The sequence below is a fragment of the Spinacia oleracea genome, chromosome 3 (assembly GCF_020520425.1).
Source record: "Spinacia oleracea cultivar Varoflay chromosome 3, BTI_SOV_V1, whole genome shotgun sequence".
NCBI classification, from domain to species: Eukaryota; Viridiplantae; Streptophyta; class Magnoliopsida; order Caryophyllales; family Amaranthaceae; genus Spinacia; species Spinacia oleracea.
The window spans coordinates 158,172,293-158,316,471 of record NC_079489.1 but is presented as its reverse complement, the minus strand read 5'-3'; the positions used below and the strand labels follow the sequence as shown (position 1 = coordinate 158,316,471).

At 35.0% G+C, this 144,179-nt stretch overlaps 8 protein-coding genes, 1 long non-coding RNA gene and 1 pseudogene across 15 annotated transcripts; 4 read left to right on the top strand and 6 right to left on the bottom strand.

The window, feature by feature from the left end:
• The first annotated feature begins 10,560 nt into the window (after positions 1-10,560).
• On the top strand, positions 10,561-13,357 carry LOC110775098 (scarecrow-like protein 15). Its single transcript, XM_021979704.2, has one exon. It carries the CDS (start codon positions 10,731-10,733, stop codon positions 12,591-12,593), a length of 1,863 nt encoding a protein of 620 aa, XP_021835396.2. The 5' UTR covers positions 10,561-10,730; the 3' UTR covers positions 12,594-13,357.
• A 459-nt stretch (positions 13,358-13,816) lies between these two features.
• On the bottom strand, positions 13,817-23,177 carry LOC110775112 (G-box-binding factor 1). 4 transcript variants are annotated; one of them, XM_021979718.2, is made up of 12 exons: positions 23,082-23,177; positions 19,314-19,437; positions 19,148-19,198; positions 18,096-18,182; positions 17,912-18,001; positions 17,646-17,809; positions 17,133-17,187; positions 16,874-16,922; positions 16,241-16,455; positions 15,356-15,433; positions 15,134-15,259; positions 13,817-14,246 (listed from the first exon to the last, which is right to left on the bottom strand). In XM_021979718.2, exons 2-12 carry the CDS (start codon positions 19,371-19,373, stop codon positions 14,166-14,168), a joined length of 1,056 nt encoding a protein of 351 aa, XP_021835410.1. In that variant the 5' UTR covers positions 19,374-19,437; positions 23,082-23,177; the 3' UTR covers positions 13,817-14,165. The 4 variants fall into 4 exon arrangements, with proteins under 4 accessions (XP_021835410.1, XP_021835413.1, XP_056697050.1 ...); XM_021979721.2 differs by having other exon boundaries at positions 19,314-19,439; positions 23,086-23,177; XM_056841072.1 differs by lacking the exon at positions 23,082-23,177 and adding an exon at positions 22,964-23,074.
• Positions 23,178-29,386: 6,209 nt separating this feature from the next.
• On the top strand, positions 29,387-34,934 carry LOC110775107 (probable NAD(P)H dehydrogenase (quinone) FQR1-like 2). Its single transcript, XM_021979715.2, has 2 exons — positions 29,387-30,207; positions 34,062-34,934. The coding sequence occupies exons 1-2, from the start codon at positions 29,654-29,656 to the stop codon at positions 34,282-34,284; spliced, it is 777 nt and encodes a 258-aa protein (XP_021835407.1). The 5' UTR covers positions 29,387-29,653; the 3' UTR covers positions 34,285-34,934.
• A 1,627-nt stretch (positions 34,935-36,561) lies between these two features.
• On the top strand, positions 36,562-49,804 carry LOC110775101 (aminopeptidase P1). Its single transcript, XM_021979707.2, has 16 exons — positions 36,562-36,817; positions 37,058-37,121; positions 38,466-38,605; positions 38,982-39,266; positions 39,562-39,684; positions 42,344-42,604; positions 44,083-44,169; positions 45,490-45,554; positions 45,865-45,931; positions 46,187-46,321; positions 46,434-46,514; positions 47,197-47,251; positions 47,529-47,633; positions 48,298-48,369; positions 48,641-48,765; positions 49,426-49,804. Exons 1-16 carry the CDS (start codon positions 36,725-36,727, stop codon positions 49,588-49,590), a joined length of 1,923 nt encoding a protein of 640 aa, XP_021835399.1. The 5' UTR covers positions 36,562-36,724; the 3' UTR covers positions 49,591-49,804.
• Positions 49,805-52,429: 2,625 nt separating this feature from the next.
• LOC110775105 (protein trichome birefringence-like 4) lies at positions 52,430-58,849 on the bottom strand. Of its 2 annotated transcripts, none has more exons than XM_021979712.2 (5): positions 58,288-58,842; positions 55,561-55,720; positions 54,728-54,909; positions 54,205-54,363; positions 52,430-52,910 (listed from the first exon to the last, which is right to left on the bottom strand). In XM_021979712.2, the coding sequence occupies exons 1-5, from the start codon at positions 58,701-58,703 to the stop codon at positions 52,583-52,585; spliced, it is 1,245 nt and encodes a 414-aa protein (XP_021835404.1). In that variant the 5' UTR covers positions 58,704-58,842; the 3' UTR covers positions 52,430-52,582. The 2 variants fall into 2 exon arrangements, with proteins under 2 accessions (XP_021835404.1, XP_021835405.1); XM_021979713.2 differs by lacking the exon at positions 52,430-52,910 and adding an exon at positions 52,930-53,330 and having other exon boundaries at positions 58,288-58,849.
• A 2,955-nt stretch (positions 58,850-61,804) lies between these two features.
• Positions 61,805-75,046, bottom strand: LOC110775104 (anthocyanidin 3-O-glucosyltransferase 5-like; annotated as a pseudogene).
• Positions 75,047-87,240: 12,194 nt separating this feature from the next.
• Positions 87,241-92,284, bottom strand: LOC110775111 (protein trichome birefringence-like 4). The gene is made up of 5 exons (XM_021979717.2): positions 91,887-92,284; positions 89,717-89,876; positions 89,224-89,405; positions 88,606-88,764; positions 87,241-87,908 (listed from the first exon to the last, which is right to left on the bottom strand). Exons 1-5 carry the CDS (start codon positions 92,282-92,284, stop codon positions 87,575-87,577), a joined length of 1,233 nt encoding a protein of 410 aa, XP_021835409.1. The 3' UTR covers positions 87,241-87,574.
• Positions 92,285-102,741: 10,457 nt separating this feature from the next.
• Positions 102,742-104,370, bottom strand: LOC110775110 (anthocyanidin 3-O-glucosyltransferase 5-like). Its single transcript, XM_021979716.2, has one exon. The coding sequence runs from the start codon at positions 104,265-104,267 to the stop codon at positions 102,816-102,818; it is 1,452 nt and encodes a 483-aa protein (XP_021835408.2). The 5' UTR covers positions 104,268-104,370; the 3' UTR covers positions 102,742-102,815.
• Positions 104,371-107,502: 3,132 nt separating this feature from the next.
• On the bottom strand, positions 107,503-110,892 carry LOC110775102 (BES1/BZR1 homolog protein 2). The gene is made up of 3 exons (XM_056841071.1): positions 110,450-110,892; positions 108,858-109,244; positions 107,503-108,471 (listed from the first exon to the last, which is right to left on the bottom strand). The coding sequence occupies exons 1-3, from the start codon at positions 110,669-110,671 to the stop codon at positions 108,070-108,072; spliced, it is 1,011 nt and encodes a 336-aa protein (XP_056697049.1). The 5' UTR covers positions 110,672-110,892; the 3' UTR covers positions 107,503-108,069.
• A 20,415-nt stretch (positions 110,893-131,307) lies between these two features.
• On the top strand, positions 131,308-134,722 carry LOC130470603 (uncharacterized). 3 transcript variants are annotated; one of them, XR_008931321.1, is made up of 3 exons: positions 131,308-131,951; positions 132,806-134,260; positions 134,397-134,722. It is a non-coding gene; the product is annotated as an uncharacterized lncRNA (long non-coding RNA). The 3 variants fall into 3 exon arrangements; XR_008931319.1 differs by having other exon boundaries at positions 131,308-134,260; XR_008931320.1 differs by having other exon boundaries at positions 131,308-134,286.
• The last annotated feature ends 9,457 nt before the right edge of the window (positions 134,723-144,179 follow it).

Below are 144,179 nucleotides of genomic sequence, written 5' to 3'. Positions count from 1 at the left end.
ATTCTTCTTATATTATTATTATATTTTCTATTACAAAAAAAGGCTAATTTTGCACTTTATTTGAAGTTGGAACGTTCTTTAATAACCGCATCTTAATTAATTCCATCCTCCTTGACAAAAAGATGAGTATTCAAAAGTTGATAACACAACTCATGCAAAGGGCTTTACTTGATTGTATTATTAACGAAATTTGTGTATTGTGTTATTTTTTAAAGAAGCGTTCACACAATACAATACAAGTCTTTTTAGGTAATCCGGACATATTTAGCGGTAGCGTTTTGACCTTATTTAAGTTTTTTTTCCAGACAGTTTAACACATAATTAAGTTCTTCTCGACAAAATAATAAGTTCGGATATGTTTATCTAAGTTCAAATAAATAAATTTTCAGTCAAATTCAGTTGATTCAGACAACTTCTTATAAGCGTTTGGCAAGATGACGGTTAGCGATAAAGGTAGGTCTGACTAACTTTTCTCAAATGTTAAACATATTACCAGTCAAAGCCTCAAAGGTAAATATAACATGTAACGTTTGGTAAAATTACAGTGAACTTTTAAATGCTATATGCCTATATATACTCTGTATTACGTAGCTTTATTATAGTTACGATTTCAACCGCTATTTTAACTACGGCCAATATGCAGGGGCAAAAGAGACGAGTAAACGGAGAATAAGTTTTTCTACGGTGATACGGAGTACAAATTACATGAGTTTGAATATGACCATTCCAAGTTGGATCCCTGTAAGAATGTTTCATCGTTTTATGAGTTTTGAGTTGAACCGAATAAAATAAGATTGTATATATATGAACATATTAAAGTTGGATCCTTGTAAGAATGTTTCATCGCTTTATGATTTTTGAATTAAACCGAATAAAACGAGATTGTATATGAACATAGTATGTTACCACTTAGCTTGACTCAACAAATTACACCCTAATTCTATAGATGTGGTGCGGCCCAGAACTGTATTTAAAGAATTGTTAAAAATGAGAATACAAACATTTTGTAAGCTATGTTAGGCTAAAGTTTGAAATCATGAAAAAAAAAAGAAAAAAAAAAAGAAAAAGAGGCATGGATGATTAGTTAATAATGGATAGTATTAGTGGATGATACACAATCTTCTGTTAGGCTCCAACGAACATATTCTCTTTTCCGTCTTTTTCCCGCCAAAAGCCGTTAACCGCGCCTGTGCCACTATCTTGCTACAAACCAATTATGGAGAACCATACATGTACTTAATTAGAGATGTTAATGGGACGGGTTGGATATTATAGACGTCGACGAGATGGGTAAGGTGTGGATATAGGTCATTTTGGTGACGTATCTAGGAATTTAAAAAAGGGTGTATAAAATTATAATACTCGGTATAATATATAGTTCTAATTTTGTTTTATAAACATGTAAAACTGTATTAAGATATCCTCTCGATTCATTGTTAAATATTTGCCCATATGATGTTAAAAAAATATTGTCAATATAAGAGTACATTTTAGAGCGTTGGTGCAACGTTTTGAACTCAGTTCATGAGAACCAAGCTAGACCTTTAATTATCTCGTCTTTATATACAACAAATTTATTTTAAAGAGGGTAGATATTTGTCTACCCAGCTTATGGATTCGCCTCTGGATCCTTTCATCCTTATCCCCATCTAAATGTTCAGCCTATCCCTACCCCATCCCCCATATTGGATACAAGATCCGACCATCTCCGCCCCAACTATTACAAAACTAAAATCATTCATCCACACTACCGAGTTGGGTATTCGTACTCACCTACATAACTAATTATACGGTCCCACTTTACCTGCCACATGATCTACCTCGCATTATCATTTGGTATGCAAAAAGTCTTGCACGCATTTTTAACATTTTTATTGTAATTATCTAGTTTTTTTTTTTTTGTAAGCAACTTTTCATTTTCTTGGAAGTGTTACTGAAGTGGATCATAACTTCCTAAAAAGTGTAACTTCTCATGAATTTGCAAACCAAATAATACCACAATGTTCCACTTTCTGGTAACTTAACTTCCCGTGGTTTTTTATGTCAACCAAAAACCACCTAAATAAGAACACCGACATCTATCTATACTTCTATACTAAAAGGCGTTCTTAAGAGCGTATAGTGTCATGTATATCTCTTCTTATTACGCCACATCACCATTTATCAGCATTATGACATGTCATTTACAACTAAAAAAACGTGTAGCAAGGATCGAACACCATACCTCATCTATTAAAAGCTACACTTCCTAGTTCCTACCATCTTAACCAACTACAAACTTATGTTGTGTCTTTCCATATAAACATACATATTCTTTTTTACAATAAATAATAAATTTAATAAAAGTGAGTGCAAAATAAAAGGAAATGATTTATAAATGTACAATGATTACTTTCCTAGCTTAGGCCTCAAATTACAAAAATTTCGGTGTAATAGAGTGTAATAATGAGTAAGAGGAAAAATATTGACGGAAATTAAGTAATTAATAAACTAATGATAAAGAAAAGGATTCAGCTTTATTTTGATTTTCTGATGTGGGGTTTCAGATTGGAAAAGTTGTTGGTCGGTCACTAATCTTGTGTCATTATCGCCAATTCGATGAAGACACCATTTATATGGGCACATATTTACAAAAATAAACCCGAATAAATGTCAAAACCCGGGCCAACGCCCGGACCACACACTAGTTGTGGGATTAAAAATAAGGGCGGACAAGTATTCAATAGGAGAAGAAAAATTCGAACCTAAAACTTATCTTACACATACCATCAATCTTAACCACTATGTCAAGACTTCATTGGTCGTATAACATGACATGTATGTCCTGATGTACATGCATAACATGACATGTATATATAATGATGTACTCATGTTCATGCATGTCATGCAAAAGCGTTCAAGTGGGTCCCAAGAAGTGTGTATAGACCAATCACAGTATTCTTCCATGTCATGCAGTGGGACCCACACCACCCTGTAACGTCATCCTTTTACTGCTCATTCCTACTTTTACTGCATACACCGTATCTTTTTACTACAGGTACGGGATACCTTTACCAATCCTGATGAATTTGTTAAATTAATTTTTTATAAAACCAATTTGTTAAATTAATTAATTATGCTGTTCGTAATTGTCACACTAAAAGTTTATATGAGTAATATTTATAACGATATCCAAACATATGAGTTATGTTAATTCATCAATTTGTCTAAGAAAATTAAAGGGATTCTCTAAATTTAGGATTAGTAAGTAACATAATTCGGGATTTTGACTTACTTCAGACAAAATAAGTTCAGATAAGTTCAGTTAAGTTCAGTTAAGTTCAGATAATATAAGTTCAGTTAAGTTCAGATAATATAAGTTCAGCAAAAATAAAACATTTTCACACACAAATAAGTTTATTTCAGATAAAATAAGTTCAGTTAAGTTCAGTTAAATTCAGATAGTTCAGATAAGTTCAGTTAAGTTCAGATAGTTCAGATAAGTTCAGTTAAGTTCATATAACTTTTCAGTCAAAATAAGTCCAATGGAACAGAGCCTAAGTCTAACAAGTGCAAACATGAGATTCTAGTTTATAGAGTATTATTAGCTAGTGATAAAAGAGAAAGAATGTTCTCACTTTCAAGCTGGAATAATGCAATATTTGACCAATTGATCATATTAACATGGAGTTACATACTAAATTGATGGTGATAGGTCAACTCCAAAATTTTGGTGTAATTAAACAAAATAAAATAAAATAATGGACCATTTCTAGAGAGTACCACGTATGATGTATCTAAATTTGATGGTAAATTTACAAACTATTTTTTGTTTGTTAAATTTATGTACTCGTACATGGTAAAATATATTCTGTATATTCAAATACGAAATACTAATTATTAAAATAGAATACATGACTAGATATTTTTTAAGATAGCATTACGTAGAAGTAAGAATATTTTTTTCCACTTTCACCATATACACCTATATATTCTCATTATTAAAGTGTTAATCTTGAGTTATCTCTAATGAAAGTAATTTGATGAAATTAATTCACAATCACTTCATCCATCTTTCAAACATGCACGTACACACGACGTATGTTTCAAAGCGGAAAAAAAATTCCGTACAAATAACATAAAAGAAAATGGTATCTATTAAATTCAGCTGGCCTGGAATACTATAATATGCTTTAAAAAAAAGAAGTAATTTCTACCTTTCAATTTTGATTATTTGAATGCAAAAATTAGTCTTTTTTTTAAAAGAGGACAATTTTTATCCGACTTTCAAGTGATGTAACAATATTATAATATACCGAAAAGACAATTCCCTTTAAACATAAATCGTATATCACTACAAGAATTTGTATCTTTAACGACAACCTAATTACGACGGGTCAAAAATCCCGTCGCAAAAGTCTTTTGCGACGGGGCTAACAACCAAACAATGACGGGAATAACCGTCGCAAATGTCTTTTACGACGGGTTTACGGTGGATTTACGACGGGATTTCTATTAACGACGGCCCCCTTTTATGACGGGTTCGCGACAGGAAATCCCGTCGTTAATCAACGATTATTGGCCTTTCGCGACGGGATTTCCCGTCGTTAATAGTACAATTTCTTGTAGTGTATGGTATTTGATCTTTTGATCGATGTTGCAACTAATGTCGATCACAAATCGTTATGGTACTACCAAGATAACGTTTAGTATTTTCTTGGTAATTATCAACACAAAAATTTAAAAAAAAGAAAATATAAAGAATGAATCAATATTTGCCAACCATGTCATTTGACTAATTTTGTCGTTGCACGATTGAAAAGACCTAGATTTTGTGTGTGATGTGAAATGACCTATGTCTGCCAATCCAAGAAATATTCCTTCTTCTTTTTAATCCCACTAGTTGTGATCAAACTCATCGTAGTAGGGATACTATAGGAGTGCATTAATTTTATTTTTAAATTTAATTACTATGTAAAATAGGTTATATATTCGGATCTTACTTCGGTGTAAGTATGTGTGGTGATCATTAAAGAAGGAAAGGGGCCGGGTTGGCACGAGGCACGGCATAGCCTTGCACGGAAAAAGCACGATCCGACAAGAGTATAAAGTCGTGGGGTGTGATCTATCGTGAGCCAAACTTGAGTCGCATTTTTGAGAAAGCATGAAAGGCACGATACAACGCAACCTGACACAACAAAGCATGCTGGATTGATGGAAATTTGCAGGAATGTATGGCTCGACCCGACCTGACCCAACCCGACCGGACACAAGGGCAAGTGGACTTAGGCCATGTATGGGTCGTCTTTTAGAAACTTTTGGCCCTATTGTGCCGAACCCATTTAAGCCCAACGTACGTGGGTTCTTGTCTGCTCGGCACGAAACACGGTTCGTCACAATCATCTTTAAAGACCATATGAGAGAGAAAAAACATTATAAATGAGAGTAGAGATTATGCAAGGAAGGAAACATAAATTAAATAGTGTAGTAACTTTCCACTGGTGAAAGTATAACGCTTAATTAAAAACGGCTGATTTAAACAAGTGTAACACTTACGGAGTATTTATTTATTTATTTTTATTTTATTTTAAAAAGATATTTTGCAATTTTGGCTCATTCATGCACACACAAATGTGATTTAGTAACCATGATCTAATGGCCATGGGCCGGACGACAAAGCAGCTCCAGATCACAAGGGTTTCAAGTTAGGCTGTTTAAGCATGTTTAAGCATGAGGGGCTAGATGCTACAAAAAGTCGTGCCTTTTCTTGATGGTTACTCCCTCCGTCCCGGAATACTCGACCCGGTTTGACCGGCACAGAGTTTAAGGAACTTGAATTGACTTATTTAATTTAATAGGTAGTAGTTGATATTGGGGTATTATTTTATTGTAGTTAGTGGGAAATGTGTAAAGGGGTGGGGTTAGGGGAGAGTAGGGGTTGAATTTTTAATTATTTTTTGTATGGAGTAGGGGGTAGGTGGGTTAATAGGGGTGGAGTGAGAAATAATATAATATTGTTAGAATATTTCCATTTTTAGAAACAGGTCAAGTATTAAGGGACGGCCCGATAAGGAAAACAGGTCAAGTATTCCGGGACGGAGGGAGTAGTACTTAGTACTCATAAAAAAAATTAAAAGAAAAAATAATAAAAAAATATATTCTACCACTCTATTAATAAAACGTGTGGTAGTTGATTTTTTGGGGTCTAAGTTTGCAGAAATTCATTGGTTGTAATAGGTTAGGAGTTGAAATCTTTTATATCATAATATGTGTAACAATTATGGAGTACGGAGAGAGTTTATGCATGTATCACTTCCTCTTAATTATTACTTATCTGACTTATTTTACATACTCTCTCCGTCCCTTAATACTCGCACCGGTTTGACCGGTGCGGAGTTTAAAACATTTGAATTGACTTATTAATTTAATAGGTGTTAGTTGATAGTGGAGTATTTTTTTTTAATATAGTTAGTGAGAAATGTGTAAGGGGTGGGGAATGGTGAGTGGGGGTGTTAATTTTTAAATGATTTTTTGTAGGGAGTAAGGTGTAGGTGGGGTAGTAGGTAAGTGTGAGAAATAATATAATATTGGTAAAGATTTCCATTTATAGAAGCGGTGCTAGTATTAAGGGACGATCCGAAAAGGAAAGCGGTGCGAGTATTAAGAGACGGAGGGAGTAGTAATTTACTAATTTTGATTATAAAATAACAATTGGTTGATCAAATGCAAATATCGACCAGTAGGAGGAAGTGAACATGTAGTTTAGCAAACATGTGTACTTTCTCCGTTCTTGATTATTTAGTTCCTTTTGGCATCTTGACACTATTTATACTTGAAGATAATCTTCTAATTTCTTTCCAATACGTATTTCAAAATATATTCAGGTGATCGAGATCTTGTTTTGTTCGTGTCAACGTGTAGTTCTATCAAAATCAAATTTTTATATTTCTTTAACGAACGTATTTGGAGATATTCACATTTAAATATTGAGTTGAAACGGACTAAAAAGTCAAAAGGGGACTAATATTTAAGAACGGAGGGATTGTTTTGGGTCTAAGTTTGTAGAAATTGATTCAGTGTAACTTTTTTACAGAGTTAAAATATTTTATTTCACAATTTATGCATAATTTGCAGAGTATGGAGAGAGTATGTATATGTAACACTTTCTTTTATTAGTTGATATTATCTCGTGCATAGTAATTTTGATTATAAAATAAAAAATGGTTGATCAGGTGGAAATATCAATAAGTGACACACAAATAAGACATGTTTTATGGAAGTAGAAAATTCGGACTCTAATTCGTTTACTATTCAATTAAAGAGAAAAAGAAGGATGCTCAAACGTTTTCAATTTGGAACACTGTAAGAAAGAGTATTGATTAAAGAAACCATGTTCTTTTCCTTTAATTCCTACTAAATTTCTACTAATGTTTTTCCCTTTAATTTCTACTAAATTCAAATTAGTTTCGACGTTTAAAATCATTTTGTGTTAATAAAACGGCCGGTCTCTGTTATATATAAGATCACACCTGAGAATTTCAGGGTCCGTTAAAAGTACATTTACTTTCAGTGTACTTTTGAAACGTAGTTCGAACAATTAATCTAGAATCTGGCCTCGACCCGACTCGCTTGCATCCCCGGCCGAATCATGATGAATTCAGAGCCATAGCAATGATTAAACAATTAATCCCCCAAACTGTAAACGATTCAAGGTCGAATATCAATTTTCAAAAATCTTTAAACTTGAACACTAATTATCTTTATCAGACTTAACTCAAACATACTAGAATTAACCCTACTCGACTCGACTAATTTACAATCATGAACCCGGTCATGATGAATTCAGAGCCACAAGCAATAATTAAACAATATACTAATTATCCTTATCAAGCTTAACTCGAACAGATAAGAACCCTAGCTACTCGACTCTACTCGACTTGACTTGTTTACAACCCTGAATCCAATTCAATCATGATCAATGAATTCATAGCCACAAGCAATAATTAAACAATACACTAGTTATCCTTATCAAGCTTAACTCGAATAGACTAAGACCCTATTCGACTCGACTCGTTTACAACCCTGAATCCAATCATGAATTCATGATGAATTGAATCCAATCATGATGAATTCAAAGCCACGAGCAATAATTAAACAATACACTAGTTATCCTTATGAAGCTTAACTCAAACAAATTAAAACTCTACTCGACTCGATTCGTTTACACCCCTGTATCTAATCATGGAATTCATAACCACAAGCAATAATTAAACAATACACCAACTATCGTTATCAAGCTTAACTCGAATAGACTAAAACCTACTCGACTCGTTTATACCCCTGAATCCAATCATGATGAATTCAGAGCCACAAACGATAATTAATAAACAATACACTAATTATCCATATCAAGCTTAACTCGAACAGACTAAGACCCTACTCGATTGGACTCGACTCGTTTACACCCTAAATCCAGTCATGATGAATTCAGAGCCACAAGCAATAATTAAACAATACACTAATTATCCTTATCAAGCTTAACTCGAACAAACTAAAACCCTACTAGACTCGATTCATTTACACCCCTGTATCTAATCATGGAATTCATAGCCACAAGCAATAATTAAACCATAAACTAATTATCCATATCAAACTTAACTCGGACAGATCAGAACCTTACTCGACTCGACTCGACTCGTTTATACCCTGAATCCAATTAATCATGATGAATTCAGAGCCACAAACAATAATTAAACACTACATTCCCCCATTTAATTGATTTTCATTAATTAAGTAAAAAATAACATAGAGAAAGACAAACCAATAAAAAGTGAATTAGTAGTCCATAAAGTTTGAGAGAGATAGAGCAGAGAAGCAAATAGGCTGCTACAGCTAAATTACGTACTCTGATAGTGGAGGAAGAATCATGGAAAGCAAAACCCAAATAGAAAGCGCAATACCACCAAAAAACACCCCCCAAAAAAAAGCTTGCCTTTGAAGCCTCAAAAAATTTTAGAGATAAAAAGATCAACCTTTTTTTTTTTTTTTTTTTTTTTGGGTTAGACCTCTGACAAATGTCGAGTATGTACATGTTATTTTCATGGTCCCTATTTTATTTTTTATTTCTCCAAATATCATGTATGGTATGTCAATAAAGTGGCGGAGCCATAATTTTAAAGTAGGGTGTTGTTTATTAGCAAAATTATAGGGTAAAGCGAAGGGAAATTGGTAGGAACAAGTTTCTAATATATTGTTTTTGTTTTTGTTTTGGGGGAATCGATGGACTATCCATGATCTTATGTAGAGTTGGTAATCATTGATCCAACCTGAGAACTCGACTCAAACTCGATCCGAATTTACTAATAAAAATCTACACCTGACATGAACTGAACTCGGATATATGACCTGGATTGTACCCGAATTATTTTATCATATTTTGTAGTAATATCAAGTTTTATATTATATTTCTGTTTTTTTTTTCCACATGAAATCGACAAGAAACTAAACTCGACTCATGGACTCGAATTGCCACCCCTCATCTTAAGTCCCATGATTTTATGTATTATTTTAATTACAAGTCAGATCGATCTTTCTGCTGGTTAATATTTTTTATATTTCATAAATCACTTTGAACATTTTAAAATTTTAAACTAAAACTGCATTATTATCAATCAACATAAAAAACGACAATATGGAGTAAGTAAGGATCGATGAGTTTATCCTTTGTACTCAACCTTAAGCTACTGGCTCTGCCATATCAACTTTTCGCTAACTTTTTTTACTTACTTTTTCATTAATTATCATGTCTTGAACACAAAAGACTATCTCTATTTTTAGTTGTACATTATCCACATGCTCAGTTAAACTCCTAAAAAAGATAATTATGTAGGATAAATTGTGATTATGTGACATGATTTGATTTAGTTGCAGAAAAAAATAGAGCAAACCCATCTCCAAACTTGTTGTGGTCTTTAACTCCTTTTGCTGCATTATCCCAAGAATTTGGATCCGGAATTAATCCCTTTTAAATTCCCCTCCAGACCAGGAATGAACTGATCAATCGTAATACTATATGTACATAAATTGTGACACAAATTCTTATTTACAAAGGTTGTACAATAAATATTTTACACCGGAGTAAAAGTTAACTCAAAATGCTTAAAAGTTAAGCTTATATATACTTAAAAGTTATCTATTTTTTAGTGATAAATTTTTTCATTTTAATAAAACTTATTTCTTCAAAATCAATAATAATGTATAAAATTAATCATTGAACTCTTTAAAATGTTTATCTATCAATTTTTTTTTGCTAATATAAAAGTTAATCAAAACTAAATTAAAGTTAAAAAAATGGATAAAAGTTATCTTGGTGTACAATAAATTTATTGTACACCTTGTACGCGCAAGACCTTTGGTAAATTGTGAGATAGAAGATTTTGATTCTATATAAACCCATCATTTTCCATCCCATGGCCCACCATCCATTTTCCATGCAACCCCACATCCAAAAAAGAAAAACACAGCACACACCATGCACGCAAAGATAGATGATAAAGTCCTCAATTATTAGTATTACCCCTTCAATTCTAAAAAGCCCACCCCCCACAACACAACCGTCCTCTACTTTCCATACTTAAGCTCCTTTTCTCCCAAGTTAACCCCCAAAAAAAGTTAACACACTTCTTCTTACAAAACTCAATAGCAAGCAACTTATTTAGGAGAGAGAGTGTGTAATTGGCTCATTTTTAGGAATGAAAGTTCCCCTCACCACCCCTCAAACTTGCAAGTCCACCACCGGAAACACCACCGCCACCACCACCATCACCACCTCCAACGCCACCAGCAACAACAACAACAACAACAATAACAATACCACGTTCGATTCACCTAACAGCATCACCACCACCAACAGCACCAACTTGTGTTACGAGCCTACGTCGGTTTTAGACCTCCAGCGTAGCCCTAGTAGTCCGACGGGCGCTACTACCAAGACCGATACGAAGAACAGTAATACAAATCCGACGACCGATCTGGACAATTTAGAGGGGTGGGATTCAATCCTGTCTGAATTAGGGCTTAATGACGATTCCAACTCCAATAATCCCAAACTTTTATTATCCCAAATCAGTTCATCATGTGATACCACACAACATCATCAGGTCCTCCCGGACTTCACATCCACCCACCATTTTAACCAGAATCAACCATCCTCACTAGATTTATCTTCCGATTACGCCAACTTCTGCGACTTCTCCTACAACAACAACAACAACAACAACAATAGTAATAATAACCAGAATTTTAACCCTAATTTCGGACATTTCGATCAACAACAACAACAACAACAACAACAACATCTTCACCCACAACTTCTTCAACCACACCAGACGGCGAACACGAACCCGAGTTTCGGGATCGATTTCCTAGACGATCTCATACGTGCGGCACAAGCGTTCGAATCCAACGACTCAGAACAAGTCTATGTGATATTAGCACGGCTCAATCAACGGTTAAGATCACCTCTAGGGAAACCTCTTCAAAGAGCTGCCTTCTACTTCAAGGAAGCTCTCCAACACCTCACCACCACCACCACCACCACCGACAATGATCACAGCAACACTCCATCAATGTTATCGCCACCGCCTCGACCGCCGAAGCTGACGTCGTATGAGGTGGTGCAAACCATACGAGCTCATAAAGCTTTCTCCGGAATTTCGCCGGTGTCGCTTTTCTCCACCTTTGCTGCTAATCAAGCTATACTTGAATCCGTCGTTGATGGATCGTCGCCGTTTATCCATATTATCGATTTCGATATCGGATTCGGCGGTCACTGGGCTTCGTTCATGCGAGAGCTCGTTGATAAAGCTTCTGATCATAATCATCAAGGTAAGGTTAGTAGTTCTTCAATGGTGTTAAGGATTACTGCGATTGTTCCTGAGGAATTTGGGATTGAGAGTAAGCTTGTGAAGGAGAATCTCAATCAATTTGCTCGCGATCTTAACTTAAATTTCCACATTGATTTTGTTTTGATCCCGACTTTTGAGATTTTGTCGTATAAATCGGTGAAGATTATGGAGGGGGAGAAGGTGGCGGTTCATCTATCTCCGGCGGTGTTTAATCGGTTTTCGAATAATTCCCGGAGCGGAATCTCGAAGTTTCTCGGCGATCTACGTGGAATTTCGCCGAGTTGTGTGGTGGTGGTGGATAAGGAGGTTGGGATTGACGCTGGAACGGCGTCGTTTGGGCCGACTTTTCTTGCCGGAATTGAGTTTTATACCGGGATGATGGAGTCTATTGAGGTGGCTTCCGCCGGCGGGTTTACTGGAGGCGGAGATAGTATGAGGAGGATAGAGACGTTTGTGCTGAGGCCGAGGATTTTCGCGGCGGTTGAAGCGGCGGCTAGGGTGTCGGCGGGGAGGCGGACGACGTGGAGGGAGGCGTTCGTGGCGGCGGGGATGAGGGCGGTGGGGTTTAGTCAGTTTGCTGATTTTCAAGCTGAGTGTTTGTTAAGGAGGGCTCAGGTTGGCGGGTTCCACGTGGCAAAGCGCCATGGGGAGATGATACTTTTCTGGCATGATAGGCCCCTCGTTGCCACGTCAGCTTGGCGGTGTTAGGCTCCTCGTTGCCACGTCAGCTTGGCGGTGCTAGGCCCCTCGTTGCCACGTCAGTTTGGCGGTGTTAGGCCGGCTACTGCCACGTCAGCTTGGCGGTGTTAGGCCGGTTACCGCCACGTAAGCCGTACCGTACCCCACTAATCATGGAGGGTAATGGTATTAATTAACATTTTAATTTAGCAATTTGCACTCTACTTGTATTAATATAAAATGGATTTGTACTTTTGCCAAAATGCTAAATGTCTAAATTTAGGGGGAAAGAGTACAAATTTTTAGTACTTAATTACTTATGTTTGGTAAATAATTAGAGTGAGGGGGTAATTAAATTAAGATAAGGAGGATGATTTTAAAAGGCGAAACCCTCTCCTACAGAACTTTCACTGCCCGACCACTCGGCAAAAGGGATGATTAATGGTTGTTAAAGTGTTAATTAGTTATCGTCTCTGTCTTTAGGAAGTAGTGTGTTTGATTGGAGAAAGGCTTTTAGAACTGGTTTAGGTTATAATTAGGCCTATCATTTACAGAGTAAATTCCATATTAGCTCAACGAAAACACTAAGCTTTTATGTTACTGATGAATCGTTAATGTGTCCTTACTCATATCAATGTTACGTGTTACATGTTCCAATTACAATAGACGATTTACAAGCAATAGGGTTCGTTATTACCATGTAATTCTATTTGATTTTATTTGTTAACCAAATCATGGAGAAAACCATTATGCCTTGTCATTAAAAGGTTAAATAAATGAATTATTCTTGTGTGGACTTGGTTTACAATAATATTAGTGTGGATCCCAAACCAATAAGTTCTCTAACATCCTCATTACGTACATAGAGACGTTATTAATAAATTAAACAACAAAATCCTTAGTAAAAAAATTTTCAGTTATAGTAACCCTATATTTTAAAAGAAAATTGTGACTTCAAATCACATACTTCGTAATTCAATCAAATAGCCAAATAGGACCAAGTTGTTGACTTTTTTTTTAGAGATGATCGATAATAAATTTAGTATGGACCAGATCTATTTAAGAACTAGTGTAACTAAATGACCTCAAATTCTCAAGGAGACTGAAGTTATGTTAAGAGCCTCAGAAAAGCAAGAGACCTTTCATGCTAATTACTATCATGCTAATTAACATTGTAATTTCCTCTTCAAAGATGCTTGTGAAATATCATACACATAATCAACAAGTTAAAATACAAACAATTAAACTTCCCATGTCAACAAATTATACTACAAATTCGATAAAATCACAGTATAAAACTCCAAATAATCTGATAAATACACACTTTGAACACTCAATTACAGAGAACTTAGCCGAAACGTACTTTTATCTTTATACAGTGGTTCTACTCAGACAAGTGAGGTCGTACATAATAATAACTGAAACGCACAAACTGAGAGAAATCACATTACAAGCGTCATCAATGGCGAAAATAGGAAGAAAAAAAAATAAAAAAAAATGGTATAAGCTGTGTTAAAAAACATATTATTCCCCTAATCTTGTTTTGGTCAGATACTTTAATTAAGCTGAGCTGAAGAAGTACTAATCTAATAAGCTCTCGTTTCAGCTATCGCCTTCGCCAGAAGCGTTATTTTCTTCAAGACTTTGTAAGCTATCTGGTCCGCATGTCTGGGTTAGCTCCTCCTGTTTCAATATCAAAGTATTTACCTTCAAAGATAAATTTACTCACTTCGACTTTATAAATAATAAGCCACACTTGATTTTTTTTTTTTTTACTTGGTACATTTCTACCTTCGAACTATGTTTAGGGTTGTAAAGGAAACGTCAAAATCTAACTACTTAATCAACTTTATAACGAAAAATGATTCTGAATCTGAATAGTTTTGGGACGGAGGTAACTAATACTCCCTCTGTTCCTGAATATTTGTGGCACACTTGTCAAGACACTAGTTAGACCGTAAATCCGTAATTATATGCAATTACATATTAGTAAAAACTAAAAAGAAATTGATGTTTGAAAAGTACACATTAAGACTAATCCAACAACATATTTGATTTTTATATACTGGTAAGAAGTTTTGGTCGAAGTTAATGTATAAAAAGTGCAAAAGTCAAATTGTAGCAAGTATTCAAGAACGGAAGGAGTAGAAGGGTTTGTTTGGTTGACATGGGAACTTAGTTCTGATTCAAGGAAATTACTTCCCTTACTAAATTCATGTGAACTTACTTAAGTTGTTTGGTTGACAACATGGGAATTAGAAATTCCCATGAATTTTGATTGACCAAGGGGGGCTAGGTAATTTACTTCTCATGTTTTGTAGGAACTTCAACTTCCTCCATTTTATATAAACAACTACCATATCTATAAATTCCCTTATTTTTTTTCCTTTTTTTATGTCAACCAAACAACTACAATATCAATAAATTCCATGAATTTCATTTCCCCCATTTTAAGTTGTCAACCAAATAACCCCTAAGAATAAATGTGGATGGACATTGATTTATGAGAATATCAGAATAACACGAAAAAGTATCCAAGAATTCTGGGAGGCAGATGAATTTTGACAAACCTTAATGGACTTGTTTTCAGAGGTCAGCTTCTCGCATTCGGCAGATAACCTCTTGAGCTCTTCTCTGAGGTTGCTATTTTCATTGTTCAGAGATTCAACCCTTTTTTGCAGTACTTCACACTCAGCCTAGGAAGACCAAAGAATTTCCGGCTTGTAAAGTTTAAAATCTTGCAGAAGTTAAATAAACGGCACCAAAGCAAATAGAACAGAGCATATATATACCTGTTTGCGCAACCTTGATCGCCTGGCTGACTCTCTATTAGATTGTTTGCGTTTCTGTTTTTTAAGTTCACGTTCATCCTGTCAAAGAAAAATAATCAATAAGATAATTTTTTATTTTTTTTACAGTAGGTGAATTAGTATTTGATCTGCAATATACATGAATTGGTATTTATAGTGCTTCCCTAAAGTCGTTCTACTTGCATCTCTATGGTGCAAGCTAAAGCAGTTCCACAAATTGTACCTTTTCTTCAGGGGTAAATAATCAATAGGTGAAACAACACCAATATCTATAAGACCGCAAGGGGTGACAATAAAATACGATTGACATGTACTTTCTTATACCACATAGGCACATACTACCTCCGTCTCATAAAGATCTTTACGGTTACTACTTGCACAAATATTTACAGTTTTAGACAAAAATAGAAAAGTTGGTTAAATATAATAAAATATGGATAAAGAGAAACATGTAAAAAGATAGGTGAGTGTAAGAAAAAAATGGATAAACCAAGAGAAAGTGAGTTAAACATTGTAAATATTGTGGATAAGAAGGATATAGTAAATTTACATGTCCAAAATAGAATAAAGCAAAGTATAAAGAACATTATAAAACAGACTAAAACGGAAAGTGTAAAGATTATTTTGAAATGGAGGTAGTATTTTCTAGATGCTGCAAGTCAAGTCCTTCATTTCTCTTCCTATGCCTTGTTTTCAAGGCAGGGTGTATAAAATTAAATATGTTTTGTATCATATTTACCAGAAGACAACAACTTTCTGGATTAGTTACTACCGAGAGCTGCTTCTTTTCACAAAGAATATAAATCACACTCAAATGAAACAGGACAGGAAAATAGAAATGCCAGTGAATTTGAACTAAAGTCATACTTGGATCCATTGGTGGTCAGGCATAAGCCCTTCGCGTCCAACCATTGCCGGAGCAACACCAGATGCTACTCCAGTACTTGGTCTCAACTTAGCTCCGCCAGCAGAGGAATTCCACAAATCCATGCCAATGTTAAGATTAGGAGCAACACCCAAAGGTTTCCCGGGCACGGAACCCTGAGCACTGGCATTCACCGAATGATGTTGTGCGTTAGCCCCTGCATAAGTTGCCCAAACTCAAACAAATGAGAAGTCGCATCAATGTGACTTCTGTTAGATGTAGTGCTTCAAATTAGTGTGCAAGTGATCCTTAACTTTAGATTTTTAGGAACATGAATATTATTTATTAGTGAGCAGTAATGGGTTAGTTGGTTATTCCACATTCTAACTTAGGGTTTAGGGTTATTCCACATTCTAGCTTAGGGTTTAGGGTTATTCCACATTCTAGTAATGTGAAGTATGTTTTATGAGTCTATAAAAGGTCATTTGATAACTTAATTAATTGGATTGAATGAAATAGTAGGAGTAGTATAATTTTTCTACATTCTTCCCCTCTTTCATCTATATTATAAATTCTACAACTTCAGTGGAAGAGGAAACAAGGGGAAAACACATAGTTTAAGATGAGGCACATACCATCTTCAAGCATCAGATCGAAACTTCCTTTTTTGGTTGCAGAGTGTTCCTGAACAGGAGAACAAACCAAGTTTAGCGTAAACACTAGAGCAACAAAACAACAAAGTCAAGAGTAAGTTACAGCTCAAACTACTTCAAAAGTTCATAATACTTTGGATCCTGAACAAGCTTTTTTTTTCCCCCCCTTTGGTTAATAAATTTCAATAGGGGATCCGTTAACGTATGAACTTTAAAGTGTAGCCAGGAAATTAAGACATGCCTGTTGATTGTTGTCATCACTAGCATCAGATGAGCCTTCACTTCCACTTTCAGCACTGTTATACAATAATAATTAGAACATTAACAACAAGAATAGAGGACTGAAGCTGCTTAAATACTTAGCTTTAGGCTCTATTCCTTTCCAGTGTTACCTAATTCCCTAATCACGCCACAACCGCAAATCGAAAAAAGCGAATTATAACATGAAAATGGTACAATTTTTTGTCTAGTTTAGCAAACATTTTAGGAATTGAAAACCCGTACCCAATCTCATACTAGCGAATCAGGTAACCAATGTTCCTTTCACATGCTTTTTACTGAGCTGATATTTAACTGATCAATTGTGACTACTTATTTTTAATGAAAAAAGCAGATATCTGCTGATTAAAAAATGTTAAACTGTTTCTTTTATTGTAACATTATCTTCTTTGATATGAAGAGAATAGGGCATCAATGTCAAAATATCATTTTAAATACCAATTGTAAAAAGAAGAAAACAGAAGAAGACATCAACCTCTGTGAGGCACCCTCATTTCCAGAGCCTGAAGTTGCTTTGGCAGTTTCAACTCCCTTTTCATTCCCCAAGCCTGAATTTCCTTTGGATTTTTTCACGGAATTCTGATCTTTTACATCTGAGTTTTTCCCTTTAGTTTCCACAACAGAAGCGGGATTTGGAGTCTACAAGGAAATATAATTTATTGACCATCAACCATAATTTGCCATAATAAATATCATGAATACAAAGTATAATTATTAGTATTGTATATACGTATAAATTACCATTGCCATATTAGGATGAGCATAAACGGCACCAGGAGGATATAAAGCTGGGTAAGGGACTGGAGTACCATAAGGTGGCATCATAGGGTGCTGTAGAAGGACAAGTGTCCATAACCCGTATTAATTATTGTACAAATTCAGTAACTAAAACAACCACAAAACCATGTGATTAATGACCCATTACCTGCCCCGCCCACATATAGGGATGAGGTGCTGGAGCTCCAACAGTTGAGGGGAAAAAAGGAGGTGCGGCACCAGTACCATAATATGCCTGCAATTATCACAAGTTAGAATGGGCCAAACACCTTTCTCTACTTTAATTCTCAAAATTTTAAAGGAGAATTGTAATGTTACTCGGACTCGGGAACCCATGTCGGACATGGGTACGTGTCCAAGTGTCCGACTCGACTATTTTGTGAAAAGAATCATGATTTTGGTCCAAAATGAAGTGTCCGGTGTACATACTCATGTATGAGTGTCGAGGTTCCGACACGGGTGCTTGAGGTAAAATGAAGAGTCCAAGAAACACAAAGGAGAACAACTAAAAGATAATGAAAAAACTATGGTGTCCTGTCCGTGACTTCCTCCGTTTTTTTTGTACTTGTACCATTTGGGTTGGGCACAAATATTAAGAAAAATTGTAAATATCAAACTTTCCCATATGATAACAAACAAAAGAGAGGGAAGATGTTAGGTAACAATGGTAGATGTGAAATGTGAGTAAGGGTAAAGTAGGTATTTAGTGTGTGAACACACCAAAAAGCACGTGAAGACATACCATAAAAAGAAATGGTGCAAGAAATATGCAACTTCCACAAAAGAAAAATGGTGCAAGTAATAAAAAAACAAAGGAAGTTCCAAATATGACAGTTTGACTATTTCATGGGAATTAAAGTATCATCCTGTGGGATTGTAACTTTGAAGTCAGGTAATCAGCTAGTCTGACACTGAGATACGGAGTACCTCATTGAGAATAATACAAATTATATTTCAGACAACAAAATTGCTCCATAAAACACAAGAAGAGACAGCAGAGATTCACTGACAAGTGACAGCATCAAATCAATATTTTACGAATAGAAATAGCACATGTCACCTAATCACTACTATAAACATTCTAAATGATGGAACATCTAAGTTCCCATGTTTAATGTAATCCTATCAAAAGACCATGACCCCAAAAAAAAATTCTTACAAGTACAAATGTGAGAAGAGGCAACTGCTATAATCACAAACCTGCATGGAACCTTGCCAATCAGGATATGGTTGCATTCCCGCCTGAGTCTCCTATAAGGGGAAAAAAAAGAGTTGAGTGTAGCTTTAAGCTATATAAACTGGAGAAGAAGGGAAAAAAAAAAAGAGGCAGGAGAAGAGAAAAGAGAATCGGGGAGGCTTAAAACACCTGTGCTGAACTTGTTGCTTTTGAAGGCTTGGGAGGTGTCTGCTCCTCGGCTGCCCCCATTACATAGGCCAATCACTACCAGATCCGGTAAGGTCTCAGCAAATATTGTGAGATATCAAAAATCCTATCCAATATGATGTGAAGGATCAAAACCTATCCCATGAGATGCATCATGAAAGCATTGAATTTAAGTAGTTAAGTGCTAATCAAATGCAAAAACAGTCAACCTTACCATTGAACCAAATGCAAAGTCATGGTTACAAATTGTGTGTAATTGTTCGGAATACTATATTGTGTAGTTAATTTCGTAAACTAGCAAGTTCCCAAATTACAAGGGAAAAAATAATATGCTGAGGGGGAGATATCAAATTCCTACCAAGGTAGCTGGAAATCCCAACCAATAAGAATCCTAATGACCCTAAAGGATAAAGGCCCAGAAGAAATTAACTTACTTTTCGAGATCCTGTTACAAGTTTTATACATATACGTTCTGATCGCCAATTCATACTAGATCTCATTGCATTAAATTTGAATTGAAACGATTGCCCAAAATGAATTGGACTTTCCTTACTCTGTCTTGTTTCCGATGCAACTCTAGTCAACAGGTACTAGTACGATATCTGATGTCGGATGTGTTTAACTTTTACTTTTCTTTATAATCTAACTACTTGTATTTTTCATTTTTAGTTCGATTAAAATAATTAAAACTACCCCTATGTCGTCAATCTCATCATCTTTTTTCATATACATCACATACATAAGCATAAGGGCGTCACAAGACAAAAGAACAACCTAGTAATGTACTAAAACTAGGAAAACTTCAACTATTGTATCTCACATGTACTGACACATACTAAGCTATTTTTCAGCCACATCACTGCTACAATTCACAAGTGATAATAGTTTTTGAAACTACAAAATACAACCAATCAGTCAGTTTTAGAGTGCACTTTTCAACCTACAAAATGTCAGCTAGTCCTAAACGAGCAATTAAAATGTGAGCCCAAGGAAGAAATTAAGTAACAGCCAAGCAGAAGGGATCTAGCCAAGGGTCAAAGAAGTACGTCAGCTGTCAATCCAAGAAAAGGAATCAATAGAGAGGGAAACCCCACATCACTAGAGGATTGTGGGAAGGGAGAGATGATAGAATATAATTTCCATGGAAATCGAGCAAATGGAAATCACCCCGGGGTGAAAATGGCAGGAAAATGAACATCTTGTGGTCCAAGAAGCCTAGGTAAAGAAAGTGCAAGTGAGTGGAAAAGACATAACCTATGACCCACAAAAACACAAGATCATTCTTCAAAGCCTTCTTGTTTAAATTTCGACCTAAAGGGTTAGCACTATTTCCTTCTTTCCTTTGTCAATTCTTTTTTTAGATCATTCTTCAATAACTTTCAAGGATTAGAATCTTTATTTTCTACAAAACGGTGAACTTCCTTTAGAACTATATTCAGATAAGTGAATGTAATTTCCATTGAATAGCACCCCGATGAATGTGACTTTCTTTTCTCCATATTCGTTGATGCATGTATAATTGCATACGATTCTTTTAAGCAAATTTCTTTGAGCCACCTACTTCACTGAGACACTTGTGAATTCAAGGATTTGTCGCCCTACGCCAAGATTTCACTAATAGGATAATAAGATTACCACCTTAGAAAGGAGTGCCTAAATTGCACTGAGGATAGCTATAGCAGCTAGCTAAGCCAAGCTGAAAACCTATATTGGAGAAGAACACTAAATATGAAATAATTTTCTGCCCAACCGCAACAGTTAACAATAGAAACAACTAACCAAGATATGGTAAGTACGAGGGCATGAAAGTTAGGAAGTCAACAACAAGACTTTCAATCAGGCAGTTCAGGAGGCCTAGGTGAAAATTTCACAGCCAAGCTAGCCTAAATATGCTTAGATATAAACCGTCTAGGATAATAATTGTTGCTGGTAGCCAGTCCACAGATGCACAGGCCCACAGAGAAACTGGTAGACAACCGTCTCCGTCAATAGACTACATATGAGACTGTACAACTAGAAGAGACACATGTAGAATCATAGGGAGGAGGGTATCTAGCATAGAAGCTGATGTCTAATCTTAAAAGAATCTTGCCCAAGAACTTAAGGAGGAGATTTCTGGTCCGAATGAATTTTGCCAAGACTTGTCTTATCAGAGTTGATCAAAATAGGACACAGAGGATAAAACCCAGACTGCAATAAGATCCTTATAGATGTAGGGAACACTTGCAGGGTTTTATATCTACCCTAACTAAGATCCTTACCAGAGAAGTGTTGGTACAACAAGAAGAAATAAGAGCGGGACTTAATGATGCTGCCATGTCACCAATATGCTCATTGAGTTAAGCAATTGGATGATCAAGAATCACGGACCTTCGATGGATTAGGATTATCGAAGAGATCACATTGAAACACCAATGGATGAACTAAAACCACCCTTTGTTTACCCTTCTGGGGAATCTCTTGTTAGGCCCGTCAGGTGGGATAAGTGGGATAACTGGAACTAGAGCTATCCCTTGTAATTTGTGAGCATGGGCTAAGTGATAGTGTTTCAAAGGGACCTCATCGATGGGACCCAATTTTAACTGTGGGAGTGTCACCATTTCAACTACATAATACCATGATTATTACCGCAAGAAAGGGGCTTTAACACTATAGATATATCATATTGCCAATATCGATGCTACTCTTGGACAGACAAGGTCAAATTCCCAAGTATGTTTGAGTTTGAAGTGCATCCTCATACGGGATTCACACAAATAATAAATCAAATGTGCACAGAACAAAGGATTGGTTTTTATGCCCCACCTCAAGCTGAAAATCGCATATCAATCTCGTAGGCACTAAAAGCACATTCAACGTGGATTTTCCAGTCCATTGTATGGGAATGTGAGTGTGCAACAACCTAATGAGCATTAACCCCTCAATCTTAAAAGGCACAATTGAACCGCATCGAACAATCTCCAGTCATTATGAGGTTCATCAAGTGCCATAAAGAACAACTAAATGCTACTTGTATAGTGTCAAACATTAGGACATTAAAAAAGGTAAATTCTCCAATAACCTAAATTCTCCAATAGATTTAATGCTTGTGTTAGTAGGGAAGGGAAACGGCATAAAGGGACCTAAAGAACATTTTCCTTATGAAAGTTTTAGTCCTAAGAAGCGAAGATAGAACAGGTTAGAGATCTGAAACAACCTACCATAGATTTTGCTAACTAAACTAACTTCCACTATAGCTAATCAACCTTTACAAATCATGAATAATAATAAATTAATTAAACAAAATTCACCTCAAAATTGCTCACAAAATTAACCCCAAAAAGAAAATTGCCCCTCTTCCCTTCCTTACTAATTACAATTCCCCCTTTCATCCAAACACAAAACCCCCCATCAAGCAGGGAAAAGTAAAGTTCAAACTAAATTGATAAAAAATCATGATAAAAGAAACTTAGATCTAATTACTTAATTAGAAACTAAACTTATTTAGAAGTCCCAATAATGGTAGAAATCAACAAATTAAACTGTTTTACTCAATAAAGCTGTAAAATTTCCAAATAATACACCCAAAATTGCGAGCTTGTTAATTCCAAGAAATATAATATCCAATCTTCTGAAAAATTGAATTAAATTACCAAGAAATAATTAGCTAATTTCATAACATAGCATAGCATAATAAATAAATTAAAAATTAAAAAGGAAATTGAAGCAGGGAAATCAGAGTAGAGAGAGAAAGAGTAGCAGTAGCCGTACCTGAGAGAGAGAGAGAAAGTAGGCGGAGGGAATTAAGAAAGAAGGTGGTGAGTGAGGTGGATGTCCAACTCGGATACAACAAAAACTCGGTTTTTATTTATTTGTTTGTCTTTTTTAAATTTGGAAATTTAAATTTTTTAAAATAAATAAAAATATAATAGTAGGGGTTTTATGAGGTTGACACGTGGAAGAGGAGTCAGATTACAGGTGTCGATGTGTAAGTGGATAGATGTTGAAAGGTAAGTACTAATGTGTTGTGTGGATGACTCATGTTTGAGGAATTGTTTTTCTCAGAGGAAATCAAAATTCGGGTAGGGTCGGGTCGGGTATGGCCTAGTTTTAACACAAAAACTCATGTCTGAACTCATAGATTTGGTGTGGGTTTGGGTCGAAAGGGGTTTTTTGCGCTGGTATAAAAATTCGTATTTGAGTTTGTCCAAACCCATACTTTTTAAGGTTGAACTTCTCGGACTATAGATGATCAGGTCTGATATATCCCATGCTATTTTTGAAAATATACATTGAACACTTAAATGACGCAATTGTTTACTCTCAAGTAAACATTATCCCAATAACTCTTTAATTATTTCTCTCTTTATTGAGATTCACATGACAATTGTATTTATACTGGTTAACTCCCCCAATCATCTTCTACTTCTTATGGAATATGTGCAAGTTGAATGAAAAAAGTAAGCCTAAATAAGGGACTCTCGAGCAAAAACAAACCCACAAAATCAACATGCCAATTAATGTTAGAATCCTTTTAATGAGGTACTTTAGACAAGGCAAACATAAAGATGATAGATGAAAACAATATTTACCTATAACCAGGCCCCGAACGAGTGAAATAAGTATGTCAGTAGTAATTATAGAAATATCACAATGTGTAACAAGACAGGTATGTTCAAAAGAAAAACACCAACAAAAATCTTTTAGTCGTTTTACAAAAACACCAATAAGTATGTCAGTCAATTAGATCACTGTTTATATCGACTTTGAACCAATATCATTTGTTGATCTGCTAACGTACTGTTAATTTTTAATAATTGGTGTACAGGACTGAGCACAATGGTATGTTTTCTTTTATCCAAGTGTTTCTCATTCTCCAACTTCATGGAACTTAAGTTTATGATCTATATATTTGCAGAAGGGCATGGAAAGAATATACGTCCTCCATTTTTTTATAATTGCACAATCTTGGTTTTAACACTATTCACATATTCTTATACAGTTATTTTTTGTGATTTATATGTAAGGAAAAATATAATCAAGTGGGATCTTGTTAGATTCGTCTCGAAATATACTTTAAAATTATCAAATTTTTATAATTTTTTAAAATGTATAATGAGATATATTAGTGGTTAAAATAGTGCATTGACAAGCGTGAAATCCAAGATGGTGCAATTCAAAAAAAATGGAGGAAGTATGTAACAATAATGAAGAGGAGGTGACACAAGCCGATGATCATCCAACATGATCTATGGACTTACTGATATCAAAAAAGGGTGGTCAACTGGGAATGAAAAATTCACAATACAATGTATTAATTTGTTTGGTACATAATTATAGCGAGTACCGCTTAATATGTTGTAAATAATTTTGCCAATAATAAGTTGGTAAATGTTATTTGGTCGGTTTGAAAATCCAAAATTTCGTTAATTCTATTTTGGAAAATGTAAGACTTTGGATTTTTTTTTAATGAGCAACAAAAATAGCAAAAAGAAAAATCAACAACTTGTTGGCAGGAGATAATGGCCTGATTCACTTGACCAAGCGGGTGTTTATTGATTGTCTACCGAGTTTAATACTTGTCCAAGCGGGTGTTTATTGATTGTCGACCGAGTTTTAATTTACGTAGTTTTGTCGTGGGTCAACCCGAATTCATTTGGTGACCTAATTTAACTTTCGAAAACTCAATATTTTATGGGAAAAATAATAATTTCATTTCCTTCTAATTTTTTATTTTATGGCAAGAATCTTAAATAATGCCAAATATCTATGAAAAAGTTCCTAAAACACTTGACCTACTTTATGACTTTTAAAAATCAATACAATAGTAAAAATAATCGTAAGTGGTATATCGCGAGACTGCCTGTTGAACGTCCGATGGCACCTTATTATACGTCCATATCACTATAACCTATTTATAAAAATTTAACTAAAATTAATACCCAGGTGATGTGTCACTTTTTTGCAAGAATATTTATGACACATTTTTACTACTAAAGTAAGATAAATACGTAGTATTGATAATCAATTAATAATTACTCCATAATTTCACATGTAATAGTGGAGTAGGAGAAAAAAACCGTGGATGAGTCGATGAGATTTCTTATAAATCATTAACATATTTTGTATTAAAAAAAATCCTACTCCGTACTATTTTACTAAAAGAAGCTCTGATAAAAATTTTAATCAAATAGATGTGAATATATATTTTCTATTTTGTTCATATGGCTAACATATTATAAGAAATATAAACATGTTTAGAAAAAATATAGTTTTATGGAAAATTTCTTTTTCTCGTTATTATCGAATTAAACTTTATGGGGTGGGTATTTTTAAGATTTAACAAAAATTAATTTGAAATAGTTTATTTTCAAAAAAAAAAAAATCAATCTGCCATCTGAAAAAATTACAACAATTGTAATAGATTTGAAATTATATTTAGACCAAATATATACTCTAAACATTATAAGTAGTACCATTTTAAACTTAAACTATGAGTCATTACATAGATTGAAAGTTTTATCGACGGATTTTAGGTGATTTTTGGTAATTTTGACCAATATTTGAAAGTCATCATATTTGGTAATTTTGACCAATATTTTTACAACGTACTAAAAATTGATATGGATCATAAGATTCATAAACCACATTCAAAATTTTATATCATGATTTTTTTTTACCTAAACTCAAAAAAGAAATGACAAATTTTAATATAGTAATATAATATTTTTATATTATGTTGTAATTTAGAATATATAATCTACCACATATATTTTATATAAGTTCTAACCTAAACTTAAAACTATATATTTTAAATATAACAATGATCGAAGTTATATAAATTTTAATCTACAACATGAGTCATAACCTAGACTCGTATTATTTTTTTATTACAATAGAGGCTCTACAAGCTGCATCTACGTATTTCTCTTTAATTTTCCCCGAAAAAAGTGAAAATGTTGAAAATAAAAAAGTCTATATTATACGTACATAGTATAACGTACATATTGCTTAGTTGGTCAATTTGAAGTAATTGTGTTTTACATAAATTTAATATCTTTCTACATCGTTATTTTAAATTTTTACTCTGTATCTCATATTTTCTCAATCACATATAAAAAAATACAAATAAATTATATAATTGTTATAAATATTTCCTAATTATAAATTATTATTTACGAGTAATTAATAGTATTTCGTAAACAAATTTAATAACATACATGCATTGCATGAGTCCTAAACTAGTTCTAATTTACGTGCGTGATATGTATGATATATTGGTACTATAATGTAACCTTGTTATTACTTACCCACACTCATTTTATAATTGTAAATTTGTAATGTTGATACACTAATACTCCGTAAAAAAACGGATTGATCCAATCTTTCAATACAACTAATAAATTATTTATTATCCGTACAAATATTTTAGTGATCTTCTATCGTCCGAAAACGACAACCTTAAGTAAACCCTAAAAATATGCACACCTCCTCTCCGCTTCTTTAAATACCATTGTTTTCCCTTTTCTCACTCCTAGTTACAATGCCTCAGTCTTTTCTCAGCCATCTATTTTATTTTCTCTAAGAGCTGTTATATATATTTGTGCAGACCAAGTTTTCCCAAATTATAAGCTCATTGTTGGTAAAGCGTTGTATTTTCATTATTTACTATTGAAAAATGTTGTTAGCCTTTTCCTATTGTCAATTAAGCGAAGTTTTTTATTTTCTGCAAAAGTTATTAAGATAAATTAATTGTCGGCAATTTTTTTTTATTTGAACACGTTTTCCAGATAAGCTAATTATTCATCGTCTTTTCATTATTACTTAGCTCTTGTCCTACTATATCGTTATGTTTTTCGTCTTTTGATCTTTCCCTTCCCTTCATCACCCGGAAGAATGATTTAGGTTTACCCTGTCAAAGGGGTATAAGCTATCCAAATTTCTAAATGATATGTGCCTAAAATAACTAATTTGTTTAATGCTAGTTCTTTGTGCCAAATACACAAAAATGGCCAAATACAATATCATGCAAATATATAAACTTATTGTAGACAAATCAATTAATTTTTAATCATATTGGTTTACGGGTTAATATGTAATCTATGTGTGATTACGGGTTAATCTGTAATCTGTGTTGGTTTACGGGTTAATTTGTAATCAGTAATTTGTATTAGTTTAGGGGTTAATCTGTAATCTTTGTTGATTTATGGGTTAATATGTAATCTGTATCGGTTTACGGTTTTATGCATAGGGTTAATCGGTGTTTTTAGAACATTTATGTTTTTTTAAATTAATTGAACATTTATGTTTGAGCCGAGTTTTAATTTGAGTCGGGTTAATTTGTGTTGGTTTACGGGTTATTAGGGCCCTTCATCTTACCTGTGTTTAGGAAAAAGTGAACATTTATGTAATGAAAATGTTGAATAATAGTGTTCTCATATTTAAATGGTATCAGAATGTAAGTTAGTGGCTCAGTTTTTTATATCGTTGGCTTGATAACTTAATGGTACCAAATATAATTGACAACGATATTAAAAATACAAAATTTTAGGAAAGACGGTCTAACGGTTAGACCACTTTTATGCACTGGAACTAATTAATTATACACTTTAACTAATTAGTTAGCCACTGAAACTAATTAGTTAATTCTGAAATATAATTCAATTAGTTAAGCAATGAAACCAATTAATTATCCAACGAACCAATTAGTTAAACACTAAACCAATTAGTTAAACAATGAAAATGATTAATTAAGCAATGAGATCAATTAGTTAAGATTTTATGAGTTTTAGTTATTAATAAGTTTGTTACAAATTAATAACTATTCGACTCATAAATTTAACTATTTGTCTTCATACCTTAACTATTTTGTTATTCAATTAGTTATGACTTTATTACTTTTAGTTATGTTTTACACCACTTTAGTTAGTATAAAAAAAGTGGTTTAACCGTTAGGCAGTCTTACAAAAAAGTTTCTGTATCAAAAATTGAGCCAATAATATCAAATATATTGTTGGTTGTACATATCAAATAATTCGTACGAAGTATATATATGTCAATGTTATTTGATTTTTGGTCCCTAATTACTTTCTCTCTTCACCTAACCATCTTGCATTGCACAACATAATGTGTTTTATTTTATTGGGTGGAGGGGAAATATTTTGAACCAATTAGTTATTGTACATAGGCTATATAACCCATCAGTTTTAACCACTACATTAAGCCATTATTAATTCTTTTATTGGTAGTGTCTGCAGTGGTTTTGCTTCGCGCTTGTGGTTCTTTTTCGTGTTAGATCATGTTGTGTTCTGGGATTGGTCTGACCTTATTCGATCATACATATTGTTTAAAGCTCTTATTTTATTTACAAGTATAAAAAAAATAGACATACTCCCTCCATCATTGACGCACCTAAGTTTTCACTTAATTTATACGATAAGTTATTGGATGGGTGGTAAGTGGGTGATAAAATCGGGTGATGGACAAAAAATGTCACCATTTGTTTAATTTGAGTTTTCTTCTGTTTATTATGTCGGATAATCGTGTTATTAGATCATTCATTGGATATCCATCTATACTTACCATTTGACTTTTTCAGTTTAAAATACGAGTTAAATAAATAAATAGAAATCAGACTTACCATCTATAATACAAAAAAAATTATGAAAAGTTTGTTTATGAAGCCAAGAAAATGAGTTTAAGATAGAGCTAATCTCTTTTGTGCCTTTTCCCATAAACCCTTGACAATTTAGCTCAGATTGACCCATGGTCATATCGTGGGTTTTAAAAAAATCTCAACGCCGTCACTCTATTGTCACATGCACACGACACACAACAAACCTCTCGTCACAAGGCTCACAACTAGACCCGATCAAAAGACGGGTCAGACCAAGATAAAAAAGTTCTGCCCAAAACCCTCTATTTTGTGCCAAACATAACAAATATTTCAACCTAGACTAACTTTATAACTAAAATTTCAATTTTAGGTTGCCCAAAACACAACAAAAAAATTCCAAAAATATGCCGGGCTCAAAAATCCGATCTAAAAATTCTGTACAAATCCGCTATTTTTCCGTCCAGATCGAACCGGTCTCATGAAGATCAGGTCTACTCACAGCTCAAAGGGTGACAAGTCACAAGCAAAAAAAATCACAATTCAGAGTTGGTCGTCTCTTCTTCATCGTCATCATCGTTGTCGTCAATTTCTGCAAATTCCATTTCATCAAAAAGTCAAACCCCACAATTTTCTTCAAACTCACTCACCTTCAAACTACCCCTTTCTTCTTCCTCATCACCCACCATTTCCGCTCATTTCCCTTCTTCCCCCCCATAAGCTCTAATCAATGGGAAAAGGCGGCGGTTGCGTACCCAGCAAGAAGAAACTCCCCGCCGCCGGAACCACCCCTAGAAACCTCCAACCGGTGGCGCCACCAATCGACGGTGAAAAATCCCCCTCTTCAGAACCAATCCCCACCCCGCAAAACAACGCAGTTATCGACCCAACACCGACTCGGAATCTGAAGCTATACATAGTATTCTACTCGATGTACGGACACGTGGAGGGGTTAGCGAGGAGGATGAAGAAGGGGGTCGATTCGGTAGAGGGTATTGAGGGGGTTTTGTATAGGGTGCCGGAGAATTTGTCGCCGGAGGTTTTGGCTCATATGAAGGCGCCGTCGAAGGATGATTCTATCCCTGAGATTGTTGAGGCGGCGGAACTTGCGGCGGCGGACGGATTCTTGTTTGGGTTTCCGACTAGGTATGGGTGTATGGCGGCACAGATGAAGGCGTTTTTTGATTCGACGGGGCAATTGTGGAAGGAGCAGAGTTTGGCCGGAAAACCTGCCGGATTTTTTGTTAGTACTGGTACTCAAGGCGGCGGCCAGGAGACTACTGCGTAAGTTTTCCGGAATTCAATGCTGATAGCTTGAATTTGGTTCATTTAAGTTTATCATTTTTGATTTTTCAGCAATTGAGATCAGAATTTGCTTCTTGTTTTAATAATTGAGTAATGTGTTTGAGTTTAGTGTCTTGATTTGCCTCCTTTGAAGTGGAAGTTATTAGTTAGGTTATGCAATTGAAGTGTGAATGATGAAATGTGCATGATATTTTTGATATTTTTGATATTTGGACAATGGGGGTTAGAATTTTGGCAACTTGTTTGAAGAGAGTTGTCTGTTTGAGTTTTAAGGACTTGGTTTGATTGCTAGCTTTGATGGCGGAATGTCGTGCTTTAGGATTAGTGTTTGAATTGTGATAACCGTATTTATTGAAGGTGTTATAGGAATGAGCTTGGTATGTGAATAAAACAATTTTGTTCGGTATTTTAGAGGTCTCTCAATTGGTTAATAAACTGATGTAAAGCCTCATTAGGTCAGTTGCCTTTGATAAAAATTGTTTTGCTTGTTAATATGTTTAATTCTCTAGAGGAAATTACTTCGAGATTCATGTCAAGAACATAGCTCATCCACTCCGGAACCCGAAAATACTAGGTAAACACTTATGTTAGTCAGAATTTTGTGCCTTTTGTTGAACCAGAGATTATGCAATAAGATAGACAATGTGGTGGCTTTATACATATCATTTTTTCGGTTTTTCCCCGCAAGAAGCATTTAAAGAAATGTTTCTCTCTACTGAATATAGTTGTTTACTAGTTAAATGTTAGATTTAGTTTCATAACATTAGAGACTTGGAAATTGGCTGGTGAAGCTGGGGAGGTGGTGTCCTAGTTCTCCTAGTATCGCTTCCTAACGCGAGGGGCGGATCCTAAAATATACTTGCTTCGTATTAGTTTTTAGAGGATGCTTAAAAGGAGCTATGCTTATGGTCACTCTGTTAACTTTCATATGAGAGTCAAAAGTTGCAGTTCTCTTCTTTCTTACAGCTTTCCCCAGTCACCATTTACTGCTTAAATGCCACGAATCTCAAGTTCAACTATGCTAAGAATCCTTATCACTACTCTTTACATCACCCTGTTAACTTTCATATGAGAGTCACAAGTTGCAGATCTCTTCTTTCATGCAGCTTTCCCCGGTCACCATTTACTGCTTAAATGCCAAGAATCTCAAGTTCAACTATACTAGGAATCCTTATCACTACTTTTTACATCATTCTGTTAACTTTCATATGAGAGTCAAAAGTCGCAGTTCTCTTCTTTCTTGCAGCTTTCCCCGGTCACCATTTACTGCTTAAATGCCACGAATCTCAAGTTCAACTATACTAAGAATCCTTATCAGTTATCACTACTCTTTACATCACTCTGTTAACTTTCATATGAGAGTCAAAAGTCGCAGTTCTCTTCTTTCTTTCAGCTTTCCACGGTCACCATTTAATGCTTAAATGCCAAAAATCTGAGGAAACAAGTGCAACTATACTAGGAATCCTTATTACTACTCTTTACATCACATCTTTTTTTGTACAACTAAAACGGAATTTGTTCTTGAGAATGACAAAATTTCACCCAAACTGCTGGAAGGCTGGTACCAAGGCCCAACATCACTATAGTCCTATAAACAACAAATACAAGCCTGAATTGTGGTTATCAGTTATCACCTTCACAACCCCAGTTTTAGCTATGATCAATTTACACCATTTATTTCCAGTAGTATTGTTGGTTGCAAGAAGTAAAGAACTCCCTTAACTCTTTAAGCTGGTTGAAGATAGAGCATAATGATTTAAGGACGATCTTTGAGTATTTTGTCCTCTGCAGGCCAGTCTGGAAACTGAATGGGTTCTCAACATGGACATCACATGGGCACATGGCCAAAGTGTTGCTTCATTTGAATAAGAGAGCCTTATTTAGTTGTGAATTAATTTCCAATTTCACCACCCTAGATATTGAGGATGCTGTCAGTTTCCAGCTGTACCTGACTGTTGAGTTAATGAGTTTACTTTTTTTAGGCAGAACTTTAAATTTTACCGTACATGGAACTTCCTAATTATGAGGCAATTCCTCCTTCATGTGTTTTTTAAGAATCCAAAGGATGAATGGAAGGCTAGCTCAGATTTGATGAAAGTTTGAGATTTGTACATTTTTGCTTGAGCAATTAAATTTTGAGTTGTCCTTTCCTGGTGTGAATCTGCTTGGTTGTCCAATTTATTACTGAAGCAAACCAAGAAGGTTCACTCATGCCGATAAATATCTTGTTGAAGGACTAGGGCGAGGGAGGGTGAGGAATCTATCAGTAAATCTTCTGGGGTCACATGTGATTGGGAATAGCGATGAGGGGTAAAATAAAGGAAGGATTAGTAAACGATAATAGCAGCAGATTGCCTTATGGAAGGTCATAGGATAGGTTGATATTGAGATTTTAAGGGCACATGTGAATTTTGAGGTAAATTGGGTTTATTCTTTAGGGTTTTTGGTAAGGGTAAGGAGAAGATATTGTTATGGCACTATGCTTTCATGGCAATTATGTGGTGTATGTGGTTGGACCGTTGGAGAGATACTTGCGAGGGTCTTTTCACGTGGTTAATTACCTTCCGAGTTGTTGTGGAAAGTCACCTTTTTGACATCTTTATAGGCTAAGGCCAATGGGGTTTTCAAAACTTACTCCGTTGGGGAGATACTTTGAAATTGGGGCAATCTGTAACTTTGCTTTCTTGTTTAGAGGACAGCTTGACCTCTTTGTTTACTCTCCCTTTTTACTACTGATAATATAATATAATCTCTTTTCTTATAAAAAATATTTAGAGAAAAATGTTGGTAATAGAAAATAAAAAACACAACGGCATTATACTTCCTCTGTTCTCTAATAGTTGCAACCTTGGTATGGGCATGGGGAAATAGTAGGTTTTGGACCTTTTGGTCCCCACTTGGGTAGTAGATTAGGCAAAACTCGCAAAAGTAAAGGAGGAATAAAGACAAAGTTCTAATTTTAATAGTGAAAAACTACCCAAAATAGTAGCATTGCAACTAAAAAGGAAATTGACGTTTTAGGGAAGTGTTGCAACTATTAGAGAACGGAGGAATTATAAAATTTCCCTAAAAGCTTTTATTATGTGGACCTCTAGTTTCTTCCTTACCAGGACTTGTTGTTTGGTCCAATGTGCTCTAGTTTAGTTTGATGTTTGTGTTTCCTGTGCTGAGGAAACATATGGATGGTTCCTGTCAGAAAACAGAAAGAATTTCTTATTGTGTTTACTGACTTCAGGACTTACCGAGGCTAACTACTTACTACTCCCTCCGGTCCCATTTTTATAGTCCTGTTTCTATTTTGAGCATCCCAAAATTATAATCCTGTTTATATTTTTGGCCATTAAGTTTCCTACTTTCCCATGTAGTGCCCCTCCGTCCCAAAATTGTAATCCTATTTTCTATTTCGGGCGTCCCAAATTTATAGTCATGTTTCCTTATTTGGACATTATTTTTCCCACTTTTCATACACTATTACACTTTCCCATAGACTATATTCCATTTTTTACACTTTTCCTTACACCATATTCCACTTTCTCACTTTCTCATACACTATATTCCTCTTTTCTTAAAACCCGTGTTTTTAGTCAAACGTGACTATAATATTGGGATGGAGGGAGTAATTAAAAATGCATTGAAAACCCAACAAAACTTCCCCAATATACTATATTCTCTTTCGATGTACTATATTCCACTTTCTCATACACATCATTCATCAATGTACTATATTCCAATTTCCCATGTACCATATTCCACTTTTCTTAAAACCCGTGTTTTTAGTCAAACGGGACTATAATTTCAGTGTTCTTTATCCTATTTCTGCAACTTTTTTGCAGTTGGACAGCAATTACTCAATTAGTTCATCATGGAATGCTCTTCGTCCCTGTTGGGTATACCTTTGGTGCTGGAATGTTCAAGATGGACACAATACGAGGCGGCTCTCCGTACGGCGCTGGTGTTTTTGCAGGGGATGGAACTCGAGAACCTACTGACACCGAGCTAGCACTTGCGGAACACCAGGGCAAGTATATGGCTGCAGTTGTCAAGAGGCTTGCCTAGCCTTGATCTTCACCAAATTGTGTTACCTCTTCTGTTGAAGTGTATATGTTCCATTTATTAATATTTGATATCTTGGTTTTCATATATAGTCAGCCTTTTGGCACTTGCATAGAGTTATAGGGCTTTTTTCTGTTCATTATTTTTTTTGGTTTCCTGTTGGTGTTCTTTTTTCATTGTGTTGGATGTATTCTTGGAGTTAAGTTGGTGTACATATTATTTATAATTCAGTGATTGATCGTTTGTTTCAAGGTCATGATAAAAATATGTCAAAGTTTGTAAACAGATATCTTCTTGGCGAAGCATAGATATCGACATATCTTGTCTCTGATTTGAAGCTCTCCGGACTGCCCTTGAGCCAAACTAGACCTGATCAAATTGCGGGCCGGGCCAGGTCATACCTTGAAAATTCTGTCCATTAAGCCGGGCCGGGCTTTTCTTGCCCAAAATCCGCAATTCCGGGCCGAATTTTCTTGCCGAAAACCCGCTGCAGTTGTCAAGAGGCTTGCCTAGCCTTGATCTTCACCATTTAGGTCCCTGTCACTGTTTGATAGAATCCCAATTGTGTTACCTCTTCTGTTGAAGTGTATATGTCACATTTATTATTTGATATGTTGGTTTTCATATATAGCAAGCTTTCTGGGACTTGCATAGAGTTATAGGGCTTTTTTTTTTCTGTTCATTTTTTTGGTTTCCTGTTGGTGTTCTTTTTTCATTGTGTTGGATGTATTCATGGAGTTTAAGTTGGTGTACATATTATTTCTAAATTCAGTGATTGATTTGTTTGTTTCAATGGCATGATAAGAATAAGAATATGTCAAAAGTTTGCAAAGGGATATCAACCATGTCATGTAATTTGTTTTTTTGACATATGCTAAAACAAACAAAACTAAGGACATCAAGAAAAAGAAATAGATGTTGAAGTTGCTTTGTGAGCAAGATTATGCGCCATTTGAACCATGTCATGTAAACTAAATCTAATGTAACTATAGTTTGTGAAAGAAGAAAATAGTAGACATGCTCTTCTAAAAGAAGCCTCGGCTTTTATTTTTCTCCTAAATAATTATGATACTAATAAGACTTCAAGTGGAAATGAATATAATCCGTCCCAATTTAATCAAAATCGATCCTGATAATCATCTTCAAGCCACAAGGTGAATTCTCCAGGAAGCAAATTTGGTGAAGAACAACGTACTCTTGCAAGGAAAGCCTTTGCCAAATGTATTTTTCTTTAGCACAAATAGTAAGCACACTAGGTGAGTTTTCCACGAAGCAAGTTTGGTCAAGAACGTGCGCTTGCAAGGAAAGTCTTTGCCAAATGTATTTTTCTTTATCACAAATAGTAGCACATTAGGTACCAATATGTTTTTGTTTATACAAATAAAAATGATAAATGTATTGATACCTAATGCGGAGTGCTTCGTATATTGTATTAATATCTTAATTTATTTGGATTGAACTTATCAAACCTTACTTGAGCTGAGCTTATTTGAATTGATTAGACATGAATAACTTCAGATCACTTTATAATGTCCGGTAAGGTAACAATTTCCAACAGCTCGAGTCAGATTGCAGCAACTTGTTGGAACTTCTCAAATGTTGGTGAAGGACCTTCTTGATTTAGCTACTTTGTTTGAAGCATGTACTTTTAATTGCGCGATGAGACTTTGTAATAAGGCGGCTCATGCCATCGTCAAGGCCCCCCTTCTCTTTGAGGAGGTCTTAGTGTGGGTGGGTGGGTGCCCGACATTGTTTCTATTGTCCTTGGGATAAAACTTTGATTGAATGAACACCTTCAATTCCTTGTCACAAAAAAAGGTAATAAGTTCCAATCAAGTCAATCATGTCTTATAAGGACATTAACAATAGTGCAAACCTCATCAAGGTTTATTCCTATGCCACATCATCATTTTACAAACCCCATCTTCAACAAACCTTGTGCTAACAATATGTAAACCTATTTATTGATTTACTTATTGGCCCACGCATCTATCATTCAACTCACATCAAAATATTTTCTTTTTACTTTATGTGATGCAAAGAAGTTTGTTTTAGTAACCCGTTTTGAAAAATCTTAGCTTAGCCTATAAACCTCAAAAACATGAAACGAACCTCGTGAAAAAAGCTCTTATTGATATTACTTATTACCCTAAGTTAGACTCTTTCCGATTTACACGATCATGCATTTCATACCAATCAAGTTTAACGGATTACAATAAATTCAGTTCAAATAAGTTCGAGTTTCATCCGACAATAACAATCCTCTCAAATTCCTGCTGACGTCAAAAAATAGCTTTCAAAGTCACAATCAAAATCATACAAATCATCAATAATAATCATATAGTAGTAAGAGTCCCACACTCCCAGAAAACCCCCCCATCACTTACAAGTAGAAGTAGCGGTGTTCAATCACAGAAATTTACAGTTCAGAAAAGAAAAAAACATGGCGGACAAACTCGAAGCTTTGAGATCTTTAATGGCTTCTCACTCTCCTCCACTTCATGCCTTTGTCGTCCCTTCCGAGGATTATCATCAGGTCCTTTTTCTCGATTTCAACTTCAATTTTTTCTAATTTCTATTAATAATTCTGTAAATAACACTTGAATTTTTTCGAGTTTGTATTTTTTGGTGTTAATCTGAATTGTTGTGTTGTTTTAGCAGAGTGAGTATGTATATGATCATCTTCAATTTTCTAATTTCATCTGTTTTTAGTTTGGTTTTGTAAAAATCAGTTGATTTGTAAGTGTTAATCTGAATTGTTGTGTTGTTTTTGCAGAGTGAGTATGTATCTGATCGTGATAAAAGGCGACGATTTATTTCTGGATTTACTGGAAGTGCTGGTATGCGCAATTGCATCTTAAAGCTTGAAACTTTAATTGACTTTATCATCATTGGTGCTGTTTTTTGGATTTTCACACCCTAGTTTGTTGTTTGCATAGTGTAGTTGTTGTTATTATCGGTGGTCTAAGACTCCGTTTGTTTCTACGGAAAATGATTTTACATGGAAAACTATGTTCTAAGTGAAAACATCATCATCATTATCATTACGGCCATTGCTTGAAAGAGGCTCCCTCAACGAGCGAGTCAGACGTACAAAACCTTAACCCTGCTATTGCAGAGAGGCTGTTTTCAGTTGACCCAAAAGCGATAGCGAGTCGACCATCTTCTTCTTCGTGGAAAGAAAGCGAAGAGGTTTTAAAAGCCATTTTGATTTAGTTCATTATATCCCAAAGCCAAAAGAACAAATGAATCTTTTACTCCATCAGATATGGATAATCTTCATGTGAAAACATAATTGTAAAATAGTTTTCCTTTGTTTGTTTGTTTCTTTAGAAGAAAAGAGGAGGAAAATGTAGCATTCCTTTTTTTTTTTTGCAAAAGGAAATTGTTTTTGACCTTTGGGGAAGTTGTTTTACACCTTCAGGAAAATTGTTTTCCATCCCTTAACAAAACAAACAAAGGAAAATGGGAAACTTAATTTTCCGGGAGAATGGTTTCCGTTGAAACAAACGGAGCCGTAGTACGTGATTTCTTAGCTAGGTTGTATTTTTGGAATAATAAAGACATAGAGTAGTGAAGTTTTTGTTATCACAACACCAGTTGGATATAGGGTGCTCCTTGGTTACTACTCCGTATGATTTAGAACTCTAATTTTGTGGCGAAGTTTTAATTTCTGGACGTAGGATGATCCTTGATTACTCTGATTCAGAACTCGAAATCTGTGGCGAACTCTTAGTTTAAATGCATTTGTGGTGTTTGTAATAGCTTTCATTGCTGCGATTTTTCTGTTTCTCTGTGAAAGAGATTGATCTGTTTTGGTAGTTTTATTGTTTCTTGGGATTTTAAAATAGAGATGATTGTTGATGAAATGAGTTTTACCTGTAATTTAGAATTTTGCATAGTTTCATGGCTTTTCTTGAGAATCTTCTCCTTAAATTATGTTTGTACGTCATTTGCTAAGATCACAAGTCTGTCCGTCTTGTCTAGTCGTGATGAGTGTGTGTATTTCTTACTTCCTTAAAGACTGATAGGCACTGGATCAATTAAGAGTACACGTTTTCATTCTTCAATCTGAACAATATTAAAAGTTATAGTTGGACCTGTCTGACTGACTTGTAAGGGATCAATGTTCTCATTTGAAGTTTATTTTTGTGGAACTTCTCAGCAGTCTCTGTTCTTTCTAGGTTTGGCCCTCATAACAACGAATGAGGCATTGCTTTGGACCGATGGAAGGTACTTCTTGCAGGCGGAGAAAGAGCTGAGCGATCAGTGGAGGCTAATGCGTATGGGAGAAGATCCTGCTGTAGAGATCTGGATGGCGGATGTGAGTGTGCCCTTTCTTTGTAGCCTTTTTCTTTTCCGTTCATGGTTTGAACTATAGAAAGATATAGGGAAAAATTCCTAGATTTTTTTTAGTCATTTTATAATCTAAAATACGAGTTGTACTATACTACTATGTGAATGCTTTAAAAAAAAAAGGAAGCAAGAAAGGTATATATATTACTATCAACTGAATTATTACAACCTAAGCTCTCCTCTAAATCAGATAAACCAAGGATTATCTTTAAAAGAGGTAGCAAAAACAGAAAGGCAACAACCACTGTACAATGGCATAATCGCCTGTTTTTTATACAAAATATTAAACCATTATAATATGTGAATGCTGAAGTGAGTTGCCTTTATTATCTGTTGTCTGCCAGAATCTGCCAGAAGATGCAGCTATCGGCATTGACCCCTGGTGTGTATCAATAGACACTGCACATAGATGGGAGCGTGCCCTTGAGAAGAAGCAACAGAAGTTGGTTTCGACCTCAAACAATCTTGTTGACCAAATCTGGAAAGATAGGCCAGAAGCTATGGTCAATCCTGTCAATGTGCAACCACTGGAGTTTGCCGGACGCACAGTTTCCGAGAAGCTACAAGATTTAAGGAGAAAACTTATGCAGGAGAAAGCACATAGTATTATTGTCTCTGCACTTGACGAGGTAATATTTTTGTCTATTTTGTGTATGGTATCTGTGGTCTCCCTTTTATTTACCCTGAATTTATCTTATTTATACATGTTAATATATTTCCTTATTTCCCTGATTTCTTGTTAGGATATACTACTCTGTATTTTGCTTCACTGGGTCTGTGTGTGTACATAGATAGTTCTATCATTCTATGAGAAGCAACATCTCTGATAGAGTCCCTAATGGAGGAGGGACTTCATGCAATAGATTGCCATTGGAAAACACATCTGTGTCTCATGCTGTTTTTTATGGGCGAACTTGTTTTCAGGTTGCTTGGTTACTCAATGTTCGTGGAAATGATGTTTCTTATTGTCCAGTTGCTCATGCTTTTGCTGTAATAACATCAGAATCAGCATTCTTTTATGTGGATCAAAGAAAAGTGTCTCCTGAGGTTAGTATCTACTCTCGGGTAGTTTGTGGCCGAGATTATTGACAGAAATATATAACATTGTTGTTTCTAGCTAGTTCAAAGTATCATTTGCACCAGATACATGTGGTAAGGTCAACTGCACACTTATGTACTTGTATAAAGAAGGATAGGTACTGTGGAATAGTCTTCTCAAGGAGTAAATTACATAGTCGTTGGCTCTTGGTCAAACATTATCTTGTTGGCAGGCATGTGAGCAACTTAATTCTAGATTAAGTTGAAATATAGAAACAAACTATTTTATATTCATGTGTTGAACAGGTTGTTCACTTAGTAAATTGTGACTTATATTAAGGTGAACTGTAAGTAACAAAATAGACGATCTTTTTCAAAAGGATATCGTGTTAAAGTTAATGTAGTGGGAATATTGAAAGATGATTGGGTGAATATGCATATATTTAGAAAAGAGAACATAAAATTGGACAAACGAAAATATGAATAAGGACGACATAGAGCATACTACTCTCTCCGTCTCTTAATAAGTTCAACACTTGTAAAAGCACAAAGTTTTAGGCAATTTTATTAAGTTGTATAATTTAATGTGCAAATGGGTAAAGTTGTGATTACATATGTTGATGAAAGGTGATTACAACAACAACAACAACAAAGCCTTAGTCCCAAAATGATTTGGGGTCGGCTAACATGAATCGTCGTAGGAGATCGTCATTGTCACCAATCAAACAAAAAAGGAGCAAGAAGTAATAAGAAAAACAAGGAAGAGAAAGTGGAATTAATGAAAGTAAGATAAGAGAAAAATGTATATATATTATAGAAGATATATTGTAAGAGATAATAAAAAATAAGTAAAGTTTAAAATAAATGAATAAGTAAAATAAGTATATTTCAAAATAGCATGTAAATTAAAAAATTAAAAGAATTTTAAAAATCAAATTAAAATAAAAATAAGAATAAAAAATAAAATAAAAATAGAAAGAAACAAAAACATGAAAACTGTATAAATCAACTGAAGTCATCAATGCATATTCTCTCCCTCCACTCTGTCCTATCCAACGCCATATTTTCCTCAATCCCAAGAAAGCTCATATCGTGCTCAATCACCTTCCTCCAAGTTTTCTTAGGTCTTCCCCTACCCCTTGCAATTCTATCACTTTGCCACCCTTCTATCCTCCTAACCGGGGCATCACTTGGTCTTCTGCTCACATGTCCAAACCATCTTAAACGACTTTCCATCATCTTAAACTCAATCGGTGCAACCCCTACTTTCTTCCTAATAATCTCATTCCTCAAACGATCCTTTCTTGTATGCCCACACATCCAACGTAACATGCGCATCTCCGCCATATAGTGAAGAGAGAAATTTAAAAAATAGGTAGTTGGGTAAGAGAGAGGAGGGGAAATAATAAAAGAATTGGAAGTGTAGTAAGTGGGAGGGGAGAGAAGAATAAAATATAGAAGGAAGTTATCATTTATGGAAGTGATACACTTATTCAGAAACGGCCAAATAAGACAAGCAATGCACTTATTTAGAAATGGAGGGAGTATTAAATTACCGTGGAAAGTCACAACTCTCTTGTTTAATTAATCATAGATTACGCCTAAATTAGGTTTATTTCGTGAATTATTATGAGTATTTGATTCATTATCACATTTCCTTCTTCCAAAAGTGTAAGGTTGGTTCCCTGTATTTCATTTTGATGTTCCAATTTGGAATATGGAAAGAAACTAAGGATTTGGTAGAGTATGATAAAAATAAGGGTGAGTTAATGGGGGTAATTAAGACCCATTTGGTAGGGTATTTTGGGTTATTAGTTATAAATTGTGGATGGGAAGTGTTAGTCGGGGTGAGACCCATTAGGTGGGATATTTGGGAGTAATGGAGGCCTTAAAACTTGAAAGAACTGATTCTAAATCAGAACAATATTTTGAAATGATTTATTTGTAATAGGCTACAAGGAAAGTAGGAAAATAAAAAAGAAACAGAGGGAGTATCGAATTTGTTGAATTCACCATTTGGATGGATCTCAATTTAGATTTTTCTTACAAATAAATGAACTCTAATGACCGTGCTTTGATTGTTGATTCAATATTCTACGGGATGCCAATTCGTCAAAGTCTCCCTTAACCAAGAGAGGATTGCACCACTACCCTTCGATCTCTCTCACCTTTCAAATTTGCAATATCCTTTCCGTTGCCGAGCACCATCACCGCTCTTCCTTTTCCAAATTACCCGTTCCACACTGCTCATTGCCACCCTTCCATTGCCAGAACTACCCTTTCTTCATCTAGGTTACTAGCACCATTATGCAAACCCTGTCTCACTTCTACTGTTTCCACTGTTTGTGTTTTTCACTTCATCCCCCACATCCAATACCCACAACCAAAATACTGACAATCTGGCATTGTCCAGGATTCACGCATGTAACACTCAGAGACCTACTTCCCCACCTGTCTCACTTCTACTTAGGAAAGGGGAGAAAATTACATCGTAGGATATTCTGGCAATAGTGAAGTTGTTCCGAGGAACCTATAGTCTATATCAATTTGCAAATCGTATCAGTTTGCCTACCAAAGACCTTGGTTTCATTCAATTTTCTACCTCGTTTCTCTTAATTTTTGTGTCCATTCTTTATCCCATACGAATTACTTAAGAGTTATTTTTCAGGTGTTTGCTTACCTGACAGAGAACAAGATTGAAGTTCGAGACTATGATGCAGTTAGTGCCGATGTGGAACTCCTTGCAACCAACCAGCTTGCTTCTTCCTTGTCTTTTAATGCTGCTGAAGATAAAATTGGCCAGATGGGAAAAGAATGTAAATTCATATGGATGGACCCTCGTTCATGCTGCTATGCGTTGTATTCCAAACTCAAGACTGATCAGGTCTTGTTGCAGCAGTCTCCTTTGGCCCTCGCAAAAGCTTTGAAGGTAACAGTTTTATCTGGTATGTAGGACACTGCAAATTAATAAGCTTGCAGCAATGACCAAGCTCAATTGTGATGCCTATGTTTGATGGATGGTTCAGTATCATCTTTTCTTGAAAGAAGGGCACAATAGCTGGGACCCAAGTTCGTTGGGTGCCTTACATAAATATCTATTTCAGTAGTTGACAGTGTATCAAACGACCAAATAACACATCTAGCAAACTAGTAATGTCATGCCCTCAATGGTCGTGCCTCCGTGTTTTGGTTGAATTCCTATTTGGGGGTCACTTCCTGTTTTATTGATGGTAGAGCGTAGAATCTTCTTAATAGCTCTTGAAGGATAATTGGAATTTCGTTTTTCTCTCATTTCACAAGAGGTATTTTGCTGTGATGCGGTGATAAATGGTCAAATGATGGATTCTCAATTTCCCATTACACTTTAAGATTAACCGTGAAATCTCATGAAGTCAGTGCGACAGATCAGAAAAAGTAGGAGTTGAGAGAGGGCTGACCTAGGGTTAGCGAGACAGGTGTCTTTCACTTTAGGTCCTCGAGTCCCTTCTTAGCTAATATCAGGAGGCTGGGGTAAGTTGGATAATTTTTCTATACTAACTTGCTTTGGCCATAGCCTTCATGTCTAATTTCAAATTTGGCAAATTAGATATCTTAGAAAATTAATTAAGCTTACTTTCAAATGGCTCTATTCTACTTCTAGTAATCAGAATAAAGTCGTGGTGGAAAGAACGCAAGGGTGTCAATTTTCATGAGTTTTAATATTGGTTTTTACCTCTTCTATATGTTTTTAGATTGACTGCGGTATATGACACTTGAAAGTTTATTCAACGTAGCATCCAAGATGTAAGAATAAAGCCAAATCAAGGAAGAAATACTAATAATGAACCTAGATTAATGGAGGATGTCCAAAATTAATTGTCAAAATCCGTTTTTTTGACTTTACCTTTTGTTTATCATCATTAGGTGTTACTCCGTACGTGGTACCAAACCACCAGCAGTTAAGATTTGACACAACGTGTTATCTGCATGTCAAAGCTAAGCTGGGTTGTAAACCTTAAAATCAACTAGTCAAACAAGCTGAGGGTATTTAATTTCATAGTCTATCTCATACTTCTATATTGTTTATATGAAACGACTGTGAACAGCTGATTTATTTGTAAAAGAGTTATTTGTAATGCAAATCCTTGAAGCTATGCTATCATTATGGGATTAGGTAGCTTCTCCATTTTCCCATTTCCTTTAAGAACCACTTGGTGAGAAGCAAAAAAGCCAAGCGGCTTGTTCTCTATGAGCTAACCAGAATATCCTTGGAGAAAGTGCAGTTGTTTTTGAAAAAACTGATTTTTATCACCTACTATGATAGTATTGTACTTCTACAATAGAGCTTTCAAACATAGTCTTTTAGGTATGTATTTCCTATTATAGAAGTTAAATTTCTGCCAAGTACTAACGGATAGAGAATTTCAGAATCCTGCTGAAATGGAAGGCTTGAAGAAGGCGCATATGCGGGATGGTGCAGCTGTAGTGCAGTTCCTTGTTTGGCTTGATAAGCAGGTAAATTTGCTTTCAACTTGTTAGGCCTTTACTAAGATTTTCTTTGAACGATGCATTGTTTAAGATTCAAAAGTACGTCATTTATGAACTAATGAAATAGAGAACCATTTTGTGCGGGTTATTGGCTCTCTGTGGCAATTAGGTGACAGCTATTAGATAGTTTATTAAGAGTCCAAAATGCTTAACATTCCTCCGAGTCTCGGACCTATGCTTTTATCATTTTCTCCAAAAGTTTCATGGTATGACTCATAAGCTTATTCCTCGATGGTTAGAGCAATTTTGAGCATCTCTTTTGTTCTTATAAATTAGTACCAAGGTGCTCTTCCTTCCATTTCGTGGTATTCTGTTTTCCCTCCAAATGTTGTTGAATAAGTTCACAACTCAATACCATCCTTCTTAGGCATCTGCAAACCTCAGTAGGAATACCATCTTCTTTATTTCTATCCTCAAAAAAGACGAAGATGTCTCTTGTAACGTCCACTTTACTCCCATTATATAAGTCATCAAAGTATTCCCTCCATCCTAGCCTTGATATCTTCATCCTGGACGAGAATCCTATGGTTTTTGTCCTTCACAATTTTCACCTTAGAGAGATCCTTATTCAACACTTTTCTTCTAGGTATCTTGTAAATATCTTTTTTCCCATATCCGAGTCTAGTTTGTCATAAACCTCCTTATATTCTTGTCTTTGCTAGCTGAAAATCTCTGTTTCACTTCAAAAAATTACAATGTTATTATTCTGGTCATTCATACATTTTCCCAATGTTAAACAACAATTTTTTCTCCTTAATTGCTGCTTTTACTTCCTCGTTCCAGTGTTTCACCATGATGTGTCCTTCTTGTGTTCCCCTTAATTTCCGTAGAACCTCCTTGGCTACTCTATACAGTTCTCCATCTTGATCAAGTAGAGTCGGGGTCCACCTCTGAGGCCCAATAACCACTCAATCATAAAAACCATTACGTCGTTGTTGATGCTGACTTCTTGTTGTTTCTTCATGTGATAGTTTGTGGATACAGTGACTTTATTTGCGGCATTAGAAGCTGGGGCTTTTAGAGTATGTTCAGTTGTTGAAATACAAAGGAACTGGGCTAACATGTAAATACTTTTTTGTATATCCCCTATAGGACATAAGGACAAAAAGAGGGGTTTTAGTTAGCAAATAAGGGATGCGTTTAGCTGATTAACTCTTACCATCTTTCGCGAGGAATAAGTTGTTAGATGTAGCTTGAAACACTTACAAAAGCTACTTCGTACTTTTTTCCAAGAACTTTTTGCATCCTAAGTTCCTAACTCTAAAGTGAAATGTTCGAATTTCGCAGATGCAGGAGCTTTATGGGGCTTCTGGCTATTCCTTCGAGGCTGAGACAAAAAAGAAAGAACCTTTGTAAGTAGTCTTTTCCTTTATCAATGCTAGTTCAGTGTTACTCTTCTACAGTGTGAATTTAGTAACGATTGGTATTAGCACGAGAATTTGATGTAATTATTCCTCTCTTTATTTTGGGATGATTATGGCTGTTTAAATCCACATAATGTGAACTAATTGATGTATGCTTTCTATGTCCGTGTCTCATGCATATTTCCATCATGTTTTACATGCATATTCCTGTTTTTAATTTTTAATTGCTGACTAAAGAAGGTTTTGATCAGTACGTCTTACATATTTCAATCATTCCCACTCCTGGGAATACTTGCAGGGAAGCACAGAAAATGACGGAAGTCACGGTGAGTGACAAGCTTGAAGGTTTTCGTGCATCAAAGGAGGTAATTATCTTTCATACGAGATTTTAGATTTATTTGTTTATTCTTTTCCATTTTCTAATCCATTATAAATCAAGCTACTGTGTAATCAACCTTTTATTAGAATTGATTGACCTTCAACTTCATAATAAACAAGTGGTTGAGGATAGTATAGAGTGATATTTGATATAGTCTGTTACATGACTTACATCGAAACTAGAATGTGCTGATTTGAGTCTTTCAGGAATCAGGACGTCTTCTAATTCATTTTCTTTTCAGCATTTTAGGGGGCTGAGTTTTCCAACTATCTCATCTGTTGGTCCAAACGCGGCAATTATTCATTATGGACCTGATCCACAAACTTGTGCTGAGATGAATCCAGATCAAATTTACCTGTTTGATTCAGGAGCACAGGTAGACCAAACAATTTAATTTAAGCAGCATGAATTATTTCTTTTTCGCTGTTATTTCAAAACCGTTGTTAATGTTTATTTTGTTTTTGATCTTGTTGGTTGGCCTTTAAAAGTATCAAGATGGAACAACTGATATAACTCGGACAGTACATTTCGGACAACCTTCTGCTCATGAAAAGACATGCTACACAGGGGTACGTATCTTTACTGCAGAATGTTGTACATATTGTTTCTCAATCCATCTTCTTCATACCTATGGATGGACATTGCTATTAGCATATAACAAAGAATGCTTGCTTCATTCTACCCTTATGGGAAACTTTTGCGATTTGTTGAGGTATTTTCTAAATGTGGATTAGATGACCTAAATGATGAAGTGAACTCTTATTAGATGATGTTGCTTCCTTTTTTTGTAAAAGCAGCTGTTGCATACACTTCTCAAATTTTGAAATGATCTGAAGAAAGTGTTGTTGTTTTCCCCTCTGTTTGGTAACAAAGTATTTTCTGCTTATTTATGAGGACCAGTGTCTTGTGTTGTTTCCATTGAATATTTACAACCCACAAATGCTGGTTCGCTATTTGAATCTCTTTGTTGCACGGTCTATCCCTTTTACATTTTCCCACAGTTATTTCCACTCGCCAGCTTTGGCTGAAGAACAGTTATGAATTCTCCCTTCACTCTTAGAGGCATGTTGCAAGCACTCACACCTATTGTGCATAGGATTCAAACTTTATCTTCTCTGGATCATATTGTTTTAAATAACTTATACTAAAAGTCGAGAGACATATTTTATTTTTTTCTCAGGATCATAATTGTTATAAATAACTTTTAGTTCATCTTGGTTTGAGTTCTGACATGTTCTGTTAACTTTTCAGGTTCTTAAAGGTCACATTGCATTAGGAAATGCTCGGTTTCCAAACGGAACTAATGGTACTGACTACTGAGCTTTTGTCTCTGCCCGTGTTTTGAATATTGATTAACCCAGTTGTGGAAGTCTAGATTTATGTTATTGGTGTGATATTGTGCTGGGTAAAAGATGGTCTATGTCTCTATGACAGTGAGAACTGTAAAAACAGGATTCATCTCATGATGCTCTTACAGTTAAAAGCACACTATGATCTTGTTCAGTTTGATGTTAATTATTCTACCCTGTAATATTAGGTTTATGGTGCATGTAACTTATATTGCTCGATGATTGATGTATCAGGTCATGCTCTTGATATTCTTGCACGAGTTCCTCTGTGGAAATATGGGCTTGATTATCGACATGGTACAGGTCACGGCATAGGATCTTACCTTAACGTGCATGAAGGTGAGTAATGAGTACTAATATTGTTTCTAATGGCTTCTATATCACACAAGTAACGACTCACAGACTCACAGTTCCCTTTTGCAGGACAATATGTGTTGGTTAATAAGTTGACAAAACTAAGGCTCTGTTCTGTTCACCTTATTTCCATTTATTTAAGTCCAGTTAAGTTCAGATAAGATAAGTTCATGAAAAATAAGGGTCGATCAAGTACAATTTATAGCTAAAATAAGTATTGATAAGTTCAGAAAAAATAAGTGAAAATCAGATGAATAAAACGCACCCTAAGTGTATTTTATTTGGATCACATTCAACTGTACTACTAAAATAAGAAAGAGAACTGAAATTACGGCACAACTCACTGACCCTACATATTAATCCTACTATTCTAGTAATCTCAACTGTGGAGCTATCGATCTTGAGAACATTCTTTTTCTTTGGTCTGGAACACGATTCAATGAAATCAAAGGGGACAACCTTCCACTAGAATCCTCATTTAGCTCTGTAAACCCATTTCTCGTTGTCAAAGAAATAAGTAATACTGTATTAAGATTTTCCATTTCCTTTTGTCATTTTTTTAATACATCTAGCTAGTATTAAGCTCCAATTTGTATTTTTATCTTTTTTTTTTTTGAGGTGAATCATCTACATTTTTCTGTTTGAGCAGGTCCTCATTTAATTAGCTTCAGACCTCAGGCTCAGAATGTGCCTCTGCAAGCTGCAATGACTGTAACAGATGGTTAGTACAGTACTCAGTATATATGCAACATCAATATGCATGAATTTCTACCAAAGTTTTTACTTTTTCTTTGTTGATTCTTGCTGAAGACAGGCGATTAGTTACGCCAAATAATGATTTTGTTTTGTGACACTAATCGGTTATCACTTCCGTTTTCTCATCCTCATCTTGCTACTATTCCCTTCTTTATTTGGTGTTCTTTTCTCAAACCGGAACTTTTTGGGTATTTCTCCATGTTATTTGATTAAATTGCATTGAATCGGTTTTGCAGAGCCTGGTTACTATGAGGACGGGAATTTCGGTATTAGATTGGAGAATGTGCTTATAGTAAATGAGGCAAATATCAAATTCAACTTTGGCGACAGAGGATACCTAGAATTTGAGCATATTACATGGGTAAATTTATAACCTCTTTAGTTTCAGATACGTTTTTATCTTCTTTGTTTTGAGACTTGAAACCTAATTTCTTAACGGGCTGGATTATGCTCCCAAATACTTGCATTAGGTTGTGATCAGGAAAAAAACTATCTAGGCTCCGTTCTATTGAACTTATTTTGTCTGAACTAAAAAACTTATCTGAACTTAACTGAACTTATCTGAACTTATCTGAAATAAGTAAGTATACATAGTACATAGTATTTCGTATTATCTTTAATTGATTGAAAGATACAGCCGACACACAGTATATCACCCAAATTGTGAAATGTTAACATGAATGATCGAAGCTTTTGACCCTTTCATTCAACTAACCCCTGCTTAATTTTTTTAAAAAGATAGAAAGTAAAACTAGAAATGTTCTATAACTTGCTTAGTTTTCCGTGAATACTATAGTATGTTTGATAAAACTAGGATTTCAGTTATTTAACTAAAGTTGGGGTGTAATCTTAATCTTCCTGTACAACTATTTTTGTATTCGCGCGTTACACAAATGTCGTAAAAGGATAAATGACCACTTCAATTAAGATTTTATTACCGTCTTTCGGCAATTTTTGCATCTGTTTTCACCAATACAATATGCTTATTTTTGGTGATCAAAATTGTTGAATTTTGTTTCAGGCTCCATATCAACATAAGTTGATAGATTTGAAACTTCTAACTCCAGAAGAAATAAATTGGGTGAACATTTATCATTCAAAGTGTCGAGAAATTTTGTCACCTTACATGAATGAGACTGAGATGGCATGGCTAAGGAAAGCTACTGAATCAATTGATATGGCTTAACTTAGTTTCATATCTACATTCCTTATTTAATTCAACTCAATTTTCAATTTTACAAGATCTTGTAATTTTAATTTTTTTCTTTATTGTATTTTTTCTTTTGAGATTGTTAATCAAATATGTTGTCACATGTGTTTACTTCCTTTTAGTTTGTAGTTGGCCATAAATTTGTGTACTGAGTATATTTTTGACAAATATTTACATATTTTTTTACCCACTTTCTCTTATTTTATCCACATTATTTTGGAGGGTTTAGAAATTGGTTGTGTACAACATACACCAAATATATTACTTCCTCTTCACTGGTTTTTTTTTTTTTTTTTTTTTTATAATTCCAATCTTCCTTATATGACCATAGAAAACATTTGCCAAAATTTAGGAGTTTTCGAGATCGGGGGTCTTGGAACCTCTAAATTTGGTTAAATTTGGACATTTTTGGAATCCGGAAAGTTTAGGGTTCTGGACGTTTCCATATACCCCGTGGGTCCTCGGGGGCTTATTGGGTGCTTAAAACCATCTAATTCACCTCTTAAATGATATTTTTGTCGGTTTTTTTTAAAACGTATGTTGTCGAATCAAGGTGCATATCGGGTGCACATGATTGGTGCATATATTTCAAAATCAGGTTTTATATGCAAATAATATCCTTGAAATGATCAAATATTATGAGTATTATTGACATTTTACGTGGACACTAAAACTCAAGACCTAGGTTTATACAATAAAAAGACACAAACTACTGCTTATAGTTTTCCAAAAAATATGATGACTATAAAGTTATATTAGGAGACACTCCTCGCATTTCTGAGTTGTATATGTGTTTTAAAATGTACCAAAACAAAAGGCCAAAGAAAAACAAGCAAAAAATGGTACAAAAAACTACTCCATACGTTCCAAAATTATGTTATAATTTCTATTTTTCACGTTTGACAATGCATATTTTGTATCATTTATCTCTAATTGTACATAGACAAAAATTACAAAAATTTGATATTATACTCATTGAGACGAATCAAACCAAAAACCCCCCACATGGATATGTTTTATATTATGTCTTAGAAAAAATTTAAAAGATTCTCCACAATTGTGAACAGTGTTAAAATTCTAAACTGGAACATCATTATGGAACATACTTCATCCTACAACCGTTTCAGAAAGTTCTTTATAATTACTATTTGCACGGACTCCAATGCAATATTTAACTTCTTATATATCTAATTTCGTACATGAAAAAATTATAAAAAGTTGATATTCTGAAAATATATACCGAGACCAATCTAACAAGATCTTACATGTAACGTTTTGATGTATATGTTAGGTTATGATACATATGACAATTCATAAATCATGCGGAAAAACCCATTAAGCCAGGAATACATATTATTTACACATAATCATATAGCATAATTTAGATGCATACTCTTTGTTGCGTGCCTTCCCTAGCTGCGCCCGAACCGAACAAGAACAAGTATTTAGGACTCCAAGTGTCGTCCCTCCGTAGATAGTCCACAGCACGTCCGGATCCGCCTTAAGATTGACCAACTAGAATCGCCCTTAAGGTACTATTATTTTCGGCTAAATGGGCAAGAGTTATGGCTGATTTTTCTGCTTAAAAATCCTAGTTTTGAATACTTGAAAACTTATGTATAAATAATGACCCCTAGGCCCTTATTTATAGAGGTATGGAAAAGGAATTGTAATCCTACTAGGATGTGGATTTGTTAATTAGAACTTTATTAGGACTCTAAATAACAAAGCAATTCTAATAAGATTAGGATTTTAATCTTCGCACGAATCCCAATAGAATTAGGATTTCCGGCATACGCATCGCACAAGCCGTGCACCCGCGCAGGCCTTGCGGCCCACGACAAGCGCACAGCCCATGTGCGGTGCTGCGTGCGCGCGCGCGCCCTTGGCTGGGCCTGGCCTTGCGCTGGGCCTGGTCGAGGCGTGCGTTGCGTGCGGCTCGCTGGGCGATGGCCTGGCTTCGTGCTGGGCCTTCGTCTAGCGGGCCTCGTCCGATGCTAATTCGTACGATACGCTTCCGATTAAATTCCCGATTCCGGAATTCATTTCCGATACGAACAACATTTAATATTTCCGATTCCGGAATTAATTTCCGTTTCGAACAAATATTTAATATTTCCGTTTCCGGAATTATTTTCCGATTCCGATAATATTTCCGTTTCTGACAATATTTCCGTTTCCGGCAATATTTCCGATTCCGGCAATATTTCCATTTCCGATAATATTTTCCGATACGTACCATGTTTCCGTTTCCGGCAACATCTACGACTTGGATAATATTTATATTTCCGATACGATCCATATTTCCGTTTCCGGCAATATCATCGTTTCCGGAGTATTCATTTCTTGCCTGTGACGATCTCAGCTCCCACTGAAACCAAGATCCGTCGATTCCGAATATCCATAGATGGAGTATTTAATGCCATTAAATACTTGATCCGTTTACGTACTATTTGTGTGACCCTACGGGTTCAGTCAAGAGTAAGCTGTGGATTAATATCATTAATTCCACATGAACTGAAGCGGCCTCTAGCTAGGCATTCAGCTCACTTGATCTCACTGAATTATTAACTTGTTAATTAATACTGAACCGCATTTATTAGACTTAACATAGAATGCATACTTGGACCAAGGGCATTATTTCCTTCAGTATATAATAGTGATAATTTACGGTCAAAATATTCATACTTTGGACACATATTTCAAAGCGTAAAGAACTTTCAGAAGCGTAGGAAGTAGTAATTAAGGGCTCGTTCGGTATCACTGTCAGTTTTCAGTTTTTGGTTTTTTGGTTCTGTAAGTCATATGAATTAGATTGAATCAGAAACCAAAAAATAGTAATATCTATAGTAATTATGTTGATTTTGAAATCTGACAACAAAATCTGGAAACTACTTTGTATGGTTTTCGATTTTTGGTTTTTAGTTTTTTGAAAAACAGAAAACAAAAATATGATACCGAACGGGACCTAACTTGTCATGTTGGCCCCTTTTGAGGAGAATAACAAAGAGGCATACAAAAATTGGTTCCAAGAATCTGGAATTCCAGGAAGACACCAATGACTACAATCTTGTATCCCTCCTCGCCTCAACTTGCCACCGCGGTACCAAGATGGATGACCATCTTTTCTATAAGCAGTCGATTTGGTAATGTTCAAATAAATTACTGGTGTTTTCATCTCTGAAATTACTGTTTCAAGAGTTTGCATTAACCATGAATATGGCTTTAACAACTTCTCATCTGTTATTGGTGTGATTTCGTTATTACAAGTCCCTTTTGTATCCCAATCTCCTCCCCTGTATACAAAAAAAACAAATCACAAATTCTTATTTACAAGTGTTGTAACGATGTTTATTGTATACTGAAGTAAAAGTTAACTCAAAATGCTTAAGGCTCTGTTCGGCAAAATTAGCGGCCAGAGGTGAATAGTAGCGGGTAACGGTTAGCTGTCAAAATAACAACTAACTGATATGTGTGTTCGGTAAAAGTAGCGGTTGATATTCTAAAATAAAATAAAAGGTAGAATATTATTTAAAACTTTATTATAAGGTTGTCAAAAGTTACCCGTTACCTTAAAAGCTACTAATTTTAACGTTTGACAAAAGTTACCCAAACGCTACCTCTACCGCTACCATGAATATGGATTTAACAACTTCTCATATGTTATTGGTTCGATTTCGTTATGACAAGTCCCTTTTGTGTCCCAATCTCCTCCCCTATATACATCAAATTTATCATACATGCAGAAATAAATCACAAATTCTTATTTACAAGTGGTGTAACGAGATTTATTGTATACTGGAGTAAAGTTAACTCAAAATTCTTAAAATTAAGTTACCCTAAAATGCTCTGATACCAAGATAAATATTGTTTAAAGCTCTGATACCAAGATAAATATTGTTTAAAGTTTAATTTCCTGTCCTTCTCATTGATAAGCGTCAAATATATATATTATATAGTTTCCTAATCTCACTAGAAAACATATAAGGAAGTAAACTATAACGTGAACTCTAATACTAAGTAATGTAGTATACTCTAATACTAAGTAATGTAGTATGATAGAATTATAACTTCCTAATTCTATCTCAACACTTTAACAAATTCTCATCTGTTATTGGTGTGATTTCGTTATGACAAGTCCCTTCTGTATCCCAATCTCATCCCCTATATATACATCAAATTTTATCAGAAAAAAACAAATCACAAAATTTTATTTATAAGTGGTGTAACGATATTTATTGTATACTGAAGTAAAAATTAATCAGAATGCTTAAAAGTTACCCTTATATATGTAAAAGTTATTTACTACGTATTTTTTTGTGATAATTTTTTTCATTTTAATAAAATTATTTCTTTAAAATTACTAATAATGTATAAAATTATTCATTTAGCCCTTTAAAATGTTTATCAATCAATTTTTTCATATTATTGAAACATATTAAATGTTATAAAAAAAACTAGGTAAAAGTTATAAAAAATGGGTAAAAATTATCATGGTTGTGCATACAAGACCTTTTGAAAACAAATTAATACTCGTAGGACATTCGAAATTCTAAGAATTTTATTGAAGTTAAAGCATTTCTTAATTACCTGAAATGAGTATTAGCATAACCTCTATAAAAGACTTGGGTTTTGGTAGTGTTAACATTTGTGTCAACCCATTTTGCCCAAGTTTTTAATGCTTTGGTGTATGCTACTCCCACGGTCATGTTGCTGTGTACAACATCACCCTCCTGGTAAAAATTCTTCCTGCGCGCAAAAAAAGAAAAAAACTAATTTACATATTCTCCCTGCAACAAAATAATAATAATAATAATAATAATAATAATAATAATAATAATAATAATAATAATGTGAATATAATTAAATTGAATTGAATTGAATTGAGTTGAAATCAAATTAACTGAAATAAAGTTAAATTATCTGAATTAAAATTAAGTTGATTAATGTTCATAAATAATAGTTAAATTCAACTAAACAGAAATTAAATTAATTGAACTGAATTTTCCTGAAAATAAGGCATTATAATTCCAAAAGAACAAGGTCTTATCTGTCTCAAAGTACAACTCTAAAATGCTTTATTATGGGATGGAGGGAGTAATTTCATTCATACCCGTTTTCAGACTTGTTAGGATTCCACCAATGACCCGTATTGAAGATGAGAAAATCGGCGTCGCGGTACTTTGAGATTGTAGCTTCCATAGTGTCAAGCCTCAATGTTCCTTTCTTATTTGGAAGTCTATGTTCTTGGACTAGGAAGGGTGCTATGATTAGTGATATGCTACAATTATAATCCTAACACCATGACAAAAATTAACACCAATCAAGATTTAGGAAAAGTCAAATCGCGACAGAAATTAACACCATCAAGATTCAGGAAAAAACAAATCACGACAAAAATGAACACCAATCAAGATTAAGGAACCGTCAAATCACGATATTCTCCCTCTAATTTACGATATAAGTCACGTTAATCCTTTTACATTTTAAGATCCAATTTACTAGTACTATTACATATCGACCACGTAAATTCATACGAAGTACTGTATTATATACGACATTCCTTATGTAATAGTACTAGTAAATTTTTCTTTGATTTTAAGTGATGATAAAGGTCGCAAGTTGCGATAACATTTAGTTGTAGCAATCTTATGTGTTGGAGTTTAATTGGTACATATAGAAGACACGTAGACTATGCGTCATCAGAATATTTTTACTATCAATGCAATATTTTTACTATGAAAATACTCCGTATGTAAATAAGGTAGTCGATATGAAGAAGAAAACAAATTAGAATATTAAGATTTTTCTACTTTTTTTGTAACATGTAGAATAGGTTATATAAATTAAATATTTTAGTTTCCGATTTAAATCATGACACATAAGCATGTCATGTCATCATTTTCGTATCCAAAATAATGCAAGAATTACGTATAAAAGATTTACCTTGAAATAATAGTTATAAAATGAGCCATCTCTATAGCTTTGCCCTTCAAATTCCATCAAATGACATATCAAAGATTGGCACATATTCCTGCTTAGTGAATCTCCCACAAATACTAATCTCTTCCCTCTTAACATCTCCATCATCTTCTTTGCATCAAACCTAGTTAAATAATTAGCAAAAATTCAATTATCTGCTAATTTAATTAATTTAAAATAAGAACAATAAAAAATAATAATAAATAATCTACTTTCTCTGTTGTCATAAACATTTACCAAAAGATTACTTAATTTTAGTTACTTACTTTCAAAGATAAGTTCAACGAAGGTTATTTTACATTTATTGATATAAAATCATCAGATTTATTCGGAATCTTTTTTTTTTTCTTCCATTTTCTGTTTTCTGAAAAATTAAAAATAGAAAAACCATAATCGTTATCAGTTTTTCTATTGCCAGATTTCAAAATCAACGTGATTGCTATATGTATGACATTTTATGTTCTTGATTCGATATACTACCTCCGTTCCTAAATAAGTGTCACTTTTCCATTTTTTGCGTTCCCTTATAAGTGTCACATTTCTATTTTTGAACATGTACTTTTCCCACTTTTTCATACACTTTTCACACTTTTCCATATACTTTTCCCACTTTTCTATAAATCATAATTACTTTTACTTACACATTCTACACTTCTCCACTTTTCAATCCCCACATACACTTTTATTTGTACTTTGTTCAATTAAACAATTATCTACTTTATCCTTTCCAAAAAAAAAACATTCTCAATCATTAACTCTTACACACTTTACAATTTTCTTAAGCACCGTGCCGAGGCCCAAAAGTGACACTTATTTAGGAACGGAGGGAGTAAATCATGTTACTTTCAAAATCATTAAACCGAAACCTGACAATCCTAACTAGACCTGTCAAACGGGTCGGTCGGGTTGTAAAAATTTACTTTCGGGTTCGGGTTGAATCGGGTCGGTCAATTTCGGGTTCGGGTTTACAAATGCTTGTTCAAGACCCAGAACTTTCGGGTTCGGGTCGACCCAACGGGTTGAGAGATTTTAAAACGCGCATTATATTTTCATTAATTTAGGTGAAAAATATACAAAATATTGGCACAAGTTAACAAATTTTCCTACGAAAGTTTATATTTTGTCAAATTCAATCATAAAATGGCGTATAATTCAAATTAAAATCATATTACACAGAACAATAGTAAAAACAACGTGTCTTTTATGCTTAAATTTTCTCATAATCTCATTTATTACTATAAATACAATGATTTTCAATCGGTCGGGTCTAAAACGGGTTCGGTCGGGTTTTGAACCATTCCTTTTCGGGTTGTTCGGGTTCGGATAAAATCGGGTTACGGGTCACAAAATCTTGTTCAGGACCCAGTAATTTCGGGTCGGGTTCGGGTCGGTTTTCGGGTCGGGTCGATTTTTGACAGCTCTAATCCTAACCCATTAATATTGTTATTATTTCATGTATTATGTGTTTTTAAAAACTAAAAAAATTATGGAAACCACAAAAATTAGAGCTCGTTCGATATCACAGCCAATTTTCAGTTTTTGATTTTTTTGGGTTTTATAAGTCATATGTTTTATATTAAATCATGAACTAATTAAAAATTAAGAGCAACTCTAATGGTTGGCTAATTCATTTTATAGCTTAGAATGCCACCTCAGCTTTTTTAAGCTATACAATTTTTAGCTATTTGTTGTTCCATTGGTTGGCTATTGCTCACTTACTCCCTCCTGTGTTTTTTAGGAGTCACATGTTGACTGACACAAGTATTAAAAAAACATAGTTGAATTTGATATAATAATGAGTAGTTGACAATAAAAATAAAACAAAAAACAAGTGTGGTGTAAAAATTACCAAAAATGAAAATGTTTTATGATTTAAGTGGACTCATAAGAAATTAAAAAAATAAATAAACAATTGGTGAGTAGGTGTAAGAGTTACCAAAAATGGAATTGTGACTCCTAAAAAATACGTCCGAAAATAGAATTGTGACTGCTAAATGAGTATTATTTTATTTTATTTTACGTTTTCAAGCAAAATATGTGCATGCCTATTTTTCAAGCTAATTAGCTCTACAAAGATATTTTACTAAACAAAGCTAATTTAGGAAATGTGCAACAATGATCTAGCTATTAGCTTAACATTTTTAATATTTGCAAGCTAGTCAATTTTCTCAACCATTGGAGTTGCTCTAATCATACTTACAATAATCATGTTAATTTTGAAAACTGAAAACTACTTTCATATTGTGGGTTTTAACTAAACTGGAAACAAAAATCGATACTGAACAAACTCTTATTAGTTTCCAGTTTTTTATTATCAGTTTTCAAGATCAATATGATTACTATATGACTATTTTCAGTTCATGACTATTTTCAGTTCACGACTCAATTTAAATAATTTGACTTTTCAAATTAAATCATAAATCCAAAAATTAAAAACAAGCAATGATTTCATTTATGGAAAGAAAAAGGAAGAAATTACAAAAATCAATACCGAACAAACGTACTCTTATTAGTTTCCAGTTTTTTATTATCAGTTTTCAAGATTAATATGATTACTATATGTATGACTATTTTCAGTTCACGACTCAATTTAAATAATTTGACTTTTCAAATTAAATCATAAATCCAAAAATTAAAAACCAACAATGATTTCATTTATGGAAAGAAAAAAGGAAGAAATTAAGAGTATACCTTGGAATGTCACACCCATAAGGTTGCCATCTATACTTCAAATAACCAAGATCATGGCGGCCATTGTTGAAGCAACTGAATTGGTGGTCGACGTACGGGCACGACGACGGGCCGTAAACCGGGTACGATTCGTCGTAAACCCATCTTCCATCAAAGATGTCACAATTAGTTGTATGAATTTTCTTATTTGAAGGTGTATAATCAACATTACTACTACTATTATTAGCAAAAGAGTTTGTAGTGTTTGAGAATGGGGAGAAAAATTGGAAACTCAATGTTGATAATAATGTGTTAGTTGTTGATGGGTAATTAATTAAGATTAGAAGAGATGAAATTAAGAGAAAACATGTTGAGATTAATGTGGTTGTTTTTGATGGGAGATGTTTAGAGATTGAAATGTTTTGTAATCTTAACATTGTTTTGTGAACTAATTAAATGAAAAATATGTATATATTAAGTGAAAAATAGCCAATCAAAATATTTTATATTGGTTCTCTAAGCACGTATTATTGTAATATAAAAATACATATGTGATGGAAAATGGTGGGATGATGGTGGACTTTTGGACATGGCGGCTAATTGGGAGAAAAAAAATTGAAAAAATCGAATTTGCATATCATTGATGCTAATGGCAAACAAGTAATAACATCCTATCTTGTAGGGCGATTAAGGTGTTTAGGGCCCGGGGTACGCTCTTAGGGACGGCTGATCTCTTGCGATTTAAGGTCTCGTTTGTGAACGAGTAATTTCTTAGAAAACTACCACGTGCGTGACGTTAGAGCTGTGAAATATACAGAGTAGTAAACATCAAAAGGAAAATTTGAAGGGAAAAAAAACCAAATTGATGGATAAAATGAGGGATGACATATGACATCTAATCCACTACGGGTTCGCTTTTTAAGTACATAGGTATATATGGTCCATATGGGTTACGTTCTTCGAAATGAAATCCGCTTCTGTAATGCAGCATGGGATCCAGGTGCGTTTTTCATTCGTAAGGTTTCTTGATCGACGGTTCTTCCAGCACACTCCCTGGCTTCGTCTGCCCGGTGTAGGCGGGTTTTTCTTCGGCATCGTTTTTAAGGTTTTTCTAGTTTTGTTTGGTTTTTAGTCCTCTTATCAAAAAAAATAATACTACGTAGTAATACTGATAATACTTCATCCGTTCCTTAAACATAACACTATGTTGACTTTACGCTTCCGAACACACAACTTTGACTCTTAATCTCTCGAATTATGCATAATTAAAAATCATAAAAAAATAATATTTAGAAATTTGGAAAGTATATATATTGAAACGAATCTAACAAGATCCTAAATGATTACATATTTTCTTACGTATATATTACAAAAGATGGTCAAAGACATAACGTTAATAGTGTAAAAGTCTAATATGGTGTAATATTTGTGGAATAGATGAAGTAACACTCTTGTGAAACTATATAAAAACTACTCATACTAATCATGTACATGTGATCAAATAGATTATATAATACGGTGTCAGATATCAACGTGAACACGTAATATCATGATCATGCATTGACCTAATAAATTGATTGTCATAACGTATACTGTTGTGAAAACGTGAATAAAACTATCACAATAATTGATAACAACCCGATTAGAGATGGTAATATAATTCAGCACAAATCCGATTCGATTAAACGAAAAAAAAAAAAAAAAAAAAAAACTAATTTCGAATCCGAAGAAACTGAAAATCCGATTGTACGAGGTGAAGTTTGTGTAAAGTCCGACAAATTCAACTCGAATCCGATTACCTCATCAATAAGGGTGATGATAAAAGCTATAAAACTCGTAAGTTGCGATAACATTTAGTTGTCGCATTCCTATGTATCGGATTCTAAAAGGTACACATAGGCGCCACGTAGGCAATGCGTCATCAAAATATTTTTATTATCAATGCAATATTTTTACTATGAAAATATGCTTCACCTACCTAGTAAGGCTAGCATATTACTCCGTAGTTACTATTCTGTTGACATATTTTGACTTTTGTCCCTTTCACTTACTCGATCAAACTATTTTTTGTCATATTTTATACTTAATAAGAAATTATTCATGTACATGTAAGATGTTGTTACGTTAGATTCATCTGATTGTATTTTAAAAAAGTTACTATTTGATAATTAAAAGTAATAATAAAAAACTTCAAGGCCCTTGAATATAAGAGATTATTTAATGTTTTTCATGAAACTAATTTAGTAATGATTTGTCCCCTCAAAAAATAAATAAATAATGATTTCGATTTTCCAGGTTTAGCCACAAGCATAGTGGGACGATTATTTCTTAAACATTCATTTCACCGATTTAGAAAGCACATCCTCAAAGAGTCAAAGATAACTCAGCAAAAGAATTTGTATTTATAATGACAACATAATAATAAGGTCAAAAATTCCGTCGTAAAATGCTTTTACGACGGGGTTATAACCAAACAAATACGGGAACAACCGTCGCAAATATCTTTTATGACAGGTTAACGACGAAATTTCCATTAATGACGGCCTCCTTTTATGACGAGTTCGCGACAAAAAAATCTCGTCATTAATCAACGATTATTGGTCTTTAGCGACAGAAATTGTACCATTAACGATGTGAAATCCCGTCGTCGAAGGCCAATAATCATTGATTATCCGTCATAAAAGGGGGGTCGTTGTTGATGGAAAATTTCGTCGTTAACCCGTAACCTACGGTTCATTTTAACAAATCCTAAAAATTAAGTTTGATTCAAACTATTTATTTATTTTAGACAATTTCAAACTATAAATTAATGTAACGTAAACTATGCAACATGCAGAACCAGCTAGCTAGTTGCCTACTTGCCTAATTAAGTTGCGTTGGCTCTTTGTTCTTTGGGAAATTCCCATTAGTACACTTGTACTATTGACTTCTGCCAACGATACACTCAATAAAAATTGACTTGCCAATAATACACCTATAATGTTATTACGATAAACTTTTCCATTAGATATTTTCACTATAGTTAACCATTGGTTAAAAAATAAAATGAAGAAAACATAACACTTTAATTTGAAACAGAACCCTAAAACATCTTCCTCCTCTTTGTTCCTTTCTTCTTCCTTTATCATCTAAAAACCTAAATAAAACTGAACACAGTCTACACTTAAATCTGAAAGCTACTGAAAAGGCGGCAAAAGTCGCTGAATTTGTAGTAGCAATAGCAAGAGCAGCAGACAACACACCTAAAACGTTAGGTCCATATATAAAGGGGAAGACACAACAAGAGAATCACAACAAGTGAACTCTCAAATTAGTACTCAACCGACACAATCCCAACCAAAAATCTAATTTTATGGTTAATTGAGACTTTATTTTTGTAAAACATAACACACATTTTTGCTGGATTTTTTTGCTAAATGTTGTCAAGTACGTACTCCTAAACAGCTTGTGTACTAACAAGGAAAATGTGAGATTTACTTATTTTTATTTTTTTAAGTTTTAACCCAGTTAACCACATTTAAATATTTAATGGAATAAGTCATGGTAATAAGGAAGTCGATACCTTAAGTGTACCATTGGTAATTATAATTAAAAATAAGTGTATCATTAGCAGAAGCCAATAGTACAAGTGTACTAATGGGAATTTCCCTTGTTCTTTTAACCTCTTCTCACAATTATTAGCCACCTATTCAAATGACTTCCAAGTTGACCCTTCTATAGTGTAAGCCTTTATGGCATTTTCTTGCACTTCTTTGACTCTAACTCTCATCTTAACCCCATCATCATCTTCAATAATCTTGGTTATCATCTCCATTATTTCCTCTCTACCCACAACCCCTTTCGTTGGCAACACCTTCGGTCGTATCGCCACCCCGAGGTCCTCCTCGACCAACGTCGCGTTCATGTTCTGCTGTGCGTACAGAGGCCATGCTATCATAGGCACGCCGTTGACCAGACTCTCAAAGGTCGAGTTCCAACCACACTGTGACAGAAACCCTCCAACTGACGGGTGGTCTAATATCTCGGTTTGTGGGGATCGACCACATGGTGATCACCTTACCCGAGTTGCGGGTCCGGGTCATGAACCCGGGAGGCAAGTATTGGGTTATGGTTTGATCTTGACCGTGAAGGAAATAATGCCCTTGGTCCAAGTATGCATTCTATGTTAAGTCTAATAAATGCGGTTCAGTATTAATTAACAAGTTAATAATTCAGTGAGATCAAGTGAGCTGAATGCCTAGCTAGAGGCCGCTTCAGTTCAAGTGGAATTAATGATATTAATCCACAGCTTACTCTTGACTGAACCCGTAGGGTCACACAAATAGTACGTAAACGGATCAAGTATTTAATGGCTTTAAATACTCCATCTATGAATATTCGGAACCGACGGATCTTGGTTTCAGTGGGAGCTAAGATCGTCACAGGCAAGAAATGAATACTCCGGAAACGATGATATTGCCGGAAACGGAAATATGGATCGTATCGGAAATACAAATATTATCCAAGTCGTAGATGTTGCCGGAAACGGAAACATGGTACGTATCGGAAAATATTATCGGAAATGGAAATATTGCCAGAATCGGAAATATTGCCGGAAACGGAAATATTGTCAGAATCGGAAATATTACCGGAATCGGAAAATAATTCCGGAAACGGAAATATTAAATATTTGTTCGAAACGGAAATTAATTCCGGAATCGGAAATATTAAATATTGTTCGTATCGGAAATGAATTCCGGAATCGGAAAATTTAATCGGAAGCGCATCGTACGAATAAGCATCGGACGAGGCCTGCCGGACGAGGCCCAGCACGAAGCCAGGCCATCGCCCAGCAAGCCAAGCGCGCCGCACAAACAGCCACGCCAGGCCCAGCGCAAGGCCAGGCCCAGCAGGCTGCGCAGCGCGCACAGCGCGCACAGCACGCGCAGCGCGCAGCGCGCGCGGGCGCTGCGTGCGCGGGCGCTGCGTGGGCTGCTGCTCGCGCGCACGCATGGGGCCCATCGTGGCAGCCGTGCGTGTGTGTGCAAGTGTTTGTGTTCGTGCACGTTTCCTAAAACATGCAGAGTTCGGTTAATGATTAAATTCCTAATTCTATTTGATAAATTAATTAAATTAGAGTTCTTGTAGGATTCTAGGTTTAATTAATTTGTATCTGAATAGGATTTCGATTCCCTTTCCATACCCCTATAAATATGAGGCTAGGGCTCACAATTTATAACAAGTTTCAAAGTATTCAAAAGTGAGTTTTTGAGAGAAAATTAAAACACACATCTTGCTCATAAAGTGCCGAAATTTTCTAGTACCTTAAGGGCGATTCTAGTTGGTCAATCTTAAGGCGGATCCGGACGTGCTGTGGACTATCTACGGAGGGACGACACTTGGAGTCCTAAAGACTTGTTCTTGTTCGGTTCGGGCGCAGCTAGGGAGGGCACGCAACAAAGAGTATGCATCTAAATTATGCTATATGATTATGTGTAAATAATATGTTGTCCTGGGTTAATGGTTGTTTCCGCATGATCTATGTAATGTCATATGTATCATAACCTAACAGTGGTATCACGAGCCCCTTATTATTTTCATAATCTAAATTGCATGAACATGGTTAAATATTACAAATTTGCAAGAATTAAAAGGGGTGATTAATTTTCGTAATTGTTAATTAATTGCAAATTGCGTTTATTTAATTATACGTACGCAGTTTTTCGGCAGTTTCTTCGTTACTCATCCGAATTGAGTGATTTTTGTGTCAATTCCGCATGTAAAAGGCATTCTAAAATTTTGACAAAAATAATTTTTTTCTGCCGAACCCAGAATTCTCAAATTCGAAGCCTAACTATGACTTTTCGAAGGTTTTAGTTTTTCGAATGCAAAATTTCGTAAATTTAAGATGTTAAATTAAATATTTGCGATTCTTGTTGATAAATCTTGAATTTTTGATTGACCTACTGCATATGTTTAACAAGTTTGAATGCCTAGTCTTGTTAATTATGCAATCTAATTTGTAATTATGATTAATTTGTTGAAAATTAGAATAATTTAGAATTAATTTGATTTTCATAATTAATTGTAATTTAATTAGAAACCTATGATTAAAAACCACCATAAAAATTGTAAATTTATGATAAATTTTAAATTTTTATGACCTAGACTTGAATCCATAACAATCGGAAATCAATTGGATAATAAATTTTCGATTTTTCGCCCTAAAATTATGAAATTAATATTATTTATTAATTTGTCATTAATTTTAAATATAAATTTTAAATTTTTATGCGATTCGTTAATAAAACTTGCACGCACGAAGCAATGGACGCTTCGTGTTACCCTTAAGGGGTGTTGTATAATGCGGGCATGCGACGACGAGCAAGGGAGCTCGTCGCCCGTGCGGCACGAATGCAATGAGCAAGGGCGTAGTGCACGAGCACAAGGCAGCAGCCCTGCCTTGTGTCGTGTGCCACGAGCAATGGACGAATGGGCATGGGCGAAGGGCGAGCCAAGGCAGTCGCGTGTGGGCAGCAAGCGAGCTGCGCCACAACGCGCGCTGCCTCGCACAAGAGCGCGCAGCCTCGCGCGCAGCGAGCGCAAGCTCGCGTGCCACGAGCGCTGCGCCCAGCATTGCTCGCGCGCACAGCGAACGATGTCGCCCGCCCAGCGAGCGATGTCGCGCGCCCAGCGAGCGATGGCTCGCGCGCCCAGCGAGCGATGTCGCGCGCCCAGCGAGTGATGGCTCGCGCGCCCAGCGAGCGATGTCGCGCGCCCAGCGAGCGATGTCGCGCGCCCAGCGAGCGATGTCGCGCGCCCAGCGAGCGATGTCGCGCGCGCACTGCGAGCGATAGCTCGCGTGCGATGAACGCTGGCGCGCGCAGCGAGCACCAATGCGTGCGGAGGCTTGCGATGGGGATGCAGCAGCTATGCGACGAGCGCATGGGCTGCGCGCACATGGCCAGCAATGGCTGTGTGCGTGCGGCCCATGGGCGTGCAACGCGTAGGGTGTTTGCGTTACGATTAAAGATCGTTTTGAATGTTTAATTTGAAAATTTCAGTTCACGTAATTTTAATTAATTTTAAAATTAATAATTTAAATTATTTTCTTGGATTTTAATTTTGAATATTGTAATTATAATAAATTTTATTTATTCTAATTATTTTACTAAAATTAAAATCATGAATTAATTTAAATACGACTGAATTAAATTAAACTTTTGGATTCAATTATAAATTGATATGAGCTTTAAATTTTAATTAAATTTGTATGTTTCCGGTTGGACTAGAAATACATTTTTATGTTTAAAATTAGTAAAGCATATAAATTTATTGGTTTAAGTGGGAGCGTTTTTTAGTCATAAACTCTTGATTAGGTCTACAAATCCTTAAGGTTAAAACAACTTGATTAGAATTAATAAGGACTGAATAATTGGTAGATTATTGGTGCCCTTGATTAATTGCTGCAAATGTTTACGTGATGCATAATGTGTTTTACTAACCAGCTATGTGGGCCATTCATGATAATGAATGGGTGAATGGTATATATTGTATATGTACTGTTTTGCAGGTTATGAAGTGACTAGTATGGCCCAAATAGGATAGAAAATATGGTCTGCGTACCATTAATTTGAATGTAATTGGTCTAAAGTACCAAAGTTGTTTTTCAATTCAAATATGGTCTGCGAACCATCAAATAGTTGTAATTAGTTATAGCTTATCCTATTTGAAGAAAATGGTGCCTCCCACGGAGATTTTCAAGACGGACTTTGAAGTCAAAGCTTCAAGATGAAGTCGGGCCATACTAGATCACAAATATCTTATGCATGTTTTAAGTTATTTATTGCTTTTAAATATGTCTTAAAATGCATGAGATCAAAAGCTTGATTATGTTGCATGATTAAGGATTTTAGTTCACTTAAAATCTAACCAACATAGTAAGAGCCTTAAGTTCCAAACTTAAAAATTGAGTTAAAAGGTGCCATGCCAAAATATACACTTGCTTGGATATCCTTTACATCAATCTAGTAATAGTTTTCGCTCAGCGAGGTGTTACTTATTGGTCCTAAAGGGGCAAGGTACACAAATAATTGTGAGTACATGTTAGTTTTGGTGAAACTCAACGATATAAGTAAGGAGTCCTTTTATGTCGTGGCAAATTCGATAGGTTTACCTAATAAGTTCTTAGACGTACCTATCAACCAAGAATAGTTTCTAGACTATTAGCAAAAGGCTTTTGCTTACCTAAGATGTTCTAGGATTAAGTCGACAAACTGTGCTTAGTTCTTCAATGATTTTAGGATCTTGGAATCATTTTATTCACACCTGTCGGAACACATAATTTGAATAAAATGCTTAATAAACATTGAATTATGCATGTATGCTAGAATTTAAGTTTATTAAGAGAAACTGTGAATGGTTATTTATTTGTTTATTCTTTTCAATTGTAGTTTTTAATATGGCAAACAACAATTCATTCAACATTCGATCAATTCTCGAAAGGGAGAAGTTGAACGGGAAAAACTTCCTTGACTGGCAAAGGAACTTGCAAATAGTTCTTATGCAGGAAGAAAAGGAGTATGTCCTAGATGAGGCGATGCCCGAAGCTGCAGGCGACGGGGTCACTCAGGCAGCCCTCAATCGTTGGATTGATGCCAACAAGGATGTGAAATGTCTAATGCTCGCCACCATGAGTGCGGATCTGCAGAAAACGTTCATCAACTCAGATGCTTTCACAATCATCAGTGAGTTGAAGAACATGTTCCAAGATCTGGCTCGAGTCGAAAGATTCGAGACTCATAGGCAAATTCTTGAGACCAAGCTTAAGAAAGGCGAGCCCGTAAGTCCACATGTTCTCAAAATGATTGGACTCATTGAGAATATGAGTCGGCTGGATCAGCAATTTTCTCAGGAAATGGCTATAGACACCATCCTCCATTCTCTTCATAGCGGGTATGATCAGTTCAAACTGAACTACAGTATGAATAGTCTGGACAAAACGCTCACTGAGCTTCACGGTATGCTGAAGACCGCTGAAAAGACGCTCAAAAGTGATAAGCAGGATGTGCTTATGGTGCGTGGGGGCAAGTTCAAGAAATCTGGAAAGAAGAGGAATGCTAAGAAAGGTGGCAACAAGGCCAGCCCAACTAAGCAAACTGGCGCCAAATCTGCAAAGAGGAAGGTCAGTCAACCCACTTCTGAATCCGAATGCTTCTACTGCAAGAAGAAGGGGCATTGGAAGAGAGATTGCTTGAAGCTAAAGGAAGATCAGAAGAACGGAACAGTCGTTCCATCTTCAGGTATTTTCGTTATAGACTGTATACTTGCTAATTCAACTTCTTGGGTATTAGATACAGGTTGTGGCTCACACTTATGTTCCAATCCACAGGGACTAAGAAGAAGTAGAAAGTTAAGCAAGGGTGAAGTCGACCTACGAGTGGGAAATGGAGCACGGATTGCTGCATTAGCCGTAGGAACTTACTATTTGTCGTTGCCCTCCGGGCTAGTTTTGGAACTGGAAGAATGTTTCCATGTTCCAAGTCTTACTAAAAACATCATTTCAGTTTTTTGCTTAGATGCTAAGGGATTTTCCTTTTTAATAAAAGACAATAGTTGTTCGTTTTATTTTAAAGAGATGTTTTATGGATCTTCTAGATTAGTCAATGGACTTTATTTATTAGATCACGACAAACAAGTATATAACATAAATACCAAAAAGGCCAAAAAGGATGATTCAGATCTCACCTATCTGTGGCATTGTCGATTAGGCCATATAAACTTGAAACGCTTAGAAAGACTTCAAAAGGAAGGAATTCTAGAGCCATTTGACTTAGAGGATTATGGTAAATGCGAATCATGTTTACTTGGCAAAATGACAAAGCAACCTTTCTCTAAAGTTGGAGAAAGAGCAAATGAACTATTGGGTTTAATCCATACAGATGTATGTGGACCAATGAGTACAAATGCTAGAGGTGGTTTCAGCTACTTTATCACTTTCACTGATGACTTCAGTAGGTATGGTTATGTCTACCTAATGAAGCATAAGTCTGAATTCTTTGACAAATTCAAGGAATTTCAGAGTGAAGTAGAGAATCAATTAGGCAAGAAGATTAAGGCACTGCGGTCTGATAGAGGCGGTGAATATCTGAGCTATGAATTTGATGACCATCTGAAAGAATGTGGAATTCTATCAGAATTGACTCCTCCTGGAACACCACAATGGAACGGTGTGTCGGAACGGAGGAACAGAACCTTGCTAGACATGGTCAGGTCAATGATGGGTCAGGCCGAACTTCCATTAGAATTTTGGGGACATGCACTAAATACAGCTGCACTCACTATAAATAGAGCTCCGTCTAAAGCTGTCGAAAAGACTCCATATGAATTATGGTTTGGAAAGCCTCCAAATGTGTCTTTTCTTAAGATTTGGGGATGTGAAGTATACGTCAAACGATTAATTTCAGAGAAACTTCATCCAAAATCTGACAAATGTATCCTTGTGGGCTATCCAAAGGAAACAAAGGGGTATTACTTCTACAATACATCTGAGAACAGGGTGTTTGTTGCTCGAGATGGTGTCTTTTTGGAGAAGGATCACATTTCCAAAATGACAGTGGGAGAAAAGTAGACCTCGAAGAAATTCGAGTCGAACAACAAACTCTAGAGAATGCTCAAGATGACATTCAGGATGAAACTCAGAGATCTTTAGAAGAATCTGGTGAGAATCATGGTCAATCTAGAAATGTTACCCCGCGTAGATCGCAAAGATATAGATCTCAACCGGAAAGGTACTTAGGTATTTTGACGAACGAGAGCTATGACGTTCTATTACTTGAAAGTGATGAACCTGCGACTTACAAACAAGCTATGACGAGCCCTAGCTCTAAGCAATGGCAAGAAGCCATGCAATCTGAATTAGACTCCATGTCTGAAAACCAAGTATGGGATTTGGTCGATTTGCCAGATGGCTACCAAGCCATTGGAAGCAAATGGGTTTTCAAACTGAAAAAGGACAAGGATGGGAAGCTTGAAGTTTTCAAAGCTAGATTGGTCGCAAAAGGTTACAGGCAAGTCCACGGTGTGGATTACGATGAAACCTTTTCACCAGTTGCAATGCTAAAGTCTATTCGAATAATGTTAGCAATCGCTGCATATTACGATTACGAAATATGGCAGATGGATGTCAAAACTGCTTTCTTAAACGGCGTTTTAACAGAAACTGTGTTTATGACACAGCCTGAAGGTTTTGAGGATCCAAAGAATGCTAAAAAGGTATGCAAGCTAAAGAAGTCAATCTACGGATTGAAGCAGGCATCCAGGAGCTGGAATATACGTTTTGATGAAGCAGTCAGTGACTTTGGTTTCATCAAGAACGCGGACGAATCTTGTGTATACAAGAAGGTCAGTGGGAGCAAAATTGCTTTCCTAGTATTATATGTCGACGACATATTGCTTATCGGAAATGACATTCCTATGTTGAACTCTGTCAAGATTTGGCTTGGGAAATGTTTTTCGATGAAGGATCTAGGAGAAGCACAGTACATATTGGGCATCAAGATTTACAGAGATAGATCTAAAAAGATGATTGGACTTAGTCAAAGCACTTATATCAATAAGGTGCTTGATAGGTTCAAGATGGCGGACTCCAAGCGAGGCTACCTACCCATGTCTCATGGAATGACTCTAAGCAAGACTCAGTGCCCAAAAACACTTGATGAGCGTAGACGAATGAATGGGATTCCATATGCATCATTGATTGGTTCAATAATGTATGCTATGATATGTACACGCCCGGATGTTGCGTACGCACTCAGTGCTACGAGCAGATACCAGTCAGACCCAGGAGAGGCGCATTGGACTGCTGCCAAGAATACTCTGAAGTACCTGAAAAGGCACAAAGATGACTTCCTGGTCTATGGTGGAGATGATGAATTAATTGTTAAAGGCTATACGGACGCAAGTTTCCAAACCGACAAAGATGATTTTAGATCACAGTCTGGGTTTGTCTTCTGCCTCAACGGAGGAGCAGTAAGCTGGAAAAGTGCTAAGCAAAGCACCATTGCGGATTCTACAACTGAAGCGGAGTACATTGCTGCACATGAAGCAGCAAAGGAAGCTATATGGCTAAGGAATTTCATAGGAGAACTTGGTGTAGTCCCCTCCATTAAAGGACCAATAGCCCTGTATTGTGATAATAACGGAGCTATTGCACAGGCAAAAGAGCCTAGACACCACCAGAGAGTCAAGCATGTACTTTGTAGATTTCACCTTCTACGAGAGTTCGTTGAAAGAAAAGAAATCGAGATAAGCAAAATTGGAACTGATGACAACATATCAGATCCATTAACTAAACCTCTGCCGCAGGCGAAGCACAACTCGCACACTGCAGCTATGGGAATCAAGCATATTGGAGAATGGCTTTGATGTCTCTGTTTAATGTTTTAAAGTTTTAGAGTTTAAATCTTTGTAAAACATTATTGGTTAATCATTCACAATAAATGAAATGAATTCATTTTTCATTTAATTTATGGTTTATTAAATGATGAGTCCCTTCAATTTGACGATATATTCGAGATAGACTGTCAGGACCAGTCCTGTGACTAAGAAATGTCTATCAAGTGAACTTGAATGTCAAAGGTTGAAAATGGTCCCTAATCGAAGTTTTCTATAAAATTGGACGCATAGAAAACGTTAGACGATTAGAATGCAAGATGACTAGTAGTTCTGTTTCTTGAACTATGTGGACATGGCAATGTCATAATCATTTGCATAGATACTTACTTTGGGAAGACTAGTATCGGACAAGACCTATGAAACTTTACTGTAAGAGATGAAAATCTGTCATGAGTAAATTTCATTAAATTATTAGACACGAAATCCTCAATACCTGAGTGATTTGAGATTACTTGTTTGAGAACTGGTTGCTTTGACGTTGACCAACCGTCGCACCGTAAAAGGAGGCTATAAAGGCAACGCTCAGGTAATCACCTATCAAACGAAGTCTAATCTCAAGATCGCAAGATTGGGATTGTCCTCCCATAAATCGGGATGAGATGCTTAAAAGTTGTACAAGGCCACTCGGAGAGCTAGAAACTGTGAAATGCATGGCCGTGCTCGGATGAATCATAGGCTATGATTATCTGTTTATTTGATCAGTTGAACTCTGAAACCGAGGAACACCTCTGGACGTAATAAGGATGACAACTCTTACCTTATGTTCAAGAGCAAGCATCGAGCGACAAAGGAATTAGGAAATGCACACTTGTCCCTAAGGACAAGTGGGAGACTGAAGGAAATAATGCCCTTGGTCCAAGTATGCATTCTATGTTAAGTCTAATAAATGCGGTTCAGTATTAATTAACAAGTTAATAATTCAGTGAGATCAAGTGAGCTGAATGCCTAGCTAGAGGCCGCTTCAGTTCAAGTGGAATTAATGATATTAATCCACAGCTTACTCTTGACTGAACCCGTAGGGTCACACAAATAGTACGTAAACGGATCAAGTATTTAATGGCATTAAATACTCCATCTATGAATATTCGGAACCGACGGATCTTGGTTTCAGTGGGAGCTAAGATCGTCACAGGCAAGAAATGAATACTCCGGAAACGATGATATTGCCGGAAACGGAAATATGGATCGTATCGGAAATACAAATATTATCCAAGTCGTAGATGTTGCCGGAAACGGAAACATGGTACGTATCGGAAAATATTATCGGAAATGGAAATATTGCCAGAATCGAAAATATTGCCGGAAACGGAAATATTGTCAGAATCGGAAATATTACCGGAATCGGAAAATAATTCCGGAAACGGAAATATTAAATATTTGTTCGAAACGGAAATTAATTCCGGAATCGGAAATATTAAATATTGTTCGTATCGGAAATGAATTCCGGAATCGGAAAATTTAATCGGAAGCGCATCGTACGAATAAGCATCGGACGAGGCCTGCCGGACGAGGCCCAGCACGAAGCCAGGCCATCGCCCAGCAAGCCAAGCGCGCCGCACAAACAGCCACGCCAGGCCCAGCGCAAGGCCAGGCCCAGCAGGCTGCGCAGCGCGCACAGCGCGCACAGCACGCGCAGCGCGCAGCGCGCGCGGGCGCTGCGTGGGCTGCTGCTCGCGCGCACGCATGGGGCCCATCGTGGCAGCCGTGCGTGTGTGTGCAAGTGTTTGTGTTCGTGCACGTTTCCTAAAACATGCAGAGTTCGGTTAATGATTAAATTCCTAATTCTATTTGATAAATTAATTAAATTAGAGTTCTTGTAGGATTCTAGGTTTAATTAATTTGTATCTGAATAGGATTTCGATTCCCTTTCCATACCCCTATAAATATGAGGCTAGGGCTCACAATTTATAACAAGTTTCAAAGTATTCAAAAGTGAGTTTTTGAGAGAAAATTAAAACACACATCTTGCTCATAAAGTGCCGAAATTTTCTAGTACCTTAAGGGCGATTCTAGTTGGTCAATCTTAAGGCGGATCCGGACGTGCTGTGGACTATCTACGGAGGGACGACACTTGGAGTCCTAAAGACTTGTTCTTGTTCGGTTCGGGCGCAGCTAGGGAGGGCACGCAACAAAGAGTATGCATCTAAATTATGCTATATGATTATGTGTAAATAATATGTTGTCCTGGGTTAATGGTTGTTTCCGCATGATCTATGTAATGTCATATGTATCATAACCTAACAGACCGTCCATTGTATGGACGAAGGCCCCAGCTACATCATGTTCAATTGGTGGACGTAACACCCAAATAAATCTTTGTTGACTCATCTCTAAACCCCAAGCTAACTCCATGGTTTGTTGACTTGACAAGGTGCCCCCACTTCCAAAGGAGACATAGATGACCGAGTCTTTAGGTTGCTCATCTAGCCACTCTAATAACTCACCCCCCAAACACTCCGGTCTAACCGGCTGGACTAACGGTTCGACCGGATAGACCGACTTATTAAATATCTGCCTTAATATTTTATTATTTTTCAAGGAAAACAGTGTTTTAGGCTCCAACTGTTCCCAAGTATTGACTAGCACCCCGTCAGTTGTCCCTATATCAAGAGCAATACTGACGTAGACATCGTAGGCCCTATTTCCCCTTCAGTGTTTTAGCTTGTTACAATGGCGCTGAAGATTACGATTTTAGCATGACAATCGAGTTTGACCTACCCTAATTAATTGCAGGTCCACCTTTTAAATGTAATAGTAGATTGCTTATTCATGAATAAAAAGATAAAGGTCAATAATAGAAAAATAACCAAATCACCGGAAGAAACCAAAGGGAAAGTCTTTTGTAAATGGCATAATGATTTCACACACTATACTTCTAAATGTCTTTATTTTAGAAATCATATGCAGGATGCCATATACAAGGAAGAAGTCATGTTTTCCAACAATGAAGGAAACCAAGCCAACACAGTCGAGCTCGAACAAGAACATTATGCTTTTGTACATGATTCTATTGATAATAATGTGTGTGTTATGGTTGACCTTGAATTCCCCGTGTACATAGAAAATCAATGATATTGCAGCGGCTAATGAAATGTTCTGATAGGTTGGTGGATGAAAAGATTTTCATCATGGCTAAACTTGCGGATGATGAAGGGTTCAAAGAAATGTGTAGATGACACATGACTCCGGCTCACACTACCCACAGAAGTCATGCATTTAGGGGGTTTGTAGCCAACACTACAAGAAATTTTACTATTAACGACGGGAAATCCCGTCGCGAAAGGCCAATAATCGTTGATTAACGACGGGATTTCCTGTCGCGAACCCGTCATAAAAGAGGGCCGTCGTTAATAGAAATCCCGTCGTAAATTCGTCGTAAACCCGTCGTAAAAGACATTTGCGACGGTTATTCCCGTCATTGTTTGGTTGTTAGCCCCGTCGCAAAAGGCTTTTGCGACGGGATTTTCGACCCGTCGTAATTAGGTTGTCGTTAAAGATACAAATTCTTGTAGTGCAAACAGTTGGAAAGTAACAAGATCAAGCTCTCTCTTGAAGAGAGTCAGTCTTTGAAGATTGAGGAGTTCCTAGTTCAACGCCAAAAGACAATAGACAGAGGCAAAGAACTGGAGTTGAAAGAGAGCCAAAACTTTTAAAGAGGTGTTAGTTTTCTTACCTCTGCAAGTAGCCGCAATGGAGGAACTAAAGAGGTTGAACCAAAGTCATAGCCCCATCTAATTAACGGTGCTTAATAAAACTAGCACTAATAAAATTTTAAAGAGGTTGAACAAAATCTTCAGGAATACTAAAATCAGTAACTTACACACTAACACTTGACTTTAATTAATAAATCCTCATTGGCTCAACATGATTAAGTTAGCATAAGAGCTATGCCATAAGGCATAATTTAAACCTTGCCTAACTTCTTTAATATGTTTGTAATTAAGAGTACAAGATATGATTAACTTTACTTGACATTCACGTAATGAAGAGTACGCAACAAGATTACTAACATGCTTGTAATTAAGAGCACAAACATATTGTAAGACTTGACATTATTGTAGTTAAAAATACAACATGTATTCACTTGATAGCATGCATGTAATTAAAAGTTAGGGATGTCAGTGGGGCGGGTTTCCTGGGAGACCCGCCCCGCATCCGCCCCAAGTAGGCGGGAATGGAGGTAGGTTTGGCGGGTGATGGGGCGGGGATGGGTATAAAAATCGTACCCTCCATAGGTGATGGGGCGGGTGTGGATTTTGTGTTGAACCCGACCCATTCCCGTGCGCCCCACCCCATCCCCGCCTGCCCCGCCCCATCCCCACTCTCCCCGCTTCATACCTGTCATGGGTACGTGATGGGGTAAGTGTGGATTTATTTGCATGTCTAGGTGATAATATTATTTTAGGTGAGATTTTTAAGTTTTTTGTTTGGATTTTTTTGTTATGACGGTATTTTTTTCGATTATATATGTTACTTTAGTCATAAGGTATGTTTTTTCTTCTAAAGTTAACTTTCATTACTCTGTATGTATGACAAATGTTTACTAAATAAGAAAATTTTGGCGGGTATTGTCGTGGGTATAAAAAGGGGATGGATATCCAGTTGAGTGGTGGGGATGGATTTTAGTTTATACCCGTTGGGGCGGGGATGGGGATGAATTTTGTACCCGCCATGGGTGATGGGGTAGGGATGGGAATGAAAATTTTAGGTGGGGATGGGGATGGAGGTACCTACATCCGCATCCGCCCCGCCCTATTAAAAGTACATACGTAAAATAATTCGACTAATCATGCTTGATATTTAATTCTAAATCTTAAACCTTTACTTCCTTCACTAAATCTTAAACCTTTACTTCCTTCACTAAATCTTACACATCAAAGTATGCAAGATATTAAACTTTAAGTGCAATTTAGTAAAAAGCAATAACATAAGGGGAAACAAGGTAAAAAAAACGCGAACATCCTTTGTTCGCGTACTATGCACTTTGATATCTAACATTTTCACCGGTCTTTCTTCTTATGGTATACGGTTGCAACATGCACGTGCAACTTATCCAGGACATACTCTCTTAATTGCGAGGTATGAATATGTTAGGTTATGATACATATGATATTACATAAATCATGCGGAAACAACCATTAACCCAGGATTACATATTATTTACACATAATCATATAGCATAATTTAGATGCATACTCTTTGTTGCGTGCCCTCCCTAGCTGCGCCCGAACCGAACCAGAACAAGTCTTTAGGACTCCAAGTGTCGTCCCTCCGTAGATAGTCCACAGCACGTCCGGATCCGCCTTAAGATTGACCAACTAGAATCGCCCTTAAGGTACTAGAATTTTCGGCACTTTTGAGCAAGATGTGTGGCTGAATTTTTCTCTCAAAAACTCACTTTGAATACTTTGAAAACTCGTTCTAAATTGTGAACCCAGGCCACATATTTATAGGGGTATGGAAAGGGAATTGGAATCCTATTCAGATACAAATTAATTAAACCTAGAATCCTACAAGAACTCTAATTTAATTAATTTATCAAATAGAATTAGGAATTTAATCATTAACCGAACTCTGCACGTTTTAGGAAACGTGCACGAACACAAACACTTACACACGCACACACGGCAGCCACGATGGGCTGCCCATGCGTGCGCACGAGCAGCAGCCCACGCAGCTAGGCCTGCGCGAGCTGCAAGCCCACGCAGCTCCCGCGCGCGCTGCGCGCGCTGTGCGCGCTTCCACGGCCTGCTGGGCCTGGCCTTGCGCTGGGCCTGGCGTGGCTGTTTGTGCGGCGCGCTTGGCTTGCTGGGCGATGGCCTGGCTTCGTGCTGGGCCTCGTCCGGCAGGCCTCGTCCGATGCTTATTCGTACGATACGCTTCCGATTAAATTTCCGATTCCGGAATTCATTTCCGATACGAACAATATTTAACATTTCCGATTCCGGAATTAATTTCCGTTTCGAACAAATATTTAATATTTCCGTTTCCGGAATTATTTTCCGATTCCGGTAATATTTCCGATTCTGACAATATTTCCGTTTCCGGCAATATTTCCGATTCTGGTAATATTTCCATTTCCGATAATATTTTCCGATACGTACCATGTTTCCGTTTCCGGCAACATCTACGACTTGGATAATATTTATATTTCCGATACGATCCATATTTCCGTTTCCGGCAATATCATCGTTTCCGGAGTATTCATTTCTTGCCTGTGACGATCTCAGCTCCCACTGAAACCAAGATCCGTCGATTCCGAATATCCATAGATAGAGTATTTAATGCCATTAAATACTTGATCCGTTTACGTACTATTTGTGTGACCCTACGGGTTCAGTCAAGAGTAAGCTGTGGATTAATATCATTAATTCCACTTGAACTGAAGCGGCCTCTAGCTAGGCATTCAGCTCACTTGATCTCACTGAATTATTAACTTGTTAATTAATACTGAACCGCATTTATTAGACTTAACATAGAATGCATACTTGGACCAAGGGCATTATTTCCTTCAGTCTCCCACTTGTCCTTAGGGACAAGTGTGCATTTCCTAATTCCTTTGTCGCTCGATGCTTGCTCTTGAACATAAGGTAAGAGTTGTCATCCTTATTATGTCCAGAGGTGTTCCTCGGTTTCAGAGTTCAACTGATCAAATAAACAGATAATCATAGCCTATGATTCATCCGAGCACGGCCATGCATTTCACAGTTTCTAGCTCTCCGAGTGGCCTTGTACAACTTTTAAGCATCTCATCCCGATTTATGGGAGGACAATCCCAATCTTGCGATCTTGAGATTAGACTTCGTTTGATAGGTGATTACCTGAGCGTTGCCTTTATAGCCTCCTTTTACGGTGCGACGGTTGGTCAACGTCAAAGCAACCAGTTCTCAAACAAGTAATCTCAAATCACTCAGGTATTGAGGATTTAGTGTCTAATAATTTAATGAAATTTACTTATGACAGACTTTCATCTCTTACAGTAAAGTTTCATAGGTCTTGTCCGATACTAGTCTTCCCAAAGTAAGTATCTATGCAAATGATTATGACATTGCCATGTCCACATAGTTCAAGAAACAGAACTACTAGTCATCTTGCATTCTAATCGTCTAACGTTTTCTATGCGTCCAATTTTATAGAAAACTTCGATTAGGGACCATTTTCAACATTTGACATTCAAGTTCACTTGATAGACATTTCTTAGTCACAGGACTGGTCCTGACAGTCTATCTTGAATATATCGTCAAATTGAAGGGACTCATCATTTAATAAACCACAAATTAAATGGAAAAATGAATTCTTTTCATTTATTGTGAATGATTAACCAATAATGTTTTACAAAGATTTAAACTGTAAAACTTTAAAACATTAAACAGAGACATCAAAGCCATTCTCCAATATGCTTGATTCCCATAGCTGCAGTGTGCGAGTTGTGCTTCGCTTGCTGCAGAGGTTTAGTTAATGGATCTGATATGTTGTCATCAGTTCCAATTTTGCTTATCTCGACTTCTTTTCTTTCAACGAACTCTCGTAGAAGGTGAAATCTACGAAGTACATGCTTGACTCTCTGGTGGTGTCTAGGCTCTTTTGCCTGTGCAATAGCTCCGTTATTATCACAATACAGGGCTATTGGTCCTTTAATGGAGGGGACTACACCAAGTTCACCTATGAACTTCCTTAGCCATATAGCTTCCTTTGCTGTTTCATGTGCAGCAATGTACTCCGCTTCAGTTGTAGAATCCGCAATGGTGCTTTGCTTAGCACTTTTCCAGCTTACTGCTCCTCCGTTGAGGCAGAAGACAAACCCAGACTGTGATCTGAAATCATCTTTGTCGGTTTGGAAACTTGCGTCCGTATAGCCTTTAACAATTAATTCATCATCTCCACCATAGACCAGGAAGTCATCTTTGTGCCTTTTCAGGTACTTCAGAATGTTCTTGGCAGCAGTCCAATGTGCCTCTCCTGGGTCTGACTGGTATCTGCTCGTAGCACTGAGTGCGTACGCAACATCCGGGCGTGTACATATCATAGCATACATTATTGAACCAATCAATGATGCATATGGAATCCCATTCATTCGTCTACGCTCATCAAGTGTTTTTGGGCACTGAGTCTTGCTTAGAGTCATTCCATGAGACATGGGTAGGTAGCCTCGCTTGGAGTCCGCCATCTTGAACCTATCAAGCACCTTATTGATATAAGTGCTTTGACTAAGTCCAATCATCCTTTTAGATCTATCTCTGTAAATCTTGATGCCCAATATGTACTGTGCTTCTCCTAGATCCTTCATCGAAAAACATTTCCCAAGCCAAATCTTGACAGAGTTCAACATAGGAATGTCATTTCCAATAAGTAATATGTCGTCGACATATAATACTAGGAAAGCAATTTTTCTCCCACTGACCTTCTTGTATACACAAGATTCGTCTGCGTTCTTGATGAAACCAAAGTCACTGACTGCTTCATCAAAACGTATATTCCAGCTCCTGGATGCCTGCTTCAATTCGTAGATTGACTTCTTTAGCTTGCATACCTTTTTAGCATTCTTTGGATCCTCAAAACCTTCAGGTTGTGTCATAAACACAGTTTCTGTTAAAACGCCGTTTAAGAAAGCAGTTTTGACATCCATCTGCCATATTTCGTAATCGTAATATGCAGCGATTGCTAACATTATTCGAATAGACTTTAGCATTGCAACTGGTGAAAAGGTTTCATCGTAATCCACACCGTGGACTTGCCTGTAACCTTTTGCAACCAATCTAGCTTTGAAAACTTCAAGTTTCCCATCCTTGTCCTTTTTCAGTTTGAAAACCCATTTGCTTCCAATGGCTTGGTAGCCATCTGGCAAATCGACCAAATCCCATACTTGGTTTTCAGACATGGAGTCTAATTCAGATTGCATGGCTTCTTGCCATTGCTTGGAGCTAGGGCTCGTCATAGCTTGTTTGTAAGTCGCAGGTTCATCACTTTCAAGTAATAGAACGTCATAGCTCTCGTTCGTCAAAATACCTAAGTACCTTTCCGGTTGAGATCTATATCTTTGCGATCTACGCGGGGTAACATTTCTAGATTGACCATGATTCTCACCAGATTCTTCTAAAGATCTCTGAGTTTCATCCTGAATGTCATCTTGAGCATTCTCTAGAGTTTGTTGTTCGACTCGAATTTCTTCGAGGTCTACTTTTCTCCCACTTGTCATTTTGGAAATGTGATCCTTCTCCAAAAAGACACCATCTCGAGCAACAAACACTTTGTTCTCAGATGTATTGTAGAAGTAATCCCCCATTGTTTCCTTTGGATAGCCCACAAGGATACATTTGTCAGATTTTGGATGAAGTTTGTCTGAAATTAATCGTTTGACGTATACTTCACATCCCCAAATCTTAAGAAAAGACACATTTGGAGGCTTTCCAAACCATAATTCGTATGGAGTCTTTTCGACAGCTTTAGACGGAGCTCTATTTATAGTGAGTGCAGCTGTATTTAGTGCATGTCCCCAAAATTCTAATGGAAGTTCGGCCTGACCCATCATTGACCTGACCATGTCTAGCAAGGTTCTGTTCCTCCGTTCCGACACACCGTTCCATTGTGGTGTTCCAGGAGGAGTCAATTCTGATAGAATTCCACATTCTTTCAGATGGTCATCAAATTCATAGCTCAGATATTCACCGCCTCTATCAGACCGCAGTGCCTTAATCTTCTTGCCTAATTGATTCTCTACTTCACTCTGAAATTCCTTGAATTTGTCAAAGGATTCAGACTTATGCTTCATTAGGTAGACATAACCATACCTACTGAAGTCATCAGTGAAAGTGATAAAGTAGCTGAAACCACCTCTAGCATTTGTACTCATTGGTCCACATACATCTGTATGGATTAAACCCAGTAGTTCATTTGCTCTTTCTCCAACTTTAGAGAAAGGTTGCTTTGTCATTTTGCCAAGTAAACATGATTCGCATTTACCATAATCCTCTAAGTCAAATGGTTCTAGAATTCCTTCCTTTTGAAGTCTTTCTAAGCGTTTCAAGTTTATATGGCCTAATCGACAATGCCACGGATAGGTGAGATCTGAATCATTCTTTTTGGCCTTTTTGGTATTTATGTTATATACTTGTTTGTCGTGATCTAATAAATAAAGTCCATTGACTAATCTAGCAGATCCATAAAACATCTCTTTAAAATAAAACGAACAACTATTGTCTTTTATTAAAAAGGAAAATCCCTTAGCATCTAAGCAAGAAACTGAAATGATGTTTTTAGTAAGACTTGGAACATGGAAACATTCTTCCAGTTCCAAAACTAGCCCGGAGGGCAACGACAAATAGTAAGTTCCTACAGCTAATGCAGCAATCCGTGCTCCATTTCCCACTCGTAGGTCGACTTCACCCTTGCTTAACTTTCTACTTCTTCTTAGTCCCTGTGGATTGGAACATAAGTGTGAGCCACAACCTGTATCTAATACCCAAGAAGTTGAATTAGCAAGTATACAGTCTATAACGAAAATACCTGAAGATGGAACGACTGTTCCGTTCTTCTTATCTTCCTTTAGCTTCAAGCAATCTCTTTTCCAATGCCCCTTCTTCTTGCAGTAGAAGCATTCGGATTCAGAAGTGGGTTGACTGACCTTCCTCTTTGCAGATTTGGCGCCAGTTTGCTTAGTTGGGCTGGCCTTGTTGCCACCTTTCTTAGCATTCCTCTTCTTTCCAGATTTCTTGAACTTGCCCCCACGCACCATAAGCACATCCTGCTTATCACTTTTGAGCGTCTTTTCAGCGGTCTTCAGCATACCGTGAAGCTTAGTGAGCGTTTTGTCCAGACTATTCATACTGTAGTTCAGTTTGAACTGATCATACCCGCTATGAAGAGAATGGAGGATGGTGTCTATAGCCATTTCCTGAGAAAATTGCTGATCCAGCCGACTCATATTCTCAATGAGTCCAATCATTTTGAGAATGTGTGGACTTACGGGCTCGCCTTTCTTAAGTTTGGTCTCAAGAATTTGCCTATGAGTCTCGAATCTTTCGACTCGAGCCAGATCTTGGAACATGTTCTTCAACTCACTGATGATTGTGAAAGCATCTGAGTTGATGAACGTTTTCTGCAGATCCGCACTCATGGTGGCGAGCATTAGACATTTCACATCCTTGTTGGCATCAATCCAACGATTGAGGGCTGCCTGAGTGACCCCGTCGCCTGAAGCTTCGGGCATCGCCTCATCTAGGACATACTCCTTTTCTTCCTGCATAAGAACTATTTGCAAGTTCCTTTGCCAGTCAAGGAAGTTTTTCCCGTTCAACTTCTCCTTTTCGAGAATTGATCGAATGTTGAATGAATTGTTGTTTGCCATATTAAAAACTACAATTGAAAAGAATAAACAAATAAATAACCATTCACAGTTTCTCTTAATAAACTTAAATTCTAGCATACATGCATAATTCAATGTTTATTAAGCATTTTATTCAAATTATGTGTTCCGGCAGGTGTGAATAAAATGATTCCAAGATCCTAAAATCATTGAAGAACTAAGCACAGTTTGTCGACTTAATCCTAGAACATCTTAGGTAAGCAAAAGCCTTTTGCTAATAGTCTAGAAACTATTCTTGGTTGATAGGTACGTCTAAGAACTTATTAGGTAAACCTATCGAATTTGCCACGACATAAAAGGACTCCTTACTTATATCGTTGAGTTTCACCAAAACTAACATGTACTCACAATTATTTGTGTACCTTGCCCCTTTAGGACCAATAAGTAACACCTCGCTGAGCGAAAACTATTACTAGATTGATGTAAAGGATATCCAAGCAAGTGTATATTTTGGCATGGCACCTTTTAACTCAATTTTTAAGTTTGGAACTTAAAGCTCTTACTATGTTGGTTAGATTTTAAGTGAACTAAAATCCTTAATCATGCAACATAATCAAACTTTTGATCTCATGCATTTTAAGACATATTTAAAAGCAATAAATAACTTAAAACATGCATAAGATATTTGTGATCTAGTATGGCCCGACTTCATCTTGAAGCTTTAACTTCAAAGTCCGTCTTGAAAATCTCCGTGGGAGGCACCATTTTCTTCAAATAGGATAAGCTATAACTAATTACAACTATTTGATGGTACGCAGACCATATTTGAATTGAAAAATAACTTTGGTACTTCAGACCAATTACATTCAAATTAATGGTACGCAGACCATATTTTCTATCCTATTTGGGCCATACTAGTCACTTCATAACCTGCAAAACAGTACATATACAATATATACCATTCACCCATTCATTATCATGAATGGCCCACATAGCTGGTTAGTAAAACACATTATGCATCACGTAAACATTTGCAGCAATTAATCAAGGGCACCAATAATCTACCAATTATTCAGTCCTTATTAATTCTAATCAAGTTGTTTTAACCTTAAGGATTTGCAGACCTAATCAAGAGTTTATGACAAAAAAACGCTCCCACTTAAACCAATAAATTCATATGCTTTACTAATTTTAAACATAAAAATGTATTTCTAGTCTAACCGGAAACATACAAATTTAATTAAAATTTAAAGCTCATATAAATTTAAATTGAATCCAAAAAGTTTAATTTAATTTCAGTCGTTATTTAAATTAATTCATGATTTTAATTTTAGTAAAATAATTAGAATAAATAACATTTATTATAATTACAATATTCAAAATTAAAATCCAAGAAAATAATTTAAATTATTAATTTTAAAATTAATTAAAATTACGTGAACTGAAATTTTCAAATTAAACATTCAAAACGATCTAATCGTAACGCAAACACCCTACGCATTGCACGCCCATGGGCCGCCCGCACACAGCCATCGCTGGCCATGTGCGCGCAGCCCATGCGCTCGTCGCATAGCTGCTGCATTTCCATCGCAAGCCATCGCACGCTGCGCGCGCGCCAGCGCTCGTCGCACGCGAGCCATCGCTCGCAGTGCGCGCGAGCCATCGCTCGCTGGGCGCGCGACATCGCTCGCTGGGCGCGCGACATCGCTCGCTGTGCGTGCGAGCCATCGCTCGCTGGGCGCGCGACATCGCTCGCTGTGCGCGCGACATCGCTCGCTGGGCGCGCGACATCGCTCGCTGGGCGCGCGACATCGCTCGCTGTGCGTGCGAGCCATCGCTCGCTGGGCGCGCGACATCGCTCGCTGTGCGCGCGAGCAACGCTGGGCGCAGCGCTCGTGGCACGCGAACTTGCGCTCGCTGCGCGCGAGGCTGCGCGCTCTTGCGCGAGGCAGTGCGCGTTGTGGCGCAGCTCGCTTGCTGCCCACACGCGACTGCCTTGGCTCGCCCTTCGCCCATGCCCATTCGTCCATTGCTCGTGGCCCACGACACAAGGCAGGGCTGCTGCCTTGTGCACGTGCACCATGCCTTGCTCATTGCATTCGTGCCGCACGGGCGACGAGCTCCCTTGCTCGTCGTCGCATGCCCGCACTATACAACACCCCTTAAGGGTAACACGAAGCGTCCATTGCTTTGTGCGTGCAAGTTATATGAACGAATCGCATAAAAAATTTAAAATTTATAAAATTAATGACAAATTAATAAATATTATTAATTTCATAATTTTAGGGCGAAAAATCGAAAATTTATTATTCAATTGATTTCCGATTTACATGGATTCAAGTCTAGGTCATAAAAATTTAAAATTTATCAAAAATTTACAATTTTTATGGTGGTTTTTAATCATAGGTTTCTAATTAAATTATAATTAATTATGAAAATCAAATTAATTCTAAATTATTCTAATTTTCAACAAATTAATCATAATTACAAATTAGATTGCATAATTAACAAGGCTAGGCATTCAAACTTGTTAAACATATACAGTAGGTCAATCAAAAATTCAAGATTTATCAACAAGAATCGCAAATATTTAATTTAACATCTTAAATTTACGAAATTTTGCATTCGAAAAACTAAAACCTTCGAAAAGTCATAGTTAGGCTTCGAATTTGAGAATTCTGGGTTCGGCAGAAAAATACTAATTTTGTCAAAATTTTAGAATGCCTTTTACATGCGAAATTGACACAAAAATCACTCGATTTGGATGAGTAACGAAGAAACTGCCGAAAAACTGCGTACGTATAATTAAATAAACGCAATTTGCAATTAATTAACAATTACGAAAATTAATCACCCCTTTTAATTCTTGCAAATTTGTAATATTTAACCATGTTCATGCAATTTAGATTATGAAAATAATAAGGGGCTCGTGATACCACTGTTAGGTTATGATACATATGATATTACATAAATCATGCGGAAACAACCATTAACCCAGGATTACATATTATTTACACATAATCATATAGCATAATTTAGATGCATACTCTTTGTTGCGTGCCCTCCCTAGCTGCGCCCGAACCGAACCAGAACAAGTCTTTAGGACTCCAAGTGTCGTCCCTCCGTAGATAGTCCACAGCACGTCCGGATCCGCCTTAAGATTGACCAACTAGAATCGCCCTTAAGGTACTAGAATTTTCGGCACTTTTGAGCAAGATGTGTGGCTGAATTTTTCTCTCAAAAACTCACTTTGAATACTTTGAAAACTCGTTCTAAATTGTGAACCCAGGCCACATATTTATAGGGGTATGGAAAGGGAATTGGAATCCTATTCAGATACAAATTAATTAAACCTAGAATCCTACAAGAACTCTAATTTAATTAATTTATCAAATAGAATTAGGAATTTAATCATTAACCGAACTCTGCACGTTTTAGGAAACATGCACGAACACAAACACTTACACACGCACACACGGCAGCCACGATGGGCCGCCCATGCGTGCGCACGAGCAGCAGCCCACGCAGCGAGGCCTGCGCGAGCTGCAAGCCCACGCAGCTCCCGCGCGCGCTGTGCGCGCTGCCACGGCCTGCTGGGCCTGGCCTTGCGCTGGGCCTGGCGTGGCTGTTTGTGCGGCGCGCTTGGCTTGCTGGGCGATGGCCTGGCTTCGTGCTGGGCCTCGTCCGGCAGGCCTCGTCCGATGCTTATTCGTACGATACGCTTCCGATTAAATTTCCGATTCCGGAATTCATTTCCGATACGAACAATATTTAACATTTCCGATTCCGGAATTAATTTCCGTTTCGACCAAATATTTAATATTTCCGTTTCCGGAATTATTTTCCGATTCCGGTAATATTTCCGATTCTGACAATATTTCTGTTTCCGGCAATATTTCCGATTCTGGTAATATTTCCATTTCCGATAATATTTTCCGATACGTACCATGTTTCCGTTTCCGGCAACATCTACGACTTGGATAATATTTATATTTCCGATACGATCCATATTTCCGTTTCCGGCAATATCATCGTTTCCGGAGTATTCATTTCTTGCCTGTGACGATCTCAGCTCCCACTGAAACCAAGATCCGTCGATTCCGAATATCCATAGATAGAGTATTTAATGCCATTAAATACTTGATCCGTTTACGTACTATTTGTGTGACCCTACGGGTTCAGTCAAGAGTAAGCTGTGGATTAATATCATTAATTCCACTTGAACTGAAGCGGCCTCTAGCTAGGCATTCAGCTCACTTGATCTCACTGAATTATTAACTTGTTAATTAATACTGAACCGCATTTATTAGACTTAACATAGAATGCATACTTGGACCAAGGGCATTATTTCCTTCAGAATACGCCATGCACTCGATTTAAATCCATGGGTAAGGCTAACCTATAATTAGGCTACCTTCCCGCTCCTTTCTAAATCTCATAGGGACCTATGTACTTTGGTCTTAACTTTCCTTTCTTGCCAAATCTCATAAGAAACTTTGAGCAAAACCTTATCGCCCACTTGAAATTTCTCATCCCTACGCTTTAAGTTTGCATAACTCTTTTGACAATCTTGCACTACTTCGATCTTTGACTGAAGCCCTAACTTGATTCATTGTGTCCTCGATCATTTGAGATCCTAATAAAACTGTCTCACAATGTAATTCCAATGTAGTGTACTTCTACACTTTCTTCCATATAATGCCTCAAGCAGTGTCATGCCTATACTTGCATGGTACTATTGTTGTACGAGAATTCAATCAAATCCAAACTATCTTCCCATTCTCCTTGAAATCGATGACAAACGCATGCACGAAGCACGTCTTTGAGTGTCTGAATAGTTCTTTTTGTCTGCCCATCTATAGCAGGATGAAATGCAGTACTCATTTTCAATGTTGTACCAAAGTTCTTCTGAACGCTCTTGTAGGAGTTTAAAAGAAACCTTGAATCCCTATCTGAAACGATGTAACCTCACAACGTATTGATGTTAGACTTAGCAAGTTGTTTTATTTTCTAGGTCTCTTTCATGGTATAAACACTGCTGACTTGGTCAACCTATCCACCACAACTCATATGATGTCGTTTTCAACCTTTTATTTAGGCAAACAAGTGACAAAGTCCATTGATATACAATCTCATTTCCAACTTGGACACCAAACCTCAAGAGGTAGATTATATAATAAAGACGCAAACTATTACATATACAAAAAATGTGATGACTATATAGAAAGTTATATTAGGAGACTCTCCTCGCATTTCTGAATTGTATTGTGTTTTAAAATGTACCGATACAAAAGACCAAAGAAAAACAAGCTTAAAAAATGGTACAAAAAAAACTAGTAACTAGGGCTCGTTCGGTATCGTTTTTTGTTTCCAATTTTCTGTTTTTTACAAAATTAAAAACCAAATTATGAAAACCACAAAAAGTAGTTTTCCGTTCTTGTTGTCAGTTTTCAAAATTAACATGATTACTATAGGGACGATTATTTTTTAGTTCATAATTCAACCTAAATCATATGACTTATATGACCAAAAAATCAAAAACTGAAAACTGGCAGTGATACCGAACGGGTCCTAAGTTGTCATGTTGAACCCTTTTGAGGAGAATAACAAAGAGGCATACAAAAGTTGGTTCCAAGAGTCTGGAACTCCAGGAAGACACCAATGGCTACAATCTTGTATCACTCCTAGCCTCAACTTGCTACCAGGATATCGATATATAGAAGGATGACCATCTTTTCTATAAGCAGTTGATTTGGTAATATTGAGATAAATTACTGGTGTTTTCATCTCTGAAATTACTGTTTCAAGAGTTTGCATTAACCATGAATATGGCTTTAATAACTTCTCGTCTGTTATTGGTGTGATTTCGTTATGACAAGTCCCTTTTGTATCCCAATCTCCTCCCCTATATAAATACATCAAATTTATCATACAAAAACTAATCAGAAATTCTTATTTATAAGTGGTGTACGATATTTATTGAATAACAGAGTAAAAATTAACTCAAAATACTTAAAAGTTACTCCGTATTTATTTTTAGTGATAAAGTTTTTCATTTTAATAAAAAATATTTCTTCAAAATTACTACTCCCTCTGTCCCGGAATACTCGCACCGGTTTGACTTTTTGCACTATTCACATAATTCACTTTGACCCTATTTTATTTCTAGTATATGAAAACAAAAGTTAGCATATAGTAATATATTGTTGGCTTCATCTTAAGATATATTTTCAAAATATTAATATTTCATAAGTTTTTATAATATGTAGTTAAATATATTGGTGGTCAAAGTTGTGCATTAGCAAGCGTGTCCACTCGAACCGGTGCGAGTATTCTGGGACAGAGAGAGTAATAATGTATAAAATTAATCATTTAACCCTTTGACATGTTTATCTATCAATTTTTATTTTATAATGTAAAAGTTAATCAAAACATATTAAATATTATAAAAAAACTAGGTAAAAGTTAAAAAAAAAAAAAAAAAGTCAAAGTTATCACGGTGTACAATAAATTTATTGTATACCTTTTGAAGACAAATTAATACTTCATAGGACATTTGAAATGTTAAGAATTTTATTCGAGTTAAAGCATTTCTTAATTACCTGAAATGAGTATTAGCATAGCCTCTGAAAAAGACTTTGGTTTTGGTAGTGTTAACATTTGTGTCAACCCATTTTGCCCAAGTTTTTAATGCTTTGGTGTATGCTACTCCCACGGTCATGTTGCTTTGTATAACATCACCCTCCTGGAAAAAATTCTCTCTGCAAAAAAAAAAAAGTACACTAATTTTATACCATTACATATTCTCCCTGCTAGGAAAAAAAATAAAAAATAAATAATAATAATAATAATAATAATAATAATAATAATAATAATAATCATGATAATAATAATAAATAATAATAATAATAATAATAATAATAATAATAATAATAATAATATGAATTAAATTGAATTGAATTGGATTGAAATCAAATCAAATCAAATTAACTGAAATTAAGTTAAATTATCTGAATTAAAATTAAGTTAATTAACGTTAATAAACAAAAACTAAATTCAACTAAATTAAATTAACTAAACAAAAATTAAATTAATTGAGCTGAATTATTATGAATAAGGCATTATAAGTCCAAAAGAACGGGGTCTTATCCGTCACACTTTCAAAGTACAACTCTAAAATGTTTTATATTATGAGATGGAGGGAGTAATTTTATTCATACCCGTTTTTAGACTTGTTAGGATTCCACCAATGACCAGTATTGAAGATGAGAAAATCGGCGTCACGGTACTTTGAGATTGTAGCTTCCATAGTGTCCAGTCTCAACGTTTCTTTCTTATTTGGGAGTTTATGTTGTTGGACTAGGAAGGGTGCTGTGATTAGTGATATGCTGCAATTATAATCCTAACACCGTGATAAAAATTAAAACCAATCAAGATTCAGGAAAAGTCAAATCGCAACCTAAGTTAACACCATCAAGATTCATGAAAAGACAAAAACATGACAAAAATTAACACCAATCAAAATTCAGGAACAATCATATCACGATATTCTCCCTCCATTTCACGAAAAAAGTCACGTTAATCCTTTTACTAGTTTATATATCGACCACTTAAATTCATACGAAGTATTAATATACGGTATTTTGTAATGGTACTAGTAAGTTTTTTTGTGATTATCCAAAATAATGCAAGAATTATGTATAAAAGATTTACCTTGAAATAATAGTTATAAAATAAGCCAGATCTATAGGTTTGCCCTTTAAATGCCATCAAATGACATATCAAAGATTGGCACATATTCCTGCTTAGTGAATCTCCCACAAACACTAATCTCTTCCCTCTTAACATCTCCATCATCTTCTTTGCATCAAACCTAGTTAATTAAATTAGCAAAAATTCAATTATTATCTGCTAATTTAATTCATTTATATTAAAACAATAAGAAATAATCTATTTTCTCTGTTGTCATAAACATTGACCAAAAGATTACTTAACAAGATATTAGCCCGTGCGATGCACGAATTTTATTAAATTGTTAAATTAAAATAAAACTCCTATATATACTAACTGCTATATTTTATATATTATATTAGATTAGTTTTTTATTTTGGATTAAATTATTTTTGATTTATTTTTTAATTATTAGAGTATTTAACTTCGGATGAAGTTGTATATGCGTAATATTAGTAAATAATTAAATAAAAATATATACGTGACACCTAATTATTTATCTACGTGGCACTCGACTTTTTTTTACTCAAAAATAATTTTGAAATCTTATTTTTCATTTGCCGAAACCATTAGATTTTCTACGCGGTGCTCTAATATTGTATTAGTGTTTGATTTTGGATTGAATTTGTTTTAGATTAGTGTTTAATTTTGGATAAATTTTATATTTTAGATTAGTGTTATATTTTAGATGAATTTTATTTTAGATTTATTTTTTAATTATTAGATTGTTTGATTTTGTATATATGGAGTTGTATATATTAATAATTAATTAAAATATCTATGTGGCACCTAACTAATTATCTACATGGCACTCGATTTTTTTAATTCAAAAATAAATTAGAAATCTTATTTTTCATTGGCCGAAACCAATAGTAAACCTAGGTGGCGCTCTAATATTTCAGCAAATATGTATATATTAGATTTTCAGTTACTTGCTTTCAAAGATAAGTTCAACGAAGGTCATTTTTACATTTATTGATATAAAATCATTAGATCTGTTCGGTATCTATTTTGTTTCCAGTTTTTCGTTTTCTGAAAAATTAAAAATAGAAATAGAAAAAGCATAAAATTGTCATTTTCATTTTATTTTTTTTGCCAGCTTTCAAAATCAACGTGATTGTTATATGTATGACATTTTTAGTTCATGATTCGATTTAAATCATGTTACTTTCAAAATCATTAAACCGAAACCTGACAATCCTAACCCATTCATATCGTTATTATTTCATGTATTATGTGTTTTTAAAAACTTAAAAAAATATGGAAACCACAAAAATTAGGGCTCGTTCAATATCACTTCCAGTTTCCAGTTTTTGATTTTTTTTTGTTTTATAAGTCATATGTTTTATATTAAATCAGGAACTAAAAAGGAATTGTGACTACTAAAGGAATATCATTTTTATATTTTTTTTACATTTTCAAGCAAAATATGTGTCTGCCCTATTTTTCAAGCTAATTAGCTCTAAAAATGCTATGTGACCAAACAAAACTAATTTAGAAAATGTGCAATAATGGTATAGTTATTAGCTTAACATTTTTTAACATTTGCAAGCTATTCCCTTTTATCAACCATTGGAGTTTCTCTAATCATACTTACAGTAATCATGTTAATTTTGACAATTGTAAAACTACTTTTGTGGTTTTCATATTTTGTAAAAAACAGAAATCTGGAAACAAAAAACGATATTGAACGGGTTCTTACACTACAAGAAATTGTACCATTAACGACGGGAAATCCCGTCGCTAAAGGCCAATAATCGTGATTAACGACGGGATCTCATGTCGCGAACCCGTCATATAAGGGGGCCGTCGTTAATGGAAAATTTCGTCGTTAATCCGTCGTAAAAGACATTTGCGACGGTTGTTCCCGTCTTTGTTTGGTTGTAGCCCCGTCGCAAAAGGCTTTTGCGACGAGATTTTTGACCCGTCGTTATTAGGTTGTCGTTAAAGATACAAATTCTTGTAGTGTAATTAGTATCCATTTTTTTTACTGCCAGTATTAAAAATTAATATTACTACATGTATGAGTATTTTTAGTTCACGACTTAATCTAAATAGTTTGACTTTCAATTTAAATCATAAATCCAAAAATTAAAAACCGGCAATGATTTCATTTATTATGGAAAGAAAAAGGAAGAAATTAAGAGTAGACCTTGGAATGTCACACCCATAAGGTTGCCACCTATACTTCAAATAACCAAGATCATGGCGGCCATTGTTGAAGCAACTGAATCCGGGTTCGACATACGGGCAAGACGACGGGTCGTAAACCGGGTACGAGTCGTCGTAAACCCATCTTCCATCAAAGATGTCACAATGTTTCTTATTTGAAGGTGGATCAACATTACTATTATTATTAGCAAAAGAGTTGGTAGTGTTTGAGAAGGAGAAAAGTTGGAAACTTAATGTTGATAATAATGTGTTGGTTGTTGATGGGTAATTAATTAAGATTAGAAGAGATGAAATTAAGACAAAACATGTTAAGATTAATGTGGTTGTTCTTGTTGATGAGAGATGTTTAGAGATTGAAATGTTTTGTAATGTTAACATTGTTTTGTAATTCTAATTAAGCACGAATATATATATATATATATATATATATATATATATATATATATATATATATATATATATATATATATATATATATATATATATATATATTAAGTGCAAAAATAGCCATCAAAATACTTTATATACTGGTTCTCTCTGCACGTATTGGTTCTATAAGCACGTATCATTGTAATATAAAAATACATATGTGATGGATAATGGTGGGATGATGGTGGACTTTTGGACATAGTGGTTAATTGGGAGAAAAAAAATTGAAAAAATCGAATTGAGATGGTGGTTGGTCAAAATATGGTTTATGTACCCGGGTGCACAATGTTTACTGTACACCCTGTTTTTAAATGAATATATAGTTCAAATACAAAGAACATATTGTTTATACCCAAAGAACATATAGTCAATGAACATATAGTTCAAATCCATAGAACATATAGTTTAAATATTTCACTAGTACATGTACATTGAAATCATTCTCAATGTTCATTAGATTTTCAATAAATGTTCAACAGGGTGCACAATGAGCACTGTGCACCCGGGTGTATAATCCAAATTGCGGTGGTTGGGACTTGGGAGGAAAATAAAAATTGAAAAAAAAACGAGTTTGCAGATTGTTAATGTTAACAGCAAACAAGCAATAACAGTATAACACCTTATCTTATAGGGGATTAAGGTATTTAGGGATAGGCTTTTTAGGGACGACTGAACTCCTACAATTGGAGACTTCGTTCGTGAAAGGGTAATTTCTTTGGAAACTACCACGTGACGTTAGAGTTGTGAAACATATGGAGTAGTAAACAACAAAAGGAAAATTTGAAGGAAAAAAAAACAAATTGATGGATAAAAGGAGCTGAGGGGATGACACAAGACATTTAATCCACTATGGGTTCGCTTTTTAAATACATATGTATATAGATTTACTTTGTGGTCCATCTGGGTTCTTCATAATGAAATCCGCATCTGTAATGCAACATGGAATATATCCAGGTGCGTTTTACATTCGTTAGGTTTCTCGATCGACGGTTCTTCCAGCACACTCCTTGGCTTCGTATGCCCGACGTAGGCGGGTTCTTCGTCATCGTTTTTAAGTTTTTCTAGTTTTTTTTTAGGTTCGGTTTGGTTTTTATTCCTCTTGTCAAAAAGAAAATAATAATACTTCTTTTGTTCCTTAATATTGCACCATGTTAACTTTACGCTTCCCAACACACAACTTTGACTCTTAATCTCTCGAATTATGCATGACTAAAAATTATAGAAACTTAATATTATAAAGTATATATATCGAAACGAATCTAACAAAATCATACATGATTACATTTTTTTTTACGTATATATTACATAATATGGTCAAAGACATAACGTACGTGGATAATGTAAAAGTCAACATGGTGCAACATTGGTGGAATAGAGGAAGGAAAAACTATGAAGTATATAAAAACTACTAGTTAGATACATGTGATCAAATAGATAATTAATCATGCACGCTGTTCCGAAAATAATTATCTCTATTATATAAGCCAAGAGGGAAGGTTATTTCGTAATCACGCTTTTGGTGTTCCCCTAGGATTTTACTAAACTACCATCTATGTTATTTAAGCATAGCTATTAATGAAAATACCCCATAAATATAACCATTAATGTTAATATGTCAGGATTCATAATCCTTCCGTATCTCATGTAATTAGATAGGTGATTAGACGTTACCTAAGTTATAACCTATAATTACGTAGATTAGTTTGTATATATGTTGACTTATGTCATTCTCATCAACCAGGAAATATTGTCTAATAATATATATGGCTAAATATGATGTAGAGAATAATATACAAAATATGCGTATAATATATCAGTTAAATTTAAATTGAAAAAGGTCAGAAGACAAATATTCAAAAAATTAAAGCTGCATACATGATTGTACACAATTTTTTTTTTTTTTGATAGATAGTAGAGATTTATTTCCAAAAATCACGAAAGCACAAACGTCATACAAACACAAGTTCCAAACAGCCAACAGGCAGGAACTACCCAAAACAAACACAAGCCAACTGCAACCGCAGCAAGGCACCCAAAAACCTAGACTACGCTAGCAAATTTCTTAACACTATAACATCTAGTATAGATTAACATTAAAGCATGCCTAACAATCATATTGGTAACACAATTTTATTTTACAATCCCCATTTGATATTGTGAGAGCTTCTAATATTGTACTTTGTATTCGGTTGTCAAACAAAAAGAACGTAAAAATTCTATATGGTTAATTTTTTTTATATATTGGTTGATTACATTTAATCTCGCAGATAATTTTTCTTTCTTTTCGATGGTAGCCATCCCTCGAGTAGTTCATAATCAAAATATACAAATCAGAGAGAGAAAGTTTATTTTCTAATAAGGGCGCATTAGAGGTGATATACGAAATAAGAGGGATACGTAGTACTATTCTATTATAGAAGAGAGATAATATGTAATCTCGCACGCAACGCGTGCATATAAGACTAGTATAATACAGACTAGATTTTAGCCCGTGCGATGCACGGATTTTATTAAATTTTTAGTTTAAATAAAACTCTTATGTAGATACTAATTTTATATACTTCGTATTAGATTAGATTATTTTTTGATTTTGCATTGAATTTTATTTTAGATTTACTTTTTAATCATGAGAGTGTTGGTTTTTGGATGAAATTGTATATGCGTAATATGAATAATTAATTAATAAAAATATCTATGTGGCACTTAATTATTTATCTACGTGGAACTCGACTTTTATAATTCAAAATTAATTTTGAAATCTTATTTTTCATTGGGTGAAACCATTAGATTTCCTATGTGGCGCTCTAATATTGGATTAATGTTTGATTTTAAATTGATTTTTATTTATTTTATTTCAGATTAGTTTTTGATTTTGGATAAATTTTATTTTGATTTATTTTTTTAATTATTAGAGTGTTTGATTTTAGATGGAGTTGTATATATTAGTAATTAATTAATTAATTAAAATATCTATGTGGCACCTAATTAATTATATATGTGGCAACTTATTTTTTTTATTTAAAACATAAATTAGGAATCTTATTTTTCATTGGCCGAAACCATTAGTAATCCTATGTGGGGCTCTAACAATTCAGCAAATATACCTATTGGATTAATGTTTGATTTTAAATTGAACTAGATTTTAGCCCGTGCGATGCACGGATTCTATTAAATTTTTATGTTTAAATAGAACTTCTATGTATATACCAATTTTATATATTATATTAGATTAGCTTTATTTTGCATTGAATTTATTTTAGATTTATTTTTTAATTATAAGAGTGTTTGTTTTTGGATGAAATTGTATATCCATAATATTAATAATTAATTAATAAAAATATCTACTTGACACTTAATTATTTATCTATGTGGCACTCGACTTTTTTAATTCAACATTAATTTTGAAATCTTATTTTTCATTGGCCGAAACCAATAGATTTATTTTAGATTTATTTTTTAATTTTTAGAGTGTTTAAGTTTGGATGGAGTTGTATATATTAGATATTAATTAATTAAAATGCGCTCTAATATTTCAGCAAATATGCCTCCTTTATATATGTATACCAGATTTAAACACGTGCGATGCACGGTTGTTTATATTGAATTAACTCATACTCCGTATTATCATGTTATATTGAATTCTTTGACTCTGAACCTAAGTCTATATCCTTTTATTATCTCCTACTAATTTACAATCCAATTTCACATATCTCCGTGAACTTGGCACTAACTTAGCACTAAAAAAAAAAATTATTTTTGCTGAATTTATATTATCTGAACTTATTTGAACTTAACTGAACTTATCTAAACTTATTTTGTCTGAAATAAGTCAAAAAAAGTCTAACAGAACAGAAGATTTTGTACATTTGTGTGTTAATTATATTAATTGATACTCTATTGAATAATCGTTTTGAAAATTTTATGTTTCCTAAACTCAACTTTGAACACTTAATACTCGTAGATTGAATTTAAAATTCGAGTACTCCGTAATACGGTTAACCTAAATAATAAGTAATTGTTTGTAATGTCCCTAATTGTGAGCAGCTATAAGTCTTTGAACTATGTGACGATTATTTCGGGATAAAGGGAGTATTCGAAATTTGTTTTAGGCGTAGGGAATAAGCTATTGTAATTGTTTGTAAAGACTTCCTCAATACAGTTCAACAACAAATCAAACACTTAAGAGAGTGATGGATAGCTCAGTTGGTTAGAGCTTCCATCCCGGTTCCAGGTGATCCTGTGATCGATTCTCATCCCCGCCCTTGTGGCTCATTCGCACCAAAAAAAAAACAAATCAAACACTTAAAAAAGTACTACGTCAATTAAATGCTTCATGTAAACAACAAACAATCTTTTTTGGAATAACATATAATAACATCAAATTAAAGTAGAAAGTATCTCAATAGATCAAAACTAAGTCTTACCAGTTGAATGACGCTGTATAAATTTAACCTGCATACCTAGCAAAAGAACTACACAAAAAAAGCGTATTAATTAAACGCAAATCATATTTACAGATACCAATGACTACAAAAAATAAAAAATTATTAACTACTTCTTTCCTTTTATAAACTTATTATAATATTATTTTTTGTGCCAACTTTTAATTTTAATTGGTCCAATTTTTTCAACTCATTAAATTTCTTTACAATTTCCCAAGTATGTTAAGTTAGCAATCTTTGTGCTTTTCCATTATTGGTTCATTTTGATAAATAAAACAATCTTATTGGTTGTTGTAATTATTAGTGGATTGGGGTTTTACTTGGTTTATTTTTTTAATAAAAAACCAAAAGAATCTTTATTATACGTTAATAAACGTGCAAAAGTCCAAACGTAACAAACATTTTGGAACGGAGGGAGTAACACATAAATTAAGGAAAAAGTTCTAAATTACGTAGATAAAGCTATAAATGCACAATCTGTAGTATAATGATATGCTATGTATCTTCCCGTCAAAAAAAAATATATATGCTACGTATTTTTTATGATATATATGCTAAATGATGGAAGGAACGACATTGCGGCTAGAATTCGTTCAATTTCTGATTATATCAGCATAATTTCTGAAATGATAGAATTTTGAAATTATATCTATCTAATCATAATTTATCTTTATGTCATCATATTTTAATACCAATATTTATCCCAAATTTTTAATCTCACTTTTATTACCTTAAAATAAATTTAATAAATTATTGTATGACTGGACGATCCTACATGGCGCTCTAAATGCTCTTGAAAAAACTCCCCTTTATATATATACTAGACTTTAGCCCATGCGATGCACGGTTTCTATTAAATTGTTACGTTAAAATAGAACTCTTACATATATCAACTGCTATATTTTATACTTCCTCCGTTCCGTAAATATCGCACCATGGTTGACTTTTACTCATTTAACCATTACTTTGACTATTAATATCTCAAATCGTGTGCAAGTAAAAATTATAAAAAATTAATATTTAGAACGTATATATCGATACGAATCTAACATGACCACACATGACTAAAATTTCCTTACGTACGAAGCACAAAAAATGGCCAAAGTCGTAGTGTGAATAGTGTAAAAAACAAATGGTGCGATATTTTCGGAACGGAAGAAGTATATTAGATTAAATTGATTTTTTTTATTTTGGATTGAATTTCATTTTAGATTTTTTTTTTTAATTATTATAGTGTTTGATTTTGGATGAAATTGTATATAATAAATATTAATAATTATTTAATAAAATTATTTACGTGGCACCTAATTATTTATCTGCGTGGCATTCGACTTTTTAATTCAAAAATAATTTTGAAGTCTTATTTTTTATTGGTTGAAACCATTAGATTTCCTATGTTTGATTTTGGATTGAATTTTATTTTAGATTAGTGTTTGATTTTGGATGAATTTTATTTTAGATTTATTTTTTAATTATTAGAGCGTTTGATTTTGGATGGAATTGTATATATTAGTAATTAATTAATTAATTAAAATATCTACGTGGCACCTAATTAATTATCTACGTGGCACTCGATTTTTTAAATTCAAAAATAAATTAGAAATCTTATTTTTTTATTGGCCGAAACCATTAGTAATCCTAGGTGGCGCTCTAATAGTTCAGCAAATATGCCTCCTTTATATATGTATATTAGATTTTATTTATTTGATTTTAGATTAGTATTTGATTTTGGATAAATTTTATTTTAGATTTATTCTTTTAGTTATTATAGTGTTTGATTTTTGATGGAGTTGTATATATTAATTAAAATATCTACGTGGCACCTAATTAATTATCTACGTGGAAATCGATTTTTTTTAATTCAAAAATAAATCAGAAATCATATTTTTCATTGGCCGAAACCATTAGTAATCCTATGTGGCGCTCTAATATTTCAGCAAATATTCCTCCATTGGCCGAAGCCATTAGATTTTTCTACGTGGCGCTCTAATATTGGATTAATGTTTGATTTTAAATTGATTATTTATTTAATTTTAGATTATTGTTTGATTTTGGATGAATTTCATTTTAGATTTATTTTTAATTATTAGAGTGTTTGATTTTAGATGAAGTTGTATATATTAGTAATTAATTAATTAATTAATTATCTATGTGGTACCTAATTAATTATCTACGTGGCAATCGATTATTTTTTAATTATTAGAGTGTTTGATTTTCGATGGAGTTGTATATTTTAATAATTAATTAATTAAAATATCTATGTGGCACCTAATTAATTATCTATGTGGCACTTATTTTTTTAATTCAAAAAGAAATTAGAAATCTTATTTTTCATTGGCCCGAAACCATTAGTAATCCTAGGTGGCGCTCTAATCTTTCAGCAAATATGCCTCCTTTTTTTTTTTTGATAATTTGCAGGATTTTATTCAATTGGCTTTCCAAAGTACAAGGATCAAATACATCTTTCAATTCGGTCTACTGATAGCCAAAGACAGCTTGGCAAACATAATTAACTTTAGCATGATTCATCATAGCCAAGCGATAAATTCAGCATCTCTCACTAGTCCTTGTTTAGCCAATGAGTCTGCTACAATATTTGTAGCCCTGCTTCTATGGATGATTTCCAGATTTAAGCCCCCCTTTCTTGCGTTTCTTATGAAGTTTAGTTGGAAATTCATGTTCCATGGCCCTCCCGAGTCATCGTTGCACCACCTGACAGCATTTGATGAGTCTGATTCTATGACTAGTGGGTGATTTTTGAACCTCTCGCATTTGATGGAAATCTGGACGGCCCTGAAGATAGCCAGAATTTCGGCACAATTAATCTCAATGGCGGGTATTGGGCTTGAGAACATGCACATAAACTTGCTGCTGCAGTTGCGAAGTACTCCCCCGATTGCTGAAGCAGATTGCACTCTATTCACTGAGGCGTCCACGTTCCATTTAAGGGAACCAAAAGGCGGTGGCGACCAGTTTTGGTCCGTGGGCAGCGATGGAATGTGGCCTAGCTTCCCATTGGGCCTTGCCCACATTAGGCACATTGGGTTTCTGAGAATGTCCTCATGCGAATAGGGGTGTGAATCTCTCCACCCCTTCATCCACCAACTAAGCCTTGTGAGTGATAGTTCTTGGAGTTGTTCCACTGTGCTTGTGGTGTTGTTAAAAATCCGGTTGTTTCTTCCTTCCACAGCGTCCACATTATGATAAAAAACATTGCAAACCAAACTTTCTTGAACAAAATTCCCTTGCCCATGAATCTCCACTGTTCGAAAGCCTCCATAAGGCTCGAGGGGAAAGCCCACTGGAGTCCCCATAGGTTTAACCACCAAGACCAAAGATTCCAAGAGTAGCTGCAATGAAGTAGCAAGTGGTTGTGATCTTCAGCAGATGATTTACATAGTGCACATGTATTTTCCTCCATCGGGATGACACCAATATGGGCCAATTTCGCCCTCGTGTTCACTTTTCCAAGTAGGGCAAGCCAAATAAAGAACTCGATACGGGGGGGCACTAGACCGCGCCAAACTCCTTTGATAGTGTCATTGTGTGCATGAGCATAAGGTTTTGCAAGCTCCATACATAGGGATTTAACCGAGAAGTTTCCTGATTTGTGTGGTGTCCAAACAAGAGAGTCGTCGCTACTTGGTGATAGATGAGCGGTTTCGAGCATAGTTTGCAGCGATGATCTTTCCTCTATGTCCCTGGGTCTTAGGAGTCTGCTCCATGAGAAGCACCATACCCAATTGTGCCCATCCCAGACCCCCATAGATGCTATTGTTGCGAGTTGATTTGTGGCCAGTTTGAAAAGGCGAGGGAAGGAGAGTTTTAGAGGTGTCTCACCGAGCCAGAGTTCATGCCAAAATAGGGTTGTAGACCCATTCCCGACACGCTTCCTGATCTTATTGTTTAGGATAGAGCCTGCTTGCGGGTGCTTCAATACGGCTTTGCATATGTTCATCCATGGTCCTCCCTTTGGTGGTAGAAACAGATCACGAATTGTGAAGGATGGGGAATATAGGTACTTGTTGGTGATCACACGGTGCCACAATGTGTTTGGTTCATTGAAAAATCGCCAGACCCATTTGAAGAGCAGTGAGAAATTTCTATGTATGAGGCTTCCGATGCTTACTCCGCCTAAGCATTTGGGAAGTTCTAACAGGCTCCATGGGGCAAGGGCGAGAGATTTTTTCCCAGTATATCCACACCATAGAAATTGCCGTTGGAGCTTATTTATTTTTTCAATGATGCCTTTGGGGATCGGAAATAGTGACATGTAGTATAAAGGCAAGCTTGAGATTGAGGCCTTGATGAGGGTAATTCTACCTCCCAGGGACAGCATTTTCCCTTGCCATGTTGCAAGTTTCTTGCTTATGCGATTGATTATGGGTTCCCATGCATTAAGTTGAGAGAGTGATCCACCGATGGGGAGCCCTAAGTATGTGAAGGGGAATATGCCTCCTTTATATATGTATACTAGATTTTAGCCCGTGCGATGTACGATTTCTATTAAATGTTACGTTAAAATAAAACTCATATATATATATATATATATATATATATATATCAACTGCTATATTTTATATATTAGATTAGATTGTTTTTTTATTATTATTATTATGGATTGAATTTCATTTTAGATTTATTTTTTAATTATTATAGTGTTTGATTTTGGATGAAATTGTATATAAGAAATATTAATAATTAATTATTAAAAATATCTACGTGGCACCTAATTATTTATCTACGTGGTATTTGACTTTTTAATTCAAAATTAAATTTGAAGTCTTATTTTTTCATTGGCCGAAACCATTAGATTTCCTACGTGGCGCATTTGATTAGTGTTTGATTTTGGATGAATTTTATTTTAGATTTTTTTTTATTAGAGCATTTGATTTTGGATGGAATTGTATATATTAGTAATTAATTAATTAATTTAAATATCTATGTGGCACCTAATTAATTATCTACGTGGCACTCGATTTTTTTAATTCAAAAATAAATTAGAAATCTTATTTTTCATTGGCCGAAACCATTAGTAATCCTAGGTGGTGCTCTAATAGTTCAGCAAATATGCCTCCTTTATATATATATATATATATATTAAATTAGATTAAGATATCAACGTGAACAATAAATAACAATCATATCATGAAACACGTAATATCATGACCATGCATTGACCTAATAAATTGATTGTCATAACGTATACTGTTGTAAAAACGTGAATAAAACTTTCACGATAATTGATAACAACCCGACTAGAGATGGCAATATAATTCAGCCCAAATCAAATTCGATTCAAACGAGAGAAAAAAAAAATCAAATCCGAATCCGAAGAAATAGAAAATCCGATCTGAATATTATACGAGGTGGAGTTTGTGTAAAGTTCGACAAATTCGACTTGAATCCGGTTACCTCATCAATAAGGGTGATGATAAAGCTATAAAACTCGTAAGTTGCGACAACATTTAGTTAAATGTTGTCGCAATCTTACGTGTCGGGTTCTAAAAGGTACCCATAGGCGCCACGTAGACAATGCGCCATCAAAATATTTTTATTACCAATGCAATATTTTTACTATGAAAATAAGCTTCCCCTACCTAGTAAGGCTAGTATACTACTCCGTACTTCCTATTTCCGTTGACATATTTTGACTTTTGTTACTTTGACTTATATACTCTTCTCCATCAAACTATTTTTTGTCATATTATACTTAATAAAGAAATTATTCATGTACATATAAGATCTTGTTATGTTAGATTCATGTATTTAAGAAAAATTACTATTTGATAATTAAAAGTAATAATAAAAAAAAAAAAAAAAAAAAACTTAAAAGCCCTTGAATATAAGAGAGGATTTAATGTTTTTCATGAAACTAATTTAATAATGATTTCGATTTTCCAGGTTTAGCCACAAGAACACCCAAATTTTGTTGGAAAAAAATATAGTGGGAAGAGAAGAAAATTTGATTTTGATTCAAACTATTTATTTATTTTTGATAATTTCAAACTATAAATCAATGTAACGTAAACTATATATTAAGTTGCCTTGGCTCTTTGTTCTTTTAACCTATTCTCACAATTATTAGCCACTTGACCAAATGACTTCCAAGTTGACCCTTCAATTGTGTAAGCCTTTATGGCATTTTCTTGCACTTCTTTGACTCTAGCTCTCATCTTAACCCCATCATCATCTTCTTCTATAATCTTGTTTATCATCTCCATAATCTCCTCTCTACCCACAACCCCTTTGGTCGGCAACACCTTCGGCCGTATCGCCACCCCGAGGTCCTCCTCGACCAACGCCGCGTTCATGTTCTGCTCCGCGTACAGAGGCCACGCTATGATAGGCACGCCGTTGACCAGACTCTCCAAAGTCGAGTTCCAACCACAGTGTGACAGAAACCCTCCAACTGACGAATGAGCTAATATCTCGGTTTGTGGGGCCCACATGGGGATCACTTTACCCGAGTTGCGGGTCCGGGTCATGAACCCGGGAGGCAAGTATTGGGTTATGTTTTTATCTTGACCGTCCATTGCATGGAAGAGGGCCCCGGCTACATCATGTTCAATTGGTGGACGTAACACCCAAATAAATCTTTGTTGACTCATCTCTAAACCCCAAGCTAACTCTATGGTTTGTTGACTTGACAAAGTGCCCCCACTTCCAAAGGAGACATAGAGGACCGAGTCTTTAGGCTGCTCATCTAGCCATTCTAATAACTCACCCCCTAAACACTCTGGTCTAACCGGCCGGACTAACGGTCCGACCGGATAAACCGGCTTATTAAATATCTCTCTTAATATGTTATTATTTTTCAAGGAAAATAGTGTTTTAGGCTCCAACTGTTCCCAAGTATTGACCAGCACCCCGTCAGCTGTCCCTATATCAAGAGCAATGCTGACGTACACGTCGTAGTCCCTATTTCCCGGGTCAAAAACCGGGTCGAGTATATCATCGTACTCGACCCGTTTACAACCCGAGATATTCAGGGGGCCTTCATGTTTGACTTGTTTATCAAGGAGGGGTACACATATTGTCTCCGCTAAGAACCATGCATTTGAAGGGATATAAACATACTTGATCATGTTAAACTCGTTTGCAAGGCTAAGGAACTCTGTCCCAAAAAGATCCACAACGAGGAGGGTCGGGTTGTGTTGCATGGACCCTAGCTCGGCCCGTAGGGTCGGAATATAACCTCGCATCATAATGGAAAGTCGGGTCATGATCTTATCAGTTAGGCCCATTTGGGCCGAGGAGTCCACGTAGGGGAGCACAACTAGGTTGTACAAATCTTGGCTTGTATTATAAGACTGGTTGTTAGGGAGGAGGTTGTGTTTATTCGGGCCGGGCTCCATCGTTACAACGAAGATGGTAACGTGGAAGCCGTGGTGTTTGGTTAGACGGGTAGCGAGCCCGATCATGGGGATAAGGTGGCCCAAGCCCGGGCTTGCAAGTAGAACAACATGAGGTTTAGTTGGAAATATCATTTTTGCTAAGAAAGAGATAAAAAAAGAAAGGAAAGACTTTGAAATGTAGATAGATATAATTAGTGCAATACATGTACAAGAGAAGGTTTATTAATAGAGAGAGTTTTGAAGTTGTATGACCGATTTAATAAATATTGCCCAAGTGGAATTAAGGTGAATACTCTAATTTTTTTGGGGGTGAAATATCCAATTGACTAACTTTTTTTTTTTTAAGACTGTCTTTATTTTTATAAGTCAGCTGAGCTGACATCACTATTACGAGTAACAAGAAATAGCACAACTATTAACACGAAACCTACAATTATTAACAGAAAATCATAACTATTAACTCAAAATTAAACTACACTCTAATTATCAACCCAAGAACCTTATATTAACACTTTTTAATTGCAAAAAATAACTATATATGCATAAGTATTGGTAAAAAAAACAAGTCATTACTATATGACATTAGGAGGATAGCCTCTAATTATAAAGTATAATTATTTGATCAAAAAGTGTGTAACTGTAGCTTATACTAATGCTACAATCTTTAAATAAAACTTTGTAATTTTCATATCGTAATCAAATGCTTAAGGTCTTTATATCTTGTGTCAACAAGGAGGGATATTCATAATAGTGCATAATTAATTTGTATGAATTCTTCCCCCAAAGTATCACAAAATGACATAATTCACAATTTTAATGGATTTTGATTTGCAATAATAAAATCGTCTAATTTTTTTTTTTTTGAAAAAACAATTACGGGCAATTATTAAGACTTTTCTCATTCAAATATAACTTAGTAATAACTTGGACACCAACTCCAAAAATAGTGCCTACTCTTGCTTACTAATTCACACTATTACTAATTTTTCTATAATTTTTCTTTTTAAACAATAGTCTATTGCTCTAATTGGAATATACAAGTACTCTATATTTGTACGGTTGTGTTGAGTTGTTGACTAATCAATTGCGTAGGCAACGGGGAACAAGATACTTCCATGTGCCTTCATTAATTAGAGACCCTACTTTCTGAATTTATCTACTTGTAAGCTTCAACTGATACCTTTTCAATTTCAGTTAACTTATCAATTTTAGTACATTAATCTCGTTTTTAGTTAATATAGTCAAATATAAATCTTAAAATAGTTGTATGGTTGCAACTCGCGTGACTCGTGACTTTGACAAGTTGTGAAAAAAATTCAGGCCCTGTTTGACAATTAGAGTTTGGCGTTTAGCGATTTGTTTTTTGCATTTGCAGTAAGCTGATTACTTTTTTATTTATTAGATTTGACCACGAATTTGACTAGCTGTTTATATAAATTTGTTTGGTAATATAGAGGTTTGCTTTGTTGTTAATTATTTTATTATGGAAATTTGTCTTTTATAGCATTTATTTACTTATGTTAGGCAAGAATAGTGATTATGGACAAAAAAGTCTTTTATGAAGTTACATTAACAAATCTCTAAGCAAAAGGTTAGTGAAATGAACTTTTTCTGGATGAGAGGTTTTAGCTCAATCTTCTTTTCGATAATTTTTATTTTTACCAAACACCCTTTTCGAAATTTTGACTAGTCAACTATCTAAAAGTGATCCAAACTTCTAAAAGTCACCTTAACCTCTCTTTACCAAACAAATAACCTATTTTTCTGTGTATCTGTCTTGGAAGGAAGGTGAGACTTATGTAGGAAAAACGGCTAGGCAAAAGACAAAAGCAATCAATTAGTCACTGATTGCCTTCGTAATTGAAGCAAGAAATCAGGAAGATTTTTTTTTTGACAGAAATAAAATCGTCAAAACAATCAATTAGTCGTTACATAAATCACACACTAATTATACGAGCCGTCATTGATTGCCTTATTATACGAGCAAAATTATAACGGGTTGTAAAAAGGGTCCCACCCTCGCCCTAGCCTGGCCCAACTCGCGTGTGATTTCTAGGCCCACCTCTTTTGCCTTCTAACAAATCACTATAAAGAAGTGGTATATATAAAAAAGGTAGAGATTGTGTTTTTTTTTTTTTTCCTATCAATCTGGGACAAAAGACATTTCTTTCTTTTGAAGCATAATATTGGAGGAACAACTCCAACACTACCCTCACTCGAGGTTCTCTTTGCGTTTGCTTTCAATTCATTCTCCCTTGCTCTTATCCTATCCTTCCTTATCCACCATCACCCCTCTATGAATTAATATATGGTGGATTGATGGGGATTGTAATAAAACGAACTTGTAATAACCAAGCAAATTCGAGAAGCTTATTAATCATCAGGAGGGAAATGATATTGGCACGCCAAAAAAGTCAATTTTAATACACCTAGTATGGGATACAGTTTTCTGTGCTCTACGCATAAGATGGGATGATATTGGCACACTAAAAAAGCAGATTTTGATACACCTAGTATGAGATACAGTTTTCCGTGTTGTACACATAAGGTGGTGTGTCAAAATCAGCTTTCATCATCTGGCTAGTAATCTTGAGAAGGCTAACAACCAAAGACAGGATTGCTATGTGGAATATCCAAACTGATATGAAGTCCTTTAACGTAAGGCTAGCAATCCCTAGCCCGACCTGATAACCGACTAGAAGTTACTGAGAGAAACCCGAACCCGGCCTAATAACCGACCTGAAGTTACTGAGAGAAACCCGAACCCGGCCTAATAACCGACCTGAAGTTACTGAGAGAAACCCGAACCCGACCTGAACCGATCCCGAATGACCTAAAATCGACCCGATTTGACCATTCATCATATTTTGTAGTAATATTAAATTTTACAATATTTCATGTTTTTTTTACACAACCCGAATTAACCCAGAAAAAACCAAACCCGAATTTGGCCCATTGACAATCTTCAATTACTACAACAATTTGGGGATCTAATCTTCAATTACTACAACAATTCGGGGATCTAATCTAACTATTTTGAAGATTAGAAGAACATGTCAAGACTTTGTTGTAGAAACTCAACAGGCTGCCAAAGCTTGTAGAAATTCAACACCACTTACATGAAATGTGCTTCTTTGAAGCTATTTACACCATTTGGTTACAGATTTCCAAAAAAACACAGATTCAAGACTGAATCAAGTTGAATGAGAAAGCTATCAATGAAAGAAATAGGGACGAATCGAATCCAACAACAAACTCTTAAAACTGTTTTTGTGAATGATTCAACAACAAACTCTATCTCTGGTTACAAAACACTGCAATAATCATCAATGTAATTCAAGAAGAAAAATATACGCAACTACGCAAGTAATAGTTAAATGGATAATCATCATCACAGAAATTGGATGCTGCTATTACAATGAAAGATAACACAATTTTTTTTTTTTTTGGGAGGACTGCTTAGAATTACTACGCTAGTTGCTATATAACTTATACCGAAAGTTCTAACAGTTCTAAGCCTCTCTAAATCCAACCTAGACAACACCTAGTTTCATCACTCGAAAGTCACAACTTACAAAATAAAACCTTGTATTAACAACCATTTATGCTCAAGAAACTCGAAACACAAACACAGGAGTCGCAACACAGCAACACTGACTAACATGTTGTGTCTTCTATCTTGCTAAAAAGTTCTGTTTCATGTCATAAATCATAAATATGCTTACCCAAGTTTTCCAGTAGGGAGTAAAAAACTAACCCAAATTCCGCTTGTTCTGCCACGATTCAGCAACTTCAGGCCTCCGAAAATGGCTTCCGTTCTATAGGAAACCTGTACAATTGAGTTTTTTTTACCGGAGAAACCAATTTCAGAGGCAAACATGAGAGTTGCAGGAGTAGTTTCAAGTTTCAGGTTTCAGGTTTCAGGTTTCAGGCTTCAGCATTTAGCTTTGGCATTGGCATTATTACCGAGTGTGAGCTCCAAATCATCGGTGCTCACTTCATGTATTCTCTCTCCTTCCCAAGCCATAACGGCAGCACCGTTTCCAAACTCAAATTCCAGACCACGTCCTCTCTGATCCATAGGACCACCCCACCCTAGAGCCATGGTCCCATTGAGTATCCCCTGCATGGCACTTCTTTGGGCAACAGCTTGTTTCACAAGATTAAACGTAGGAGAAGTTGGAGTACCGGTACCTAAGCTGGGGGGGCCTGTTTGGAAGCTCACCCATCTACCAGAATCAACGGTAGAGGCATCAGACTCGTCACATTCTGGTATAGTCGGTGTGTTGATGTTGTTGCGGCGTGTAGGGCTTGATGGTGCAGAAACAGCAAACGCCTGGTGATAATAGATTATGTAAATATTAGTCAAGAATAATATCTAACATGTAGTAACCTAATACTTCCATTGTTCTTTTATAAATGACACAAATCACAATTATTTAGGCACGTTTGCCAATGCACGATATCAAACATTAATATCTTAATTATGGATAAGAAAAAATTATAAAAAGTTGATATTTATTGAGACGAATCTAATAAGACCTCACACGACTATTTTTACTTATATATAAATCACAAAATAAAGTCAAATGAGCATGTGTAATAAAGTCAAATGAGCTTATGCGAATAGTGTCAAAAACCAAATTGTGTCATGTAAATCAGAACGGAGGAAGTATAAAAGATTACAAAACACTCTTGACTAACATTTACATAATCTATTACCTGGTTACGAGCAGCAGATTGTTGGGAACCAGAGCAATTTGAATTCGACAGGGATTCCCACTCAACTTTACGCTTCGACCCCCTAGAGGTCGGGGAAGATAAAGGGGGAGTTACAGGTGCACTGTTTGATATCCGAATTGGTGGAAGATTAGTAGGAATGGAAGCCAAATTGCGAAGGAAAGGTAGCAAATAATTTGACGGGTTTGAATCATAACGCGGGTTTGAATCATAACGTGAAGGGCTAGGGAAGGAGGATGATGTTGGACTAGCATGATATGAAGGTATAGGGCTAGGGTATGCTGATGATTGTGGACTATGTTGAAGGGAAGAACACCCGCTAATGTTTGCCGATGTCCCTGCCATATCCATTGGAGGTGGGTTGCATCCCTGTAATTTTAAAACTACATTAGTACACAGAGTAATTGTAGTACAGAACTAGCTCCATCAAATCACAACAATGGCAGAAATTAAACAAATCAATAGCCAAGATTAGGCTCCTTTTCATTACAAATTTATATGATAATCTAAGAAATTGAATCAGAAGTTCTTACAAGAACATATTAATCACAACAATGGCAGAAAATAGACAAATCAATAGCTCCGATTGTGCTCCTTTTTCATACAAATCTATATGGAAGTATGAGAAAATTGAATCAAAAGTTCTTAGTTTCTTACAATAACATTATAATCACAGCAATGACTGAAATTAGACAAATCAATAGCTTAGAAGATTACGCTCTTTTTTCATACAAATTTATATGAAAATCTAAGAGATTGAATCAAAAGTTCTTTCAATAACATTATAATCAGAACAACCGCGGAAATTAGACAAATCAATAGCTAAGAAGATTGTGTTCCTTTTCATACAAATTTTACATGAAAATCTAAGAAATTGAATTTGAAGTTCTTACAATAACATTATAATCACAAGAATGGCGGAAATTAGACAAATCAACAGCTAAGACGATTGCGCTCCTTTTTCTCACGAACTCATATGAAAATCTAAGTGATTGAATCAAAAGTTCTTACAATAACATTATAATCACAACAATGGCAGAAATTCAACAAATCAATAGCTAAGAATATTGCGCTCCTTTTTCATACAAATTTATATGAAAGTATAAGAAATTGAATCAAAAGTTCTTACAATAACATTAAAATCACAACAATGGCAGAAATTAGACAAATCAACAGCTAAGAAGATTGCGCTCCTTTTTCATACGAATTCATATCAAAATCTAAGAGATTGAATCAAAAGTTATTACAATAACATTATAAAAAAAATCTGAATCCAAATCTGACCATTTTGTCCAAAATCAATCCAAATCCAAATCCAGTAACCAATTAAATCGCGATTTACGGTTCTTATTACATCAAACGATCTCCAAATTAAGCTCGATTCACATTATTTAGGGTTCTTATTACATCAATCGATCTCCAAATTAAGCTCGATTCACATTATGTAAGGTTCATATTATATGAATCGATCCCTAAATTCATCTCGATTCTCCATTTCTCAATCAAATCAATTAAAAAAAACACAGATCTAGAAAAAAACAAGGAAATGAGATGGAAGGAAGGAAGAAACAGACCTTGCGATAAGTGGTGCCATCTTCTTCAACAATCCAACCAGCTTCTCTACAAAGAGCTTTCAAAACCTCGTTATTATCGCAATGTTTAGGGAGTTTATAATTTCCCTGAGCACGAAGACCAGTGAAGATCTTAGCAGCAATAGCTCGTCTTCTCCTTTCTCTCTTTTTGTTATTTTCTCTCTCCTTCCAAGTAGGTAGTCTTCCTGATGCTCCTCCGCCCATGTTGTTATCTCTCTCCTCGCCTCCGCCGCTGCCGCTGCTTCCGCCGCCGCACACACCGCCCTGAAACACCCCTATGGTTGCTGAAGGTGAAAAAGCGTGTGGGTTATTGGGTGAAGTAATGAAGCAGCGTGTGTGTTAGAGGCAGTTAGTTAGGCAACCGTGAGTGACAGCCTGCACACGAGGAGAATGCCGCTCTTCTTGCACTTCTTATTATTTTATTTTATTTTATTTTATGTTTTTATTTTTATTCTTTAATAATTTATTTTTATTTTTTTCTATTTTTTTATTTTTTTTATAATTATTGGGGTTTCGTACAATACGACTCGTGATCCGTGGGTTAAATGTTAAAGATTCCTTTTTTCTCCTTTTCCCACAATTCACGGGTTGGATTGTTGTAATTTACTCGTGGTGTGGGAAGATTGTGTAATGTGTATATTGTCCGTTTTATTTTAGTTGCAACGTTATTTCGTGTAATATTTAGAAATATACGGAGTATGAATAGATATAAATGGGCCGACAGACTTATACGAGAATGAAATCGTGGGCGTGGGTTGGGTATGTTCCCTTCTTTATACAGAAAAGCACGACAATGTATGATATGTATTACACGACAAAATACGTTAAATTGAATGAAATTAGGCTTAAATATGACGGTTCGACCTGATATAAAGGAACGTGGGCTTGGGCTGTATCTGGACCGCAATGTGAAACTTTCGACATGACCTGACCCGGTATGTAACAAGTGGGTTTGACGTGAGCCAGGTCCGTTCACGCCCAAGGCACATGGGCTCAGCATGAAGCACGATCTAACCCTACCAATGGGAGTAGAAAAACTAGGTCTTTTTTCGATTTAACAAATGGAAAGACCCCCCATGAAAAGTTATACTCCTCACATTACGTGAACTATTTTTTTTTCATCTCCATCTGTTTCACATTTCTCGTTACACTTTCTTTTTTTATTTATCCCATGTTACATGTTATACTTCCAAATTAAAAATGATCTCACAATTATTAACATTGTCTATCTCATCCCACTAACAAAAGTTTGGTCCCAGCACCCTCTCTCACTCAATTAAAAAAAAAATCACATTAACTCATATCACATCTATATTTTCAATCAAATAACAATTAATAACCAAACAACCAGTTATCAGTTATCACCCTCAACTTTATACAAGGATAAGTGTAACAAATAATATAAAACAGACGGATTATTTTATTAATTTTTTTTTAAGACATTACGTGGAATATTATTTATACAATATCCATCCAAACGGGGTTTTAATTGGCCAAATGGTCATGGAGTGGCACGTGCGGACACAACTAAGGTTGTGGGTCAAAGACTCATAAGGGGACAGCCAGACAGCTGTCCAAAATATGTGTTGTCACGAAGTTGCCAAGTTACTACTAATGCTATTTGCCAAAATTCTATGCACGTGGATATGATGAACATTTTTTTTTTGTTTTAGGGTGCCACTTCTTTCTTTTTTTTCATTATCCTTTTTTTATCTAATTATTCAAATTTTGCAACATTGTGTTACTTGTCCGTGAAAAATTCAGTTGTTTACATACTCCCTCCGTCCCAAATTTATTGATTTTTACTTTCACAATTGCTTGTCAATTTGGCAATTAGCGACCTAACATAGGGAATTCGGTCAAGAAACAACTCTACTGGGTCCCGTTATAAAAATTTAAGAAACAGAACCGGTTTGGATCACGCAAATTACTTTTGGACCTAGAACCGGTCCCAGTGGAACTAGTTCCAATTCAGAACCACGGGTTCCTAACCGGTTATGGGATCGGTTCCAAGTACCCCATTTCTTTACTCACCCATAATAAAAAGGAATAAACAAACATTTTTTTTTTGGTTCTACTACGAGGAGTTCCCACCGCCTTCGACGAGTAGACAACAAACATCATTTAACTTAAATGTTGATTGGACATGATAATTTAGGAAAGAAATCATCTTTTTTTTTTCTAGACACGATTTATTAACATAAAACATATTATTACTGATTATTAAATTGGCACGCGAGACTTGGAGTATTGGACTTTCTAGTGCATGGGCTGGACTTTCTAGTGCTAACCCTAGCAAAAAGGAGTAAACAAAAATCAGTTAACACGAATGTAGATTTGACACGACAATTTAAAAAAAAAATTATCATTTTTTGTTATTTTAACAGACACTTATTTATTAACATAAAAAAACGTTATTAATAATTTCAAAATTTGTAATCAGACTCTGCAAATATCTCCATTTTTCTTTAAAGTGATTATAACTTTTCAAAATTTTGGATCCGGAACCGGTTCCAATCCCGAACCTGTAACCGGTTCCTATTCCAATATCAGGTACCCGATTTCTTTACTCAATAGTAAAAAGGAGTAAACAATCATTATTTAACTTGAATGATAATTTGACATTCCAATTTAAGAAAAAAAATCATCATTTGTTTTCTTTTTAATAGACACGATTTATTAACATAAAAAACATATTATTACTAGCTATTAGATTAGCACGCGGAATTTGGAGTATTGGACTTCCTAGTGCATGGGATGAACTTTCTAGTGCTAACCCTTGTAAAAAGGAGTAAATAAACATCATTTTACAAGAATGTTGATTTGACACGACAATTTAAGAACAAAATCATCATTTTTTGTTAATTTCATAGATATTGATTCATTAACATAAAAAAAACGTTATTAATAATTTCTAAATTTTCCATCACGCTCTACAAATACCTCCACTTTTCTGTAAATTGATTATTACTTTCCAAAATTTTGGACCCGAAACTAGTTCCAATCCCGAACCCGTAACCGGTTCCTATTCCGATATCGGGTACGGGGTCCCCGATTTCTGTACTCAACCATAGTAAAAAGGAGTAAACAAATATCATTTAACTTGAATGTTGATTTGACATGACAGTTTAGGAAAAAAATTATCAATTTTTGGTTTTTTCGCATAAACTGATTTATTAACATAAAACCACATTATAATTTACCATCAGACTCTATAAATACCCCCATTTTTCACAAAGCGAGTATTATATTATTTTACAAGCCTTTCACAAGAATTTGAAGTATTGAACTTTCTAATGAATGGTTAGGCTTAATAACGATTTATTGATTTTTACTTTCACAATTGTTTGTCAATTTGGCAATTAGAGACTTAACATAGGGAACTCGGTCAAGAAACAACACTACTGGGTACCGTAACAAAATTTTAAGAATCGGAACCGGTTTGGATCACGCAAATTACTTTTGGACCTGGAACCGGTCCTACTGGAACTAGTTCCAATTCAGAACCACAGGGTTCCTAACCGGTTATGGGTCCGGTTCCAAGTACCCGATTTCTTTACTAACCCATAGTAAAAATGAATAAACAAACATCATTTACTTAAATGTTGATTTGACATGACAATTTAGGGAAAAAATCATCATCTTTTTTCTTTCTCATACACACGATTTATTAACATAAAAACATATTATTACTGATTGTTAAATTGGCACGCGAGATTTGGCGTATTGGACTTTCTAGTGCATGGGCTGGACTTTCTAGTGCTAACCCTGGTAAAAAGGAGTAAACAAATATCAGTTAAAATAAATGTTAATTTGACACGACAATTTAAGTAAAAAATCATCATTTTTTTTAACATACACTGATTTATTAACATAAAAAAACGTTATTAATAATTTCAAAATTTGTAACAAGTCTATGCAAATACCTCCATTTTTCTTTGAAGTGATTATTAATTTCAAAAATTTAGGATCCGGAACCGGTTCCGATCCCGAACACGTAACCGGTTTCTATTCCAATATCGGGTACCCGATTTCTTTACTCAATAGTAAAAAGGAGTAAACAAACATTATTTAACTTGAATGCTAATTTTAAATGACAATTTAAGAAAAAAATCATCATTTTTTTCCTTTTTCATAGACACAATTTATTAACTTAAAGAACATATTATTACTATTTATTAGATTGACACGCGGGATTTGGAGTATTGGACTTCCTAGTCCATGGGCTGGACTTTCCAGTGCTAAACCTTGTAAAAAGGAGTAAACAAACATCATTTTACATGAACGTTGATTTGACACGACAATTTAAGAAAAAAAATCATCAACTTTTTGTTAATTTCATAGACACTTATTTATTAACATAAAATAAACATTATTAATAATTTCAAAATTTGCCATCAGGCTCTACAAGTACCTTCACTTTTCTTTAAAATGATTATTACTTCCCAAAATTTTGGACCCGAAACCAGTTCCAATCCCGAATCCGTAACCGGTTCCTATTCCAATATCGAATACGGGGTCCCCGATTTCTGTATTCAACCATAGTAAAAAGGAGTAAACAAATATCATTTAACTTGGATGCTGATTTGGCATGACAGTTTAGGAAAAAAATCATCAATTTTTGTTTTTTTTCACAGACAGTGATTTATTAACATAAAAAACAAATTATAATTTACCATCAGACACCATAAATACCCCAATTTTTCATAAAGCGAGTATTATATTATTTTCCAAACCTTTCACAAGGATTTGAAGCATTGAACTTTCTAATGAATGGGTTAGGCTTAATAAGGATTTATTGATTTTTACTTTCACAATTGTTTGTCAATTTGGCAATTAGAGACTTAACATAGGGAACTTGGTCAAGAAACAACTCTACTGGGTACCGTAAAAAATTTTAAGAATTGGAACCGGTTTGGATCACGCAAATTACTTTTGGACCTGGAACCGGTCCTAGTGGAACTAGTTCCAATTCAGAACCACGGGTTCCTATCCGGTTATGGGTCCGGTTCCAAGTACCCGAATTCTTTACTCACCCATAGTAAAAATGAATAAACAAACATCAGTTAACTTAAATGTTGATTGGACATGACAATTTAGGAAAGAAATCATCTTTTGTTTTTCATAGACACGATTTATTAACATAAAAACATATTACTACTGATTACTAAATTGGCACGCGAGATTTGGAGTATTGGACTTTCTAGTGCATGGGCTGGACTTTCTAGAGCTAACCCTGGGAAAAAGGTGTAAACAAATATCAGTTAACATGAATGTTAATTTGACACGACAATTTAAGAAAAAAATCATCATTCATTGTTATTTTAACACACACTAATTTATTAACATAAAAAAAACGTTATTAATAATTTCAAAATTTGTAACCATGCTCTGCAAATACCTCCATTTTTCTTTAAAGTGATTATTACTTTCCAAAATTTTGGATCCGGAACCGGTTCCAATCCCGAACACGTAACCGTTTTCTATTCCAATATCGGGTACATGATTTCTTTACTCAATAGTAAAAAGGAGTAAATGAAAATTATTTAACGTGAATGCTAATTTTACATGACAATTTAAGAAAAAAAATCATCATTTTTTTTCTTTTTCATAGACACAATTTATTAACATAAAAAACATATTATTACTAGCTATTAGATTGGCATGCGGGATTTGGAGAATTGGACTTCCTAGTGCATGGGCTGGACTTTTTAGTGCAAACCCTTGTAAAAAGGAGTAAACAAACAATATTTTACATGAATGTTGATTTGACACGACAATTTAAGAAAAAAATCATCAATTTTTGTTAATTTCATAGACACTGATTTATTAACATAAATAAAATGTTATTAATAATTTTAAAATTTGCCTTCATGCTCTACAAATACCTCCACTTTCCTTTAAATTGAATATTACTTTCAAAAAATTTGGACACGAAACCAGTTCCAATCTCGAACCTGTAACCTGTTCCTATTCCGATATCGGGTACGGGGTCCCCTATATCGGGTATGGGGTTCCTGATATCAGGTACGGGGTCCCCGATTTCGGGTACGGGGTCCCCGATTTCTGTACTCAACCATAGTAGAAAGGAGTAAACAAATATCATTTAACTTGGATGCTCATTTGACATGACAGTTTAGGAAAAAGATCATCAATTTTTGTTTTTTTTCACATACACTAATTTATAAACATAAAAAACACATTATAATTTACCATCAGACTCCATAAATACCCACATTTTTCTTAAAGAGAGTATTATATTATTTTCCAAACCTTTCACAAGGATTTGAATTATTGAACTTTCTAATGAATGGGTTAGGATTAATAATGATTTATTAATTTTACTTTCACAATTGCATGTCAATTTGGCAATTAGAGACTTAACATAGGGAACTCGGTCAAGAAACAACTCTACTGGGAACCGTTACAAAATTTTAAGAATCGGAACCGGTTTGGATCATGCAAATTACTTCTGGACCTGGAACCGGTCCTAGTGGAACTAGTTCCAATTCAGAACCACGGTTCCTAACCGTTTATGGTTCCGGTTCCAAGTACCCGATTTCTTTACTCACCCATAGTAAAAATGAATAAACAAACATCGTTTAACTTAAATGTTGATTTGACATGACAATTTAGGGAAAAAATCATCATCTTTTTTCTTTTTCATAGACACGATTTATTAACATAAAAACATATTATTACTGATTATTAAATTGGCACGCGAGATTTGGCATATTGGACTTTCTAGTGCATGGGCTGGACTTTCTAGTGCTAACCCCGGTAAAAAGGAGTAAACAAACATCGTTCACATGAATGTTGATTTGACACGACAATTTAGGAAAAAAATCATCATTTTTTGTTATTTTCACAGACACTAAATTTATTAACATTAAAAAAAAACGTTATTTATAATTTCAAAATTTGCAACCAGGCTATGCAAATACCTCCATTTTTCGTTAAAGTGATTATTGATTTCCAAAAATTTGAACTCGAAACCAGTTCCAATCCCGAATCCGTAACTTGTTCTTATTCCGATACCGGGTACCCGATTTCTTTACTCATTAGTAAAAAGGAGTAAACAAACATTATTTAACTTGAATGCTGATTTGAGATGACAATTTAAGAAAAAAAATCATGATTTTTTTCTTTTTCATGGACACGATTTATTAGCAAAAAAACATATCATTACTAGCTCTTAAATTGGCACCTGTGATTTGTAGTATTGGACTTTCTCGTGCATGGGATTTACTTTCTAGTGCTAACCCCGGTATAAAAGAGTAAACAAACATCATTTTACATGAATGCTGATTTGACACGACAATTTAAGAAAAAAATAATCTTTTTTTTTTATTTTCATAGACAATGATTTATTAACATAAAAACATAATATTACTAGCTATGAAAATCGCACCTGCGATTTGGAGTATTGGACTTTCTAGTGCATGGGCTGGACTTTCTAGTGCTAACCTTGGTAAAAAGAAGTAAACAAACATCAGTTAACATGAATGTTGATTTTACACCACAATTTAAGAAAAAAATAATCATTTTTTGTTATTTTTATAGACATTGATTAATTAATATAAAAAAAACTTTGTTCATAATTTCAAAATTTGCAACCAGGCTTTAAATACCTCCATTTTTCTTTAAGTGATTATTACTTTTCAAATTTTTGGACCCTAAACCGTTTCTAATCCCGAATCCGTAACCAGTTCCTATTCCGATATTGGGTACCCGATTTATTTACTCATTAGTAAAAAGTAGTTAACAAACATTATTTTACTTGAATGCTGATTTGACATGACAATTTAAGAAAAAAATCTTCATTTTTTTTTTCCATAGACACGATTATTAACATAAAAACATATTATTACTAGCTATTAATTTAGCACGCATGATTTGGAGTACTGCACTTTCTAGTGCATGGGCTGGACTTTCTAGTGCTAATCCCGGTAAAAAGGAGTAAACAAACATCATTTAACATGAATGCTGATTTGACACGACATTTTAAGATAAAAAATCATCAATTTTTGTTATTTTCATAGACATTGATTTATTAACATAAAAAAAACGTTATTAATAATTTCAAAATTTTTGTCATTAGGCTCTACAAATACCTCCATTTTTTCTTTAAAGTGATTATTACTTTCAATAATTTTGGACCCGTACTCGATTCCTGTTTCGATATCGGGTACCCGGTTTTTTTACTCAGCCATAGTAAAAAGGAGTAAACAAATACCATTTAATTTTAATGTTGAATTGACAATGACAGTTTAGGAAAAAAATCATCAATTTTTTTTTATTTATTTTTATTTTTACAGACACTGATTTATTACCTTAAAAAACAGATTACAATTTACCAGCAGCCTATATAAATAGCTCCACTTTTCTTTAAATTGTTTATTACTTTCAAAAAATTTGGACCCGAAACCAGTTCCAATCTCGAACCCGTAACCTGTTCCTATTCCGATATCGGGTACGGGGTCCCCGATATCGGGTACGGGGTCCCCGATATCGGGTACGAGGTCCTCGATTTATGTACTCAACTATAGTAAAAAGGAGTAAACAAATATCATTTAACTTGGATGCTCATTTGACATGACAGTTTAGGAAAAAGATCATCAATTTTTGTTTTTTTCATATACACTAATTTATTAACATAAAAAAACACATTATAATTTACCACCAGACTCCATAAATACCCACATTTTTCTTAAAGCGTGTATTATATTATTTTTCAAACTTTTCACAAGGATTTGAAGTATTGAAATTTCTAATGTATGGGTTAGGCTTTATAACGATTTATTGATTTTTACTTTCACAATTGCTTGTCAATTTGGCAATTAGAGACTTAACATAGGGAACTCGGTCAAGAAATAACTCTACTGGGTACCGTTACAAAATTTTAAGAATCGAAACCAGTTTGGATCATGCAAATTACTTTTGGACCTGGAACCGGTACTAGTGGAACAAGTTCCAATTCAGAACCACGGGTTCCTAACTGGTTATGGTTCCGGTTCCAAGTACCCGATTTCTTTACTCACCCATAGTAAAAATGAATAAACAAACATCATTTAACTTAAATGGTAATTTGACATGATAATTTTGGGAAAAAATCATCATCTTTTTTTTTCTATTCATAGACACGATTTATTAACATAAAAACATATTATTACTGATTATTAAATTGGCACGCGAGATTTGGCGTATTGGACTTTCTAGTGCATGGGATGGACTTTCTAGTGCTAACCCCGGTAAAAAGGAGTAAACAAACATCGTTAACATGAATGTTGATTTGACACGACAATTTAGGAAAAAAATCATCATTTTTTGTTACTTTCACCGACACTGATTTATTAAGATTAAAAAAAACGTTATTTATAATTTCAAAATTTGCAACTAGGGTCTTTAAATACCACCATTTTTCTAGTGATTATTACTTTCCAAATTTTTGGACCCGAAATCGGTTCCAATCCCAAATCCGTAACCAGTTCCTATTCCGATATCATGTACCCGATTTCTTTACTCATTAGTAAAAAGTAGTTAATAAACATTATTTTACTTGAATGCTGATTTGACATGACAATTTAAGAAAAAAATCTTCAATTTTTTTTTCGTAGACACGATTATTAACATAAAAACATATTATTACTAGCTATTAATTTAGCACGCATCATTTGGAGTACTATACTTTCTAGTGCATGGGTTGGACTTTCTAGTGCTAACCCCGATAAAAAGGAGTAAACAAACATCATTTAACATGAATGCTGATTTGACACGACAATTTAAGAAAAAAATCATCAATTTTTGTTATTTTCATAGACACTGATTTATTAACATAAAAAAAACTTTATTAATAATTTCAAATTTTGTCATCAGGCTCTACAAATACCTCCATTTTTTCTTTAAAGTGATTATTACTTCCAAAAATTTTGGACCCGGAACCGGTTCCAATCCCGAACCCGTAATCGGTTCCTGTTTCGATATCGGGTACCCGGTTTTTTACTCAGCCATAGTAAAAAGGAGTAAACAAATACCATTTAACTTTAATATTGAATTGACATGACAGTTTAGGAAAAAAATCATCATTTTTTTTTTTTTTTTTTTTAAATTTTTTTTTTTACAGACACTGATTTATTACCTTAAAAAACAGATTACAATTTACCAGCAGGCTATATAAATACCCCCCCATTTTTCTGAAAGCGAATATTATATTGTTTTCCAAACTTTTCAAAAAATCCCCTATTAATTTCAATTATGTCTAACAACCTCTCAATGCAGAAAAAGCTTGAAACTTTGGCAGAAGAATTGAAGGAACGTAGAAGGATGAATCATGAACTAGCAATGGGTAACCTTTGTACTGAATTGATGCATGGTCGCAAAAAGTTAGAGGATCTAAACATGAGTGAGTTGGGAGAAGTTATAGCATTTGTAGAAAAAAGGTCAGAAGAAATAAACAAGGCAATTATTGCCAAAAGCCAAGAAAAGGCTAATTAATTGTGAGTGTACGTTGTAGCTAGACCAATGATACATTTCTTAAACATTTGAATAAATTTGGTCTACTAATTTTACTTTTTTTCTAATTTATTTGATGCACTTGTCAAAATCTTTTTACTTCATAAACAAAATAATTCTCTAACATGAATTAATCAAATCTAACATATTCTACTTTTTCTTTGAGAACCCGTTTAGGCAGGGGCACCCGGAAATGGATATTAGATTTGATAAAATCTGAAGTATTCAATATTTAAGTTTTTTTTTATCATTCTGAACCCGATTTCGAAAGATTTTGGAATCCAAATGTAGAAAATTGGATTGAATATACGGGTACTTTTTTCAGATATCTCAAATGTCCTGCAAAAGTTTAAAATCTAATTTGGATTTGATTGGTAAATATCATAATATCCTATCTAAAATATTCAAATATAAAAGAACGAACCATATATATTTTATCTCGAATTGGATTAGCTGGATCATGTGCAGGGTCGACCAAATTGGATTTTTTTTCCCAAGCCTACATTAACTATGAATTTGGGTAATGGTACGTAGCTCACTCAAAACTATATCTTTTAACACTTTTTAATACCATCTATTAAGACCATTACCATCAAGTTGAGATTTGAGATTCATAATTATGGACATTATGATGTTATTTTTCCTGTTAAAAACACTTAGATTTATTTTCATTCTCAATATTTATTATTGGCACACAAGGATTTGAAGTATTGAACTTTATGATGAATGGGTTAGGCTTAATAAGGATTTATTGATTTACTTTCACAATTGCTTGTCAATTTGGAAATTAGCGATTTAACATAGGGAACTCGGTCAAGAAACAACTCTACTAGGTACAATTACAAAATTTTAAGAAACGGAGCCGGTTTGGATCTCGCAAATTACTTTTGGACCTAGAACCGGTCCCAATGAAACTAGTTCCAATTCAGAACCACGGGTTCCTAACTGGTTATGGGTCCGGTTCCAAGTACCCGATTTCTTTATTCACCCATAGTAAAAAGGAATAAACAAACATAATTTAACTTAAATGTTGATTTGACATGACAATTTAGGAAAAAAATCATCATCTTTTTTTTTCCCCATAGACACGATTTATTAACATAAAAACATATTATTACTGATTATTAAATTGGCACACGGGATTTGGAGTATTGGACTTTCTAGTACATGGGCTGGACTTTCTAGTGATAACCCTGGTAAAAAGGAGAAAACAAACATTAGTTAACATGAGTGTTGATTTGACATGACGATTTAAGAAAAAAATCATCGTTTTTTGTTATTTTACCACACACTAATTTATTAACATAAAAAAAACGTTATTAATAATTTCAAAATTTGCAATCAGGCTCTGCAAATATCTCCATTTTTCTTTAAAGTGATTATTACTTTCCAAAATTTTGGACCCGGAACCGGTTCCAATTCCAAACCCGTAACCGGTTCCTATTTCAATATCGGGTACCCGATTTCTTTACTCAATAGTAAAAAGGATTAAACGAACATTAATTAACTTGAATGCTAATTTGACATGAAAATTTAAGAAAAAAATTTATCATTTTTCTTTTCTTTTTCATAGATACGATTTATTAACATAAAAAACATATTATTACTAGCTATTAAATTGGCACGCGGGATTTGGATTATTGGACTTTCTAGTGCATGGGGTGAACTTTCTAGTTCTAACCCTGGTAAAAAGGAGTAAACAAACATCATTTTAAATGAATGTTGATTTGACACGACAATTTAAGAAAAAAATCATCAATTTTTGGTTTTTTCATAGACACTAGTCAATTAACATAAAAAAAACGTTATTAATAATTTCAAAATTTGCCATCAGACTCTACAAATACCTCCACTTTTCTTTAAATTGATTATTACTTTACAAAATTTTGGACCCGAAACCGGTTCCAATCTCGAACTCGTAACCGGTTCCTATTCCGATATCGGGTACGGGGTCCCCAATTTCTTTACTCAACCATAGTAAAAAAGAGTAAACAAATACGAAGTATCATTTAACTTTAATGTTGATTTGACATGACAACTTAGGAAAAAAATCACCAAATTTTGTTTTTTTCACAGACACTGATTTCTTAACATAAAAAACACATATAAGCTCTATAAATACCCTCATTTTTCTTAAAGCGAGTATTATATTATTTTCCAAATCTTTCACAAAATCCCCTATTAATTTCAACCATGTCTAACAACCCCTCAATGCAGAAAGAGCTTGAAACTTTGGCAGAAGAATTGAAGGAACGCAGAAGGATGAATCATGAACTAGCAATGGGTAACCTTTGTACTGAACTAATGCATGGTCACAAAAAGTTAGAGGATCTAAACATGAGTGAGTTGGGTGAAGTTATAGCATTTGTAGAAAAAAGATTAGAAGACTTAAACAAGGCAATAATTGCCAAAAGCCAAGAAAAGACTAAGTAATTTTGTGTGTACTTTGTAGCTAGACCAATGATACATTTCTTAAACATTTGAATAAATTTGGTCTACTAATTTTACTTTGTTTTCTAATTTATTTGATGCACTTGTCCAAATCTTTTTACTTCCTATACAAAATAACTCTTAACATGAATTGATCAAATTTAACATATTCTACTTTTCCTTTGAGAACCATTTAGCCAGGGGCACAAAATTTGATATTAGATTCGATCTGATCAGAAATATACAATATTCATTTTTTTAAAAATTCAGAACTTGGTTCTGAAAGAATTTTGAATCCGAATGTAGAAAATCGGATTGGATATCCGGGTACTTTTTTCAGATATCTCACATGTCCTCCAAAAGTTTTCAAATCTAATTTGGATTTGATTGGTAAATAACATAATATCCTATCCGAAATATTCAAATATAAAATCTAATTTATTTTTATTCTCACTATTTATTACTGGCTTCTAAATTGGCACACGAGGATTTGAAGTATTGAACTTTCTGATGAATGAGTTAGGCTTAATAAGGACTTTATTGTTTTTTACTTTCACTATTGCTTGTCAATTGGGCAATTAGCAACTTAACATAGGGAACTCGGTCAAGAATCATCTCTATTGGGTACCGTTACAAAATTTTAAGAACCGGGACTGATTTGGATCATGCAAATTACTTTTGGACCTAGAACCGGTTCCAGTGGAACTAGTTCCAATTCAGAACCACGGTTCCTAACCGGTTATGGGTCCGGTTCAACTCAATTATTTTACTCACCCATAGTAAAACGGAATAAACAAATATCGGTTAACTTAAATATTGTTTTAACATGACAAATTAGGAAAAAAAATCATCATCTTTTTTCTTTTTTCATAGACACGATTTATTAACATAAAAACATATTATTACTGGCTATTAATTTGGCACGCGAGATTTGGAGTATTGGACTTTCTAGTGCATGGGTTAGACTTTCTAGTGCTAAGCCCGGTAAAAATGAGTAAACAAACATCAATTAACATGAATGTTGATTTGACACGACAATTAAGAAAAAAATCATCATTTTTTGTTATTTTCGTAGACACTGATTTATTAACATAAAAAAAATATTTTTAATTTCAAAATTTGCAACCAGACTTTGTAAATACTTCCATTTTTCTTTAAAGTGATTATTACTTTCCAAAATTTTGGACCCGAAACCGATCCAAACCCGACCCCGTAACCGGTTCCTATTCCGATATCGGGTACCCGATTTCTTTACTCAGTAGTAAAAAGGAGTAAACGAACATTATTTAACTTGAATGTTTATTTGACATGACAATTTAAGAAAAAAATCATCATTTTTTTTCTTTTTCATACACACGATTTATTAACATAAAAAGCATATTATTACTAGCTATTAAATTGGCACGCGGGATTTGGGAGTACGTAGCGGACTTTCTAGTGCATGGGCTGGACATTCTAGTGCTAAACCTGGTAAAAAAGAGTAAATAAATATCATTTAACATGAATGCTTATTTGACACGACAATTTTAAAAAAAAATCATCATTTTTTGTTATTTTCATAGACCCCGATTTATTAACATAAAAAAAATGTTATTAATAATTTCAAAATTTGCCACCAGGCTCTACAAATACCTCCATTTTTCTTTAAAGTGATTATTACTTTCTAAAATTTTGGACCCGATATCGGTTCCAATTTCAAACCCGTAACCGATTCCTATTCGATATCGGGTACGGGGTCCCCGATTTCTTTACTCAACCATATTAAAAAGGAGTAAACAAATATCATTTAACTTAGGAAAAAAAATCATCAATTTTTTTTTTCCCCACAGACACTGATTTCTTAACATAAAAAACACATATAGGTTCTATAAATACCTCATTTTTCTTAAAGCGAGTATTATATTATTTTCCAAATCTTTCACAAAATCCTCTATTAATTTCAACCATGTCTAACAACCCCTCAATGCAGAAAGAGCTTTAAACTTTGGCAGAAGAATTGAAGGAACGTAGAAGGATGAATCATGAACTAGCAATGGGTAACCTTTGTACTGAATTGATGCATGGTCACAAAAAGTTAGAGGATCTAAACATGAGTGAGTTGGGAGAAGATATACCATTTGTAGAAAAAAGATCAGAAGAAATAAACAAGGCAATAATTGCCAAAAGCCAAGAAAAGGCTAAGTAATTGTGTATGTACTTTGTAGCTAGACCAATGATACATTTCTTAAACATTTGAATAAATTTGGTCTACTAATTTTACTTTGTCTTCTTATCTATTTGATGCACTAGTCAAAATCTTCTTACTTCCTAAACAAAATAATTCTCTAACATGAATTAATCAAATTTAACATATTCTATTTTTCCTTTGAGAACCCATTTAGCCAGGGGCACGAAAATGGATATTAGATTCGATCTGATCTGAAATATACAATATTAGATTTTTTTTAATCATTCTGAACCCTGTTTCGAAAGAATTTTGAATCCGAATGTAGAAAATCGGATTGGATATCCGAGCACTATTTTCCAGATATCTCAGATGTCCTCCAAAAGTTTTAAAATCTAATTTGGATTTGATTGGTAAATATCATAATATCCTATTCGAAATATTCAAATATAAAAGACCGAACCATATATATTTTATCTCGAATTGGATTAGCTGGATCACGTGCAGGGTCAACCAGATTGGATTTTTTTCCCAAGCCTACATTTAACTATGAATTTAAACATCACCATATCATGTATTGTTTGCAACATTTGGTTATTATTACACTAAAAATTCAATGTAGATGAACAAAGATGGTTGTGGTTTGGGCCGTGCTTAGCCCACATGTAACCAGGGTGTAAAAATGGATATTAGATCCGATTTGATATGAAAATAGAGGATATTTGATTTTTTTTATCAGTAAGCTTCAATCTGAACCCGATTTCGAATAAATGCGGATATCAAATTCAGATTCGAATGAAGAAAATCGGATTGGTTATTAGGGTATTTTATCCGGGATACCTCAAATGTCTGCCTGTAATACCCCGAATTTTTAAAACTTGATTAATTATGCTAAATTACTTTTATTTTAGCTTAAAACCGTTTTAAACCCTAATTTCAAATTTCATTTCAATTATTGAAGTTTTATTGCGATTGAATTTTAATATCGTTACACGCTTTATTTTTAAGATTTTACAATTTAATTTTTACGAGCTTAAAACTTTTTAAATCTTATTTATTTCGAATCTTTAATAATTTCGGAACATTCTTAATTTATTCGAAAACTAAATTTATTTTATGTTGTCGATATTTTAAGGAATTATTTCAAAACTTGTTTTAATTAAGGATTTATATTTTATTTTTTTACCAATTCCTAAAATAGCAACTAAAATTCTGAAATTTACATATTCTAAGATTATAAAAATATACTCATTCACACTCAAAGCCAAAATGCATATTTCTCTTCTGCTCTTCTCTGCTGTGTCAACCAAATCAATGAGCAGACAAAATTTTCTTACTTTCTTGACTACTCTTTCTCCCTAAATCAGTCCAAGTTCATTTCCTTGGTCTCCAAGTACTACAGCTTCTTCCTCACTCTACCACCATGGTGAGCTCATGAATGATGTCAATGTCATCCCCTTGACCCTATAAATAGAAGAGAAACCTGCTCCCTGTTACCCAACAATTCAGTGGATTTATTCAACCAAAACTCTCAAATTCTCCAGCTCTTTCTCTGTTTCGAACAAACAACCACCAATGCCACCTTGTGGCCACCGCAAACACCCCCACATCCCCTCCCCTGTTCGTACTCCCTCTCCCTTGCTGTTCCGCCACCGCAAGACCAACCACCATCATCACCCAATCTCCGCCCCAATCCCCGGCGAGCCGCCGCCCAAAATCAACCGAAAAACACCCCTTTCCCTGCTTTCCCCTGTTCGCACGACCACCTTCCCTCCCTTGCTGTTTCACCGCCGCGAAACCACACCACCACCACTGTCGCCTCCCAGCCGTGGTTCCGCGGTGCGACACCCAGACCGCCGCCCAGACCTCCGCCCACCATCTCCCCTCTCCTTCCTCTTCGTGCTTCCCTCCTCCTTCGTGCCCTGAGCCCCTCTGTTCCTCGTGCAAAAAAAAAAAAAGGTTCCCAGGAAAACAAAATCCCAAATTGGTTTTGCTGCTTTTCATTCCTTAAGTCAAGCCCAAATTTCATTGGCCCAAATTACTAAGTGAATTTTTTTATTTTTCCCAATAATTTACCAATCTAAATATTTTGTAAAAATAAACGATTACTTAAACATTTTAATTAAATAAATTCTTAATGATGATATTATAACTATATTTCGACATAAAAGGTTTAAATTAATATTCGTGTAAAATCGATTTATGAAATATGAATTTAGTTTTTAATTGAAAATTTGATTAATAATAATATTTTCGTTAAAACTATGAAATTATAATTTTTATTACAATTTTTTATTTATGAATTCAAATATTTATAAACTTATTATAAAGTATTAATAGTAATCATTTAATAACTAATTGAATGATTAATACTGTGAAAGAAATCGAACTCGGAGCTCAGGAAGAACGGTCCATCGAACAAGGAATATAAACTACGGTTGAGGTAACATCTATTGCTAACACCCGCAATCCCTTTATGAAATGTGTTTTATGAGATTATGAAATATGTTTATAATGATATGTTTTTGGATTGTGGGATATGAAATGTATTTATAAAGTGTGTTTTATGAATTATGATATTTAAATGTGTTTATGAATGATTTTATAAGAATGATGTTTATGAGTTATGAATAAGATACGAAACATGATAAATAAAAGTGTAACAGGTTCTGGCAGTTAGTGGGGTTACTATTTCTAGGTCGTGCACGTACCGCCGTACCGCGGGACACCCAACAAGGGAGAGTACTCCTTGAGGGTTACCACAAGCTAAAAGAGAAACTATTTAGGTACGGGCGTATGTCCAACAAGGGAGAGTGCTCCTTGAGGACTATCGCAAGGTGGGAGACGTCCCGCAAGGTTAACTTGTCAGTTACCAAGTAAAATGAATGTTTTATGAAAGATAATGCGAAATGTTAAAGTTTCAAGACGTAAATGATGTTTTATTACAATGAGTTTATTAAAGTGATTTACTATATTCTATTCTCCCTGTTTGCAAAGTAAATAAAATGAATTGAAATGAATTTACGTTGTTAGGGTAGTATGTTACTGGGCCTCGGCTCACGATATTGCTTTTGTTTTAGGTACGAAGAAGATCATGGGATGCCCTAGAGTGAGGATGCAACAATCAAATTCACGATTGATGTTTAGTAAAGATATTTATGTATCACTAGTAATAATGGATGAACTAATTAAAATCTAAGTTAAAAATTTCAACTATTGAGTTAGATTTTAATAGTTATGTTTTATCCATGTTAGGAATATTTATTAAGGTTTATTTAGATTTAGATGTAAATATTAAAGAATTAATCGAAGTTAAGTATAATTACTGTTACTCAACAGTAGTCAGTAAATTTAAAAAGGTAAGAAGGCCCTTTCAACTGCTCATTTTATGTCTACCTATACCAAAAAGGGGAAGGATGACAATTTTAATTGCTTCACAAGCAACAGAGGCGAAATATCTAATGTTAATGAGTGTATGTCTGACAAAACAACTGAGGAAGTTTCTGGGAAATTTTCTGAAAAGCCAAGATCAAGCTTTATATCTACTGGTAAGGAGAAGAAACAATTTGCATTCACCAACAAGAAGAAAGGAAACTCGTCGCTACAAATTTCTCCATCGGCTTATGATAAATTGCTCCAAGAGAAACAAATCAAGGTTTACAAGCCTAAGGATTACACTTGGATGTCAGTTTGTATTGCTTCAAAGACAGATGCTAAACATGTGAAGCAGGTTATAAGTATATCAAGTTGTGGGGGAAATGATCAAACTCTTGACATTCCCGCAACAATGGAGGAAATAATCAGCACCGAGGACACTAGTGATCATGTTGTGCAGATGGATATGGATCTCGGCACACCCCTTGGTTTGCAAACTTGTTTAGTGACCAACTCTTCAACAACCAGGACTTTCGATCTCTTCCTATTGGCTACAAGTTGGAAAACCCCGACAACAACAAGGCCGATCTCGTCACATATCTCTTCATCTAGGGTAAGGAAGATTCAGAGTTATCAGAAGCGCCTCTCAATTGTCAAGGTAGGTATTGGTGACAAGCGGAAGTTGTCACTGCGTTTTGTTAATTACTTCGAAAGCAATGTAAGAGCAAAAAAAGCTCGTAGTAGTGTCGTAGTTTCTACTTGTATGTTTTAGTTGTTCATTTAGCTTTTGTCAAAATAAAATAAAATTAAAAAGGGTATGTCGCCTTGTATTTCCCACGAGGGAGATACGGCATGTGAAGCTCCGACTAAATCAGGGTTTCCGCTGCTAATTAAAGATAATTAACCTAATTAATGGTGTTTAGAAGTCGGGGCGTTACACCGCCGAAATTTCTTAAATCCCATACGGATCCGATTGGCAGATATCAAAATATCATATCCGAAATATCAAAATGTAAATAAATCCCTATTCATATGTTTTTTTTCTCGAATCGGATTAGCCGGATCACGTGTCGGATCGACCAGATCGGCTTTTTCCCCCCAAGCCTACACTTAACTACGAATTTGAACATTATCATATCATGTAGTATTTGCAACTTGTGGTTATTATATACAAAATTTTCAATCAAGATGAGAAGCCATGTATTGCCCATGTTTTTTTTCATCTAGATTTAATCGCCGTAATAAGTTTTTCTCCCTCAAAGGTTCGTGGATTTATTGTGTTATTATAACGTAACAGACATTCTTTAATTGTCTTGGAGTTTTAATAATTGTATAGATTACATTTTGTAATCAAACAATTAATCAATATGATCAAATAGTTATATTTTAGGAAAATTTGATGGGAATAAGGCCCTGTTTGGCAATTGGCTGTTGGCTGTTGGCTGTCGGCTGTTTTACTTGGCTGGTTTGACTGGCTGTTCAAGTTGGCTGCTTTTGTTGGCTGTTTGACTATGGATTGGTTACAAATATGTTTGGTAAAATCAGTTGTTGGTTGTTGGCTGTAGCTATGTAAAATGACATTTAAGGACATTTAATGTATTTTATTCATTTTTCAATACATACTTTGTATTATGTACGGAGTAAAACGTAACTACAAATAAATAAAATATAAATTTAAAAATAAATTACTTTATGCAATAGTATTAATAAATTATTATTTTAATTAATAATTATGGAGTAATAATTAATAACTAATAATTAATAATCAATGATTAATAATTAATAATTAATAATAATTAAATTAATAATAATAATTAATTATTAATAATTAATGATTAATTATTATTAATTAATAACTAATTATTTATTAATTAATCATTAATAATTAATGATTAATTATTATTAATCAATAACTAATTATTTATTAATTATTCACTTTTAGTTATTAGTCATTAATTAATACGGAGTACTCCGTAATTATTAACTTTTAGTTATTAGTTATTAGTTATTAATTATTAATTATTAGTTGTTAATTGTTAATTGTTAATTGTTAATTGTTAATTGTTAATTGTTAATTGTTAATTGTTAATTATTAATCATTAATTATTAATCATTAATTATTAACTATTAGTTAATTAGTAAAAAAAATAAGGACAAAAAAGTAATTTAGATAGTGAAAAGCCAAAAGCCAACTCCAAAAAGCTAGTGTTACTAGCTTTTCATTTTTGGCGGAAAAGCTGGCTTTTCAGCAAGCTAAAAAGCCAGTTACCAAACATATTTTTTGGTTGTTTGACCAGATTAAAAATCCAACAGCCAAAAGCCAACCAAAAAGCCATCAAAAAGCCATTTGCCAACACTACTACAAAAGTTGGAATAGGAGACGCTAAATAGAGAACGGTTAAGTTTGTTGAGCGTATTATAGGATTATAGAGAACGCATTTCTCTTGTAACAGTTTTGTGAATAAAAGAATAGAAAACGGTGATCTTACCTAACCATTTTATATTATTTACCATGATAAAATAAAAAATTAAATTTATAATAACTGATAAAATATAAAGCAGTTTTATATTTTATTTTATTTTATTTACCATACAAAAAACAAAATTTGTTCTCATTTACCATTTTATATTATTATTTACCGTTTTATAATATTATTTACCAAAATATTTACCATACAAAAAACAAAATTTGTTCCCAAAATAGTTGTATATGTAACGTAAATTAATGAATTAATTCTAATAAGTTTTTCTTTCCTCCTCAAACAATTGGAAAACAAGACTATCAAAGTATAAGTTGGGCGGAAGAAAACTTTAGCAATTACTTTGACCCACGCAAAACCAAAAGCCAAAAATAGCTTCGATTCTCACGCAAAACCAAGGGAAAAACCGTGCACCACCGCACCGGATCTCCCATCCTCTACCGTTGCTCCACTATAATGCCGCTCCACTGTATCGCAACCTCCGATGAACACCGTCAGTCCCACCGCCGTTGTCAATTCCGAGGTTTGTATTTTTTGTTACCTATTATTTCTTCAACTAATAACCCTGGGGTTTATGAACGTTCGTTATCATCAAATTATAATATATGAATGAGGAATTCTTATTGTAAACTATTTGTATTTCAATTTTTTGTTTATTTATTTAGTCGAATCTGCAAAAGTTTGTGACTACCTCTTGAATTTTGTTTCTGATTGCTATTATTTCGCTTGCAGTAACTGAAGATCGGATTAATTTCATTATATCATTTTTATCTCTCTGTTTATATTCATTCTGAATAATTTTTGTTTCTTCTTTGAATTAGTAATTTTTACATGAATCTGCAAAAGTTTTGTTGTGATGTAAAATCGAGTACTCTCCATTTTGGTAAAATTTGAACTAAACGTGATATTTGTGGAAATTGTAGATTCTCAAATCAGCAATTAAACGATTATGCGAATTTTGTAGTATGATTTTGTAACAAACTAGGATCATTAGTATGAAACTGCAGTGTACTTTTTTGTGATTAGTGCTAGTAGTTCTCAGATAAAGGAGAAGTAAATTTAGGGGCTAAATAAGTTGGAAATGATTTGTTTTAATCAAGGTAAGATCATTTCTCAGTTTTGAGCGACCTGTGTATGGTATGGGTGAATGAATTAAACAATAATAATGCTAGCAATGTAGTTGTTCTCGTCTCGAGTATTTAACTAAGATCAATCTACATAATATGGTACTGCCATACTGGTAATTTTTTTATGCATGGTTTGTTGTGTGATTTATTTTTCTAATTAATACATTGTGCCAAGGAATCAGGCATGGTATTAACAAATGCGGGTGATTATGAATCTGAGGGTTATTTTGTAAATGCAAACCTTGTGCAGGTTAAGGGACATGTTTGCTTACTGCTAGGTGAAACATCCAACAATTAAGGTAGAAAATATTCAAGTGTTATCAAGCACAAGTATGTATGGAGGAGGTAAACTCGGAGAGTTTGATAGGATTTTACTGTTTATTGCGTCATGTGGCTATTTTCTTGCTTTCGCTTTCTCAGACAAGCCTTTGCATATTTAAGCAATCGATAGAGTGTGAAATGGATGATTCAGTTCCAGTTTTGGTCGCGTTATTTGGTTGTATGGCTGGTTATTTCTGAGAGTTTTTTGTATTTCCTTGAGCCTTATGTCTTTTCTTGTTGATGATCTGGTTAACCTTTCTATTGCCCATCTACTCTTATGTATTTTCATGATCTTGGGATTGTTTCTGAATCTAGTTTGACGCAGTTTGGAGATAGAGTGTTTGATTGCTCTTGGGATTATTAAATTTCTGGACCTGATTTGATGAAGTTAAGTAAGTTGAGCTCTATTTATTTTCTTTTTTACGCCTTGTGATTTTTTCTTCTATTTTCGTTTGACTTGTTTTGATTTGACTAAGCTCAATTATGATATAGATGACACCATTTTGCTCATGTGAGCTTTAATCTTATGTCTTTTTTTCTTAACCCTAGTAAACCCCCAATTGTTGTACTTTTTGGTTTGAGTTTAGGTCTTCTACAGGGTATAGAAAGTTCTGTTTGTTTTGAATTTTTTCCTAGATTGATTTTCAAGGTCATGAAAGATTTTTTTATTTGGTCAATTCACTTGGTTTTTCCGATATAGATGCACTCCCAAACGGTTATGTCTATCACCTTGGTGATCAGGTCTGGCTAAAACTGGTTGTTATACATATTCAATCTTTGCACTTGTGTTTATGTTGAAACAATACATGATGCTATTTGTGTCTGCCCATTTTGGGAACTGTTGGCCGAAACCTATCCGAACTTCCTAGGTTATAATAAAAAGCATCATACAAAGCCAATTTACAATAAAATTCCATGACAAGTTATATAGCAAAGTAACGTGGCAAGGCATGCTGTAAATGATACTTCTCTTCAATGTCTTCAAACCATCAGAATATCAGATACCACATTCTACTCCCAGAAACTCGTCCCTGAACCCTCTTCCATCATCAACTTTTCTTCTTCCTCATCATACCCAAGTCCCCAACTAAGAAGATTCGCAGCATAAGGCGAGCTCGACAATACCTCAAAGGCCCTTGTCGCTGGATTTATTAGTAGCAACTCTTCTTCTTCATTCCTGACTAATTAACATTTTTATTTGGTGTATATTCCCATTATTTACTGTTACATTTATGACTCTTACATTTTAACTTGTCTTGTAGTTTTTTAACAAAGCACCCACGTACTCTAAAAATACGATTGACGAGCTAAGGGAGAGATGGATCTAATACGTTACCGAATATCACCAACCAAATTACGAAGATGATGATAATGATGATCTAGTGTGAGTTGGGCTAGCTCAAGGAGATGGTTACCTATCTATTTTTTTATTGACATTGGAAAGAATTTTGATTTTTGTTGTCGTACCTTGCATACTCATGATCTAGTGTGACTTAAGCTAGCTGAGATGGTTGTTGCAGAGTCTGTTCCTGCTGCAGACGATGTTGCTGCAGACGATGTTGTTGCTGCTGTTACGGTCCTGTTACGCTGCTGTGACGCTGCTGATACTCGGTTGTACCTGCTGCAGACTCTGTTGTACCTGCTGCAGGGGCTGCTGTTGCTGGAGAATTTGATCGCTGTTGCTGTTGAGTTTTTTATTTTTTTTATTTTTACAGTGATATTGGATTTCTATTTTTGCCGTACCTTGTGTAGATTTTTTTTTTCCGTACCTTGTGTAGATCATTTATTTTGTTATTGAATGAATGAATAATATTATTTTGTTATTGAATGAAAGGATTTTTGGAAAGATCGCGTCGATATCATTTATATTTTATCGTTTTAGATTTGGTTTACAAAATCGTAATATCCTATTTAAAAATAATATTAAAAAAAAATTGCACGTGCTGTTTTTAAATAATATTAAAAAAAAAGGGGTAGAATATAGTACGCCTATGTACGGAAGATGTTCTGTATCTCAATATTTAATAGGAAGAATAGAGGACGGTTATGTACGGAAGGCGCGCTTTATTATAGAGTATAGGAGACGGTTATGTACGTTAACCGTTCTATATTCCTTCTTCATTTTCTGATTTTAGGAAGGGAATAGAGTACGCTTATCTCTTATCACTGTACTTTACAACTAGGTATATAAAACGTTTATTTTACCCGTTTTATAAACTTTATAGTGCGCTGAGTTGGAGAACGCCTCTAAGGCGTCCTATAAACTATATTTCAACAGTACTCTATACCATTTTTTGTAGTAGTGCAAACAAGGCCTCAACCTTTGCCTGATTTTTAAAAAATAAGTTAACCTTTTAAAAATTCTGGAGTGAGTTGAATAATTTTAAATAAGTCATTTTACTTGATACCTGTTGCGAGAAGGTCAACAGGTCACATTTGACCTTTAGTTTCTAAAATGACGCTGACATGGCTAGTTAATTGCCAACACCCACACCACCTCACATTTACTGGGGAAAAATATCACTCAAACTATAATCTCTTGTGGAAAATAAGATCTACCATTACAGTATTACATCGATAATGGAGTCTGGATCCTCTAGAGTTCTAAAATAACCGTACAAGGTAGAGTTGTATCTAAACCATACATTTTAAAATAAATGGCTCGTATTGATGAGAAAAAAATAGGGGAAATTCTGGAAAGATAATATATGAACCATTGATTTTTCATTCAATGGTTGATATGCTCAAACTCTACCTTGTAGAGTTATTTTAGAACTCTAGAGGATCCAAAACCCCGACAATGACACCAAACAACACTGACACTACCACCACCACCACCAAACAAGCTCCAACCAGGCAACCACCATTAAATCCACATGCATTTTCGCTTCGGGCTTCGAAAACCTCCAACCACCATCGACAACCCACCAAACAAACTCCCTGATTACCCAGAAATCATCATATTGATGACGAACTTTCGAATGTAAATTACCCAAAACAACAAACATCCACCCAATTCGAACACACTAATGGAACCAAATTAGTCCATAATTTATCATCAAAATTAAGAAAATCATACGATAGAAACTCTTAGTCCGGACTCCGGAGATCAAAACTAGCAATGAATCTACCTAATGAATCATTGGAGATCACTACACAATAATAAGGCCTCATTTAAAGGAACACCCAATCGTTGTTTTGTTTTTAATGTCAAACCCAAACCCCAACTTGATACAGCAGGTACTAATACACGTGTCATGTAACCATTCGTTATATAAAAAAAAAACTTTTTTGTTTCTTTTTTTCCCTTCATTCATCCTTCCTCCCTTTCATCCCTCTTGCATTTGACAACAATTCGCCCACCATCAACACCTACTAATTCCTGCAATACCACACTCATAATAAACTCCAATAGTCCAACGCAACTCCTCAACAATAACTCACACAACAATATAATTGCAACCAAAAACACAATTACAACAACTAGTGCAAAGTAATCGAAAAAACAGAGGAAAAAAATATCTATTTATTGACGATCGAGGGCTACGATTTAATCGACAATTGGGTGGAAATTGAAACGAGAAGATGGTTAAGCAGGATGCGGGCAATGAAATTATAGATGATGAAGATCAAATGAGCCCACCAGTGGCGGCGGCGGAGGTGCGGGGTTGATTGGTGGTAGCAGCGATGATGCTCGGCGATGTAAGAAATTCATCCTTGAATTCCGACGACGATAGTTATGTTGGAGTTTTATTCACTCCAAGTGGTTTTGATTCAAAAGAACAAATGTTCCCCTTTGGTAAAATACCCTCTTATATTTGGACAAAATAAGTGATTGAATTCGTGATTTATTTCGTGAAAGGTCATAATAATATGTTTGACCATTCAATTGCATTTCCCTTGATTTGCTCTATCTAATTATGGGCTAATTGATTCACCTTCCAACTTTATTGTCACAAATTAATTACCTTCTTGTTTTGGCTCATTGACTAAAGAATATATAAGACACCCTCCTTCCAAATGACAACGTCACGGAAAATATTTTCTAGTTTCTCCACAAAATTGCTAGCTTCAAACTCTTTATTCTTCCAGTTCTTGGGCAATGTTAATTCGGTTCTCAATCTACTTCTTTGCTACACCAACGAGGTAGACGTCGTGTAACCCTAGAGGTTGATTGCTAAGAGGCCGTGTGTATGTAACGGGGCAAATTCAACTTTAGGGCAGTGATGTTTTGTCACGCCACGACATTCTCAGATAAGGCCTTTTACATTTTTTACCTATTATTAATCCAGATTATAAGTTTGTTATGATTCATTTGCTATTAGTCATATTTTCCTACAATCTAAAGGTGAATTTTGTTTTCTGTTTTTATTATTATGTCTAATAGTGATAATCTAGTATCGTATTTTAGGTTGTTCTGAGGATTGGTGATCGATTTTATGTGATATGAGATTTCGGTTGCGGCAAACTGGCAAAGTCAGCAAAGATACTATTCATGCGGTTTAATAATATTCAAGGGTTTGATAATAAAAATATCAGAATATTTGTGAGGCTAGAGATCCAAGGATCTGCATCACAGGTGCACAAAAATTTAATTTTATTATCTGTATTAAAATCAATCATGATTGCTTTGTCGCGCAACTATTTCTTATCTCTCTTTTTGGTTGAGATTTTTGATGGCAAATTTGGGACTTATTTATTACACCGTACATGTGGTACTTCACTTTCGGTGTCAAATCTTAATATGATTGTTTCTTACTCTTATTGTTGAATTGAGTTTTTTCTTCTTTTAGTGTGAAACTTTGTTTAGTACTAAAGTACTAAACTGTACTCTTTTGCGATGAACTTGGCATCCATTAGTCTAAGTCTTGCAGAATTTTGGTGTTAACTTTTGTCCAAGTCTGTGATGAGACTTTGTTGAATTAATAGATGGATGGTATATATGCAGTAGCAATCAGATAACGTTATTCGTATTATTATTTACAATGCAAAATTGTAAGTATAAACTGGCCGGAATAAGAGGAGCACAATCAGGGATCTAAATAATGAAGTGTTGGTTCACCAAATCAAACGATTAATCAAGTTTATGTAGATTGATTTCCTGACTCTATCTGTCCAACGTATTTATAAACAGGAAATTTATTTTCTAATCTTATTTTCCTTTTGCAAAATCTAAGCTATTTACGTAAGGTGTGGTTATATTTCCTCCCTTGATGTATTTTATTTTATTACGAAGTACTTGATTCTTTGTTGGTCATTGTGGGGGTGTGAGTTAGTGTTTGAGGTAAAGGATCAGGTTTACTAGTAATGGAGGTACGTAATAGGCAGTAGCACTAATTAGAAGGTTGGTCCGCTATTCGTGAGTCGGTTGCTTATCCTCATTTGTTCCATCATTATTGTAGGAATTATGACTAATAAGAACAATAATTAGAACAAGCTTATCTGTAACAATGTCGTGGCGTGACACCAATCACTACCCTAAAGTCGAATTTGCCCCGCTAAGTACACGCGGACTCGTAGCAACCGACCCCCAGGGATACACGACTCCAATCCTTCGGTGTACGACGAAGAACTAGATTGAGAACACCCTTAAGCAATGCCCAGAACAATGGTGGTTTTGTGTTTTCATTTCGGAGAAGAGGAAGATCTTAATTTTCTGTGTCTTTATCTGGAAGGGAAGGTCGCGTTTTATAGCCAAAACGGTTAAGCTAAAAACGGAAGCACAATCAATTAGTCCTTGATTGATTCCGTAACTGAAGCAATAAATCGGAATAATATCTTTGACGGAAATCAAATCGTCAAAGAAAATCAATTAACCGTTACGTCAATCTTGGAAAGATTAAGTGACCAAACCCGCGAACGCGCCGCGCCACTCGCCACTCGCCACTCGCCACTCGCCCGAGCCCGGCCCAGCCCGGCGCGCGCGCGCGTGTGGTTACTAGTCCCACCTCTCTAGTCTTCTAACAAATCATTAAAGGGTAGTGGGATATTTAAATAAGGAAGCATGTGGGTTTTTTATCAATGTGGGACAATTGAGTTTTTATTCTTTTGAAGCATCACTTGGAGAGGAAAACTCCAACATTCCCCCACATGATTCAAAAGAAGAACGACTTGATAAGAAAAGGTGTTCTGGGCAAGGGATACTTAGTTTTACACGTATCAATGTCTTGTGGACTTGAATTGATACCTAGTGCTTACTGGTATGTCATACAGCCATATAAGGTGGATTTACCCTTGAACCTTGCATGGGGATTGTAGTAACACAACAGCGCACCAAACTTTTCTCAAAACAAGTAGTGTTCTCGCGAACTTTAATAGTCAGTGCCCCACAAATTCGTGGTCTTTCATGAACGCTCTAGAGGTCCTAAGCCAAGGGACCTCATAGGGGGTTGGGCGTAGCCCCCACATTCACATAGGTAAGTTCATCAAGTTTATACTGTCATAAACCACCTCAATGGGCTATGAACTTATTAAGAGCTTTGGCTCATCCTTACACATTTGACAGTAAAACAAAATACTACATCACTTTATTAATAGGAATGGCAGTAGTATACAAAATGCGAGTTCTTTTGTGACTTAGTTTGACCCATTGAACTTAGATTTCTCCAAGATGGGTATCCATCACAATTCACTCCTCAATAGGCTTTAAACCCATTCCTTGTGCTGACTCATGCACCATTTTCTTACAAAGGCCTTTGGTGAGAGGATCTGCAATATTCCTCTCCGACTTTACATACTCAAGTGATATCACATTATTTCTGATCAGATCTCTAACAATTGCATGCCTCACGCGAATGTGCCTCCTTTTTCCATTATAGGACTGATTGTTCGCTACCCCAATTGCAGCTTGTGAGTCACAATGCATGGACACTGATGGAGCTGGCTTCCCCCACAATGGAATGTCAGCTAGCAGGCTCCTTAGCCACTCGGCTTCTTGGCCTGCCAATTCTAAAGCAATAAACTCAGATTCCATTGTAGATTTAGCAATACAAGTTTGTTTAGATGATTTCCATGAAATAGCACCACTAGCAAGAGTGAAAACATAGCCACTAGTAGAATGAATCTCATCATTATCTGACACCCAATTAGCATCGCAATATCCTTCTAAAACACAAGGTGTCCTATGATAGTGCAAACCCCAATTGATAGTGCCTTTCAAGTACCTCAATAGTCTTATTAAAGCATTCCAATGATCACGATTAGGACTATGAGTATACCTACTCAATCTACTAACAGCATATGCAATATCTGGTCTAGTATAATTCATTAAAAACATCACACTTCCAATGATCTTGGCATATTGTTCTTGAGACACACTATCACCTTTATTTTTCTTCAAAGTAATATTAGAATCATATGGGGTTTTCGCAGGTGTACAATCAAATTGATTAAATTTCTTTAAAATTTTCTCAACATAATGAGATTGGTTTAAAGACAGCCCATATGAAGTTCTAATAATTTTTATGCCAAGAATAACATCCGCCTCTCCCAAATCCTTCATTTCAAAACAAGAATTTAAGAAGGCCTTAGTTGCATTAACAACATCTATATTGGTTCCAAAAATCAACATATCATTCACATATAGACATATGATAACACAACCATACTTGTCAAGTTTAGAATACACACAAGCATCAGAATCATTAACACAAAAACCATCAGAAATAATAGTTTGATGAAACTTGTCATACCATTGCTTAGGAGCTTGTTTTAGACCGTATAACGATCTAATGAGCTTACATACCTTGTTTTCCTGTCCAGAAGCGATACATCCCTCTGGTTGCTTCATGTAAATCTCCTCTTTCAAATCACCATTCAAAAAAGCAGTTTTCACATCCATTTGATGCACAATAAGATCATGAATAGATGCAAGTGCAATTAAAGCTCTAAGGGTAGCAACCTTTGTCACAGGAGAATAGGTGTCAAAGAAATCTAGACCTTTCTTTTGATGATGACCACCAACTACTAATCTAGCTTTAAACTTGATCAAATTTCCATTAGTATCCTCTTTCTTTGTAAAAATCCACTTACTTCCTAAAGCTTTACAACCCCTAGGAAGTTCAGTCAAAACCCAAGTATTGTTACTCATGATAGACTCTATCTCACTATTTATGGCCTCTAACCAAAAACTAGAGTCAACAGACCTCATAGCCTCCCCATAGGTCCTAGGATTTTCTTCTAAAATAAATGCATCTATCTCATGCTCATTCAGAAACTCATTCTCAATAAGAAATGCAGTTATGAAATCAGGACCAAAACTATACTCAGTTCGAGCTCTCTTACTCCTTCTAGGTTCTACATTAGATGATGCAATGTCATGATGCACAACAGGAGAAGATGGACAAGCAACAGGTAAACTTGCTTGCACATTCAATTTCATAGGAAAAATATGCTCAAAAAATTCAACATCCCTTGACTCACGAATTGGACCAAAACCAGATGCATCCTTAAGAATGAGTCTATATGCAGCACTGTTAGAAGCATAACCAATAAAAATCCCATCAACAGTCTTAGGCCCAATCTTACTCCTTTGGAAATCGGGAAGTCCTATTTTCCCTAAACACCCCCACACTTTAAGGTAACTCAAGTTCGGCTTAAAACCTCTCCATAGCTCAAAAGGGGTTTTAACTAGCCTTTTATGGGGAACACGATTAAGCACATAGCAAGCAGAAAGAATGGCTTCACCCCACATGTTAGTAGGCATACCCGAACTAATAAGCATAGCATTCATCATATCCTTAAGGGTTCTATTTTTCCGCTCAGCTATTCCATTTTGCTCGGGGGTATAAGGAGCTGTAATCTCATGAATAATACCATTAGTTTCACAAATTTTTTTAAGGGGATTGTGAAGGAAATAATGCCCTTGGTCCAAGTATGCATTCTATGTTAAGTCTAATAAGTGCGGTTCAGTATTAATTAACAAGTTAATAATTCAGTGAGATCAAGTGAGCTGAATGCCTAGCTAGAGGCCGCTTCAGTTCAAGTGGAATTAATGATATTAATCCACAACTTACTCTTGACTGAACCCGTAGGGTCACACAAATAGTACGTAAACGGATCAAGTATTTAATGGCATTAAATACTCCATCTATGGATATTCGGAATCGACGGATCTTGGTTTCAGTGGGAGCTGAGATCGTCACAGGCAAGAAATGAATGCTCCGGAAACGATGATATTGCCGGAAACGGAAATATGGATCGTATCGGAAATATAAATATTATCCAAGTCGTAGATGTTGCCGGAAACGGAAACATGGTACGTATCGGAAAATATTATCGGAAATGGAAATATTGCCGGAATCGGAAATATTGCCGGAAACGGAAATATTGTCAGAATCAGAAATATTATCGGAATCGGAAAATAATTCCGGAAACGGAAATATCAAATATTTGTTCGAAACGGAAATTAATTCCGGAATCGGAAATATTAAATATTGTTCGTATCGGAAATGAATTCCGGAATCGGGAAATTAATCGGAAGCGTATCGTACGAATTAGCATCGGACGAGGCCTGCCAGACGAAGGCCCAGCACGAAGCCGGGCCATCGCCCAGCAAGCCAGCGCGCCACAACGCACCAGCCAAGGCTGCGCCAGGCCCACCGCAAGGCAGGCCCAGCGCGCGCCAACGCTGCGGCAGCGTGTGGGCCTCGTGGCAATGGGCTGCGAGCTCGCGGGCTGCGCGCGCGCGCATGGCGCCCCTCGTGGGCTGCTGTGCGTGCGTGTGTGTGTTTGTGTGCTATACGAATCCTAAAGCTATCAGGTTTCGACATATGATTAAATTCCTAAACCTAAAAGGATGAATTAATTAAATAAGAATTCTATTAGGATTCTAGTTTAATTAATTCGTATCCTAATAGGATTACAATTCCCTTTCTATACCTCTATAAATAAAGGCCTAGGGTCATTATTTTACACAGAGATTTCAAGTATTCAAAGTGATTTTTGAGAGCAAAAATTCAGTCATACAATTGCCTATATGTGCCGAAAATTCTAAGTACCTTAAGGGCGATCCTAGTTGGTCAAGCTTAAGGCGGATCCGGACGTGCTGTGGACTATCTACGGAGGGACGACACTTGGAGTCCTAAAGACTTGTTCTTGTTCGGTTCGGGCGCAGCTAGGGAAGGCACGCAACAAAGTGTATGCATCTAAACTATGCTAAATGATTATGTGTAAATAATATGCTTTCCTGGCTTTATGGTTTTTCCGCATGATTTATGAATTGTCATATGTATCATAAACTAACAGATTGCTATCATACTCTCCACCTCTATCTGATCTCACCCTTTTAATCTTAAGGTCTAATTGGTTTTCAACTTCAGCCTTATAGATAAGAAACTTTTCCTCAGCCTCATCTTTAGTACTCAACAAATAAACCTTAGTAAATCGGGAAAAGTCATCAACAAAAGTAATATAGTAACGCTTTCCTCCTCTACTCATTGAATTCTTAAAGTCACCCAAGTCACTATGAACTAACTCAAGTAAAGAAGAAGTACGAGACACATTTTTGTTAAACGCTTTCTTAGGGTGTTTAGCTTCCACACATACTTCACACTTATCAAAAGAAGTATTGCTAAAGTCAGGAATTAAACTAAGTTGTTTAAGTCGTTTAACAGATGCAACATTCACATGACCTAGTCTAGAATGCCATAAAGAAACAGACTCAGCAATATAAACAGAAGCAGTAAGAGTTTTATTATCAGAAACAACATCAAGCACAAACAAACCCCCATTACAAAATCCCTTTCCCACAAAATCCCCATTTCTGGTGAGTACAAGTTTATCAGATTCAAAAGTTAATTTGATGCCATCTTTGTTCAATAATGCACCAGAAATGAGGTTTCTGCGAATATTGTTAGGTTATGATACATATGACAATTCATAAATCATGCGGAAAAACCATAAAGCCAGGAATACATATTATTTACACATAATCATTTAGCATAGTTTAGATGCATACTCTTTGTTGCGTGCCTTCCCTAGCTGCGCCCGTACCGAACAAGAACAAGTCTTTAGGACTCCAAGTGTCGTCCCTCCGTAGATAGTCCACAACACGTCCGGATCCGCCTTAAGATTGACCAACTAGAATCGCCCTTAAGGTACTATTATTTTCGGCACTTTTAGGCAATTGTGTGACTGAATTTTTCTCTCAAAAACTCACTTTGAATACTTGAAAACTCATTGTAAATATGTGACCCTAGGCACCTATTTATAGAGTTATGGAAAAGGATTTGGAATCCTATTAGGATACTAATTTATTTAATTATAATCCTACTAGGACTCTAATTAAATAAACTAAATCTTTT

Coding starts and splice junctions, on each gene's coding strand:
- LOC110775098 (XM_021979704.2), top strand. CDS start 10,731: ATGAAAGTTCCCCTCACCACCCCTCAAACTTGCAAGTCCACCACCGGA.
- LOC110775112 (XM_021979718.2), bottom strand. CDS start 19,373: ATGGGGGCAGCCGAGGAGCAGACACCTCCCAAGCCTTCAAAAGCAACA. Junction 19,199..19,313: donor AAGCAACAAGTTCAGCACAG/GTGTTTTAAGCC, acceptor TTCCCCTTATAG/GAGACTCAGGCGGGAATGCA. Junction 14,247..15,133: donor CTGAAAACAAGTCCATTAAG/GTTTGTCAAAAT, acceptor ATATTGAAACAG/GAGGAGCTAACCCAGACATG.
- LOC110775107 (XM_021979715.2), top strand. CDS start 29,654: ATGGGAAAAGGCGGCGGTTGCGTACCCAGCAAGAAGAAACTCCCCGCC. Junction 30,208..34,061: donor GGCGGCCAGGAGACTACTGC/GTAAGTTTTCCG, acceptor ACTTTTTTGCAG/TTGGACAGCAATTACTCAAT.
- LOC110775101 (XM_021979707.2), top strand. CDS start 36,725: ATGGCGGACAAACTCGAAGCTTTGAGATCTTTAATGGCTTCTCACTCT. Junction 37,122..38,465: donor TGGATTTACTGGAAGTGCTG/GTATGCGCAATT, acceptor TGTTCTTTCTAG/GTTTGGCCCTCATAACAACG. Junction 45,555..45,864: donor ACAAAAAAGAAAGAACCTTT/GTAAGTAGTCTT, acceptor GAATACTTGCAG/GGAAGCACAGAAAATGACGG.
- LOC110775105 (XM_021979712.2), bottom strand. CDS start 58,703: ATGTTAAGATTACAAAACATTTCAATCTCTAAACATCTCCCATCAAAA. Junction 55,721..58,287: donor TATGGGTGTGACATTCCAAG/GTATACTCTTAA, acceptor TTATTTAACTAG/GTTTGATGCAAAGAAGATGA. Junction 54,364..54,727: donor CCTAACAAGTCTGAAAACGG/GTATGAATGAAA, acceptor TTTTGCGCGCAG/GAAGAATTTTTACCAGGAGG.
- LOC110775111 (XM_021979717.2), bottom strand. CDS start 92,284: ATGTTAACATTACAAAACATTTCAATCTCTAAACATCTCTCATCAACA. Junction 89,406..89,716: donor TTTATAACTATTATTTCAAG/GTAAATCTTTTA, acceptor TCACGGTGTTAG/GATTATAATTGCAGCATATC. Junction 87,909..88,605: donor TATGCTAATACTCATTTCAG/GTAATTAAGAAA, acceptor GTATTTATATAG/GGGAGGAGATTGGGATACAA.
- LOC110775110 (XM_021979716.2), bottom strand. CDS start 104,267: ATGATATTTCCAACTAAACCTCATGTTGTTCTACTTGCAAGCCCGGGC.
- LOC110775102 (XM_056841071.1), bottom strand. CDS start 110,671: ATGGGCGGAGGAGCATCAGGAAGACTACCTACTTGGAAGGAGAGAGAA. Junction 109,245..110,449: donor ATGGCACCACTTATCGCAAG/GTCTGTTTCTTC, acceptor TTAAAATTACAG/GGATGCAACCCACCTCCAAT. Junction 108,472..108,857: donor AATCTGCTGCTCGTAACCAG/GTAATAGATTAT, acceptor TATTATCACCAG/GCGTTTGCTGTTTCTGCACC.